Source organism: Phoenix dactylifera, chromosome 3 (assembly GCF_009389715.1).
Source record: "Phoenix dactylifera cultivar Barhee BC4 chromosome 3, palm_55x_up_171113_PBpolish2nd_filt_p, whole genome shotgun sequence".
In the NCBI taxonomy this organism is placed as follows: domain Eukaryota; kingdom Viridiplantae; phylum Streptophyta; class Magnoliopsida; order Arecales; family Arecaceae; genus Phoenix; species Phoenix dactylifera.
In genome coordinates this window covers 11,200,292-11,344,470 of record NC_052394.1, presented here as the reverse complement: position 1 = coordinate 11,344,470, position 144,179 = coordinate 11,200,292, and the positions used below count along the sequence as shown (strand labels likewise).

The 144,179-nt window shown below is 37.9% G+C and overlaps 6 protein-coding genes and 1 long non-coding RNA gene across 17 annotated transcripts; 3 read left to right on the top strand and 4 right to left on the bottom strand.

Moving 5' to 3' along the window:
• Positions 1-24,602: 24,602 nt before the first annotated feature.
• Positions 24,603-26,758, bottom strand: LOC103723228 (probable indole-3-pyruvate monooxygenase YUCCA10). Its single transcript, XM_008814078.4, has 4 exons — positions 26,110-26,758; positions 25,692-25,925; positions 25,084-25,206; positions 24,603-24,988 (listed from the first exon to the last, which is right to left on the bottom strand). The coding sequence occupies exons 1-4, from the start codon at positions 26,716-26,718 to the stop codon at positions 24,800-24,802; spliced, it is 1,155 nt and encodes a 384-aa protein (XP_008812300.2). The 5' UTR covers positions 26,719-26,758; the 3' UTR covers positions 24,603-24,799.
• A 24,753-nt stretch (positions 26,759-51,511) lies between these two features.
• LOC103716733 (protein NETWORKED 3C) lies at positions 51,512-56,886 on the bottom strand. Its single transcript, XM_008804858.4, has 3 exons — positions 56,748-56,886; positions 56,010-56,113; positions 51,512-52,541 (listed from the first exon to the last, which is right to left on the bottom strand). The coding sequence occupies exons 2-3, from the start codon at positions 56,098-56,100 to the stop codon at positions 51,877-51,879; spliced, it is 756 nt and encodes a 251-aa protein (XP_008803080.2). The 5' UTR covers positions 56,101-56,113; positions 56,748-56,886; the 3' UTR covers positions 51,512-51,876.
• Positions 56,887-64,872: 7,986 nt separating this feature from the next.
• On the bottom strand, positions 64,873-68,951 carry LOC103716734 (acyl carrier protein 1, chloroplastic-like). Of its 2 annotated transcripts, none has more exons than XM_008804860.3 (4): positions 68,791-68,951; positions 66,442-66,552; positions 65,620-65,745; positions 64,873-65,279 (listed from the first exon to the last, which is right to left on the bottom strand). In XM_008804860.3, exons 1-4 carry the CDS (start codon positions 68,854-68,856, stop codon positions 65,151-65,153), a joined length of 432 nt encoding a protein of 143 aa, XP_008803082.2. In that variant the 5' UTR covers positions 68,857-68,951; the 3' UTR covers positions 64,873-65,150. The 2 variants fall into 2 exon arrangements, with proteins under 2 accessions (XP_008803082.2, XP_008803083.2); XM_008804861.4 differs by having other exon boundaries at positions 65,620-65,742; positions 68,791-68,950.
• Positions 68,952-80,509: 11,558 nt separating this feature from the next.
• Positions 80,510-92,121, top strand: LOC103716735 (vesicle-associated protein 1-2-like). 2 transcript variants are annotated; one of them, XM_008804863.4, is made up of 9 exons: positions 80,510-80,599; positions 80,825-80,914; positions 82,976-83,046; positions 83,574-83,655; positions 87,351-87,466; positions 87,548-87,760; positions 88,073-88,135; positions 88,675-88,752; positions 91,755-92,121. In XM_008804863.4, the coding sequence occupies exons 2-9, from the start codon at positions 80,866-80,868 to the stop codon at positions 91,863-91,865; spliced, it is 783 nt and encodes a 260-aa protein (XP_008803085.1). In that variant the 5' UTR covers positions 80,510-80,599; positions 80,825-80,865; the 3' UTR covers positions 91,866-92,121. The 2 variants fall into 2 exon arrangements, with proteins under 2 accessions (XP_008803085.1, XP_008803084.1); XM_008804862.4 differs by having other exon boundaries at positions 80,539-80,711.
• Positions 92,122-102,442: 10,321 nt separating this feature from the next.
• LOC103723229 (sodium/hydrogen exchanger 2-like) lies at positions 102,443-113,671 on the top strand. Of its 2 annotated transcripts, none has more exons than XM_026800016.2 (14): positions 102,443-103,084; positions 103,180-103,298; positions 105,845-105,942; positions 107,198-107,257; positions 107,381-107,427; positions 107,507-107,706; positions 107,825-107,871; positions 108,140-108,206; positions 108,321-108,421; positions 108,563-108,664; positions 111,074-111,212; positions 111,290-111,352; positions 112,182-112,265; positions 112,921-113,671. In XM_026800016.2, the coding sequence occupies exons 1-14, from the start codon at positions 103,051-103,053 to the stop codon at positions 113,248-113,250; spliced, it is 1,491 nt and encodes a 496-aa protein (XP_026655817.1). In that variant the 5' UTR covers positions 102,443-103,050; the 3' UTR covers positions 113,251-113,671. The 2 variants fall into 2 exon arrangements, with proteins under 2 accessions (XP_026655817.1, XP_008812301.1); XM_008814079.4 differs by having other exon boundaries at positions 102,444-103,084; positions 107,512-107,706.
• Positions 113,672-120,963: 7,292 nt separating this feature from the next.
• LOC103723230 (tubby-like F-box protein 6) lies at positions 120,964-132,832 on the top strand. 8 transcript variants are annotated; one of them, XR_606588.3, is made up of 8 exons: positions 120,966-121,920; positions 122,706-122,793; positions 125,973-126,102; positions 127,613-127,792; positions 129,062-129,536; positions 130,250-130,339; positions 131,144-131,193; positions 132,561-132,832. XR_606588.3 is itself a non-coding variant. In XM_008814081.3 (6 exons), the coding sequence occupies exons 1-5, from the start codon at positions 121,567-121,569 to the stop codon at positions 129,528-129,530; spliced, it is 1,221 nt and encodes a 406-aa protein (XP_008812303.1). In that variant the 5' UTR covers positions 120,964-121,566; the 3' UTR covers positions 129,531-129,536; positions 130,253-130,652. The 8 variants fall into 8 exon arrangements, 3 of the variants coding, with proteins under 3 accessions (XP_008812303.1, XP_038980555.1, XP_008812302.1); XR_003382869.2 differs by lacking the exon at positions 131,144-131,193 and having other exon boundaries at positions 120,964-121,920; positions 130,253-130,339; XR_003382868.2 differs by lacking the exon at positions 132,561-132,832 and having other exon boundaries at positions 120,964-121,920; positions 130,253-130,339; positions 131,144-131,412.
• Positions 132,833-137,017: 4,185 nt separating this feature from the next.
• LOC103723231 lies at positions 137,018-139,253 on the bottom strand. Its single transcript, XR_606590.4, has 2 exons — positions 138,919-139,253; positions 137,018-137,371 (listed from the first exon to the last, which is right to left on the bottom strand). It is a non-coding gene; the product is annotated as an uncharacterized LOC103723231 (long non-coding RNA).
• Positions 139,254-144,179: the final 4,926 nt, after the last annotated feature.

Below are 144,179 nucleotides of genomic sequence, written 5' to 3'. Positions count from 1 at the left end.
AACAGCCCAGATTAGCGAGATGGAACGCCGCTCCCCGTCCAGATCGTGACGCATGTCGGCCCGAAAGTCAGAGTGCCGCATTAAATTCGGGCTAACGCTTCGAACACAGAAGCACCTCGTCGGATCGTGTGGCCCCATCATGAGCCCACGACGCGAGGACGCTTCGAAAAACGAAAAGGTACCCTAATGATGAAATATTTTGGGAAAGAGGAGACGCCGCCCACTAGAAGCGCCTCGAAGCGCGCGATAATTCAAAATTTTCCTAACCCGTATTAACCTAATTAAAACTACTTTCCGCGCTCGAGCTTGTGATCAGCTCGAACTCGGAAGTCGGGAGGTAGTATTGGGGGAAAAATATAAGGCATCCTGGAGCGAAAGGCGCCGACCAGGAAGCGCCGACCAGAAAGCGCAGACCAGGAAGTGCCGACCCGGAGAGCGCCGACCAGAAGCGTCCGACCTGATGACGCTCGGACTATAATGCGCCCAGCTTGGCAACTGGCTCGGCACCCGACCAGGTGCCGAATTTCAAAATGCCTTGTCCAAATATTCGACCCCGGCCTAACTCCTTAAGGAAGTTTGACTCCAAATACGCAACCTCACCGTATCCTGCCACTGTCGTCAAACTATTATTGCGCATGGCCTCTGCAGGCCTCCAGCACACTCAACCATTAAATGGGCATGGTTCATGATGATCTCCGGTTCACTCAACCATCAAAGCGTATGACCTTTCCCGACCTCCGGTTCACTCAACAATTAAAGCGTATGGCTTCTGTCGTCTACGGACATTGAGCCTCTTACGGCAAACCTACTTGACAACTGATGATAGCATGATTCAACGATGACACGAGAGCTTCAACCTAATCTCCTCACACGATCGGGCATTAATTTCCACTCCATACCAGATTGTACGACAGGCCGTTTGCCCCATCACATCACAGGTAACCCAGCTCCCTCTATAAAAAGGGGACTCCTCCATTTTAAGAGGGGGGGCGGGAAGCAAAAAAATCCAGACTCTCTACTGTTGTCTCCATTCTCACACTTGCCCCCTCTGACTTAAGCATCGGAGGGTCGGCGCCGGAAATTCCGGCCATCGGCTTCTTGCAGGTCTTCCGGAGGACGCCACGCGTCGACGGACCGCCGCCGATCACCGCCGATTCTTACCGGAGCTCCCCCTTCCTAGCCCAGTGATGGGGACATCAGAGCCCTTCATCCAGATGATCCTGAGCCCCCGGATTGAGTCAGACCCGTTTATTTGCATATTTATTTTATTATTTTATTTCTGGGCTTGTTTGCATTCTAGGGTTTATTTGTAGTTTATGTTATTTCTGGGCTTATTTGCATTTTAGGGCTTATTTGTGTTATTTGTGGGTTTATTAGGATTTATATCTGTGTAAGGGGGGTTTATGCAAGTTGTATATTTGGGCCCTATATATAGGGAACTATTTTCATGATTAGGGTTTAATGAAGGTTTAAGAAATTTTCTCCCCCGTCTTCTCCTCCTCTCTTCTTCTCTTCTCTTTCTTCTCCTCCTCTTCCTCCTTCTCTTCTCCCTCTTCTTCTGTTTCTGTTCTCAAATTCCACTGAAGTCTTCCTTCCAGAATTGGTTCGGCATCAACTTGGTATCAGAGCAAGGCTGGTTTTGCCCCTATTGCTAAAGCCACAATCCAGCCTCTTCTTCCCTCGTTCACACCACAAACCCGCTTCCCCTTCTCAACCCTGTTCGCACCAGCCCGCACGCCTCCCTTCCCCATCACACCCGGGGCAGCCTTCACCCCACTCACCGCCAACAGCGCCCAAAGAGCAGCCGCCTGCGACGCGGCGCTGGAAGCCACAGACTGTCGGAGTTGTGACCAGCCGCCGCCCACCACCGCCCTGTGACAGCCTCGGACGCCCTCCACCCGATCCGGGAAGAGGCTGCCCGCCGCCGTGATCGGCCGCCGCCTGTCGCTGCCGACCACAGAGCCGCGGCTTCGAGCTCCGTCGCCGTCCCCTACGGCCGATCCGCAGCCGCCGCCCGTCCCTCCTTCCGCGGCCGCCGCAGCGAGAGTCGGGAAACCCTCCCGAAACGGTCGGAAGGTTGGGAACAGATTAACGGGTAAGTATCAGACCCGTTAGCCCGCCCCACTAGGCGGACCCGTTCCGGAGAAAAAAAAAATTATAGGTTCACGTGACCCGCACGTGTTCCAAAAAAAAAGCTCCGCACGTGAGCGCACGTGCGTGCCAAAAAAAAAAGGTACCTGTTCATCTTCCTCGCCGTGAGCACCCTCGCCACCGCCGTCGTCCGCCGTCGCCGCCCGCCTCACCGCCTTGCCACCGCCTTCGTCCGCCTTCGTCACCGCAGCCGTCCGCAGCGCCGCCCGTCCTTGCCGCGACCGCCGTCGCCGTTCCACCGCAACGCCGCCTTCGTCTTGCCGCCCTCACAACCGCCGGTCCGAGTTTTTTTTTTTCACCACGCCGCTCCGCCTGGCCGCCTTCGCCACCCCCACCGCTTCTTCTCCGATCACACGCCGCCTACTGCTGCCTCCACTTCGCCGCCACCTTCCGAACTCCCATCGCCGTCCCCTCCACTAAAGCCCCTCGCCGCCTCCGGCTTCCCCTCCGTTTGCCGCTGCACCAGACCGCCGCCACCCGCCCTGCCGCTTCCTCTGCTCCGCCGCCGGCCGACCCCATCCTGAACCCCTGTCGCCTTCCGCTGCCCCTCTTCCCCTCAAACCCCTTCCTATCTGGCCGAACCCACGCGCCTCCCACCCACCTTCTAAAGTCAACACGGACCGACCCCAGGCCCACGCAGCAGGAGCCTGCCCCAACTCTCTCTCACGAGCCCAAGTCAGCAGGACGAGCCACTGCAGAGCCCCTTTCAACGGGCCTTTTCTTCTCCAGGGGCCACATCACCCCTCCCTCCTCCCTTTTCAAGCCCATCAGCTGCACTTCGCTCCTGATCGTCGCCCCAGACCTCGAGCGCACCATTCTGGTTGACTGCATCCACCACAGGTGATAGGTGTCTACTTTTTCTGGCTTGTTCATTTAATTATGTTCTAGTTCTCTTGCATGATAGCCACATTTTGAAAACTTACTTTTGCTGTCCAAATTCAGAACATAGAACCCCTACTTTCAAACCCATCCTATTTGCCCTTTTAAAATCTAAATATTAAATTAGCACACCCTAACAACTGGATGCTTCTCAACATTCTTCGATCAGATTGATTTAGAATCAGAACAACTGTACTACTTGATTGCAATCTAATTTCTTAAATTGAATAATCTTAATCCTTAATTCTGAATAACCGAAGTAAAAATCAGCAACATTTAAATTTTAAGTTATTTTTGTGAAGGCTTGCTGATTTCTGAAATCATAATAGATTGCATTAGTAGGTTGTCCTGCATCAAATTTGGTCCTACATCATAGTTATTAGGGTTTCATTAGTGACACTGCATTTTACATCATCACCCAGTTGCATCATTGCATGCCAACCTGTAGTGATATGGAGTACTATCTCAGTCAACCTAAAACTCCTGTAGCTACCATGAATTCCGACATTTTGAGGTCTATTAAGGAACAGATCGTTGCCATGCGGGCTGGATACAAGGAATTCACACAAGAGATCCGTGAGCTCATGCAAAATTCTAGGACCCCTACACCGCCAACCCCTGTTGCAGCCCAACCTAAAATCGGTTTGGTTGCACCACCTGTAATCCTTCCCCATGTTCTTGGGCACCAAATCCAATGCTCAAGATGTCAACAATTCGACCACATAGCATCCCAATGTTCCATTAGGACCTACCTGAGTACTGAACCAGAAGCTAGGAGCCAAGAGGTTGAATATGTCGAAGAAGTCTATGAACCAAATATAGAAGACTATGAAGAAGACTCTGAAGACGAACCTATAGAATTAGATTTTGTCCAAAATGATTTCCAAAGGAAGACTATTGATCTAAGTACAACCAAGTCATTTCACATCACTACTGTGGAAGAGATAGTGACAGATATTGAGAGCCAGTCACCTGAATTGGCACTTGTAGCTAAAGATACCCATATGGAGTCCAATCTTGAACATTCTCCTATAGTAGTTTCCCTTCTAGAGGAGTTTAATGATGTAGTCCCTGATGATCTTCCGGATGCACTTTCTCCGATGCGTGATATCCAATACGTAATTGATCTAGTTCCCGAGATATTTCTGCCCAACCTTCCACATCATAGGCTCAACCCAAATGCATATGCTAGGACCTGGGATTTAATATTATCGACAGTTGAGTTTACATATCATAGTTCGGTTAACAAGTCCATAGGTATGAGTCCATTCGAAGTGGTGCATGATTACAAACCTAGGCAACCCATAGACTTATTTTTCATGTCTCATCAGTATAGAGTCGTTGAGTCTGCACAATCAATTGCATCACATCCATATTCATTGCATCAAGAAATCAGCAATTGTAGTCACTTAAATAACTTAAAATATAAATTTCTTGCTGATTTACACAGACGTTATAAAGAGTTAAGTGAAAAAGATTACTTCATGATAAGAATTAGGCTTGAACGATTTTCTTCAAATACGTTTAAGAAATTGCAAACTTGTAGTGCAGAACCGTTCAAAATCTTAAAGAAAATCAGTTCGAATGCATATGTTGTGGATCTTTCTGATGACTATGGGATTAGTGCGACATTTAATATTGAAGATTTAGTCCCATACAAAAAGACAATATTCATGTCTTTTGACCCCTTTATTGATATACCTGCCCATGTTGGACACCCTGACCTATTACCTGCTGTTGAGCCACCACCTTCCAAATTTCATGCACGCAGAGAACAAATAGAACATATATTGGATGAGCAGGTTATTTCAACCAGGAACGGTGGTTACCAACGTTACCTTATTTGGTGGAAAGGTCGACCAAAGTCTGATGTGACGTGGATTTTCAGAGCACAGTTGCAGCGCCTTGACCCCGATCTTCTGGAGCAGTACGACGGCCAGCCAGAGCTGTACTCGACGGGGTCGAGTTTTTCTCACCTGAGAGGAGTTGATGGGGACATCAGAGCCCTTCATCCAGATGATCCTGAGCCCCCGGATTGAGTCAGACCCGTTTATTTGCATATTTATTTTATTATTTTATTTCTGGGCTTGTTTGCATTCTAGGGTTTATTTGTAGTTTATGTTATTTCTGGGCTTATTTGCATTTTAGGGCTTATTTGTGTTATTTGTGGGTTTATTAGGATTTATTTCTGTGTAAGGGGGGTTTATGCAAGTTGTGTATTTGGGCCCTATATATAGGAAACTATTTTCATGATTAGGGTTTAATGACGGTTTAAGAAATTTTCTCCCCCGTCTTCTCCTCCTCTCTTCTTCTCTTCTCTTTCTTCTCCTCCTCTTCCTCCTTCTCTTCTCCCTCTTCTTCTGTTTCTGTTCTCAAATTCCACTGAAGTCTTCCTTCCAGAATTGGTTCGGCATCACCCAGCGGTCGCCCTCGGGTTCAATTTCCAGCAACAAGTACCACCACCCACACACAAAAAAAGGAAGAGACTCTCTTGCTTGTTATCACAAAGCAAACTCATTTCTCTGAGCTTTTGCTGGATTTTAGGTGGCTTTGTGCAGCTTTTATCCTGATTTTGTTTCTCTTTTTCTGTTTCCATTACCACCAACTCAATACTATTAAAGCCACCTACTTAGCATCATTTCTGGTCCTTGGACAAGCCACCTTCTTTCCAACTCAAACCAGCAGTCCTCTCTCTCTCTCTCTCTCTTCGCGGCCCAAGAGATTCTGAAGCAGAGCACAGCTGTTTGGAGCTCCTGTCGTCGTCGTCGTCTTCTTCTTCTTCTTCTGGCACAAGAACAGCTGTGTGGAACGCCTGCGATCGGAATCCCGATACGCCAGGGGGTGGGGGGTGGGTGGGAAGAGTAAGGGACCGTTGGTGGGGTGGGGAGGAAACAATAAGAGTAATAACGTCATTTCAAATTTTTATTTTTTTAATTAATATAAATATGATTTTTTTTAACACCGTTAAACAACTGTTATAATTTGTACAATAACAGAATTTTACGAGGATATACATGCAAATATCAATTTTGAAAGGGTATTCACACAAAATTCGATATTTAGAAGGGTATCCATGCAAAAAATCCTAAAATAAAATGATAGAAGGTCGAAGATCTCACATATTACCAGAAAGAAACCGCCAGAAAGTCTACAGATGCTTCTAAAGTCTTATTTGGAGGAGCTTTTAAATGGTCAAAAACTACTTTCTAACCCTCCAAAAGTACTTTTGGATAAAAAAAGGATGTTTGGTAAAAATTTCGGAAAACTGTTTTAGCTTTTCCAAAAAGCAAAAAGCAGCTTTTTGGGAGAAGCTTTATTTTGGAGCTTTCCAAAAAAGCTATTTTTTGACCAAAATACCCATAATAAAATATAACAATTGCATACTTTATCCATTTATAAACCTAAAAATCTGCTGGAGCCCAAACAAAGAACCCTAACCGTGGATCAGACTCCCTTCTGTGCAAGAAGAGGTATTCTTGTTTCCTATTATTGTATTATACTATAAATATAATATTATATTAAAATATTATAATGTAATATAATGTTATGTTAAATAATTTAGTATTATGTTATATTGTGAAAAATTAATGTATGCTAATAATTATAACATTTGTACCTTTATTTTTGTATTATACTATAAATATAATATTATATTGCATTATATTATAGTACATTGATATGTTAAGTTAAATAATTTAATATTATATTAAATTATTATGGTATACATATTATACTACTATATTATGATAATATTATATTATATTACAATTAATATTATACTATATCATATATTTATGTATTAATATATGTTATATTTTATTATGCTCTGTTGTATAATACTATGCAATGACCTTTATAGTAATTTTGTCATATAAAAGTACTGTCTCAGTTTGTTTATCAAACACATGTTAAAGTGCCACAGCACTTTACAAATGTAGTTACCAAACAACAAACAATTTTTTATAAAAGCTCTGTTGCCCAGTAGATACAACCCAAGAGGGGGGGTGAATTGGGTCTTTTAAATCTTTTAACCTACTTCTTAAAGTTTTTGATTAATTATGCTAAGTTGTATAGATGCACAGTGAAAGTTAAACTTAGCAGCAGTTTGATGTATAGAATGTGACTTGATTGAATATGCTTGCAACTAAAGGATGTGCGGATAAGAGTTAAGCAAGCAATTTATCTAAGTAAGTAAGTGTGTTAGTTAGACAATGACAAGAGGCATTACAAACACAAGAAACATATAGTGGTTCGGTGCACCCCAGCACCTACATCCACTCCCCAAGACCTCTTGGGAATTTCACTATAATCCTACAGATTACAGCCGGTTGTTTTACAAGCTCACAACCCAACTTGTTGTTTTACGAGGTCACAACGAACTCGGTCGGTTTTTCCAGGCTCACCGACTAGAACCACTCCGATTATTTTCCCGGGATCACAATCGAACCCTTACACCGTTGGTTTCAACCTAGGCTCACCAACAAACCTATTACCGTTGGTTTTTCCTTTGGCTCCACCAACAAACCTTAACCCCTTGATTCAATCCCTTGATTGAATGCAAGTTACAAGATATTAAAAACAAAGTTTAAAACAAATCAAAGCTTCTTACACAAGCAAATATAACAATATAAACAAAATAGTGTAAAGAGAAGCCCTCAACCGAGTTTTGAAGATGAAGGAGCTCGGCTTCTTCTTTACTTGACCCTCTTCTGATTTGGCACGAAGTAGAGGATTTCCGAGGCAGCACACGGATGAAGAGGAAGCTTTGGGATTCACTTGGATGCTCTTCTTCTCTCTATTTCACTTTGAATGGCCCTTTTTGTGCTTATGGGAGATTTCCCTTGTAATCTCTTTCCTAAATGTTTTCTCCCACTTCCATACCTTCTCCCTAGCTCTCCTCTTGTTTTTATAGCTTTTGATGGCGTGGAAACAAGAATCTAGCCGTTAGAGACAAAAATAGAGCCGTTGGACACAGTCTGCACTTTCTGACAATATGACCGTTGGTGGGTTGGAGTCGACTCGCGCGATCAGGAGTCGACTCGGCTGTAGCGGGAGTCGACTCAAGCTTTTTCGGAGTCGACTCGGCAACTGTTCCAAATTTGAATTAAAGTTGCCTTCACGACTGGGAGTCGACTCGTCTTGACCTGGAGTCGACTCGCCAACTTCTGGAGCTGACTTGGCAATTTTGGAGTCGGCTCATCCACTGAAGTCCGTGGATCCAATTTTGAATTTTGTCCACTTGAGTCCACTCGACTGTCCTGGGAGTCGACTCGAATCTCAGAGCCCGAACTCCCGATCCTCTGTCTTTTGGCTCGTCCAGTCTTGGAGTCGACTCGAATTTCCTCGGAGTCGACTCGGCTCTCAGTTTCCGAAACTTGGTCTTCTGCCTTTTGATGTGAAGCTGTCTTGGAGTCGACTCGAGATGTCTGGGAGTCGACTCGAATCTCAGAGGCAGTAACTTGATCTTCTGTCTGTTGATGATCGCGGAGTCTCGGAGTCGACTCGCGTACTGCGGGAGTCGACTCGAATCTCCAGAGTCCCAAAAATGCTCTCTGACTTTTTCTTTGTGTTCCCGCTGAGAGTCGACTCATGCTTTCTTTGGAGTCGACTTGCCACCTATCGGAGTCGACTCGCGTTCCAACTGGAGTCGACTCGAATCTCAGACCCGAAAACTGTTCTCTGACTTTTCTGCCTGTGACTGCTTGGAGTCGACTCTTACTTCCTTGGAGTCGACTCGGTGAACATCGGAGTCGACTCGCGCACTTCGGGAGTCGACTCGCTGATAGGTTCTGAGTTGAAGCTTTCTGTCCTTCTGTCTGTTGCTCCTTGGAGTCGACTCGGAACTGTAGGAGTCGACTCGAGTGCCTTTCCTTTGAATTTTTCTTAAAACTTGCTCTTCTAAATTGAATCTTTGAACTTGAGACTTGGGCCAATAAATTGTAGCTTTCTTCCAACTTTTCTTGAGAGCTTTGGAGGCCTTTCTTGTGTTCTTCCAACTTGCTATGTTCCTTGCAAAATAAATATCTTTCTCCTTGCAACACAAACATTAGTATTTATACTTTAAGGTTTTGTGATCATCAAAATCCAATCTATAAAATCAATCTTTGGGTCATCAGTCTCCCCCTTTTTGATGATGACAAAACTTGGAGTATATGCAATATAAATATATTGTGTTCTAGAAGTAATACATAGCTAAGTTGCATGAAGTAGAAAACATATATATTTAAAAACATACTTCATGATAATGCTTTAGATTTAATCAGCTTAACACAATCAACATATTTTAATTTAAGCTGAGTTGGTGTTCAATGCAAAACACAAAGCATTATGAGCATTATACTTAGATATTTCTCTCCCTTTTTGACAACATCAAAAAGAGAGTGAAACATTAAGCACAAAGATAAGAATAACTCAAATATTTCTTTTCCTTATTGTAACTCTGATTTGCATGTCAAATTATTGCAAGGATATGAATCATAAAACTCAAGGCAATAATATTAGAATCAGATTAATGAGCATAGATCAGAGCCAATTAAGATAATTTCAGAGCAGAACACATCGAATGTGATTTCAAGAAGTTTTCTAATTTGATACCACAGATAGTTTTCTAATCAAGTATAGGTGGAATCTTCCTTAGGTTAATACAGAAGTACCACAAATGATATTCAAGGAAACACATGAGTGGAAATCTAACCTCTCTTTAATAAGTATGAAAGCTTGTTCATTTAAGACCTTTTGCCCCAATCTATTAAGTATTTTATCAACATGAGAGCAATTTAATTGATTTTCAGAGTAAAAGATCAAAACTTATTAAGTATGATTGCAAAGTTCTTTTATGATGTAAAATAATATGGCATAAATACCAAAACATGAATTCATGAAATTTATGATATATCTTAGAGCATACATAAAATGCAAAGCTTTGAAAAATCATTTAGAGTTCTTTTAAAGATTTTCTTTTATTCCCAAAAAAATAAGCACAATTTGATACATAAAAATATGAATTGGCACAAAAATTGAAGTTCTAAAGAGCAAGCCAATTAGATCTCATTAGTGAATTCCAAAATAGATTTTCTGAGAGATACTCAAAAAAATTCAACACGTTATTCTCCCCCTTTTTCATTAAATTAGAGGCTCTTAAGATCAACTATTTGAATTGCAATTTGGTTTCATGATTGATGCATAAGATATACTAACCAAATAACAATCCTCAAGGTATAATCATAAAGATTTTTGCGAATTAAGTTCCATAATACCTCTCCCTTCTGAAAATTTTCTTTCTCCCCCTCAATTAATTATTCCATTTAACAGTTTTAGAGTTTGAAGATAATGTTCAATAAAATTGTCAATCTCAAAAATATGTTTTCCATAAGTTTCAGCTTATTTTCATAAGACTCAAGGTATGAGATAAGACAACCTTTATAGAACTCTTCTCAAGGCATAAACTTCATAATTAAAGCAAGTATTGCATTATAGGAGGTTCATCAAAATCAATCCATCAAGGTATGCTTCAAATTGAAGTAACTTTAGGATAAGATATCTAAAGCTCCCCCTCAAAAGATGCATACTTCTTTAATCATTCTTTTCTTTTGTTGAATTTCAGATTTTAAATGTTAAACGTGAATAACCTGAAACTTTATGATATCAAGAATGTAGAGTGATCTAGAATTATTCAAAATTTTTAGTAATCACTCTTTCTAAACCTTTAAGAACAAGTTATGCTTTCTCCTAATCTTAGAGAAAATGTATAGAAATTATAATCAGAAATGATTCATTTGAAGCTCAGTTTCTTTCAAAGGCATTTACATTTTCTTTCTTTTAGAATCATTCGAGTGAGCTGAAATATTTCTTGCTTTAAGATCATTCACCTCTATTCTGTCTTTAATAATGTAGTAGAGAAAAAACATATAGATGATCATTGAAATATATATATATTAAAACTCATTTCTTAATCATAAGTTTTTCAGCAATGTATACATGAAGCACAATAAATATTTTTAATATCAAAATAAAATCATATATTTAAAAATATTTGCTTGCAATCAAGATCATTGATCATTTAGACCAATATTAGTAGATTTTAATGATAAGAAAGGATATGTTTCGGATGCATATCGGAGCAATCAGCCAAGACATCAAAATTAATTCTGTTTTTCTTAAATTAAAGATTTTATTTAGAAATCATATTGAGTTTAAGCTTTTATACAAAATCAGATTCTGAATTTTCATAAGAATTTCCAAGAAGGCTCTCAAAATTTGAGATATGTATCTTCTACTTTGTAGCTCATCTTAAATTACTAAGATTGAAAAACACATATTTCAATAACATTAGAGCACTTTCAGAATTTTTGTATTTAGTATTGAGTTTCGATACAAAATGGAGGATATTTAACAAGTATTAGGATATTATGTATCAAAGTTAGGCAAGTAGAAAGATAGATCAAGATCAATTCATTTTGCCTAAATAGAGATATCTTTCTCTTCTCATTTCAACTTTCACATTTTAACGATGATTGTGAATGACAAATCTGAATTTTCTTACCAAACAAAAATTTTATGTTAGTATTTCAAACAATCAGTCAAATTGTCCAAGCATGAAGCATTACAAAATATTGAGAATCCATAATTTAAAGCATCATGCCATATGCAAAATATATTATGTGTTAAGTCATGCATTAGAATATTAAGAGTAAGAATGTTAAGGATCAAAATCAATTCTTTTCAAATAAACTCCCCCTATTTAAGTATTATCTTGCAATGATTTCATCCTTAAAGTGTGTTTTCAAGTGATTAATAAATTTGACTAGATTCTTCTTATATAATTTCATTAACTTTGTCTTTCATTTTTACTTTCTTATGCTCTATACTCTATTTGCTCCCTATCCGGTGGAGTTGGGAAGGGGCACGAGGTACTACCACTAGCCTCCCTCTTGTGCCGTCCCTAATATGTCCTACACCGAATAGTTGGGTCAAATAGTGCCGGGTACTACCACTAGCCTCCCCATTGGCACCATCCCTATGATGAGCAATATAGAAAGGTTAAAATGTTTACTTTCAAACTCTCCCTGTTTAAGTGTAATTAATTATGAATTTTATCCCTTCCAAATGTGCCGAATATATTATGCTTGTTTTGCTTTTTCCTTAAGATTGAAGTATTTGCCTTTACTTAGATTTTACTTCTCTTGAATAATTTCCATTTTCTTTTCTTTATCTCTCTCTCTTTTTGTTATTCTCAAGTAATTTACATGAAAGAGCATAATAAAGAATTAATCTTATGTATCATATAGATGTATATCATGCAAACAATATTTTCATTATGCTCAAGGATTCATCATTCCTCACAAGTTATTTTAAATCAAAAGTTCAAGCCATAAACTTGTGTATTTCATGGTTATGACATAGGCAAAGATATATTTTAGTTTGGGCATACCATGAAACAATTTTAAGAGTATAAGTCAATCAATATATATAGAGACATGATATCAAAAATTAATAATTAAAGACCTTAATCATGCCATAATAAGATTTAAGTTATTGACTTTGCTCAATTAATTTATGAGAGAAGTATCTAGAATTACCAATTCATTCTGTATTCTTCAGCAAATATCTACTAGATTTCTTACGTGTGAACTTTTGGCTGAAGAAGATCCTCTCTCTTGTTTGCATGTGAATGTTTGTTATATCTTATGTGGAGGTGTCCTTCAAGTTGAATTCACTCATTTTCTTGTTCAAGGATTCTGCATTATTAACAAACTCCTTTTCTTTCTTGAAGGAAAGTCTTTAGTTTCTTTAAGATACAAACCATTCATCTAACATATTTCTAACTAGATGACTCAATATAAGATAAGACAATAGTTGAATATTGAGTCACTTTACTCAAGAGATTGCCTAAATATAAGTAAGTACATATCACTTGAACTAAAGAGATAGTTTCATTAACCAAGATAGTTCAAGGATAAGCATGTGAGTCAATAGAAAGATTTATCAAGGTCAAATTAATTTCTTATTTCCAAAATCAATTTAGTTTAGATTCTATTTGCTTAAGATAATTATTAATAAGACATGTTAGCTAAGTCCTAATCAACTTATCTTAAACGGTTGTTTCTTTCAAAATATGATTCATTAAAGTTGAATTGAAGTCTTGCATAAGGTCACATAATAGCATACATTCAGGTCTACTAGCTGTATGATAAAATAATTATTCTATCATGCTTCAATACAGCTTTAAACAATAGATCTACTTTGCTCATCCTTTTCAAATTCTACAAGATGGGGTCATAGATATACCTTCTTCATGCCAATCTTCTATAGGAGTTTTTTTTGTGGACTAACTTTGGTCAATGAAGATCCCCTTTTCTTGTTTGTCTTAATTTGGAGTTTGAGAGAAGATGTTAATTCATTCATCATATATATTTCAAACTCACTTTACATGAGCTAAGTAAAATCTTCATATAACTCTTCATTAGTAGAACCAAAAATGATGTCATCAATGCATACTTTGAGCAAATTAGATGCCACAAGCCCTTCTTTTTGATGTATAGATTTATCACTAATACTTTCTATCAAAAAGGTTACTTAAGCTTTTATATATCATGCTTTTGATGCTTGTTCCAAATCACAATATTGCTTTATCATATATGTAATGTGTAATTTTTAAATATGGTGGTTATTTTACATAGATCCCCTTTTTTTTAATGAAATAACCACATAGGAGTGAATTCTACACATTCATTTGACAGATTATAAAGCTCATGAGGCAAACAAATGATAATGGTGATCTTTACTTTAATCATGCAAAAGTCTATCAAGATCTATTTCATCTTTTCTTGATTTAGTCTTTTAGTAGTTATCAATTTTCTTCATTAAGTGCATATCTGAAAATCCAATTTTGGTTCTAATTATTAACAAGTTTTTCAGATTGTTATATGTAAAAGATTAACCATATACATATATAATCTAATTTTAGTATCTTGATAATAAATCATTAGTCTCATAGAGAATAAAATGACTTGATATTTTTGCAACTAAAACTTTTCATTGAATATTCTATATGCATTGCTTGATGAATGATATCCAAGGATAGACATATCTCTATCAGATTTGGCATTATTTTCATAAGAGCATATCAAGCATAACATGTACGACTGAAAAATATGAAAGATATGCAATGGTTCATTTTTCATTTTTCAGAAGATCAAAATTTTCATCAAAAATAGATCTAATAGAAATCATATGTATGACAAGCAGTGATGATAGTCTTTTAAAAAAAATAGATGACTATCATACATAATTGTCTTTTTCATTTCTTCAAGAATTCTATTAACCCTATTTTACTTATGATGTCCTTGGAGCTGAAATAATTGAATTTAATATTATTTTCTGTATAACCTTAATCAGGATTTTGGTTTTCAACACTGTGCCATGATCTTCACAGTTTGGAAACCTTTTTCATTTGAAACGCTTTTACAAGATTTAGTAAATACAGAAAAAATACTTCAGTTTTATTTTCCAAGAACAAATCCAATGTAAGCTTTTGAAAACTTAGAGGTGGAAACAACATCTTTAGATTTAGAAATGATTTTTGTTTGTTTCCTTAGTTAGCATGCATAGCAAAACTTTGACCTTTAAGTAGATAATCTAAGTAAGCCTATGGCAAGGTCTTTTGAGATTAAGTACATACTAGCATGAGTTGATTCTATGTGCCAAGGATGGTTTCTTTAATCTTGGTTTTCATAGTGCATATATTCAAAAGCATATCAAGTACACATTATCATATCTATGATCAATAAACAATAATGCCATGGATAAAAACTCTCAATCAAGCATATAGAGAATTCATAGAATTAATCTTAATAATGATTAATCATTTAGCAACTTTATCCAATGGTGAGTAAAGTATCCTATAAATGAAGTGATTTGATTATATTTCCAAAAGTATATCACAAAATTGATCAATGCATGCAATTCATATTTTAATCAAATACTAAAACAAAAATAATGATGAGATGCAAGGATTACTGATTTCATTATTATTATTATTTAAAATTACTTTTCATAAGTATATTTTAAGTTTCAATGTGTCTAGAACACCCATTTGTATGAATCTATTTGTTTCATGGGTATCTTGGCACATCTATGTCTACATCCTCATATTTTCATTTTGGGTACCCAAGCTTGCTTGGGTCCTTGAGAGTTAGGACATATGGTTCCTTTGGAATCCAAATCTGTTTGATAGTAATAACTTTACCATTTGATTTAATTGTGTTAGAACGATAGGTAAAGTTGTTATGCCCATTCTTTTCATTTTTGAAATAAGTTATCTTATTTAATGGTTTGCTTGGTGAATTGATAACCTTTTTCTCTAGAGATTTATGGCTAAGTGAAGGAGTCAAGCTAAATTTTGATTTATCAAAATCAGCATGTTGGCTTTCAAACATCATTTTTAATCTTTCTGAACTTACAGTGAATTTGTTAATAACAGATCTTAATTGGTTAATTTCTTCGCTTAAGTTTTGATTTTCGTTAATTAAGCTATGATTTTTCTGAATCAATTCTTCTGAAAATGACCTTAAGCTTTTATTTTCAGAATTTAGTTTGTCGTGTATTTCAGCAATAGAATTTCTTTCTTTTGAAATTTCCAAATTTAACTTTTTAAGATTTTTATTTTTCATAGCTAATTTTCTACATTCACCATACAACTCATGAAAAGCATTTAACAGTTCATCATACGAAAATTCTTCATGAAATTCATTTGGTGTAAAATTAGATTCAGATTTTACCTTATCTTCTTGTGCCATAAAGCAAACGTTAGTTACCTCTTGTAGTTCCTTGGAGCTAATATCATTATTGTTGCTCCTAGCTTTTATTTCCTTGCTTGACTCTTCCTTGGTCAAGACTTTCTTCCTTTTTATCTCTTTCTTTCTTTCTTGCTTCCTCTTCTTCTTTGTCTTTAGGAAGCTGATTTGCCTCGGAGTCGACTCGGTCCTTATTGGAGTCGACTCGGTTAACTTGAGGGTCGACTCTGGAATACTTGGAGTCGACTCGACAGAGGTGGGAGATTCAACACCTTTTTCTGCAATCTCATTGTTAGTAGGCAATTGAAGCACATGTGAGCTAATCTGAGATTTATCATAAATATTTTCTAAAGTATCCCAGATCTCCTTAGCAGATAAGCATGCAGAAATTTCATTAAACTTCGTTTCTTGAATAGCACAATATAATATGTTCATAGCATTAGCATTCAATTGTGCTAAGTCCTTTTCATTAATAGTTTGAGAGAGTGTGTGAAGGTCATTTATTATGATTTTTCATAAATAATAGTTTTGTGATTGAATAAAAATGCGCATGCGTATTTTCCAATGTGTATAGTTTATGCCATTAAATAGTGGAGGTGTATCAATTGATTGTCCTTCTCCTAGAAAACTATCTATTTGAGTTGTCATGATCTTTGGCTCTTGATCGTGAGATCAATAATTAAACTTAGAGCACCTGCTCTGATACCACTTGTTGCCCAGTAGATACAACCCAAGAGGGGGGGTGAATTGGGTCTTTTAAATCTTTTAACCTACTTCTTAAAGTTTTTGATTAATTATGCTAAGTTGTATAGATGCACAGTGAAAGTTAAACTTAGCAGCAGTTTGATGTATAGAATGTGACTTGATTGAATATGCTTGCAACTAAAGGATGTGCGGATAAGAGTTAAGCAAGCAATTTATCTAAGTAAGTAAGTGTGTTAGTTAGACAATGACAAGAGGCATTACAAACACAAGAAACATATAGTGGTTCGGTGCACCCCAGCACCTACATCCACTCCCCAAGACCTCTTGGGAATTTCACTATAATCCTACAGATTACAGCCGGTTGTTTTACAAGCTCACAACCCAACTTGTTGTTTTACGAGGTCACAACGAACTCGGTCGGTTTTTCCAGGCTCACCGACTAGAACCACTCCGATTATTTTCTCGGGATCACAATCGAACCCTTACACCGTTGGTTTCAACCTAGGCTCACCAACAAACCTATTACCGTTGGTTTTCCCTTTGGCTCACCAACAAACCTTAACCCCTTGATTCAATCCCTTGATTGAATCAAGTTACAAGATATTAAAAACAAAGTTTAAAACAAATCAAAGCTTCTTACACAAGCAAATATAACAATATAAACAAAATAGTGTAAAGAGAAGCCCTCAACCGAGTTTTGAAGATGAAGGAGCTCGGCTTCTTCTTTACTTGACCCTCTTCTGATTTGGCACGAAGTAGAGGATTTCCGAGGCAGCACACGGATGAAGAGGAAGCTTTGGGATTCACTTGGATGCTCTTCTTCTCTCTATTTCACTTTGAATGGCCCTTTTTGTGCTTATGGGAGATTTTCCTTGTAATCTCTTTCCTAAATGTTTTCTCCCACTTCCATACCTTCTCCCCTAGCTCTCCTCTTGTTTTTATAGCTTTTGATGGCGCGGAAACAAGAATCTAGCCGTTAGAGACAAAAATAGAGCCGTTGGACACAGTCTGCACTTCCTGACAATATGACCGTTGGTGGGTTGGAGTCGACTCGCGCGATCAGGAGTCGACTCGGCTGTAGCGGGAGTCGACTCAAGCTTTTCCGGAGTCAACTCGGCAACTGTTCCAAATTTGAATTAAAGTTGCCTTCACGACTGGGAGTCGACTCGTCTTGACCTGGAGTCGACTCGCCAACTTCTGGAGCTGACTTGGCAATTTTGGAGTCGGCTCATCCACTGAAGTCCGTGGATCCAATTTTGAATTTTGTCCACTCGAGTCGACTCGACTGTCCTGGGAGTCGACTCGAATCTCAGAGCCCGAACTCCCGATCCTCTGTCTTTTGGCTCGTCCAGTCTTGGAGTCGACTCGAATTTCCTCGGAGTCGACTCGGCTCTCAGTTTCCGAAACTTGGTCTTCTGCCTTTTGATGTGAAGCTGTCTTGGAGTCGACTCGAGATGTCTGGGAGTCGACTCGAATCTCAGAGGCAGTAACTTGATCTTCTGTCTGTTGATGATCGCGGAGTCTCGGAGTCGACTCGCGTACTGCGGGAGTCGACTCGAATCTCAGAGTCCCAAAAATGCTCTCTGACTTTTTCTTTGTGTTCCGCTGAGAGCCGACTCATGCTTTCTTTGGAGTCGACTTGCCACCTATCGGAGTCGACTCGCGTTCCACTGGAGTCGACTCGAATCTCAGACCCGAAAACTGTTCTCTGACTTTTCTGCCTGTGACTGCTTGGAGTCGACTCTTACTTCCTTGGAGTCGACTCGGTGAACATCGGAGTCGACTCGCGCACTTCGGGAGTCGACTCGCTGATAGGTTCTGAATTGAAGCTTTCTGTCCTTCTGTCTGTTGCTCCTTGGAGTCGACTCGGAACTGTAGGAGTCGACTCGAGTGCCTTTCCTTTGAATTTTTCTTAAAACTTGCTCTTCTAAATTGAATCCTTTGAACTTGAGACTTGGGCCAATAAATTGTAGCTTTCTTCCAACTTTTCTTGAGAGCTTTGGAGGCCTTCTTGTGTTCTTCCAACTTGCTATGTTCCTTGCAAAATAAATATCTTTCTCCTTGCAACACAAACATTAGTATTTATACTTCAAGGTTTTGTGATCATCAAAATCAATCTTTAAATCAATCTTTGGGTCATCAAGCTCTACTTCCAACAGCTCTACTCCCAAAAGCTCTATTGCCAACAATTCTCCCAAATAGGGCCTAAATCCCATAGTCCCAATTGGAATGATAGCCTAAGCCCAAAAGCTTCCAAACAAAACAAAACATGGCGGATATTCAAGTATCTTTTCTTACAAAAATAAAAATTATGTTATAGTGAAAAAAAAGCTGCCCCACAATCCGTGTTTCCCTTCCTCAATGAGTGTTTGTCATCTGAGTAGCCCTAAGTATTTTGTTCTAATAAATACATTTTTGGTACAATATTTTGATAGTTCTAATGCACAACATCATTATTTTAAAAAATAAAATAATATAATCTAATATGAAAATTTGTATATTTATTCACATAATGTGAATTATGCAATATGAACTATGAATGGGAACTTCTAAATTGATACCACATGAGATCCTTTTAATTATCTTAGTTCAACTATACTATCTAGACTTTGATATCTCATGATGTGTTTTGGTTGAGGAAATTGGAAACTTTGATTGGTTATTATCAACAAAAAATGCATCATTTTTCATCATGCTAGAGAAAAGTTCTTGTATGCGTCGGTATCTATTTTCAGTATATAAGATAGCCAGGTTTGTTGGCATTGAAAATAATACAAGGTTATGGTAATTCTATGTGAGGATCCGTATAGGCGTGTGTTTAGTCCCACATTGGTTATTCTTTGGGTAGATCTTGAGTACTTATACAGGATCAAGGAACCCAAATAATAACTTGCGACTAGCCATTTTGAGTGAGGTACTACGTTGTTACAAATGGTATCAGAACGGACCTAGCCCATAACTTATATGGACTAGGGGATATAGCAGCACGGATCCATTGGGGCTGACCACGAGCCAATCGTGGTGCTTTTGATTATTTTGAATGGATTTGAGCCCTTAGCTTGATGAGGACACCAAGGCTTAAATGGGGGAGTATGTGACGTATGTTTTGTCCCACATCGGTTATTCGCTGGGTAGATCTTGGGTACTTATATAGGATCAAGAAATCTAAATAATAACTTCCAGCTAGCCATTTTGGGTGAGGTCCTGGGTTACTATATTCTATCTATAAATTTGCTAGGATATGTGGTACTATATTTGATAATACACATTCAATTATATGTTGTAATGTTGAGAAAATGTATACATTCAGTTATGTGTGTGAGGAATCGTAGAGAAAATGTCCCTTTTTTAGGTGGATTGTTGACAGGGCTACCATGATTGGATATTTGGTTGCTTGGTCTGGGCTGTATAATAGCTACAGGCCGGTGGGTTAAAACAACTTATATTTTATAAGACGTGAGGAAGGTTTCTGTTTATATATATCTATTTTCACCATTGTAGTATTAATATCACTTCAAATTCTGGGGGGTTCAATCCTAGGTAACTTTGACTCTCCTTGTTGTGTTGCAACCCACAACCTCATTCAAAAAAACTAGCCGAAAGTTATTATTTAGGTTTCTTATATAAGTATTCAACATCTTCCTAACAAATAACTTAGAATCCTCATATGTCGGCCCTTCATAAATTATTTTTTTTCGAGTTCCACGAGCGGTGGCTTAGCTTGTATGAGGTTCTAGGCTCTAGTCTAGGTGGGATGGAGTGGATATAAGGTTGCAAATAGGGATGAGATCCTCTTGGTCTGTTAGTATGCATGCATGTGGGTATGTATGTATATATATAGTGCAAGCCCTGTTCGCAAAATCATAACTTTTTATTCCCCTAAAAATATCATAATGTTTTCAAACAAAATAGGAATGCAAGCATGCCAGGTCGAAGCCACTGCATGCAAAATTTCCAAATCCAAGATTTAACTTCTAGCATTTTGTGTAAGACGAGCTCTAGGAAAACCACAGAAGGCTTTGAAAATTAGACAACCAAATTTTGACTTCAATCATTTTAAACTTACACAAGAGAAAGTATAAATCAGGTCAACAAAAATACTCTTTATGAAAAATGCTATGAGATGGCATGGGAAAGGTTTCTTTGGTCTTTACATTGCTAGCTTTATGACTCAACATTCAGTTGCATCAATTGTTGTAAGTTATGCTAATCCTTTTATGCTACATCACACGTAGATTTTTTCTGAGTCCGGCAAACAGACAAGCGATAGCAGCAGTCTGCTTTATATTAAGAAATTGAACTACTCTAAATATATGCACAAAATCACCTTATTTTTTTTATTAGAGAAATGCTATGTTATTACCTTTGACTTTGGTACGGAGATTAGGCAGTTGGTGATGGAAGGAGTTCAAATATGGATCCCTTTCAATCTGAACTGTCTCAAGACCAATTTGTTTAAGTCTGTTGCATGTGTGCACACAAAATGAGCAAAGTGTTGCTTCTCGGCGGCATTCTATTCTCGGTCGTCCATGGCAGTCAAGGATTGGTGCAGCACAAGAGGTCACAGAGACCGGCTGGCCTCGTGTGCTAACCCACCAATCACCACATAGAAGGGCCTCGGGTGGGGCATCTTGATGCACAAATAATGTTGAAGAAAATGACGATGACACAAACTTTCTACCATTGACAGATACCTGAAGATTTGTTTCGAGCTGTACCTTATGTATGATCAGACATACCTACTGAGAGTGCAATAGTGCAACTGATTGGATGGCATTCTTTATAGCCGATCATAGCTGGTCGGTGCTGTGAGAGGCATCAACATCGTTACCCTAGAGATTACAAGTGATTCTGTTGATGGATGCCAGAGGATGTGTATGTTCAAGGGCTGTATAGGCAGCCACTCTAAGGAAAAAGTGAAAAAAAAAAAGAAAAAAAGAAAATGACAATCACCTTACCAACATTTCTGACAAGGCCTGATTGTCCCAACCTGAATGAAAGCTCAAGGCCAAAAGCTTCCAAACATAACTAGGGCTAGTTAAAAAGACTTCGAATCCACAACCTTTATTTTTTAAAACACCAAAACTCTATTACCCCAGGACCCATGTTTCCTCTTCCTCAATGAAGAGTTGTCATCTAAATTGCCCTTGGAGTGTTGTCATGATCAATATATATTTAATTGACAACATCATCACTTTAAGATACAATAATATAATGTGTATTAAGCAATATGAACTATGAAAGGGAATTTCTAAATGGATACCATAGAAGATCCTTTTAGGTATCTCATTTCAGCTATATCAGCTAGGCTTCGAAATCTCATGATATCTTTGATTGAGAATGTCGAAAACTTTGATAACTATTAAAAATATTTTATTTGTTTTTATCTTGCTGGAAAAGTTATTTGTATACACTCAGTGACAATTGTCAGTATTGAAAATAAGACAAAGTTATGCTAGTTCTATCTATAAATTTGCCGGGATATCTGGTCATATATGCGATAAACATTTTTAGTTATGTGATGTATTGTTAATAAGTAGGATATTAAGCTGTGATGCAATTATAGATGATTTTATTTAATTACTGCTAATTCTAAATAGCGAATTATTTGCTATTTTTATATATTAGTCATAATATGATGTGGCCAAAATCAAATTTGCTGTCATAAGTTGATATGTGGCATAGTAGGGAATCGGTTTTAGTGGATTTTATATTTCCAAATAAGCAATTTTTTGCTTGAGTCAGAATTACGAAAAGTCCTACCCTATTCTTAAGGTGGATTGCTAATGGAACGACCATGGTAACATTATATTCTATAAAATATATTTTTTTTTATCAAACTATGTTTTTGCATCAAGGTCTCATTTGGTTTTCTAAAAGAGAAGGCAAAAAAAAGGTATAATCAACAAGAAAACAAAAAAAAAGAACTTCATATTTGGTTAAAGTTTCTAAAGAATAAAAATTAAAAAGTAGCATTTTTATAGAGCTAAAATTTCTGCATTTCTTAAAAAAGAAAAATCTATATGAGATATAGAAAGATCTATTTTTATTGGCTGAAAATTGAAATATTTTTTTTAAAATATGCTTTTAAGTTAGAATAGAATAAAATATTTTTTATTAAAAATATAATAAATATTTTATATAATTTTTATAAAAATAAATACTTAAAATAAATATAAACTATTTTAAAGTAATTTTTTAATGATCAACTAAATATATATTATTTTGTGGGCATCCATGTCTCAGAAAAGACAAAAATCAGCAGAGATGGAACCAAACGAGCCCCAAAAGTTTCGAGATAGCCCTAGGAAGGCGACAGAACATTAAGTCCGTATGTAATAATTTGTATACTTAAAGTATTAATCAAATGAGCTGGAGTTGGTAGCAAAACTCGGCGTCTACTTGAAGGCACAGTACAGGATTTGGTTGTTCAAAGTTTTCACTTATTTTTCTGCCCCACTAAAATAAACAAATAAATAATGTCTCATTATTGAAGCCTGGCACCCCTTGCCGACAAGCGAATCTTAATTCCTACACTACCATCCCAGAGTCAGGGTCGGGGCTCTCAAAAAACTTGACCATCTTTTTTGACCCTCCATTATTTAATTTTTTTCAGATCTTGGCTTGTCCGGAGGCACGAAAATAGACAATAAATATTATTAACGACATATCTCACATGGCCTATGGTGCCATCTTATTTGATAGTCATCCATCTCTTAATTTTAACTATCAAATATTATATAAAATTTTGTAGTGCAAATCAGAGCATATGCTCATCTAGTCATCTAGATAGAGTGGGATGGTAAAGAGTGGCAAATAGGGATTAGCTCCTTTGCGTCTTAATATATGTTTATAAGCTTTCGCTAACAATTCCTATCTTCCCAAGTTATACTATTTTTTTTTAAAGAAAAAAAAAGATAGAGTGGGAAATCTATCTGTATTATAATTACCCAAGACTAAAGACTCATTTGTTTTGCAAGAAGAAAAGGAGGAAGTATGGTTAACAAAGAATTGGAGAAATGTCGCATGTTTAGTTAGAATTTTTTTAAAAAAAGAGATAGAAAAGTAGCATTCTTATTGGAATAATATTTCTATATTTCGTAAGAAAGAAAAATCTATATAGGATATGAAAAAGTCCAATTCTCACCAGTTAGGAATAAATTTGTTTTTCCAGAAAGTATCCTTAAACTTTTAGGTAAAATGAGATAAGTTCTTTTTCTTTATTAAAAACATAAAATAGATGCTCAACCAAATATAAAACGTTTTGGAATGTGCCATTTTTTTATGATCAACCAATATGCGAACGCCATTTTTCTAAGCATTATATACCTACACATCAGCTTTCTAGAAAAAAAAAATATGCTACTGAAGAAAAATTCTTCCAACAAACCAAACAAGTCATATATCTTAAGAGATGCAACGCCCAATTATCAAATCCAATACCCTGGTTGCTACGCAAGGAAGTGCGACAACTAGTGTAAGCTCTATTTCACAAAATCATTACTTTCAATTTCACTAAAAATCATAATTATCAAATAAACTTATAGCTTACTAGATTCTTATAATATAGTAGTTCATTTGGTAAATTAAACCCCTTTGTTTAAAAACTAAAGATTTTGGATTTAATTCTTTGGTGGTGCATGTCCAAAATTCTGGACCTTCATAATTAAAGCATGTTAAGGCCTACATCCTTTTCTCTCTCAAAAGAAAAATAAAGAAAAAAAAAAACCTGGTTAAGCCTCTATAAATAAATATAGCCACTATTTTCTCTATTTTTGGAAAGGTTCGAGTTGTAGCAACCATACTAGTACTCCTCTAAACAAATCAAAGCTAAAATCAATAGCTGCAAGTTCCTCCTTACATTAGAGCCTATTTCAAAGTATGCTTATGTATGCGTCAAGGTGAGCCTCCATAAACCTCTCAATATAGCACGGTTTCTAATGGTTTCATGAGTGCAAATAAAGGAGGACAGATACATTGAGGCCATGGAAAGCAAAAAAATAAACCATGCATGGAGCATTAGAAAAAATCTAACACTCTTAGCCATATGGATGGGAATCACAAAGAAGTTAATTAAGAGCCATCAAAGAACACCAAAATGCTCTGCCAATAAGATATAAATTTCCAATAGCCTAAATGGAACATTAGAAAATAAATATCTTATTGTTCACACAACATCCGGGTCAATACTTATTCAAGATAAAAGATGTACTACTGCAAGCAGCCAACTTGATTAATCCTTATTACACTTTTGCAGGCTTTGGCACCTTCTACAATGTTTTGCCTAGGTCAATTTGATAGCTATTACTAATGTCATTAGCTATACTTAATGCATCCTCCGCAGACCCATAAATTCCTCTTCTTACAAGCCCTGAACAGTAGAGCCCATTTCTCCCTTTCCAGTGTTCTGGAAATTTTTGCTTAGCCATTCCATCATCACCAATTAGGTAATCATCACTCTACAAAAGTATTTAGATCAAAAATAATCGCAATTCATCTTGCTTATCACCAATGGAAAAACATGCAAGGAAAAAAGAAAAAAAAAACTCCTTACCTTGAGCCAATTTTTTATTGCACTTCTATAGCCCGTAGCTAGAATGATGGCATCAAAGTGATGTAGCTTTCCATTGGAAAATGTCACATCATTGCCTTTTATGCTTGCTATAGAAGGCAGAACCTGTCCACCATGCAGGTCACAATGTTCAATAATAAATTCATATGTTTACTCATCAAAAAAGTAAGAGTACATTCAATTATATTATATTCAGAGTATGGACATATGCTTGTCCACTATTACATAATACATTATACTTTGTCCTGTTCCATTAATTTAAGAACCAAATATGACAAAACATTCAATTCCTTTCATACTTATTTTTTTTTACATAACTTTGAAGTAAAAAATATATTATCCAGATATAGTTCAAAAAATCGAACAAACTAAGAATAGACCTAACCTTTGACATATAATAATTGAAAAAGCAATACACTCAAAATCAGTCAATAGCATGATGTATAATCTCATAATTAGATGTTGATCGCTCATCCATACCAATTAAGGAACATTACAAGCAGTCATATTGATTTATGACACAATATGCTTCTTTATCGTTCTAAGGTATAAAATGAAGATTCGAAAATAGTAATAGCAATTGCATTTACCTGAATTTCTCCGCACTGTATTTTCTTGAACGTGCCAACATCGACAACAGGATACACCGGGCTGTTTACCTTCAAATACATGGGCCCCTTGGCTGGTCTACGTATGCCATACTTGGATGTATTTCCAAACTTGATAAAACAAAGAAAAAGAATAATCCTGTCCACCAAATGCAATGGCAAAAGTTTCATGATAAACATAGCAAACAACCATATATCCTTCGTTACTAGATGAACCTGCAAGAACAATCATGTAAGAACCAGCAATTAATTCTATCTCCATCAAGTAGACTTCATTGGAGACACTCAATGTCTACAAACTTCCATGCTAATCAAGCAAGTTATGGACTTTTTGTTTAAACCATAAAAATGAAAATAATAATTTTTAAAAAATAAAGTTTCTAGTGTTGGGCTGTGTTACCTGATTTCTGACTACAATAGAGGTGTGGGCCCCGGAGTCAGCCAGATCGAAAGCAATCTCCATGCCGGAATTCCCACAGCCAACAACCAAGACATCCTTGGCCTTAAAGACCGAACCGGACCGGTACTGACTCGAGTGCAAAACCGGGCCATCGAACCCATCCAGACCGGGAATCTCCGGCACAACGATGCCATCATTCTCCCCAGTCGCCACCACGAGGTACCTCGCCAGGTACTCCTCTGCAGCGTCCGAGTCCAGATTCCTCGCGGCGACGCGCCACCTCCCGGCGCCGGCGTCGAACTCCGCCGACTCCACGTTGCGGCGAAGCAGGACGCGGAGCTGGAACCGCGACGCGTAGTCGTCGAGGTAGCGGATGAATCCGTCCTTGGGGATGAACGTTGGGGTGGTGGGCAGGTGCTTCGCGTGGGGGAGCTCGCAGTACTGCTTCCCGAGGTGGAGGGACATCCGGTCGTAGCAGCGCTTGCGCCAGAGCGACGCGATGCAGTCGTCGCGCTCCAGAACTATATTTGGGATGGAGTGTTTATTCAGACATGCCGCCACGGCGAGCCCCGACGGCCCAGCTCCGACTATCACCACCACCTCCTCCATTCTCTCTCTCTCTCTCTCTCTCTCTCTCGCTGTGTGTGCGTGTGTGAGAGGCTTGTGGAATTTGGGAGGTTGGTGAGGCCTCATATAGATGCGAGACGGGGGCCAGGATGAACGGTCATGCGCCATGGATGTGGGACATGGGGCTGGGGTACGTGTCATTAGACCAAAGCTATGGTGAGGAAAATGTTGTTTTTTTTTTTAACCTTGCGTCACCTTCATAATTTTAGGGCTGGCACTGCACGTAATGCCCGGAAAAATTAAGGGGAGTGAGAGGACGTTACCTCCTTTTCTTTTCCACCCTTGGCCTCCCGCCGAGGAGGCTCGGGGCCACCTTCCAATTTCTGCAGGGGTTTCTTTTTGCCCCGCCATGGTAGAGAATGTGAGGAAAGAATTTAAGCTGATACTATATTAGTTATTAGAGAATACCATAAAAGATTTTCAACCCCAAAGCCTAATAATAGAGCCTGCGGTAATGATATCATTTTAAATTGCATGAGTCCAACGATTGTGGCGATCTTGAATCTTAGTTGATGACTTTGCGCTCTCTCTCTCTCTCTCTCTCTCTCTCTCTCTCTCTCCCCCTCTCCCTCTCCCTCTCCCTCTCCCTCTCCCTCCTCCTCCTCCTCCGAGGTAATGGAGACTAGGGCTTCACATGAATAGAAGGGAAAAGGAAGAAGATAGGTTGGAAAATTGGTTTAAGTTGAAATTCAAAGGGATTTGGCTAGGTGGCAGTGGATAAGTGGGATAACTATGGAATATTGAAGAGGAGTCACACCACTTCAACGTTCCAAACCTAGGCTGATTAGGAGGAGTCTCACCCACCTAATATCATCCTATTTGGCGTCTCACCAAGGTAAAGAGTCTCTTCATGCCATGAATAATCACTCAATAATTTCTGAAAATTTTTCAAAACAATTCTGAGATGTTTTCATTTATCAAAGCCTCTCTTAATTATAAGAAGAGATGTCGGCATACATGGGTGGTTACAACCAAATCGTTGGACTCAAAAGAATCAGATAATGACAATCTAAAAATTTAAATCTGAAGATATTTATCCTAAACCAATTGCCAACTAAGGGTTGGACAAGTGTCACCTCTAGATTGTGTGCGGGTTAGAGTTTAAAAAGATAACCCCAACCACACACGTTTTCTAGTCCAACTAGGATTATTCCCCCTTGCTGCATGGTTCTTCTCCTAATACCACTAGGATTTCTTCCGTAAGACACTTGGAGCAATCCCAATCTAAAACCCTTTCAACGCTTGGAAATCATCCTAATGAGGCGTTGAAGATCCTAGCCAAATGTGAATTAATTTCACTTATTACAAAAACTCAATCTCATTACACTTGGACTCAATTTCACTCTCTCACAAGGACTCAATCTTCTCATATATGGACTCAATCATAAAACTCCTAAATTAAATCAAGACCCTTCAACGTCTTAGACTCAATTAAATTAGGCGTTGGGACGACTAAACGCAATGTGACTTGATGCTGAAAATCTTGGACCCATTGTAATTTGTTGCTGGAACTTTATAGACCTACTGTAATTTGGTGCTCATCCAAAGAAGGGACTCAATCACCACACACGCCTTCGGCTTGGGCTCATGCTCTTGCATCAGATTGCTCCTTACATGGTTTAACATCCAACTATAATCAGTCCGCCATGACTGCCATCAATTAATTCATCTTCTGCCAAGTGGTCAAATCAACAAAAACGCCCTTGGGGTAGCGAGCTTTTTTTTACCATTGTGATTACTACGGTCTGGATGACCATCCGAGTCAAGAATGGCAGCCAAAATCGCACCCAATAATTCTCATCCTTGGGCCAACCTTGCAGATATTGCTTCTTGTTTTCTTCTTTGGATAGTTCATGGGTTATAGACTCAAGATACAGTGATCATATGACTTATAATCTTCATCTTTTGAATACGTCTCATGTTCATTCTGGTTCTCCTGTCAACTTCCTAATGGCAACAAAGTTCAGGTCACGCACAGGTGGTTTTATTGAACTTACCCCACAATTGTCACTAAAAGATGTTTTGTATGTTCCTTGCTTTGAATTCAAGTTGTTACCTGTCAGTAAAATCACCAAACCACTCAATTATTCTATCATGCTTTTTCTTGGGTATCGTATTTTTCTTTGGTATCGTGCGGAACAAGAAGGAGATTGGAATGGGTAAGGGAGCATGATGGCCTTTGCTTTTGGAACTCAAGTCAAGCCATTTTGCTTCCACGCTTGTTCATCAAAATGAAGTCGACCTATGGCATTGCCATTTAGGACATCCAACTTCTAGTTTATTTCAAAAATTTTCTACTTTAGATTCTAGTATTTTCTTTTCAAATAAATGCATTTGCACTGTGTGCCCATTAGCTAAACAATGTCGATTACCAATTTCTTCAAGTTCATTGCATCAACTTTTTGTTTTGAATTAGTTCATATGGATGTTTGGGGACCTTATAATACTCCTTCAATTAGTGGAGCACACTATTTCTTAACTGTTGCTGATGATTTTTTACGCAGCACTCAGGTTTATCTCATGCAACAAAAAATTGAGACTTTTATCCATTTTTTTTTTTTTTGGAACGGCCAAAACACAATCCGACACTACCATTCATAAAATTCATAGTGATAATGACATTGAATTCTTTAATCATGATATCATTAATTTTTTAAACTCGCTCGGCGTGATTCATCAATGTATATAGTTCGGTTTGAACTCCTCAACAAAATCGAGTAGTAGAATAAAACACCAACTTCTCTTAAATATTGCTCGCACACGTCGTTTCTATGCAAATTTACCATTAATATTTTGGGGTGATTGCATTCTCCTACTGCATGCCTATCTTATTAATCAAACATGCACTAAAGTGCTTCAAGGAAAAACTCCCCATGAATTATTATTTAAAAGTTTCCTTTATATATATCACCACTTAAAGGTTTTTGGTTGTTTATGCTACGGGCACAATCCAAATATCCAACATAAATTTGATGCTCCACACCCGGTATTTTTGTTGGATATCCTTTCGGTCAAAATTAGGGTTATAAAATTGTTCACCTTCGTTCCAGTAAAAATTATGCTAGTAGAGATGTCACATTCTTTGAATCTATCTTACCCTTTAAAACAGTGTGTAATAGATCCTACATGGTACTTCCTTTGCCTGTTTCTGATCAGGCTCCTGCTCATCCACCTGACACATCTCAAGCACCATGTTCCGTTGCCGACACACCAAGCACATCTCTATCGTAAAATCCAGCTATGCCACCTTTGCGTCATTCACAAGGAGTTACACCGATCTCCTGCTTATTTACAAGACTATCATTGTTCTCATGCTCAGGTTTAATCTGCGCTTCATTTCGGCTTTCAGCTTTTACTGTTGAACCTAAAAACTTTTTCCAAGCTGCGGAGACCGGCGATCGATATTGCGTTGGGGGGGGGGCGCCGAAGTTAGTCCCACATCTATTAGTAGCGGAAAGGTTCTGCGCCTTAAATGGGGGGCTCAATAACCCTTTCCTCGTGAGGATCCTTTTGTGGGACAAAACCGTGAGGAGGGCTCTGGGTACGCTCGACCCTCAAAGCGGACAATACCTCCTGGGGGACGCAGTCTCTTTCTTTGCTCCGTCGGTGTGGGCTATGCTATTGCGCGAGGATCCGACCAAAGCGCCGTCCCCGCAACAGATATAGAGATCAAGGCTCAAGCATAATTTTGACCTTGAATGATTCAAACATACCACATATTTTTACTCAACTCCAATAAGCCAACCAAGAGGTCGTTGCCTTATTATTCCTGTTCGAGCCGACCAGCTCGTAGAGGCTGGCTTTCTTTCTTCTTTACCTCTACTAGAAAGGTGGAAACTCACCTGCCGCTCCTTCTTTTTCTTCCCCATCATCCTTTTTCTCTCCATATTTTCTCTCTTGATTGCCCTCACCACCACCATCATTCATCGGTCCACCCACCTCCCCTGCTCTCTCTTGGAGCTCTTGCGTGAGTACGAAGATGACGTAGAGGTGAAGGGACAGCTACATAACACATTCAAAAGATCTTTTTCAAATGCTTAGTAACAAAAAAAGTGATCCAGTCCGCAGTTTAGTTCGGCTTCTGCTATATATGAATAATCTAAAAGAATCCACAGTCTCTTACTAATCTGCAGATGTCATTGAGCAGTGAATATCCATCTCCACTCTAGTTCTCGTTCTATATCCACTGGATTATTGTACTAAATTTTTTTTAAAGGTAAATGCTATCAGCCTCGAAAATATGATTCCTTGGGCCCTACAGCTATCATATAGAAAGTGCCTCGCCCCCAGCTGGTCGGATGGGTGGCCCAAGCTACTTATCTGATTTATTAAAGATCTTTTCATGTTGCTGCGTGCGGGGGACAAATCTTTCAGCGAACATGGAGCCGAGTACTCTGCCAATGAGAAATTGACACAACAGCAAAAGGACGATTGTTGTTACGTCGACGTGGGGACCTATTGGTGCTTCTGGTTTGGACGTGATCTAAAATCTAAATATTGGCGGCACGTAAGTGATGGGTGCAGTAATTGTACCGGCATAGGCAATTTCAGGATGGTAAATCTTGTTAGGTGCGAATCTGTGTCAGATTTTCATTTCTCATGCCAGGTAAAGTTCCTGGTGACTTTAATCCACGTCAACGTCCAGTTGCCAATTAAAATTCCGCCATGCGCATATGTTTTATTTATGATTTTTTTTTTGGTAAATATGTTTGGAAATGGATTCTTTCCTGATATTGATGCTATTAATGGCATTCACGAACCCGGTATGAATGAATTGCCAATTTTACTTGCTGATAACTAAGAATATAATGTTCTTGATGCTAAATCATGCATGGAGACTCTGGAGCACTAACAAGATAATTTCGTCAATTATGGGATTAAAATCAATTGCTAGTAAAAAATGATCACTAATTAAGGTTCCTTAATTCAAAACCTTTCAATGATAGTTTTGATTGAAAAGTTGGTGAGGTTTCAAATGTGTCTTCATGCGTGTAACCATCAATGGAAGAAATATCAAGGAAAAATAGGTGCATAGTCTTTGTCAAGGACGTACTGATAGTGCTGAAGTCTCACTATTCTACTTTTCTTCCATCGTATTATTGATAAGGCTTATTGATTCCTGATGTTACGCTTGCATTCTTCATAGCCCCCTCCTTCATCTAATGTACATGAAGCTAATACACTTTCGCACAAAGAGGCTTGGTCATATCAGTTAAAAAGTCTCAAGAACCTTTTCTATGCTTGCTTTTAGTAAAATCAGAAGTTCTCCTCCTCTTCACGTTGTGCCTCTTCATCATTTTGCACCTTTTCTCCACCTCCCGTGCTTATTGATGCTTATCATCTTATTTAACTTGGCTTGCACTTCTGCATACACACACCAATGTTGTTAATGTTGATCATTTCTAAAGGAATCATGCAAAGAATTAAAACACCATTAATTCAAGCTCACCTTGTTCCAATATTTTCTTTTGTTCTCTAAAATCATTTCTCACCTTGTTAGCTTATGCACCTGCCTGGCTTTCCTCTCAAGGGGATATGTTATTCCTATAGACGGATAACGTTCTCGGCCCAATAAATATATTAAAGTGAAAATTACATAAAACTGACAAAAGAGATCGTTATTATTTTTTCCACAGTGCCATTTGCTTGCATTGTTTTTTGAATGTTGCTTATGTAACATTTTGATAGGTTGATAGAGATCCCTAACTTTATGTGGTCAATTTTAACCCAACCTAAGGCTTTTAAAACCACATGACATGTCGCTCATGAGTGGATAATAATATTAGTAAAAGTGAATATTTTACTAAATAAATCTGATATACACAACAAGATCCAATTCATGGAATGATGGAGCGACTCCTATTTCACTTCTAAGCAACGGGGTCCATGTCTTTGTTTCATTTCCAATCTAAGAATGATCGAGGTGGAAAATTTTTCCATCTCTTAAGCCAAGAGTGTAGCTTGATTGATTAGCTAATGGCTTGATTGAGTTTGACGAAAACCCATATGGTTACATCTCCCGTTTCATGAACCTGTGAATATGTATGTCAGATACTTATTTTTTCCAATAAAGAACATTAAAGGTCTAAAATCACACAGGCCAATCTTAAAGTATAAGATCCCCCCCACCCAAGAAAAAAAAAGAATCTTAACGTAAAAGTGAAATGCGTGCATGAACTGCACCAGCTTTTATTACCGAGCACTCGAGCTGCTCTAGACATGATCCAAATTGTGAAGTAGTCTCGAGGAGTGGAGTTGAATCTTAAAACGGAGTCTCGCGTAAGCTGCAAGAAGAGAAAAGTCTGAGTCAAGTCAAGTTTAATGCTATGATTTCTGCAGTGCATCACGGGAAAGTATGGTCGATCAAAAGTTTCTTGAAACTTACGTTAAGAAGGAATCAGTTGTACGCTGTCATGAGCTTCATGGACTTCCCTCGAGACTCAGCAGCTGGCCTTGCCCTGAACCCCACGAAATCTCATGCTTCCAGGAGCTAACGAAACGACCGAGCTTGCTCCTTAAAAGATATCTATTACCTGCTATTGGATTTCCTAGAAGTCAACGATGTTATTATATTTTGGTTAGCTGAATCAGCTAGTAAAGAACTTCTTGTTTGCAGTTTTAGATCTAAGAAAAATGTAATAATTTGATAACATCAAGCACTGGATTTGATGAATATTATTCCAAGATATATCAACTTGTGATATGTGCAGAAATATATTTATCTTTTATTTTTCTATTTCAATATTCATAATTAAGCACATTCTTTGAGTGTACATTTATTCTAACTAGGTTACTTTTTTGATAAAAATAAAATAATAATTTGACATCGGTCCCTATGCGGATCACGTGTAAGGAAAAGAATTGATTGAACGGTCCTTTAATTCCGGTCCCTCTCCCATCCATTATGACTCACATGCTCAAGAGAGACCAGATACTAGAAAAACTTCGCCGGGTAGATCGGGTGTAAAAAGAATGGTCAACAAAGATTTTTTCTTAGAATCTAGTCCATGGAAGGATCAGTCACTGGCTCCCTCACCTCCACAAAAAAAAGGCTATATTTTCCGATTTCATCAGCAAAGAATAACCCTAGACTATTTTTTTTTAAGAAAATATAAAATATATAAACAAATTTATCTCATCCTACCGGCTTAAATTTTTAGAACAATTGATGATTTTAACATTTTTAAAAGATACAGGCCTGATCTATTCCGCCACAAGATGGTTGCAAGTCTAAGGGGATTACAAGTAGTCCAAGCCACTTCATTTTCTCTAACTTGAGCCACTGAAAATTTGCAACTTGATTGACTGCCTATTTTGTCTCGAACAGACATGCATAATTTCCAAATTATAGCCCCACCCTTCATACATCATCTTTGACAAAGCCAATAAGCATGGATGATAAAGCATTAGGGACCACGAATCACTCTAAAGCAAGATAATGACCATTAGTCATGCTAAATCCGAGGTATATTGTCAGCATATTTATCCATGCACTTGCTGCTACTCGTATAACTTTATCTTATATCAGGGTTCTGGCTTCAGCTTCCGCCCCTTTCTCTTTTGCTGACCAACCAAAATGAAATTTTGTATTACTGAGAGAAGAACTCTCATGAGAACTAACTAGTAGAAGTATGTAAGTCTTGACGGACTAGAGATCCACATTGCCCATCCTTCATAGAATTTCACTCCTCAAAGGTTCATAAGTAGGTCAGGTTGAATGCATGTACTAGATAATCCAAGCCTAGACCTATTCAGGGATTTGGGTCTGCATTTTAACTCAAACCCTCCTGTCGAAGAATTAGGTCAGGGTAGGATCGGATTTAGGTTTAGATCTGGATTGGATTGGGATTGGATCCAAATCTTGTGCAAGTACTACACTAGGGAAAGTGTATTCCCCTCATTCCTTAAAAGTTGTACTCTAATATGTTAGTCTTGGGTAATAATTAATGAGTTTTATAAAAAATGTAGAAGAGTATTCGAATGAGTATGTTACATACCAGATAAAATATTGAGTCCATACTGGGTAAATTTTTGGTAGATCCATACCCAACCGGAAAATTTCAAGATGCTTTTGGGCCGGTATCTGACCCATAGGCCTTTGAGTCCAAATTGGCTCCGGTTCTAGTTCTAGCTGAACCCCTTTCATCAATCTAAAACTTTGTTCAAATAGTGGTTTCATATATCCTATCTTCCATTGTTAATTAGATTTTCAATCATTAATTATTTTTCTGGTTTGGACTATCCATAGTTATGCTTTGACTCACGGTAGCAAATCAAGATATCCGCACTTTGGCCCATGGTGGCAAATCAAAATATGGGTACTTCGGCTCGCGGCAGCAAACTATAACATTTGCACTTCCATTATAGTGGCAAATCCAAATATCCGTGCTTCGGTTTGTAGTGACCAACCAATATATCATGGTTCGGCTCGTGACTAGCAATCCGTAATATGTCTAATCCAAATTCTTTCATTCTGCAATTAATTTATTCAATTTCATCGATGCAAGAGAACATATAATTTCATATTATATTTTTTTACCAAATTTCAAAATGACTAGCATCATATTTCAAATAACCAAAAGTATATTCCAAGCAACCATAATCACCGATATTTGATACGTCTATACAATAAAAAAAATATATTTATATATTTATGTCAAAAATTAATTGCTGCAAATGTTGCAAAACTCAAAATCATGTATGCATGTTACAAAATATTTATGTCTATATAAATTCTTACCTCTGTCGAACTCACACTCAAGTACAACTTCTTTCTTGATCTACAAATTTGAGGCAAAATGTTATGCTCAACATCTTCTTGCCTAGACAATTGCTCTCCTAACGAACCAATACCAAGCATCATAAAAATCTTAAAGTGACCATGATCGGTGGTGGAAAATATGGAGGAGATATAAAAGAACATCGGTCATCAGTTAATGATGTCCGGTAGCCTAGATAGATCAGATAAGGGTAACTAAACCAATGGATCATGAATAACGGATTTGACCAACTCAAAGATGGTACAATGGAGACCGTCAATGATAAGGTCCAGGGGTGCTCTATAGAAGTCTGAAGTGGGGATCAACACAGTAGATTGTCGCAGCATCGCCGATCTATGACCCCAACTAAAATCAACTTGGGGTCCACAGAGAAGGAATGTAGAAGCTACTAAAGCATGTCAAGAGAGAAAAATGGAATTAAGGGAAAGATATTTTTATTTTAATTCAAGAGAGGGAGAGAAAAGAGAGAGAGAGAGATAACAAGAATAGATGAGAAAGAAAAGAAAGAAGAGAGCCACGGAAGCTCTCTCTTAGGCAAGAAGGCCTATCATAGGCATGTGAAAATACTAGGAATGGATTTCATTCCCTAATGCAAGGTTCATGGCAAGATCATCCCTAAGATATGATGAACCCATCTCGGCCCGAGACCTTCTATCACGAGCTTGATTGCATGGAGGTTTATCCCAATGGACTCTTTCAATTGCCCATGAAGGAGAGTAAGGAAGGCTTATGATAATTGAAAAAGAAAAAGAAAATAGAGTGATGGAACAAAATTGAAGGAGAAAAGAAGGCAAGTGGGGATTATCTAGCTATCTCTCATAGTAGCAATGCGAAGTCTAATTAGTTCGGGTCTTTTTTTGTTCGAGACCTAAGATCTTGAGCTTTTTTATGAACTCGATCTAGATAACTACCAGAGAGGCCCATAAAGGTCTTAATGGCTCTTTGGCCTCAATAGCTTGCTAATATAGGTGCCTTATAGTGGTCCAATGGTGCATGCGCATTAAGACCTATAATATATAGGTTATGGTGTGTGAGTAAGCTAAGAGTAGCCCTTTTAAATTTCAATTTAAGTTCAAATTAAATCAATTTAACATTAGCAGTTGAGAAATTTGTAGCGCTTACGTTACGATTATAAAGTCAAATATCAATTTAAATTTTTGCACAGCATGATCAACTTTAATTTGGTTTTCATCGAGAAGTCAATAGTTTCTTGTCAGATTTTTGATTTGTAGTGGCGTATTGTTCTTTGAAATCTAGCTTGTCCTTCAGTTAAGTATTCGATTATTTTCATCTCCATTCGTGTATACTTTATCAGTTTCCAATGAGTGAATTTGGATAAACATTTTTTTCCTGCTTTTTAATAGTTATGGATAGTTTCTTGGATCGGTCTTGGTGATTAAGACTGTTGGAGTTTCTGGGCTTATTTAGGTATTGGTACCAATGTAACTTGCTTTGAGCAATGATCTTTGGTGATTAAGTGCTCCTAAATCCTTGTTTCACCCTTCATTGCTTGTTGTCTAGTGTCCTGAATTTTGACCACTGCTTGACGTTTCTTTTTGGTCTTATAGTGCTTTGGGTTCTCTTCTAGTTCTCCATGTGCTTCTCAGACTCGTCAGTTGGACCCATATTTGCTCTATCTTTCCTTGTGCTGCTTCAGTGTTGCATTTTGAATGTTCTTTGTACTTTGTGGAGCATTAAGGGACCTTCTTTGCCCTCCATTGCTTCTGCTATGAGACTTTCTGGTCTTCATATGTCATTTTTCACCTTTCTAGAATACTATGTTTAGTTACTTTAGGACTTTCCTTCCCTCTCTCTCTCTCTCTCTCTCTCTCTCTCTCTCTCTCTCTCTCTCTCTCTGCGCGCGCGCATGTGTGTGTGCATACAAGGAAAGGTTTCTAGATTTTGCTAGCTGCTCTTCTCTTTTGAAAACTATTGGGGACCTGGGGTTACAGTACTCTCCGTATATGGGCTTTAGTTTAATCTGTTAGTCATAAATAATAACATGCTAAGATTCAGAATCACAATAATACAGTATTCAAGTTTGAGAGATATACCTGCGGAAGACATATTGAATACGTTCTTCAATCACCTGGAATAATAGCGGCTGGATCTTCCCTTCCTTGCTCCTCACAAAAGATAGCCGTCAATGGGGCAAGCTATCAACCATATGGAGAGGAGAGGGGGACCTAGCCTTTATATAGGAAATATAAGGGAGCCTTCCTATTAAAGGCTCCAAAATCCTAATTGGGTTTCCTGGCCTACATACCAAAATTACCACAATTAATAGGACTCAATCCTATACATCAAAGGTGCACCAAAACCCATAAAACAAAATGATCACACATCATATTGAATTTAACCATAGTACTATTCTGAGCCATACGTCTAACCCGTTTTATAAAATAAAAATACACAATCAGTGTAAGCCCATATTTTGAAATTATTCTAACATTCTCCTACTTGGGCGAACACGGATTGTCATATTAATTTAAAAACTTTGTTTTGAAAACGACTCTCGAGTTATACTACAAAAGTGGCCACACATATAGCTCAAATGATAATCACCTTGGATACATAATCCGGTCCAACAAGAACATCAACATTGAGCATTAAAGTCGTTACACCATTTAATCGATGTAAGACCACTCCACAGCTACAAATGTTAACATCCTTATCGACATGGATCCCCATCCTCCAACCAATATGGTAGTATGTAGTATGAACTTAGCACCAAAATGTGATCAAAGGTGTGCTAATTCATATCGGTCCTCATAAATGCTTCAAAAGAAGCTACATGTCTCAAAAGAGACTCACATCATGTCTTTATGCATTATATCTCGAGATCAAAATGATATCATAATAAAAGACATATGTGAAATGCATGCTCAAACATAATTATAATTTCTGTGTACAAAATACAGAATTATAAATAGAGAGATAAATATTTATTATTATTATTATTGGAAGAGGCTGTACCCGAAGCATATGGGTTGCCTACATACCCCGTAAAGACGATCAAGCCAAAACATAATTCTTTTACATAAATAACTCCCACTAACTAAAAACATCAAAGATTTCCACAATGCCCATATTAGCAATATGTGTCTTAAAGACTTTCGTTGCGAGTCTCTTAGTCAATGGGTCTGCAATCATTGCTTCTGCATTTATATGCTCTATTTTGTCTGCCCTTCTTTAACTTTATCTCTGACCACCAAGTACTTGATGTCTATACACAATACACCAGAACTCTTGTTATTCTTTGAAAAGAACATCGCTACACTATTATCACAATAGATGGTAATGGATATCGAGATCGAATCAACAACTTTCAGTTCCAAAATAAAATTTCTCAACCAAATGGCTTGGACCGTAGCTCCATAACATGCCACAAATTCAGCCTGCATAGTAGAAGAAGCCACTAGAATTTGCTTAATACTTTTCCAAAAAATAGCACCACCAACCATCATAAAAACATAACCTAAAGTTGACTTCAGATCATTTTGACATCCTGCAAAATCCGAATCTGAATAGCCTACCACCTCAAGATGATATGTACGCTGAAAGGTAAGCATATAACCTTCAATCTTTTTCAATAATCTCAAAACTTTCTTAGCTGCTTTCCAATGCTTTTGTCTTGTATTCGATTAAAATCTACTAAGGACACTCACTGCATAGGCTATGTCAGGTCTAGTGCAAACTTGAGCATACATCAGGCTCCCTACAACACTTGCATAGGGTATGTTCTTCAAAGATTCTTTTTTAAGTTCATTTCTTGGACACTGGGCTTTGCTAAACTTATCCCCTTTTACTATAGGTACATCACTGGGTGCATAGTTTTACATATTGAACCTCTCTAAGATGCGTCGTATGTATGTCTTCTGTGAAAGTCCCAACAAGCCATGATCTCTATCACGCTGTATCTCAATTTTCAGTACAAAAGAAGCTTCCCCAAGATCTTTCATTTCAAAATTAGCAATGATATTTTCCTTGTCTCATGAAGTAACCCTAAATCATTACTAACAAGTAAAATATCATCCACATACAAAACAAGAAAAATGAATTTTCTCCCACTGATCTTGAGATAAATGCATTGGTCCACTATATTTTTAACAAAACCAAGAGAAGCACAACTTCATCAAATTTCAAATACCATTATCGGGATGCTTGCTTGAGCCCGTGTATGGATTTGTTCAACTTACACACCAAATTTTTCTTTCCCTATATGACAAAACCTTTAGGTTGCCTCATGTAAACTTCTTCACAGAGATATCCATTTAAAAACGCTGTCTTAACATCCATTTGATGAAGCTCCAAATTATAGTGTGCTACAAGTGCCATAATAATTCTAAAGGAATCCTTGGATGAAACCGGCGAAAAAGTCTCATTATAGTCGATGCCCTCTCGACGAGTGAACCCTGGAACCAATCTAGCTTTTTGTGGTTCAATATTCCCTTTTGAGTCTTACTTGAATTTGTAAACCTATTTGCAACCTATGGTGTTAACATGTGGTGGAAATTCAACAAGTTCCCAAACTCCATTTCTTTTTATAGAAAGTATTTCATCTTCTATGGCGTTCAGCTATTTATCTGAGTCAGGTCTTGTTAATGCTTCTTTAAAAGAGACAGGATCAATATTATGCCCAATATTAAAATCACTCTCCAATAAGTAGCCAATATAGTTATTATTCTTTTTCTTTGTGATCTCCTAACCTATAGTTCAGAAAATGACTCTACTGTAGTTGGAGGAGGAATGTGAGGCTCTTCTTGATGCCCAAGTTCTTCATTAATTGTTGCAATCAACTGAGAAATAACTCTTTCTTATACAACAAGAATTGGAACCACAACTTGATCCGGTTCAGCAAAAGTTTTCTTTAATACAGAACTCTCACTATCACCAACATCATTTTCCAAAAATTTCACCGTAATAGACTCAACAATTCTGGTGCCACGATTAGGATAATAGAACTTATAGCCCTTTGATCTATAAATTCTGGTGTAGATTTGGGGTCTAATTTCTTTTCAGTAGGATTGTAAATCCTAACCTCAACTGAGCAGCCCCAAATTCTAAAATGGGCTAAACTAGGTTTATGACATATCCACAATTCAAAAGAAATTTTCTCAACAGCTTTACTAGAAATCTTTTTCAGAATGTACATGACAGATTTCAATGCTTCATGCCATAAGAATTCTGGAAAATTTTGTTCTACTCATCATACTCCTGACCATATCCTACAGAGTCTGATTACGCCTTTTAGAAAAACCATTTTGCTTAGGTATTCCAGGCATTGTGTATTGAGGAACTATCCCATATTCTTATAAAAATCTCGCAAAATCACCCATGTTCTGATCGGACTCGTCATACTTACCATAGTATTCACCACAACGGTCAGATTTCACAATTTTAATACTCTTCCCACATTGCCTTTCTATTTTTATTTTAAATATATCTTGAATTTCTCAAGAGCGAGAGATTTATCATTAATCAAGTAAACATAACCATAACACGAGAAATCATTAATGAAGGTTATGAAGTATTTATTCCCACATATAGTAGAAGGTAACGGTCTACTAATATCGGAGTGAATAAGATCTAAAAGACAATCGCTCCTAGTGGATCCCTTTCTTATAGTTTTTGGTCAACTTTTTTCCTTATACAATCTATTCAAGTGTCAAAATCCAAAAAAAAAAAAAAAATCAGAGAGGGCATAATCTCAGCTTTCATCAATCTCTCCATTCGCTCCCTTGAAATATGCCCTAAATGCTTATGCCACAATATAGAGGAACTTCTTACCAGCCAATATGGGAAGCCAGCAGAATGGCATTGTATAATATAAGCAATTAAGTTTTTTGTTTGTTTGTTTCTAATGATTAGATGCTAGGGTTGTTACCACTATTAGTTCTTATAATTATTAGGGTTGGGCGGTCTCCCTTTGATTACCAAGACTAATCAAATACCCTCTAGAAGTTGGTGATTGCAGAGGTTTCATTGCAACAACCGCACCCTTCTAAGCTAAAATCCCAAAACAAAAGGGTATCCAAAAGATTACAAAAAAAGGCCCTTTTACCATGCAGTAGTGGTAATCATATCAGTCTTAATTCTCTCCTTATGATGTACATATCACTAGCTGAAGGGTCTTGTTCATCCATTCATTTTCATTTATGTATCGGTAATAATAAGATGACATAGATATAGAAGAGGTATAGGTTATAGGACTCATATAGTACATCCACGCCATTCTTACTCACAGCAGATGGTGGGTCATTGAGCTGCACCCTTCAGTTCATGTCATGAACTGGAGAGACTCCGGACTGATGAAGGTTGTTTTGGTAATCTAACGTTGGGCACGTTAAAAAAAAAAAACATTCTTTCTTTGTGAGCACTCTAAAGTTCTACTTGACCCAACACTAGGGACAACCGAGTAAGGCCCATGCTTGAGGAAATAGGACACCAGTGTGCGGTATCCAGTATTCAATATTCAACGTATGTCACCTACTCAATCTGTCCACTAGCAAGCCTTAACGAGTAGCAAAGGGATGGGTGCCGTTCTTCCTCATCCAGCATTCTGCATGTGAACTTTTCTTCTTGCCTTCAGCATTTTCTTAATGTTGCCAGACCTTTCAGCAGGCACTACAAGGCATTTTAAGTTTGATGCATGTGATGTAACTAGTTTCAATTGGAGATCGGTGAGCTATAGTTAGGATGGTGCTATCTCGTTTCCATCTCACATAATTATTTTCAGTTAAAGTTTCAATAGCAGACAATTGGCTTGAAAGGGAAGAGGCATTCAAAACTGCGGAAACAACATATTTTATTTAATATCATCCAAATATGATGCATGCAATCAATGGATGATAACATATCTATCTAATCAACTTGGGCTATTAATTAGATAGCCCGTAATCAACTTAAAAAACATATAAGTCTAATTATGGTAAGAGCCTTGGTACATCATTGTAAAGTCACCTTTGGGCTAACAATACAACATGCTATAAGGTACTCTTAAGACATATCATGAAGCTAATTAACAAAATCACATCAGTTTTCGAAACACCATCGTCTTTGGGCAGAAGAATGATTCTAGGCTAATGCAATCCCATTAATCACTTCATATTATTTTTTCTAAATCATCATACACAATAACACCTTCGGGCAAGATATTGCATGCAATAATCTAGAAAAATGCAATGCTACCTTTTTTTTTTGAGAAAATCAGATAAATATTAGTGAGTGTGCCACTTTGGTGGCTACCACCCACTTCAATTTCAAAATACTCTCTTAATGGGACAATAAGGATAGTCTTTATGCCCAAACAAATTTTAATCACAAAATGATAGTTATGTGACAAAATCATAACCATTAAACATGCTATAATCATAATCAAAATCACATGTGATTTAAACAAAAAATATTAATCACAAAATTCAAGGCATATATCGCAGCAAGATATGTCCAAAATTTAACACTTCAATAATTAATATGCATGAGGGCCTAATTCAAATTATTCAGTATTTAAATAATAATTAAATGGATTGCTAACTCTTAGCCCCATGCGCAAAACCCATTATGGTCCATTAATTAAAATTGGGCTGGTCCATTATTTAGATTTAGCTTAGTAGGCCCAAGCCCGATCAAAAGGAAAAACTCTAAACCTAATTTTTTTTTTCCTTTTCTCTATCTTCTTCCTCTAACCGCCGCCTCCCCTGTTTTTTTTTTTTTTTTTTTTTTTTTGGGAAGTAGCCCGTGGCTGCTACCCATCGCTGCCCCATGGTGGCAGCCCGCGGCTGCCACCCATGGCCGCCACCCACGCCGGCCACTGCGAGTGGCCGGCGACGCTCCCCGGGCCGCCGCGACGCCCCACGGCCGGCCGTGGGGTGGCTCGGGACACGCCCCGGCCCGCAACGGCGGCGGCGTCCGCCTGCTGTGGCGCCGTGGGGCGACCGTCCGCCCGCGGTGGTGGCGGGCAAGCCGCCTCGGCCTCCTTCCGCCGGCCGTCGCACGGCACAGAGGTGTCAGCCAGCAGAGAGGAAGGCCCTCCTTTTTTTTTTTTGAAGCAACATGTGGCTGCCTTCCATGGCAGCCACCATGCCGGCCACCACCCGTGGCCGGCGACCCCCATCTCCAAGTCGCCGCGACACCACAAGGCGCGTGGCCGGCCCGTGGAGTCGCCGAGCTCGACCGTGGGGTGGCCGGGCTCGTGGGGTCGGGCGTTCTCCCGCGGCGGAAAACCGGGAGCCACCTCGGCTTCCTTCCGCCGCCTCGCACGGCACAGAGGCGCCGACCAGCGGCGAGGAAAGCCCCTTGCCATCCTTCATCTTCTTCTTCCTTCCCATGAACAGAGGATTTGTAAAACAGGCAAAGGATTTGCAAAACGGAAAGAAGGTAGAGGATGTCGCGGGAGAAGGAAAAACACAGAGTTTTTTTTTTTTTATAATCCGAAAATCATATACAATCATATTTTATGCAAATAAAATCAAATCAAAAATTTGATCATCAATGGAAGATCCCTGTACGAAGATTTATGCAGAAGATCCATTCACCATATATCACCAATGCATAAAATCAATCTGTAAATTCAGATAAAATAATAACTGTGTACGAAGGATTCTAATCCTAGCATGGAGGCTCTGATACCAATTGTTAGTCATAAATAATAACATGCTAAGATTCAGACTCACAATAATACAGTATTCAAGTTTGAAAGATATACCTGCGGAAGACATATTGAATACGTTCTTCAATCACCTAGAATAATAGCGGCTGGATCTTTCCTTCCTTGCTCCTCACAAAAGATAGCCGTCAATGGGGCAAGCTATCAACCATATGGAGAGGAGAGGGGGACCTAGCCTTTATATATAGGAAATATAAGGGAGCCTTCCCAAGGCTCCAAAATCCTAATTAGATTTCCTGGCCTACATACCAAAATTACCACAATTAATAGGACTCAATCCTATACATCCAAGGTGCACCAAAGCCCATAAAACAAAATGATCACACATCATATTGGGCTTAACCATAGTACCATTCTGAGCCATACGTCTAACCCGTTTTATAAAACAAAAATACGCAATCAATGTAAGCCCATATTTTGAAATTATTCTAACATAATCCAGCAGTAGAATCTGATTACTTTCTTGATGGATAAACTTTTCATGCTCAATCAGACCTTTTTTGCATTGCCTTTCTAGCCTTAGCTATAGATATTATTGAATCACATTATTTTGATTATGGTTCATTCTAAAGTACGCCGTATCATATCACTCTGTTACTATATCGGTACGTCCGGTATAAAGGCTGGTTCGACATAATAAATATCGGTATGCCTTCTGTATCCATATCAATACCGAACTGGTACGGTACGGTATGAAATATTTTGATTCGTTTCTTTGCTGCTGACAAAAGGTCAACTATTATGGTCTCCTATTTTGTTGTCCATTTTTCGTCCTTGTCTTTGTCTAGCCTTGGTATATCGGTGCTTCTTTAGGAATTAATATACATAGTGATAATTGCATCAATCTTTTTACCAGTTAATGGTTGTAATTCCTCCATTCTCTTTGGTTGCCTTTGGCTTTCTTTACCACCATTGCCTTCCTTATTTTGTTTCCTTAACAGTTATTGTCTTGTAAACCATCTTCATCACTTCTTTTTCTACCTGATTTAAAACGATAGTGATAACTTGGAGTATCGGATTTCGGGTTTGTCTGCTAACCCACGAATAAGAAAGGACACCTCCTGACTTGAGCAATCTACTTATTTATCAAAGAACTTAGAGCTTGACTTCCCTTTCTCTAAAAGTAGCCCTATCTCCCTTTTATTTTCTCATGTGCTTATACTGTATATCTATTCTTTTGTCCATTTTCTCATGGGTATTTTTGCTCCATTATCTTTATAAAGTTGCACTCAGAAACTTCTATGTTTTGATTTCACAATGAAACCCATGATTCACTGGCTACGCATTTTGCACAAGTTTTTTGAGGTTAGGGATCATTATTGACATAGCTTCCCAAAATGGACTGAGAGGCCTTGTTTGGTTCATACTTAAGGAAAATATTAATGAGTTCTTTTCTTTCTCATGTTCTTTCATATTCAACTTTATCCTTTTTTTTTTAAGGAGCAGTTCTGATTATTTTTTTGGGTAAAAAATCTGGAATAAACTAGAGTAGTTGCAAATATTGTTTTGTATTAGTTAAATAGGTAGGAGTTGTTGGGTTTTGGGTCTGGTTGGGTCGCCCATGACGGGCTAGCCCAACCCAGATCACCTCAGCTTCAAACATGAGAGCGAGTGATTATAAGAAGCTAAAAAACTATCTGGTAGTTTCTCCTTCTCTCTCCCTCTTATGTCTAAGTTATTCTAACTCTATTCTAGTCTGAAATCTTCTGCCAACACTTTTAGGTGTTTCAAAGTAGAAAAACACCAAAAAAAATTCTCCTTTACCTTGTTCTTGCATATAGAGCATTTGTACTGTGGATTCTATGTGTTTTCCATTTGTGACTGCACACTTGGCCTAGAATGAGTTCTAGGACCAAAAGAGCACAAGATTCAACTCCTTGAGATCCTAAGAGTTCCATACTTTTCATACTTTTGAGGTACTAATAAAAGTCTATATTTTTTTATTTTGTATTCTTTCATCATGGGTATCAAAGCTATGTTGGTTGAATTCGTGGTCTCTTTTTGATTCCCAATATGCTAAAGAAGTCTCATTGTGACTGATATATTTGTCACTCTCTTATTTTTCGCAAACCTAAGCTCTTTGAAACATTATTAATGGCAACTTTTACTATACTTAGAGTTAGGTCGAGATATTATTGAGGTATAGACTCCTATATGATTTATTTAAATCTGAAATATCTCATGGCCTCACACTCAATGTAGTGAAAAATATTACAATCCCTAAATTAAAAAGGCGAAATTTTAATTTAATATATCTTTCTATATGACTTTTATGATCAAATCTTGGTATCATTTAAAAGCTCTAAGAATAAGCTTCCCAACAATATATAATATGTTTCAAGTTATAACCTCTGAAAATTTGAATTAAAATACGTACTTAAGATAGGGCATGACCTCCACCTTCTACGTGCGCTCCGCATGATCATGCATCAGTGAGCAATCAGGGCCCACTTGTCCATGTGTTAGCATCCACACGATTTGTTGACCATGCACAACAATGCCCATCTGGTAGTTTCTTACCTTCTCAAATGTTGAATTTGGATTTCGATGAAAGTTGAGGGCTATTTTTATACAAACATTTTTGGATTTTATCAAGTCCATCATATGCGAGTAGGGGGTGTGAGGTTTTGGATCCGGTTGGGTCACCCATGATTAAGGCTGCAAATAGGTTGGGTCGACCCGAGATCCGACCCAGTCCGACCAGCGTAGACTCGATCCGACCCGAATTTTAGGACCCATGGGTCCGGGTCGGATTCTAAAATTGGACCCGAATTATTTTCTGGATCGGGTCTGGGTTTACCGAACGGACCCGATCCGATCCAAATAGACCTGAAGAGAGAAAGAGAGAGGTTGAAAAAGCAAAAGAGAGTTTTTTTTTCTTTTTTTCATATGGGTCGTGGTACTACTGATCCGTCAGGATCCTCTCTCGATCTATTACAATGTTGATACCTCTGGTGCCTCGGTAGCTGGTTTTTTTTTCCCTTTCTGATTTTTAGTTTCTGTTTTTTTTAACTTTTGCAAGGAGGAAGTGAGGGAACACTGAACTGAGTATGGGTCATGTGCCAGTTTTCTGCAATGGAATTGGAATTTGGAAGGTCCGGGATTTTTTTTGCCCTCGTGAGAGGGGAGCTGGGGAGACACCAAGTTCCGTCCAATCAGTCATATGGATAAAAAATAGTGTGATATGAAATTTGGCTTGTAGACCGGCTTAGTTAGTAAATCACGGGTCATCCGTTCTGACTGGAGGTCAATTGCAAGTCTTTCGAGTCATGGGTCACCCAGCACCTCATAATTATGATATGACCAAATTAGATTTGCCCAAATTCTTTCCCAAAAGCCCAAAAAATAGATCCAACTCAGATGCAAGCCCAACCCGACTCGGACCCGGATCCGATCCGAATCCGACTCAGACCTAACCCGACCTGATCTTCAACCAGATCGGATTTGGGTCCAAAATTAGGACCCGAACAAAAAATCGGATTGGTTTATCAGGATCCGATCTATTTGCATCTTTATACAGAACTAAGGAACCCAAGAAATATCCTCCGGCTAGTTTTTTTGGGTGAGGTCTTGGGTTCTGACACAAACAATTTTAATTCTATCCCAACCCTAGATGAAAAAGTTATATGCTTCACATTAAGGATGAGTTGGTTGCGGGGAAAAATGTTTATCATTGATTTAATGTTAATAGAAATTATAAGCATCTTAGTTCGAAAAGTGATAGAGAAATAATTACATTAGGTTATCCTTTCTCAATTCGGTTGCATGTTGGGATCATATGCTCCTCTTTTTCCGCATAAGACGATGAAGCAAAGGAAATGAACAAAAAAAAATTAAAGGAAATGAACAAAAAAAAATTATCATGTTCCTATAGGATTCATGACATGCACACAGTCATGGTGCATGATATGAATCCTCTCAAGCCTACTAAACCTAATGCTAAGAAAAGAAATTTGCTGTTCCCCATATTATTTCTTTGTCCTATCAATTCATGCATGTGCCTACTGACTTTTCCAATAGCCTACTTTGGTTTCTTCTACTTTGGTTTCTTCTTGTGGACTTTGTCCTCTGTCTTTTTCCGCCATGTTACTGAGGCTTCATGTAATGAAAAAACAAAGGAGAGAATCTTCTCTAATGTGCAGCTGTTCTTGAGGAGGCTGGCATCTTTTTCCAGAGTGGGTGAAGTGTTAGATGTGAAGCAAACAAGGTAGCCATGATCCCCATCACTATCTTTTCTCATCATTTCAACTCTGGCCACCCTCTGTCTCCCTATCACTATTCCTTGTCTCTTGTTATTGACTGTAACAATGAAATAATGTTCATTCTTTGTCCAGTACAAGCTGTGACTGGTTTCTTCTTTTCTTACTTTCTTTTTGGCTAAATTTTCTTGGAAATAATGGATAGCAGCAGAAAAGATGATGGCATCATTTACCGTTCGAAAACTAATGTTCTTTCCTATAACTGATTCTGTATGCATTCATATAATATTTTGCTGCAATGGTAGCAATGTTTGTATGGTGTGCCATGTTATTTTGGCAGTCATTTATTATAATGTCATTGAGATGCCCTGAAACCATTATTTAAAATGATCGATGCAGCTCATCGTGTCAGAGTTTGCTTGCTCTAATTTTCTTGGCTGTGATCTAACAGTCTAGGACTTCGCATGCTTAATAGATAAATAGTGCATAGTTGCTAGTAGGACAATGTGAACTTTCAAGCAAAAGTTCTGTAATATTTGCTTGTTGATTGAGCTGTCTAGAATAATGGTACCTTTCCATGTGTCTAAGTTTGAGGATTTTTAGTTTCAAATTAAGCTGGCCTACAAGGAGCTTAAGATGATGCATTATAGTATACTTAATCAGGAGATGTTGAAAGATGATGGAATCAATTAGTCCTGTTTCTGAGCTTAATGCAGCACTATCATATTTGGGATGTTACAATCATTGATCTTTTCTCCTTTTTAGTTCAGAGGATTCTGTTTTCACTATCATTGATCTTTTTTTTTCAGATTCCTGTTTTCCTTTTTTTAATCCTTCTTTTACACTGATGTACATACTTTTCTGTTAATAAATTGGGTGTCTCATGGAGCTCATAGCTCCTTGGACTACTTTCCATCAAAAATAAAAAAAAAATGAAAGGAAAGCCAACAATCTGTATGAAATTAGGCCCCCAAGGAATCACCCTTTACTAGAATCCATTTATGTTACAGAATATAAGATAGCAAGAAATTATTGATGATTGTAAGTACTAAATTGGTCATACAACCTCATTTAGATTTGACTTCCTGATTTCACAACTTCCAAAACTTAAGCTGGGATCCATGCAGCACTCTCTTTTTGCTTGACACACCATTTGTGCTCATTGCTTTCTATGTAACTGAAGGTTATCAATCAAAAAGAGGGTGACAGTGTTCATGGATCTTCCTGAAGAGATTTCCAGCTTCTATCAGGTTAGAGAGCAACTAAAACCTACTTAAAGAAGGAGAATGCGTGGAGGCCTTGCAATAATTGAACTAATAATAAAAGCTGCTTTTGAGAAAAGGAGAAAAATATCATAATGGCATGATGACACCTAACTCCACAACCTTTATTCCCATTAACTATATAACCTATGAGGTAAAATACAACTCCCTCTAAGATATTTAGACATCCAGCCCACAAACAAATAAAAAATAATGACAAACATACCAACCAAGCCCACTTGCACTGCATCACTAGTCCACAAGCTCTAACCACCACATGAGCACCAATCCACAGACCAAAGCCATGCTCACCCCACCCAGATTCCCCAGAGAAGTAGAGCTCGCCGCCGACGCTGCAGCCGCCGGTCCAGACGGAGCGATCGCTGAATTGGGCTGCAATTCATCGGGGTTCGGCGGGCTCGGGGTCGATGGAATGGTCGGCAGTGTGCCAGCCGGTGCCGCCCCGGCTTTGCCTCCTGGTGAGGGGAAGAAAGGCATCATGTCAGGGGCCAAAGTGGGTGGAATGGAGGAAATTCTAGGCTCAGTTGGAAGGACAGCCGGCGCTGCCGAGATGCCGGAGACCTTTAATTCAAGTGTGAAGGAGCAGGAAGGGGTGGCGCTGGTGAGGAGGAGGAGGAGGAGAAGTGCAGCCAAGGAGGAGAAGGAAGGGGTGAAGGTGGCCATTGTGAGATGTTTTAGTGGAGGGGTGAGTGTGCTTGGGAGTTTTAAAAAAAAGGGGAGGCAAGTGATGGCAGGTTTGGTGAGTGGAGTGTGTACTGGTTGACATGTGGAATGTGGTGATTGGGGGATGGTTGGCATGGCACAGGTTGGCTTCGGTGCTAGGTGACAAAGATAAGGCATCCCATAACATGGTGTGTGGATCCTTTGTGGGCTCTTTCTTACTCTTATGGAGGGACTTTGGATGGTCTAAATTGAGATATAACTAAGAAGTAATGGCAGCTACTCACCTCAATTGCACCAAAAAAACGGCGCTTCATTAGTTTGCTCTATCATGACAATGCTTCTTCCATGAAGAGGAGGGTATTTTATGATGTTTGTTATCATGGCATTGCTTCCTGACTCATGCCAAATTAATGACAATTATTTTCTTGGTGGGGATTCAATGTCTATATTATTGAGCAATTATTCAACACCTTTGTGCCACTGTTTTGCTTAAAAGTTTCTAGTTATATTACTTGCAAGTGGAATACTTAGTTGCAAGTGAGCTTATCGAGTTGGTTTCTGAAGGTATGATGGAGAACCTTCTTTTCTGTACAAGGCTAACAGTCTTGAGTTGGACATTTCTACCATCATTTGTCACACTGTTTCTCAAATTGGTTCCTTGTTCTTGTTTTGGCAGAAAGAGCCCAAGGTGGTAAGTGTTAAGTGCCGGCTAATAGCTTTTGGATGGTTGTGATGGTGGTATCAAGTCATTGTCTCATTGAGTGGGAGACCGACAGTGTTGCTTCATTTCATAAGCCATCTAGATTGGTGTCAATTCTCGTTTCTGAACAAAACATAGATTTGGATAATTGCTGATGAACTTTTACTGTGGAGAAATGTACTGCTAAACTTGCTTTCCCGAGTGGTTTTGGATGCAGCTTCTTTCCCTCTGCCTCAGCATAATAACCGTAACCGAAGTCTGTAAGAACAAGAGAATGATGCCCGCATATTAAGGTCGATGACTTCAAAAGCTTTGAACATCATATAACAGAACAAATTAAGGTGGGGTTATATAGCTGGCTAACATGGCAGTTCTGCTAATAGACAACAAAGCATTCAATTCAAAGGAGATAGATAAACAGTGAATACACATGGTGGTTCTGCTAACAGACAAGGAAGTGTTCGATTCAAAGGAGATAGATAAACAGTGAATACGCACGCGCACGCTGACACTCCATCTTTATAGAGAATTTTCAGTACATCGAACAACCAGAATGTTAAAGCCAAACCGGAAAGAAGCTACCGATATCATTTCTACACAGAGACATCCTGGGTTTACAGTAATTCTACTTAAGAGAGAATGTCACAAGGAAAGATTACATATATGGGCAGGTCTAACGCTCCAAAAGTATGCTATCTTCTCAGATATACATAGAAAATTTGGCCAAAATATTGAATTTCCATCAAAGCACATTGCCAAGCCAAGCTCACACACTCTTAACCCTATAAATTAGTTATAAAGATACAATGTCAATTCTACAAGATGTTATACCACACTGCAGATATCATTAGAGGGCCACGATTGAAGTCTGAGGCTTTGAGAGACCAGCAAATAATCTCCCTGAAAATATTTCTTTTGTCAGTTTCTTGAATTCAAAATGGCTGCCTGATTTCTTTGGATCCTTGATGCACTTCCTCAACATGGCGTTTTCGTCCTTTAGGATGTCCAAGGGCAAAGCAAGCTGTCTGATTACCTCCCTCTTCTCTTCATCTTTCTCTGCTAGCTCAGCCTTCAGAGTTGCATTCTCCTGTTTAAGTCTTTCCAGTTCTTCGCTCATCTGCTTCACCACATCATAGTCGCTCTTCTTATCTGGTACTTCCCTCAGCTTGCTCTCTGCTTCAGCTTCTTCTTGTTCAGGATCATCGACTTCAGAATCCTCAGAATCAAACATGTCCGAGGAAAGCACTGATGACTCCTCCATTGTGCTGTTCATTACCTTCTGTGACCAACTTTTGTCCAAGAAAGAGGGACCAGATGGTGTGGTGCGACGTATTCCACCTCCTGACTTGAACAGGTCATATTGCTCAGCCAACGAACGGTGAGCTCGATAGAAATCTTCAATCATGTTCACCAGTTGGGGTCTCTTCTTGTAGTACATCTCTGCACGCTGAGCAAATGAGTCAGCATCTTCCTCTATCAGTTTCAGCATTCGCTTGGTCTTCTCTTCTAGTTCTGCACATGAAAGAAAAGGTATGAGTCCCAAATTGTGACATGATCAAACAAGACTAGAGATATAACAAAATTTAACTATGACCTAATTGTTGCAGATCCAATGGTTCGCGCTAGTGGACACACATCTTTACAAAAAATAAATATGGTGGTATCAGGTAGTCCATATAGAAAAATAATAATTACTCTGATTATTCAAGTATAGATGTGGACCATTTTATGAATGAGTTCTCATGTCTGACTACTAAGATGAAAAGGGTTGACATCTGGTGGGCAGGCATGTGATGTTTCACTTCCATAATGATGCAAAGTACTTGAACCACCTTGTCAATTGTTCTCTTGCTTGTTGTACATAAACAAGAATGCAAGTTGAATCTATAAGATAAAGGGATTTACGGTCAACTCGAATTCCACACATCTTTCAATTTATAAGAAAGAATAAGAATAAGAGGCTAGCATTCTCAGCTATAAAAAATTAAAAAACAATAAACAATGCTTATTTTATGATTAGGGAGATAACTCTTCCCCAAAACAACAATATGAGTCACCAATCTTTCTATGGAACTTAAGTAGCAAATGTCGAAGTTACTCATTATGTCAATTAGTTCATTAGTCCAAACATATAATCATTACATAGACTCGCATTAAAATTAGTATATCAAATAAATTGCGATGCATATGTACAGATACATAAGCCCCATAAGTGTTCCCAAATGGAATGAACTGATAAATATAATACTTGATGCTAGTATGCTATGCCATAATGTATGTGCATAACTTTGATTTGACATATATTGTAACCAATCATTTATGTGGATCACCAAAAGATTGTCAAGAAAATGATGGAATGATCAAAAACAGACAATACATTCACCATTAAAAAGGAATAGTAGGATTCTTTGAAGGTAGTATAATACATTCAGCGATTTTCTATTGCATTTAGTACATCTGAACAATCAAATGGATATAGAATGAAACTTGGCTCTTTGCTACTCCCTTATATGCTTATTAGCACTCTTATCAATCACCATCTTCATCCAATACATCCTGAGTAACAAGATAAATTATTTTGTGTTGTTTTTTATTATGAAAGGACCAACAACAATATTAATACAAAATTTTATTGCATTGTCATTTATGGATGCTTGTTCATAAACTGTCCTGGATGGAAATGTGGCCAACAATTTTCATTCATATGAAGTTCAAGATATCTTGTCTTTCGTGCAGTATAACTATAATAGGCTCACAAAAGGAGAGAATGATATATTGAACTCTAGTAGACAAGATCTATTGTCTTTATTTTACAGAAATATCAAGAGACAATGTTAAAAATGTCACATCAATAGAGAAGGAACAGAGTGATCTATTGCTTTATCTGTACTACATAAAACCAGGTCTACATAAAGATAATGTTTCCAAATCATATAAACCTTTTCGAGCATTAATGCAATGATTATAAACAATTTTTAAAAAACTGAAGCAAAAAAAAAAATCTCTAGGTATTCATGTCTGATAGAAGCAATAAAAAATCACTAGATCTTTATGGCTGAAAATTTACTTCAAAATGATGTTAAATTTCACAAAAGTTTGTCCCACTATGACTCATGCATTGTTGGTGGCCTTTCAACAACAAATAATGACCAATACTCCTTAGCCTGCAGCACTGTATGAGAAAACCTACAGAGTTTCGTAGTGGCTTCCATATTGTAAATAGAATTTAAGTATACAATTACAGAGGATTTGAGTATTGGTCCATACTGTACCCAGCATAATGCATATAGTGTCTGTGACATGGATATTGACTATTGTTGAGCTGTATCATGATCCACGGTAGTATGTTTTAATTCTACTTCTCTTCTCCTAGTTTTCTCCTAGAATTTTGTGCAAGCTAAGCAGGCTAGATTTAAGATTGATTGTAGAGAGACATTAAACAAAGTCTAAAATGATGGATAAAGTTTTTAGGATAAATCACATTGAACCAGGCTGAGTAGCTTTGGTACACATTTCAAGGGATACCACATCAAGTTGGTCACTTGTGAAGTATGAATCATCAGAGATATAAAATGCAGTTCTGGTATTCATCTTGCTTTGTCACATCTGTTTGTTAATCAAGTGACTTTGGATGAAGAATCTCCTGTTCTTCTCTCAATAACTTAAAGCAATTATAAGATTCCTTGTAACTTTCATATCTCATTTTGCATTGTCTTTCTTGTATCTCTTCATCCAATATAAGCTTCCTTACACAATGTATTACCTCAAACTTAGATCGCTGTGTCAAGAATACATGCATGTAACTAACAGTGCTAGACTTATTTGAAACTTAAGTCAATCTGCTTGTTAGTACGCCTAAAACATGCTTGTTTGGCACTATAAAAGAGGTCAAAAAAAGAAAAAAATACAATTATTATGGTAATGGGTCTTTCTAGCATATCCATGTGTACCGACCATGTGCTTGTATCTGTGTTCTGTATCTATTTGTGTTGATGCAGGGGCAGCATGGAAATAAGATGCAATAATTTGATAATTTGATCCTCATTTCGGATCAAATATTGTGCAACTAATCAAGCAAGTATCAACAGCCCAACCTTGCAAATGCTATGATGGATGTTCCTAGTGTAATTATTTATGTCCATAGGGGATTTAAAATAGAACCTAGTAGATCATATAACTTGGAGGACAAGGCACAGCAAGAGAACCTACAAAAGGTTCACATCTCCAGAATTGTTGATGACCTCCTATATACAATGACTAATGCTCCTTGACGATGTATGAACCCTAAGTACTGCACTGCATACCCTAGCAAAAAAACCGAGGAAGGATATAAAGAATAGGAAAAGAAATATATTCTATCAAACAATTTTCAATTTTTACGGTGTGTGCAGAGACAAGAGAACAATGAAAAAATGGCTCCTTACCCTTAGCTTTAATTACCAGGCAATCAGCTATCAAATAAATCGAGCAAATCCAGAATGAAAAGGTTAGAATTTAATGCCGGGAATATTCTATTTATGAGATGTGCATGCACCTATGCACTATGGCTTATTGCACCCATGGTTGTTCTCATGCCAAAAACAACAAAGGAAAAATATCAAATAAATTGCTTAGATAAATAGCAACCTTATCCCTTGGCAATAAGGGGCTACATTCGCCTGCAAGTGTAAGTTTTCCTTGACCCATAAAACATCAGAGTCGAACTATTGACAACAATAATAAAAGGGCTTCCACCCATCAACTCCCTATAGACATTTAATTTCCTTCAAATTTACAGTTATACATGTACTAAAAAAAAATCAACAATGGTCGATGGCAGAATTGAACCGTGTAGATCATGCAGTTTTACGAGCAGTGGAGTCATAAAGCCATGTTCTAAGCATTGTCAAAAAGATCTTATTAGTCACAAACAATTCTACTGCACCAGCTTCTACAAATCTTCTAACTTCAACTATGTAACAGAGGTCGAGAGAACCAAACCTGAAAGAGTCGATAACAACCACGGGGACTGCCTGAAACTACCGCATCTATCGAACCACCATGACTGAGGGAGCTCCTTCTTCACCGTCATCGTCGTTTCTCACCTACATCCACCACCACCACATCCATCTTCATTACTCAATTCAAATCAAAGTGCAGCACCTACCGGTTGGAAACATGCTGGATAAATTCACGGTACTAAATCCAACTAACAATCGAGATGGCCGAGGGCTTCGATGTTACCAACTCACGATTTTAGAGTCACAAAATAGGGATTTTCTCCCCCATCACCCCTTCCCCCCCACCCCCCACCCCCCGAAATAAATTCTCATTAAGGTAAAAGATGAAAAAATTTAGAAAATAGTGTCCACAGATTGAATGAAACAAATCTTTTATCATGGGAACATAGCTACGGATCATTCCAGAAAGCCTCAAATAGAAAGAAAATCGAAAATCGGCACCCAAAAAATAAAAAAGATTATTTTTTGGGCTCCGCTCTGTTCTTCCTCTACTTCTTTTAGTCGCTAAAAATCAAAATTTTAAATTAGTATCCAGTGAACGGAGTAGACTCCAACTCATATTTTTTCGGAAAACAAGCAAAAAGATCCGATCTTTTACAGAACAAAAAGAACAAAGATGGATTCCAACCCCCCACCCCACCAAAAAAAAAAAACAAAAAACCCTTGAAAATCTCGAAAAACAAAAGAAAAAAGAGAGCGTGAAAGAGATGGAGAGAACCTGGAGAGGATCTTCTCGAGCCTTCTTCTTCGTCCTGGGCACGGCGTTCGTCGTCGTCGTCTTCTTCTTCTTCTCGGGTGAGGAGATAAGGTAGGGTGTTCTTATTTCAAAATACAAAGGAGGCGGTGTTCTCGTTTCCATCCACCTCCCCCAACCCCTTAAAACTTGGACTCTACCGTAATTACTCATTTCAACCTATAGGAACTCGACGCGTGTACCCCGGTGGGAATAATGACGTTTAAGTGCTCCGTGTAAAACGAGGAAACCATTTATTTCCCCTTTTTGTTTAGGTAAGCAAACCATTTATTACCTTCAAGTGCACACGGATGCCCTTTCGCTAGCTTCCTATTTTTATGTCTTTCTACTCTCGCGAACTCTTGTGAACTTCCTATTTTTAGAATGGTGTTTTTTATTTTTTGAGAATTATGATGATAATAACACTTTTTATCTGAACTTAAGAATTTTACCTATAATATGCAATATACTCGGGTCGCCAATTGCTAGACCAAAGTCCTATTATCACGAGACTAAGATATTATATCAAGTTTGGGAACAGATTTATTTAAATTTTAGAATTAACATTATGAATTTTAAACCAATCTGGTCTAAAATCAGTTGCTATTTTCTATTTCAAAGCTCGTTTTGGGATGTTTTCCTGCCTAACCTTACGAATTTATCTCGGTTGAATTGGATCGAGTAAACCCAAGAATTGGTGATATGTGCAGTAGATGCTTTGGATGGTCAAAGTGGGTTCGGACAAATGCAAGGGCTTTTCTGGAGCCTTCAGGCCTTTCAAACTGTAGAATATGGGAACTCCAACGGTCGGGAGAATACAGGTGGGCCTGGTGTGGCCCGGGGATGCTCCTCGTGGAGTCCACTTCCATTGAATCCATGGTTCCAATTGTGAGCTGTGCCACACCCAACGGCTACTTACGGTGTTTATCGCTAAATAAACCAATCAAGTGTACGATTTTAGCTTTTAAGTCTTTTTATCAAATATCAATTTTAATGCATAGCATCTCGACACCAGTGCCACTCTAATAAAGAGCCGGTTCGTGTATATCAGGAGCATCGTATATTTATACTAAACTGATATAGTACGGTATGTTCTATATTATATGATTCGGTACGATATAATATATACGATCAATTTAATAAAAATATTTTGAAGTATTTAAAATATGATATTGCTTTAGAAGTTCTTATTTTGATATTTTAGACAACTGCATATTGTACTGAAAGATTGGATTCTAGCATGGTAGGAAGAGTATTGCTTCCTCAAATAATAATATTAAAAAAAAAGGAAAAAGGAGCATTTCTTCCTCAACAGCTTGTTGGTGCAAGGACTGTGAATGAAGAAAATTGCATAGCATCAAAGCTTAATAATAGAAAATATAATGAATATCATGGGACCAGTATACAATTATGTGCCATTTGCCTTATCTGGTAGTGTTACTTGTTAACATCAGCTCTCTAGGTTTAAATCAATTCCTCATCCTATTTGAACTAGATTCCTTTTCGTCTTATTTTAGGAATTAAGAAAAAAAATATCTTAATGAAATAACTCATGTAGTTGAAGATAGCAGGTAGCAAATCTTAAAATAATAATATTGTCACTCAAAATGACTCTTAACTACCTTTTATCTTTTCAAAGTCCTTGTAGAGTTTGATTTTGTTTTTTCAAATTTGACATCTAAATATTTAAAATAGATGACAAACAAATAATCTATATTACAAGATATATGTAACAAACACGAGAAGAGGTATAGATGGCTATTTCGCATGCATTAAAGATGGTTCGGCTAAGTATTATAATAGTGAAGATATGGTGTTAGTATCATGAATAGATTGTAAAGTTTCGTTTAATTAGAGTTGGGGATAATCTGGCATGAGAAAATCAATTTTATATCAGATTATTATATTTGGTAAAAAAAGGATAAAAAAATTAGTAAAATAAATAGTGGATCCTATACATAATTTATCAAGAGAGAAAGTAAAACAAATACTACCATAAAGATAGTTTTTGTTTTCATATTAAATTACGGAGCGAAGGTAATTTAGATTTGTCATTGTTTGACAAAAATATTCCTACCTTTTTAGTTGAAACCCATAAATGCTCTTTTTTAATTTTTAATCCCACAATAGTCCTTACTCAAAACGATTGTGCTAAATCCAAATTTCTAACTATTTATGTAATGTTTTATTTTTTTCCAAATTAATCAATTAATGGTATGATTGTGTTTAACTATATTTACCTGATAAAAAATTAAAAATACTAAAATTTATTTATAGTATAAATATATTTTTTAATAGATATAATAAATTTTAAAAAATTGTTGAATCGTATAAATATATTTTAATATACAAAATGGACTATATTGCAGGCCTTCATTAAGTGGGCCATAAATGGCCAAATGGTCTGAACAGGAAAAACATCATTTGAAGTATTTATTCAAGGGCTTTTGTTAAAAATTTGGTAATATTTTCCCATAAAATTACCTCCAATCAAACATAGTAATCTATATCTGATGTCATTTTATGGAGTAATTTTTTTACCAACCAAATATGGTGAAATTTATTTTCCCCCGCAATCATTTTTTCAGATAGATAATTTCCAAAAATCATCACATTACTTCTTAATTTAATATACCCCAATCAAACAAATCCTAAAGGCAACATTGTTATGCTTGCCTTGAGCTGATTCATTTAGGCCATATTCCAAAAATGTTACATACATTTATGTTCATCTAAAATAAAAAGGAAAACATTTTTGTGGAATTATCCAAGTACAAATACCAAGAGAAACACCTCCCAAAAGTGTGAACTGTAGGATATCATCCATTTCATGAAGGGTTCAATTGCTAGGCTATTAAAGAACATAAGGGGAGTTTGTTAGTATTTGTTTCAGCTCTTAACGCTGTCTCTATATACAATCGATGTGCTACTTTAGAGGCCTTCTATCATACAATACTTGAAAAGACCATAAGGTTGATTTATATCAAGAGGGGAATGATCTTGATATAAATCAACCTTATGGTCTTTTCAACCCTCTTAGTCACATTTTTCTTTTCCTATAATTCATCAAATAATAACAAACAGTCCCTTTGCTTTGAGGATAAAATGAACGTTTAAAAATATGTAAAATGTTTTTTCATAATAAAAAGAAAAGTAAGTAGAGTGATTTTTTCAAATAAACTACTCAATCCTATATGATAAAGTAATTTATTTCAAACTAAAAGAAGTAAATAGTAAGTAAATCTATTTATCTGGGTTAGCTTATTCTGTGATCCTCCTCACAAAATAACTTATTCTACAATCAAACCGAACGCTGTTTTATTATTTGATTGGAATTTGTGGAGTTACATTTGGCTGAACATGTTTCGATCTAGAATAAAATTAAGATGGCCAAACTATCTAATTACAGATATTTCTTGGAATAAATATGGCTGACAAAGATTTGATCAATTTAACTATTTCTTAGCATAGTTATAGTTGACATTGATTTCATTAGGGTTACGATTTCTGGAAACACAATAAAAAGGTGGGAACAATACCTTATTACAGCTTTTTTTTGGAATAGATATAGTTGACATAGATTTGATCAATGTAACTATTTCTTAAAATAGTTATAGCTGACATGGATTTTATCAATATTAATACTACTTAGGACTATTTCTGAAAACTATTTGGTGAGCATAAGACTATTTGAAGATTTATTGTCTACAATTGCAGGCAACTTTTCATATGGCAGAGATGGCTTCTAGTTGATTTATGCTTGGCTTTGTACTCCAAAACCTTAGGTTCAGAGACTCAGAACAGTTCACCCACCTGAAATCTTAGGTTCAAGTTAGTTCAGCCATAAAGATACATCTTGGATGATTTCCACAAATTACCTGTGATCTACCAAGAAAATATCAAGAAGATATATTATGCAACCTGCCCCCTAAACACACCAAATAGATAGCCATATTTCATTCTAGATTTTAAACTTATTTTACCCACTGATGCTGGCTGGGTTAGATATTAGATAAAAATAAGACAATGTACCAATATAACAGAGCATAACCCAATTTCAATTAAAATTTAAATTTGAAGCAATGGACATTGGGATTGCCCTTGCGTTTCTAAAATTCGCACATGGATGTCTTCTTAATCCTAGAGCATTCGCACAAAAGTCCTTAGAACATGATAGATCAATTCAAAAATCAATCCACTAAATAACATCAAATTATAAATATTTCCACATTATTTGTCATTCTTGGAGTTCATAATTAATAAAATGGACAAAAAAATACAATAACACCCTTCAAGTTTTGACGAAAATATTTTCACCTCAAAATTTTTAATTTTTCCAATTAGATCCTAAAACTTAATTTTTGACTATACTGCAGCCTGGCCATCTCTCTTTGTTGAAACCATGAGCACGTGATTGTCATGTGATAATATATCTCCTATTTTTGAAATGCCCTTCCTACTAATTTAGGACCAAGCTCCTATATGCTAACTGAACTCATAGGGAAGCTTTCCTTCTTCCTTGCCTGCTCTTCCACCGCCGCCACCGCCCACCCAACTTTGTGACCTCGATCACGGCCGAGATCTCAACGTCGACCGCCGACTCTTATTGGGCTTTCGAGTTCCAGATGATGAAGTATGGGAGGAGTGGAGAGTCATGGATTGAGCAAGGAATTGGAGCAGGTGCTCGATGAGATGCTAAAGAAGATATGGCCTCATGGAATTCTGTGATACAAGGCGTTGGGCAAAATGGACATGGTAAAAAAGCTTCAAAGATAGCAGAGTAAGCATTAGATTCGAAGAATTTTCAATCACCATACGTTTATTTCCTATTGACCAGTTGCAGCCATGGTGGTCTAGCTGATGAAGGCATGGATAATTTCCACTCCATGAGGAAGAAATATGGCATTGTTGACCCCAGCTCAGAACATTACATTTGTGTTGTTGATATGCTTGGTAGAGATGGTAGGCAAAGAGGAAGCTCATAAACTTCGTAGCATGCCTTTTGGTGCTAACTCAATTGCATGGAAGCTATATGGCATTATTCACCCCAGCTTATAATGCCAAGGACTGGCAAATATTTATGCTAGAACGGATAACATGGTGGAATCAGGAAGGCATTGATTTGATAAGGAAGAAGGAATAGAGGAAGGAACCTGCGTGCAGCAGGGTTGTAAAGACTTAGAATCTCATTTATATTTGGTTTTACTTCACCTTGAAGGAAGTCTTGATTTTGCAAGGAACCATAGCATTCCTTCAGATGTCCATCATCTGCTCAATAATCTATAATTCTCTGGGTAGTAAATACATAAAATGTATCTTTTGGTTGAAGGGGGAAAAGAATAGAACAATGGAAGTTGAAGGACTTGAACAATTCAGAGGGTAGCGTGAGAATCTTTTGTATATACTTTCCTATACTTACAATTTTTATGTATATCTACGTAAATTATATTTTTCTACAGCCATGCCCTTTTTGGTTGATCTCATGTCTATAAACATTAGAAAGTGACATTTCATGTGACAAAGCATACAAAAACTCTTCGAAATCGCATAGCCTCCCTTTCAATCAAAAAAAGAAGGTAAATCAAAATATGGGCTCTAAAAGATCGAGTTTTGGGTGGACGAATTCTATCTTTGATTGGTTGTTTCCCTACAACAATAGTATTTTTGCATGAATTAAAGGACTATAAACACTATTGCGTGGCATCCGGTCAAAGAGTGAACTTCCTCAAGTCTGCCATTTTCTTCAGCCCCAGCACAGAGAGCGGAGTCAGACAGGGGATCAGAGGGATACTGCAGGTACCGGAGCAGGAGGGGACGCTGACCTACCTTGGCGTCCTTATCACGGGTCGGAGGCTACGGGTGGCCGAGTGCTTGGGCTTGGTGCAGCGGGTCCAGAGCAGGCTGGAGGGATGGAGGGCATCCTCCCTATCCATGATGGGGAGAGTGACATTGGTCAGATCAGTGCTGGGATCTATTCCGGTGTACCTTATGGCCAACACAGTGGTACCGAAGACGATTCTGCTGAGGATCGAGCGCCTTCTTCGGAGCTTTCTGTGGGGGTCATATAGTGGAGGCCATGGAGTGCATCTGGTAGCTTGGGAGCAGGTTTGCCTTCCTACTAGCGAGGGTGGTCTAGGGGTGCAATCCCTCATTGAGAGGCGTGAGGCACTCATTGCCCGGCACGCGGCCCAGTTTATGTTAGTGCCACACAGCATCTGGAGTCAGGTGATGACAGCTAGATATGGTCGGGGGGCTTCAGCAGCAGCACGGACCGGTCGTCGAGTCTCCTTCATGTGGCGCGAGATCGGGAGGTACCTGCCATCAGTTGCAGCACATACCAGGTGGTTGATCGACGATGGCCGGAGTATTGATGTGACCAGTGATGCGTGGGTGGACACCCTTCCCCTGAGTCGCTGGCCGACCATGGTTGATACAGAGGCAATGGAGGGGCTACGGGTGTGCGATCTCCTAGTACCAGGAGGGGCAGAGTGGGATGAGGCCAGGTTACGGCTGTTCTTCGGGGTACACCTAGCTGTGAGGATTCGGTCCCTCCCGCTACCAGGATGTGGGGGGCCGGATGTCAGAGTTTGGGGCACTTCGAGCCGGGCCGGTGTTAGACTGGGAGACCTCTCCCGCGCCATTCAGCCAGAGCACGAGCCGGGGTCAGATTGCGCTTGGATCTGGAGGTCCGGCCTCCACTCGAGGGCAGCTCTCTTTTTGTGGAAGGTGTTCTGGGACCGCCTTCCGACGAGAGCAGTGCTGAGCAGGCGTGGCTGGGGGATCCCTGCGGAGTGCGGGACGTGTGGAGCTGAGGAGACAGTGGACCATGTGCTCTTTCAGTGTACTTGGGCGATGTCAACATGGCAGTGGACAGGGATCCCGCAGGGGACCCGATGTGCGCGAATACAGTTTCTTAGTGTGACGCGGCAGTGGCTAGCTAGTCCGCAGACTCATGAGGAGGGCATCAGAGCGACTTGCACAGCCCTTCATATCTGGCTGGCAAGGAATGCTCGTACTCTCGGCCAGCGCAGGGTGTCACCGAGGTTTGCAACAGAGTTTGCTCGAGCACAGGCCACGGAGATCAGCCATATCCCTTCCTTAGTTAGACATTTGACAGCTCGGGACACTTGGGGTTCCCCCCTTGCTCCGGCAGCTCCTCAGATGGTGTTTTTCACCTGGAAGCCCCCACCCCCGAGCTTCCTCAAGGTCAACTTTGATGGGTCTGTGTTGGATGGCGGCTCGCGAGGTGGTGCAGGTTTTGTCATACGGGACCTGCATTCCAGGGTTGTGGCCGCAGGTGGCTACCAGTTGTTCGCTACATCAGTCCCGGGAGCAGAGCTGCGCGCTGCCTGGGCGGGGCTTCGACATGCACGGGCGATGACGCGGACCAGCTCGATTATTTTGAAGGGCGACTCAGCTACTGTTATTGGATGGATTCAGAAGGGATTGAGGGGTGAGAGCTTAGACCACCCCTTGATCCGCGATATAGTCAGGATGATGAGAGATGGGGGGGCCATCCAGGCCAAGCATATATTTCGGAAGGCCAATAGGGCGGCTGATTGGGTGGCCACCTATGCGGCCCACCATTCGGGTTACGCCCTTTGGTCAGGGAAGGGGGAGCTGCCACTGGCACTCCGCGAGATATTGTATTTTGACCTTATTGGGTGTATTCATACACGTTCTGTATGAAGCACCCGCTTCAGCAAAAAAAAAAAAAAAAAAAAAAAAAAAAAAAAAAGAAAAGAAAAGAAGGACTATAAACATAAATTTAGCACTGATAAATGAATCCCAAAGATAGCCAGAAAATGGTTCAGTACTCATCCTCCGAGAAGACTTAACAGATCCTTACCCATGCGGCCATGCTCTGAAATCTCAGCTTCAATATCACCGTTTGAAATGCATGCGCGTGAAATGTTTGGTAAAATTCTCCAAAAAAGTTGCAATAACTTTGGACACAAAAATCTGAAGAACAAATTCACCCTCTAGAAGATAGAAGATATTGTGGTCTATTGCTCACTCCGTTAGCGGCATAAAATTAAGTAATAAGATCTAAGTGAAAAAAATAAAAATTTTGATGTGAACATATTTCTCACAAAAAGTTGGAGGGGTGTCACTATATTTTTTCCTAAAATGTAATTGGTACGTGCATGTCATGGAAACAGAAAATATTAACTTAAAAACACAACCGAATATCTGACCGATATGGCCTCCTAGCAGTTTGAAACAACAAAGTAAAATTTGATAACAACCCCAAGTATTAATCCATCTAATGGACAGATAGCCAGCAAAGTGCAAAACCTGGACACTTGGAATTTGCTAGATGAAAAACACATCCATTCTTCAACATTCTTTTTATTTTTCTGATGAAAATTGAGCATTCTTATTCATCTAACTAGATTTTGCCTCCACAAGCTTCTCAATCAGATCAGCAGCATCCTGCACTGTTGTGATGCTCTGTGCACTTTCTTCTTCAACACTGATCTCAAATGCCTCCTCAAGGCCCATGACAATCTCAACCTACAGAAGAAATATAGACTTTCACAATGGAATATGTGAAAAAGCATGCTCAACAGTCCAAAAATGTGCAAGAAAAATGGTTACTCAAGTCTAGTTTCAGAGATGTGGACATTCAATCCTTCTATAAGACTCCATTGCAGGGATTATGCTTTCTGGTGTCAACTGCTAGAGTACTTTTTTCGAAAATAAAAAGATCAAAGAAGTGAATTAAGCACCACAAATTTTGGCAAGAAAATAGTATTGATGTACGCAAGATTTCAAGTATGGATGACTTTACAATATAACAAAATAAATTCTGCAAAATGATTAAATAAAGTGAATACAATGAACAGTACAGTACCGTGTCAAGTGAATCAGCTCCAAGTGCTGAAAACTTTGATTCACCAGTCACAGGAGTATCATCAGACAGCGCCAGCTGCTTCTTCACTATTTCACACACCTTTTGCACAGTCTCTGGTTTTGCCTGCTTAAAAGATCAAGGTCAACATTACTGTCAAAATCATCACAGCAATACTACTATGACCTGACATCATCATACGCACAGTGGCCTACACTAATGAGTTCATGCACAAATTTTATCAAGGCACTTGTTTGCGTGCAGGATAAAATGACACGCACTATCCAGGAGACTGCTACTTCATATGCCCTCAGCATGAAAGCAAAAATATAAAGCAGAAGAAGATATCAAGCCCTAGTTTCTGATAGTGATGGGAAAAATTGAACACTTTGACAGTACGAAACTTGGCAGAAACTATGGGCAATGGTTTCATCTACAAAAAGCAATACATATCATAGAAGGCCCTTCTAACAAAAAAATAATGGATGATAGGAATGAATGTCTCCATTGCACATGTGAAAGGGTAACAAAAGGCATCAGTCCACTTACATAAGTTGGCTACACATGGGTAAAGGGTTAGAAAATGCACGTATTAACAATGTCGTAAAGTATGTCTCATACAGGTATGTTTTTCCTAATATTTGATAGAAATATAAAATGATGGTGCCCTAATGCAAAAACAAAATCCAACAATTTATCGAACAAGATATTATCCATAGATTTAGTTTGATGAATGGAATTCTCTCTAAAAATTAAACACCTAATAATGTTCAGTACTGTATGAAGGAAAAAAAAATGAAAAGCTGCTGGTTATGAGATACATACAGCACAAGATACTTGAAAGCGTCGTGGGGCTGGTTGCAACCGAACCGATGGAAAGCCATTCCTTTGAATGGAAAAGGAAACAGATTTCAGTCCAGAAAAACCTTTCACAACCTGCACAGCACAACAACTATCCACACTCAGTTTATACCATCAAATCATTAAAACATCAAATTTTTGCTGGAAAAGGAACAAAACATGTTCAGCCATGACTCTTCTACAAGGAATCTTTCAATTATAGGAAACATTCAGTACAAATGCAACAACAGTTGCTACTGAATAATGGTTTATGGCCATCACATCAAGTAGGTCATGCCACCTGGCCTATATTTAACTGTGTAGCACTATCAAGCTTACAAATGATTTTGCATAAATTTTGAAAAAAGATTTTAACTTTACATTCATCTGGGACTGGGCCTGCTTTGAAGAATGGTGAAATCCCAAGAACAATTGACGCTCTTAACTATCCCTTTCTGATTAGAAAACTTTTGCAAATGACGACTTTCTTTCCCTCAACTTCTAATCACTCTTTAAACTGCTATCCTTCTTAATAAACACTTTATTTAGAAACTAAACATTTTGAAGAAATTACAAAATTTATGATTAGAGCAAACCACTTTAGGAAATAACATCCATCTAAAAACAAAATAAACATACACTCAAGGTAATAGGCAATGTGGTAGCCTTCAAGAGAAATGAACAATATTCTTCAGTTTGCAATTGTGCAAGCTAAAAGCAACTTTAGAAAGGCCACAAGAGTCTGATCAAATCTAAAGCAGCTAATCCAGAGAACCTAAAATTGAAATCTGCATTCGCTAATTAATCATACACTATCATCCTTAGTTCCTTATAGGCTCTGTTAGACTCTGGTTAAAAACATATTCAGCATCTAATGTTCCAAAGATGCAAGAAGCATGCATGAAGTAGACGAGTCCACCAAGTTATGCATCAGGAAGTCTCATGAAAGATAAATTTTGTTCTCTTGCAATTCAACCTGTGGGCCTCAGATATAGTGAACACACAAAGAAGATGAAGAAGAAGATTGCTATTCATGCAAGAGATCTCACGCATGGAAGGAAATTTTTAAAAACAAAAAATAATGAAACAATATAATGTCTCTCTGGAAAACAAATTTACCATTCAGCAAGTAACAGTTGAAACTCTGAGGCTCCTAAATCCAGATTTTACCAACAAAATCTTCGCAAACTGATTTTATAAACAAACAAAAAGAAATCGGTGATAATCAACTCATCCCCTCAAAACTCATGGTGAGGCATGGCCTCCAAACTGGATATCAGGCATCTTTTTGCATGCTTAAAAAACGTCATCTTTAAGTAAACATGACTTTTTTTTGGTTTTTTTGCATGAATACCCTTCTAAAAATTCAAATTTGCATGAGTACCCTTTTAAAATTCATATTTATTTCTGTACCCTCATAAAACACTATTTTTACATAAATCCCCCTAATATAATGGTTCTTCTAATACTGTTAATAAAAATTATATTTATTTTAATTAAAAATAAAATAAATTTTTGAAATTACTTTTTTGTCCTTCATGATCGCCTTATAATTATTTATTTTTGGACATCTACCCATTAAGGGTATTCTGGTCATATTAACTTGAAACCGTTAATTTTTTAACGTAGTTAAATGGCATGGGTATATATGCAAAAATAAGGATAAAAAAAAAAGAGTAGAATAGTAAAACAAATATTTTATGAGGGTATACATGCAAATATCAATTTTGGGAGAGTATTTATGCAAAATTCGATATTTAGGAGGGTATTCATACAAAAAAAAATCCTTTTTTTCATCTGATTCTGAAACTGCTCGCACCACTATGAAAAGAAAACCATTTTTTCCTTTCAAATCAAGGCAAAAAAACACACACACACACACACACACACATTCCATGCCTCCGGATCTTAAAAAAAGGAATGATTCAATGAGAAAAAACTCACGTCCATCAGTATCCATCATAGATCTGCTATCTAACTGACCGTCAAAAAGAACCAAAAAAAAAGTTAAATGGTAGAACGAACGACGCCATTAAGTTCTAAAACCTCAAGATAATGAAATCCATTTAATCAAACTAAAAAGCGGCTTCCTGAAACAGAATCAAGGGAAGAAACCCAAAAATCCACAGTATCCAGAAAGAAGAGCCTATCAAATCGTCAAATAGCGAAATTAACCAATAAAAACCCCAAACCATCAACAGATCAGCGCTATACCAACCCAAATCATACAAATCAGCCATCGATAACCTAAATCTCATCCACAAAACCAGATCCTAGCACGGGAAAGAAACGAAGAACAGATCGAACGAGAAGGGAGCTCAGAGAGATCGATACCTGAGCCCGCGCGGCAAATTGAGGCCGAGCAAAGGTGGCGATCGCCGTCCCCGAGATCGAAGCCATGAATCGATCCGAAGAAAAAAAGAAGGCGAGAGGGAGAAATCCGAAGGAGGGGATTTATCACCGGGGGCGACGAGCACGAAGAGCGCGATTTGGAGGCGGTCCCCGTTCTTGCATATAGGGAGGGCGGGCTAGGGTGTCGCTATGGGGCCCACAGGACTTCAATTACGCGATGCACGTGAGGATGGAAATTGACTATAACGCCATCGGAACTTCTATGGACTAACGATTAAATTAGGCTGGGTTAGTGGTAAAAATAGGAAGATATGAGTGCGATTTCGGAAGGATCGGTGGGTTTAGGAGCTACGGAGGGCTATGGAGGTATCAAGCCAGTAGGTTTGGGTAGGGCGGAAGCCCGATCAATGGGTCCAAACTGAGTCCACTTTTTGTAGAAGTTTTACTAGTTATCTAGTAGTAAATCCTTCCTGATCCTTTTTTTCAATCGTTGACCACATCAACTCAATTTGTCTAAGCTTCAATCTCAAACTAGCTTTTTTCTATTCCACTCGGTTAAAGGTCATACTTTTTGAAAGATACTAAAATACTTTTGGGCTAGAAAAGAAGATCCCCTAGCTGGGATTTTGAGCCTTTCGCGCTCGTGTGCCGCCCCGCGGCGGGGGGGGGGGGGGGGCTAGCAGTCGATTAGTTAGTCGGCCACGATTTAGGGCATTCTTGATGTGGTTAGTCCACCCATTTCTTCTTGGTATTTCTCTTTTTCCTCTCGTCCGATCGACCACAATTGCCATTGGATGTTGCTGAGCCAGCTGCTGTCATAAGGACTGAGCCGTCTTGGCCGCCGCCACCTCTAGTCCAAAGAAGAAAGGAGATATGAGCACTCCCTTATTTTGAAAAAGAAGAAAAGAGTCTTCTCTCTCTTCTTTCTCTCTTCTCTCTTCTCTCTTCTCTCTCTTTCTCTTTCCTCTCTCCTTATTTCTCTTCTCTTCCTCTCTTTCTTGCTCTTTACATGGATCTATCAACCCTAGAGGAGTGTCCTGGCCTATTTAATGGATCTCTAGTCAACCCTCCAAAAAGAAAGTCTTAAACCCTATTTGTGGTCATGCAGTTCATCAACCTTACCCCAATCATTATTGGGTACCTCTAGACTCTATCATCATTAATCCCTATTGTGTTACCTATGTCATAGTCTAAATCTTATTTCATGAGTTGACTGGTTGGACTAACCAGAGCAAACTGATTCGAGTCGTCGGACCTGTCCTTCCTTCACCCCCAACCTTTATCGGCTACCATTGAACCTATAATTGGTATCCTTTGATCTATTATCCTTTTCTTAATTTGATACATATTTTCTGATCAGATGAATTAGGTTATGTTGGGCATTGTCATCTAGCCGGTCTCATACTTCTTCCTATACGAATCTCTTTTCATAATTAGCCTTAATTTTCTGTGGAGGTATAGTCATCCATACAAGAAGAATCCAATAAGTGATTTTATGCACTAATATCTAAATCGAGGTAAGATCCTGGCCTTTTATTTATTTTAATTTTGAGTTAAAGAAAAATAGAGAAATTATGAATGATTTGAATAGTAGAACACTAAAATCAGAAAATTAGTGAATAATTGATTTATTAATATTATGGGTGATTGGTAAAGGATAAGTTGGTTTTAAGATATTCGACTCCAGCATTTTTTTTTTTACATTTCTCAAAATCTTCTATTTTTATCCTTCTTGAATGCTACCTAATCTTGGATTGCATCAACATCTTCTCTAGAACCAGAAATTTAATGTAGCTACTTATCCGACTTGAGATCCAACCTAACATAAAAATTTGGCTGTGGTATCTCAACTGACAATCTAATGCCAGTCACCACTAGCACATGCAAGTAAGCATGGAGAACTTAAAGAACTTTAGGGAGATTGAATACGTCAACTCTCTGATATATGGAGAGATGGACTAGTACTTACATGTTGAAGGACAATATTTTTTATGAATGCCCGAGGAGCATTCCTCTTAAATTTGACAATCTTAATAATAATATGTTGTAGATGTAAAATCAATAAACGCGATGTTTAAGTTGGTTTGATGATAGAGGTAAGAATTCTTGTACTTGATCACCAATATATATACATATTTATTGATTTGTACTGCTGGCTTTGTATCGTGAGATTTGTATCAATGAATTTGGTTTTGTATGAGATGATATATTTTATATGATCTCCAGTATGAACATATTTATGTGTTTATTATATGTAGATATCAACTATTAAAAATATGACTATATGAACTATGATTCCAAATATCTTAAAATTATGAGGACTATATTATTTAATTGTAATTGATTTGACAAGAATGGTATGTAATAATTAGATGGATAAGAATTGGGTTAGACTAACGTTGTCATGTGGATAGCCTCTATGAGCTTATGTGTAAAATAGCCTTTACAGGCTTACGCGTGGAGCAACCTTCATGGGCTTATACGTGGGATAGCTTTTATGGGCTTACGCATGAAAACTTTATTTACCAGTCATGGATTGGGACATAATCTTGGTTAGCTCAAAGCTAGAAATAAATTGCTATGGAACTTGAAATTGAGATAATGAGAAATATATGACATGGCATATAAAACTATTGCTAAGTAAATGCTTAAATTTATTGGTATTTGAGATATTTTTTTTTTTCATAAGATGGATATTGGTGACATATGTGTATGTCATTTTGAAAAAGATTTCCAAATATATCTGTAGTATTTATTTCATCCGATATTATTATCTAGTTATTTTTATTATTAATTTATTAATGGTATGGCGATTGGAGATTCTTACTGGGCTGGAAGGCTCACATCCAACTATTGTATTTTTTTTTCTTAGAGTCACAAGATGTGAAGTTTTGGATGGGTCGAGCGTAGAGTTCAAGCATCAGAGTTATTAATTAGTTAATTTATTTTCAGATACCTATGAACATTTAAAAATTTTGTAATTGAATAATTTGGTTATTTTATCAGATTTAATTTAATTGGATTAATTAGCTATTAACTATTGATTTAAATTTCTGAAATTATTTGAAAATTGTTCATCTCGAGTCTCGTATGATTTCTAGGCATCGTTCTAGAGTTTATGTGGCCATATGACATTGTCACCCGATGATGAGTTTGGGGTGTAATTGGATTTCTTAGATTCTTTGAGACACCCATTACTTTATTATACGTGGGCAATTGCATACGTGTAGTAGCTACCCACAAACCCTTAATAATCTGCATTGGCATCATCTTGAGGACTTAGTCTATATTGGCTACCTTTCTTGTGAGTAGACCATGTAGAAATCTTAAATGCCCCCCAATAAAAAATGTGCCATGGAAAATTTTGGTAACGTAGGAGGACCGGCAAACTTTCCCATTGAGTCTCAACAAAGTTGTCTATAAAGATTTAAAATATTTGGCTCCAATATTTTTTTTTGGTACTTTTCTCAAAATCTTCTATTTTTATCCTTTTTGAATGCTACCTGATCTTGGATTGCATCAATGTTTTCTCTAGAACCAGAAATTTAATGTAGAAAGTTATCTGACTTGAGATCTGTTGGTGGAAAAATGGACCACCCCACAAATGCAATTATAGCACCCAAATCCGTCAGCAAGCTCGAGCTCATCCTAAGTGATCGGGCTCTTCCGCTCTCGAGCTCATCCAAGTGATCGGGCTCTTCCGCTCTCGAGCTCATCCAAGTGATCGGGCTCTTCCATCAGCACCCAGAAGGCCGAGACCAGAGAGCCGAGACCAGAGAGCCGAGACCAGAAGGCCGAGACCAGAAGGCCGAGCCCATGCCTTAGCCAAATATCCAATTTCCACCTAACCCTCTAAGGGACCTGACAACTCCACTATAACCTGCCACTATCTCCAAGCCATCAAGGCATAAGATCTTCGCAGGTATTCGGCACGACCTGCCATTAATGCACGAGACTCTCTCAAGTCTCCGATGTACTCAGTCATTTAATGAACACGGCTTAAGACGATCTCCGGATCACTGAACCATCAGAACGTATGGCTCTCCCTGACCGCCGGTTCATTCGGTAATAAATGCACTTACCATCCACGGACCCCAGGCCCACCACAGCCGGCGGTTCAACCACTCCAACAGGTCCGATCGACCGTGACAACTCCCTGATTCCGGTCTGATCCGGTCCCGTTCTCCATTACGCCATTAATGGGCCAAATCGTGCCCAATTATTACAAAACAGGACAAACCTCCTGTCACCTCCCAGATAACAAAAATCCTCCTATAAAAGAAAACCTGGGGGGAAAAGGGATGGGGGACCGGGGGGAAAAGGAAGAAAACAGCACAGACACAATTGAACACAATATTCTCTTTATTTTCTCCGCATATCTCTTCCTTGCTCTCTCCACATATCTGCCCCCTCTAACTTAAGCATCGGAGGGCCGGCGCCGGAGAGCCTGGCCACCGGCTTTTTTGCAGGACAGGCCAGGACGCACTCTTCTCCGCTCTCTCATCCCCACGGAGGACGCAGTCGGCCGTCGCACCGCCGTCCGCCCTCCCGGCAGCGGAGCTCCTCCTCCCCTGGTTTCGCGGCGGCCCCCGGGTCCAATTTCCAGCAACAGTTGGCGCTAGAGGAAGGGCCCGGGTTCGCTGCCATGAAGCTAAGAAGCAAAGGAGCTTCCAACGCTTCTCGACGTCCTCCACTTAGTCCTGGACACTCTGTCCAGAACTCGCCACCTCCGGCCGAGTCAACCCCTCAAGTTCGACCGGAGCAGTTTCATGCCCTGGTGCAACAGGTGCAGGCCTTGGCTACCGCTGTCCAAGGCTTGCAACCTAAGGGCGCCCCGACGGTACCGCCCCCTCCGGCCCCAGTTCAACCGGAGCCTCCTACAAGCGGACTTCCCTTTCGAGGTCAGGACTCTCAAGTCCAGGCCTCCCTCTGGAGAGAACACCCAGCTAGAGGCCCTGGTGGCTGGCCCCAACCCTCAGAGGTCGAGTCAGTTCCAAGGCAACTTGCACCAGAACGGACCGCTGCAGCGATCCCCCAGAATGATGAACTCGACAAGAAGGTCGAGGAGCTGGAGCGCCAGATCCAGGCACTCCATGGAAGGAAACCGGGACGTGACGGTGACTTTGAGTTCACCACAAAGTCCCCCTTCTCCCAGCAAATTGATGACGAACCAGTCCCGCCGCGGTTCAAGATGCCCCAGGTGGAGCCTTACAACGGCAGGGCCGACCCCCTCGACCACCTGGAGAGTTATCGGGCCTTAATGGCCCTACAAGGAGCCTCGGAGGCCATGATGTGCAAAGCCTTTCCAGCAACGCTCCGAGGACCGGCCCGGCTTTGGTTCACCGGGCTGAAGCCGAGTACTGTCTCCTCCTTTGAGCAGCTCGGCAGGCAGTTTGCCAGTAATTTTGCCGCTAGCCAGCCCCAGCGGCGGACGTCGGACTCCCTCCTTGACATCAAACAAAAGGAGGGAGAGTCCTTCAAGGAGTACTTGGATCGGTTTACTGCCGCAACATGGGAAGTCCGGGAGCTGGACCAGTCAATCGCCATGTCGGCACTAAAGACTGGAGCCCGGTCTTACAGGTTCCTCTTCTCTATCGAGAAGAACTTCCCTGCGGACCTCACCGAAATGTTGGCCCGAGCTCGCAAGTACGCCAAGGCTGAGGAAGCCATGGCCTCTCGGCGGGAGGAAGCCGAACAACCTGCCAAGATGCAGAAGAAGCACCAGGAGCACTCCCAACCAAGTAGCAGATTCCCCTGGCATGAGAAAGAGCCTCCTTGGCCCAAGAGCCTAGCTCGCCCAGGGTCTCCCCTCCAAAAATTTCAGACGTACACTCCTCTCACATCCACCCGAGCAGAAATCCTCATGGAGATTGAGGGTCGGGGCTACCTCCGACCTCCATTGAGAATGCGTCCGACAGAGTCGCGGAAGCACTCGAAAAAGTACTGCCGCTTCCACCGAGATCGCGGGCATGATACGGAGGATTGCTACGAGCTTCGTGATGAGATCGAGGCACTTGTCCGCCGAGGTCGGTTGAGTTATTTTGTCCGTGATCATGCCTACAGGAGAGAGCCCGAGGAACAAAATCCAGTGCCGCATAAGGAGCAGAATGACAACTGACCTCTCACGGGCATCATCAATACCATCAGAGGGCGGGCAACTAGAGGCACCAGAAGCTCCGAGCTCGGAAAAGAGCTTCCTCAAAGCATCTGTGCACTGTGAAAGTCACATCTCCTTTTCTGATGAAGACTAAAAGGGTGTTGAGCCCTCTTTATGACGACGCTGTAGCTATTTCCCTCATCATTGCAAGGCTTTAAAAAAAAGGGATTTTAGTACATAATGAAAGCTCGGCTGATGCCTTATTTTGTATGCCTTCCAAAGGATGAGCGCTCCTCTGGCTAGATTCATAGGAGATTCTACCCCAAGAAAGTACTATGAAGCTAAATCCTTTCATGGTCCAGAAGGCTGCCGAGCTCAGAAGAATGCCGAGCTCAGAAGGCCGAGCTCCGAAGGCCGCCGAGCTCAGAAGGCCGAGCACCAAAGGCCGCCGAGCTCAGAAGGCTGCCAAGCTCCGAAGCCCGAGCTCAGAAGCCCGAATGCAGAACACCTCCCCCAGAAAATCGAGCCAAAGAAAGCTAGTGCCAAGCTAAGTCCTAAGGGACTTCGAAGCTCGGAAGCCATCAAAATATCTCCAAAAGGTATAGGACGCCACTTTGGCTTCAAATAATTTCAATATTTTATCTATTTCCAGGTCGGAGAATCCAAAAAACGACCAAACGTCGCCCCGAATAGGGCACGTGATCGCTAACGGACGAAGTCCGTCTCCTGTATGCGTCTCCAATGATGCTCTGGCTAAGCTCGGGACGCCGATTCGACGACACTTCGACGCCATTCGACGACACTTCGACGCCATTCGACGACATCCAACGCCATTCGACGACATCCAACGCCATTCGACGACATCCAACGCCATTCGACGCCACTCGACGCCATTTGACGACACTTCGACGCCACTTCGACGACATCCAACGCCATTCGACGCCACTCGACGCCATTTGACGACACTTCGACGCCACTTCGACGCCATTCGACGCCATTCGACGACATTCGACGCCATTCGACGACACTTCGACGCCATTCGACGCCATTCGACGACATTCGACGCCATTCGACGCCATTCGACGACATTCGACGCCATTCGACGACACTTCGACGCCATTCGACGCCTTTCAACGCCATTCGACGCCTCCTACGACAACACGCCCCGATCTGAGTAGGGGCACCCTGCTGAGTTGACCACAAGCCAAAGAAGGCCGCTGAGTCGACCTGAAGCACTTTAACTCTAACTGCATGAAAGGTACATCCTGCTTGGCACGCACATCTCCATATATATTTGGCTATATTACAGGATGATCGACGACTGGACTACTTCCTTCGTCCGAGCCAAAAGGCAGCTCGAACTCGGAAGTCGGGGGGTAGTGTTGGTGGAAAAATGGACCACCCCACAAATGCAATTATAGCACCCAAATCCGTCAGCAAGCTCGAGCTCATCCTAAGTGATCGGGCTCTTCCGCTCTCGAGCTCATCCAAGTGATCGGGCTCTTCCGCTCTCGAGCTCATCCAAGTGATCGGGCTCTTCCGTCAGCACCCAGAAGGCCGAGACCAGAGAGCCGAGACCAGAAGGCCGAGACCAGAAGGCCGAGACCAGAAGGCCGAGCACAGCAGGCCGAGCCCATGCCTTAGCCAAATATCCAATTTCCACCTAACCCTCTAAGGGACCTGACAACTCCACTATAACCTGCCACTATCTCCAAGCCATCAAGGCATAAGATCTTCGCAGGTATTCGGCACGACCTGCCATTAATGCACGAGACTCTCTCAAGTCTCCGATGCACTCAGTCATTTAATGAACACGGCCCAAGACGATCTCCGGATCACTGAACCATCAGAACGTATGGCTCTCCCTGACCGCCGGTTCATTCGGTAATAAATGCACTTACCATCCACGGACCCCAGGCCCACCACAGCCGGCGGTTCAAACACTCCAACAGGTCCGATCGACCGTGACAACTCCCTGATTCCGGTCTGATCCGGTCCCGTTCTCCATTACGCCATTAATGGGCCAAATCGTGCCCAATTATTACAAAACAGGACAAACCTCCTGTCACCTCCCAGGTAACAAAAATCCTCCTATAAAAGGAAACCTGGGGGGAAAAGGGATGGGGGACCGGGGGAAAAAGGAAGAAAACAGCACAGACACAATTGAACACAATATTCTCTTTATTTTCTCCGCATATCTCTTCCTTGCTCTCTCCACATATCTGCCCCCTCTAACTTAAGCATCGGAGGGCCGGCGCCGGAGAGCCCGGCCACCGGCTTTTTTGCAGGACAGGCCAGGACGCACTCTTCTCCGCTCTCTCATCCCCGCGGAGGACGCAGTCGGCCGGCGCACCGCCGTCCGCCCTCCCGGCAGCGGAGCTCCTCCTCCCCTGGTTTCGCGGCGGCCCCCGGGTCCAATTTCCAGCAACAAGATCATACCTAACATAAAAATTTCGCTATGGTATCTCAACCAATAATCCAATGCCAATCACCACTAGCGCATGCAAGTAAGCATGGAGAACATATGAACTTTAGGGAGATTGGATACGTCAACTCTCTTATATATGGAGAGATGGACTAGTACTTACATGTTGAAGGACAATGTTTTTTATGAATGCCCGAGGAGCATTCCTCTTAAATTTGACAATCTTAATAATAAATGTAAAATGGACTGAGATAGTGAAACATCTATAAAATATTTATTGATTAAAAGTGTATTAAGAGTGAACATCTCAGCCACCAAATTAATGTCATACCTACGTGCATCAAATATCTCAATTTATATTAGACGGTATTATTGAATTGAGGGTTTTATTTTATTTTTGATTGTAACAACTGCTTTAGAAAGCACTTGAGTAAATATGTCTATTTTCATCAAACAACAAAATATCCTGAAAAGTTTTCAGTAGAGCAAAGGTAGTCTCCGACAATACCGAACCTCTATAGGCAGTCCTATTTACCTCTCTAAAACTATAACAGATAGATAAAGAAGCAATGCTTAATTTGAGTCTCAAAATATTCAGCATTAACGGATGAGCCACCCTCTGATCCTGTACTTCTGCAATGATCTAAGAGTTAATTGTTTTAAAATCTCCTTACAATTAACATAATATACTCCGTTTGTGAAATGGGGACAGTAAATACCAATTCCTCTCGAGCAGTCCTCATTTCAGCCAATGGAAGCATCTATGGTTTTTGCAAAACAACCATTAGATGAACTGTTGGATTGCTTTTACTATCGTTCTCAGGAACGGCCAGATGATGGTGAAGTTCGAAGCAGCCAAAGCGAGAAAAAGATAGGGATAAAAGGATTTTGGAATGGTTCAAAACTTTTTTTTTTTTTTTTTTTTGGATGTTTTAGACGCATGAGATGCCTCCTTGCCGGTGCTTAACTTGTCCCCACAAATCCAATCCAGCTTGTGGAGTATCCAAAAAGTTTTGGCCTGTACATCCGCTCCGGTCCAGTTTCAACGTCATTGAGCTGACAGCCTGAATCACTTTCGTCAGTACGACAGTCCAACGTCTCCTGCCCCACTCGGAAATATATCCACAGTATTTTATATCGTCGCATTCTAATCTTTCTCACCCCCCAAGAAGATGAAAAATAAAAATACATTCCAATGGAGTTGTCCAACCTCACCAACCACTTCCAACGGGGGCAACAAACGCACTGACGAAGTGCCGTCTTCTTCATTTTACCATTTTGCACTTCGCCGACTTTGATTCATTTCCTTTGTGCTCTTTTTGACAGTGTTATTTATTTCAACTTTGTGCCCTGAGGCTTGGAGTTCAAATTAATGTTGTTTCTTCCCCAAATGTAGGTAAGCAATTTTCCTGTGTTAAAAAGTTGTATACAGATGGGACATCTTCTTAGCCTTAAAAAAAAAAATCATCTCTATCAAAATGATTATTTACCACTATAGTAGTTGCAATGGCTATTATATACCCTACAGTATATAATCTCAAAAGAATTTAATATTAGACTAATAATTGCTATATCAGCATTATAATGAATAAAAAAATCATTTCTTAATGATGCTTGTACATCATTTTTACTTAAAGAGTTTTATTTTTTCAGATGGAACAAAACTCTTTTAGCAAAAAATTTAAACCAAAACTTTGACATTTGAAGTTAAAAATATGATTTTTTTTATTTTATTTTGAGTGTAAAAAATACCATTTTACAAAGAGAAGGAGAGTAAATATAGATTACAAGCATTTTTTTTACTATAACGCTAAATATAACATATTGCAGCATAAAACTACAAGAGCACTGCAACGCTATAATAGAAATTTTTTTTGAAAAAAATAATTATACTTTGCTTTCTCGACTTTGCTCGAGCTGCACTTTGACCACTCAGGTTTAAAATTTTTAGTTATATTTTGTAAATTAGTCAATTGGCTTAGTGTAATCCTATCATTCATTTCCATTAATATCATTATAAGGAGTAGATAACTTAAGCACATTTTAGGATTAAAATACCCTTTTTGTAACAGAGAGAGAACCCATAAAGGACATAGAAGAAGCTATAGAAAGCTAAATGCAATCATTGGTAGGGATAGAAGATCAAAATAGAATGATTTGTTTTAGGAAAGCTAAATGGCTTTATAAAACGGTTAAGAGGCTAAGGAAATTTTCATTATTTGGAGCAATCCAATCATGATGTTGGGCGGCACTTAGGATGCAGGATCTTAACTGAATTTTTTTTTAAATTTAAGGAGAGTAGAGTGCAACTTAGGCAAGATAAAATTATCCCAAAATAACATTATAACAGAAGTTACCATCCCATACCCTTTAAAGAAAATTACAACCCTTGGAGAGAGGGTGTAATTGGGAATGGTAACGTCCAGCGTTGCCGGTTGCTTCGCTTCGGCAGGTCGCGAGCCACGCAACGCGGCCGGTGCAACCGCCTCACCGGTCCCCATAACCAACTCCACCGCCGCCACCTCGCCCACCACTTCCCAAACGTCGAAATCCCTCCCTGCAGGCTATCTTTTCTTAACCTGCCCCCACGCTAAAGGACAAAATGGAACAGCAATCAACACGTGACGTAGCTTGCTTTGCTGGCGAGGCACTGTTGATATACGGTGTTATCAGGAACAGCAAACATCAAGTTTCACGTCCTCTCTGGCACTGACTTCGCAGCCACAAAAAGAAAAACTGATGCTTTCACCCTACTATTTTCACTTTTAAGAGTCTCACAACTCACTTAGTAATGCCTTCTGAGTGGAAGCTTCACACTGGCCTGAACTATTTCTCATTAACATGGGGTAAGGATATCAGCATTGGAAATGCTTGTGACACCTTTTCAACCCTTCTAATCTTTTGCCGACCCAAGAAAAACAAGGCAACTTTTTAGCCATTTTAAGAAACACTTTCTCGGCGTAAAAATAAAGGAACAAATCACGTATTCATTCTCCATGACCAAATATGTATTCGACGAACCATTGATTGCCACGTATGCTGTCAATGTGGGCTCCACTTTACTCGTCACAATTATACTCCTTGTACAGTGTTCGCCTAGTCAGCGGATCCATTTATTTACTTTTTTATTAGCAGCAACCGCGGATTCGAGTAAATTTTTACTTCCCCGCTCCTTTCCCCCCCATATCCCCCTCTCTATATTTCTTTCTCTGTCTTCATAAATTCTGTCGGAAACCGTTCGTCGGCATTCCAGGTGCAGTTGTGTCCAGGTCTTGTGTTCCACGCCTTGTCCCATTTGTTTTATTGAAGGCGAATTTGGATTCTTTTTTTCTCCTCTGTTCCGTGCTGCGATCTGGCGGTGTAGTCGCGATTCGGGAATAAGTAGTTCTCAATCTTTTTTCTTTTTTTTTTTAACTCGATTTGTTTAGTTTACGGTGAAAGTTCGGCGTTCGATTTGGCTCATTTTTTGGGGTATTATTTTTTCGGATTTATAGATCGAAGGAGTTCGGAGATCAAAGAGAGCGTGGAAGAAGGGATGGGCCAAGTGCTTCTGGAAATCGAACCTCGGGAGCTCAAGTTCACCTGTAAGTTGTTAGAAGAAATTACAGCAGTCTCTAGAAAGTTTTGATTAATTCTTGTTTTTTTTTCAATTACACAAGGTCTTTAGAATTGTAGATGCTTCAAATGGATTCAGGTTGCTTCTTTTTGTTGTTATTATTGCTGTTGTTTGTAGGTAGCGTAGGGGAAAACGTACTCTTTGATCCTACGATTTTAGGAATATATGCTGATCTGATGACAGTGAAATATATTCCATCACCCACCATCTGATGGGATCCGCCTGAACGGATGGTGGGCGATGGTGTCAAAAATTTTTCTTGAGAAGAGGAAATGGGTAAAAATTGGATCATTGTCTAAGATTATTCCAATGCTTAAGAATCAACAAGGTAGCAGGTCTTTTTGGCTTTTATGGGATTTATATATGCTTAATCCTAGAAACTGAGAATTGTCTATTCATTTGTACTTCGCAACAGAGCATACTAAACAAAGCTTGGTTAGGGATGCAATAGCATGGAAGGATATGCAATTCCCTCAGTAGTTTCACATTTGGCACAAGAGAAATGCAACTTGATTCGTGCACTCTCGACTTAAGCCGATATTAGCTTGAAATTTATCTCAAAAACTTTAGGCTAAAGTAACTAATTTTGTACTATAATGACACTTTCATAGATACCATCTATGTATTATAGACATTGTGGAAGCTGGGAGGCTTAAATATTGGCGTGACCTCTCTTAATACATGTACTGCATGTGCGCGGAGTATCCTGATGAAAGTTTTTTCTTTTAAACCATCCCAAGCGCAAAAGTTGCAACACCTTCTAAAAAGTCTATTATGAAATGAGATAATTGGAAAGACCTCTCCTAATACATGTACTGCATGTACTCGGGAGTACCCTGATTAAGTTTTTTTTTTTTAAACATCCCTAGCGCAAAACTTGCAACACCTTCTAAAAGGTCTAGTATGAAATTTGATAATCATAGTGGAGGCAGGATTATGTATATCATCTGTAGAGTAAGGGGTTTGAAGCTGTTTGTGCAATGTCATATATGCATGTTGAATGTTGGATTTTGCTCTAACTGTCATGTACATATAACAAATCAATGAACAACAATCCTGACGTTATGACGAGAGTTCTGGAGTTCTTGCTAACCTACCTCTGATAATATTTCACAGATCTAACCTCACGTAAAGACTCTTTTGCTGATAATCTCATGCTCTTTGAACATCTACTGGAGGATCAAACATGTTATTCCTTTTATGTTAGAGTTATCCGATTTTAACATTTTATTTTTAATTTCAAAGCAAAAGGTCTTAGAAGAAAAGTAACCTTAACTTTTAGCCCTTCATGAGCTAGCATATTATCAAAATTAACAGTATAGAAATTGGCAGGAGAACTCTAAATTTTCAGTGAGAGAAGCACGGTTTTTCGGATGGTTTGAATTTAAATAAAGGAACCAAGTTTGGACTTGTAGCCATTGGCTTGTACAAGCTAAATTGACATGAAAAGCACCAGTATAGACTGATAGTGATACAAGCTGATATGAATGTGGTAAAGCTGTCATATCCGTATATTGTGTACATGACTTGCTGATGTTGCATGTCTCTTAGAATATGGTATGGTATGAACTGGCATTCTGATCCTTTGATATATGGTATTGTGTACATAACTTGGAGAATACACCACCATTCTTGTTTTATATCAGAACTAACTAATTGTTCTAATGCATGTGATTTTGATAATAAGTGCTAAATGAACATTTTCTGATATCTAATTGCCTTAATTAATTGGTTGTCTGGTATGATTTTCGAGCTAACAATTTGTTGTGTTATTGAGGATAAATTTCTCTAATAATTTTTTTCTTAATTTGATCTGCGTTCTCCATTGTATGTATTAAATTAAGTAGTTTATATGTATTTTCATTTTTTTTCGTTTTATTGTTATTGTTCTAGAATATTATAGGTTTTTAACTGTCGATGACCTGTCCAGAACTCTCTATATTTTTTTTTCAAAGGTGTATATGTGGCTCTTTTCTGATTTGGATATTGGTAGAAGCCTTACAGATTGTAATGTCTTTTTTCTTTTCAGTTGAGTTGAAGAAGCAGAGTTCATGCTCCGTTCATCTTGTCAATAAATCCAGTGATTATGTTGCCTTCAAGGTTAGTGCTTCTCGCTTTTTCATTGCATGTGTTTTATTTATAATGCAATTACTTATACAGAGAGGTGGCCCAGGAGTTTTAACTTCTGCTTTGTTATTCAAATTGCTTCTGAAAATTTGTTGGCATACAAGAGCTTTGTGATTATATATAGCTTGTGAACTTTAAGATCATTCATTAGGGCAGCGCCCTGGTATTAGATATAATTTTCTGGCTTTGTCCTTCTGTTGCATGCATAACTATTTCCTAAATTGCTTATGCTACTTGATCTTGGTCTCCAGTGCCTTACTAAATTTTTGTTCTCAAGTGTGTTCATTTTTTTCACTGCTATCATTAATCACAAAAGTGCCTTTTGTTCTCAATTTTTTCCCTTCACTGCCAACTTATGTACATGAAAGAAAATTTAGTCTCATGATTTTCATTTAGAATCACTTATTATCAAGGAATGTTGATCCTCCATTCTAGCTCTGCCATTATATAATAGACTGAATCATAATAGTGACTGATTGGACTAATATTGCATTTACTAGGTTAAAACTACATCACCCAAGAGGTATTGTGTGCGACCAAACACAGGTGTCATTCTACCAAGATCATCATGTGATTTTACAGGTAGCGCTCTCTCTCTCTCTCTCTATGTGTGTGTGTGTCTGTGCACATTTTGCTATCAGCACCATGTACTTGCTTTTTGTTTGATAAATTTGATGTGGGATCAAGTTGTATGCTTGTATGCCGCAAATTATATGATGTCATTCCGCTTCTTATGTTTGTTGATCATTAAAATCTTACATCCTCAAATCTCTAAGCACTTGTCTTATATTTTTATCATTTTGCAATCCGGTATAAAAGGTTCCCTCAATGATTTTGTACGACTATTTCTTCATTTCAGTTTAACACAATGTCTGCAAGCAATATTACTTCTAGTGACTCGAATGAGAACCCTGAATGCTAGCTAATCTCATGTAAACCCTGCAGAAATCACATTCGACACAAACCTATGTAGAGGAGAAAATGTGATTGAACTAATCAACAATTTTTACGATGGTACTTAGAAGTTTAAAATATTGAAGTAGAAATTATAGATGACATTATCTTAAAATGGAAATCAGATCATCTAATCTTTAGGTGAAATCAGTTCGCTCACTAGTCGGCTGCATGGTCTATGATTTGCCAACAGTTCAAACTGCTTATCACTGAGTTTGAATTGGTGCCTTTAGCAGGTTCAATTCCACGTAGAGCTGCCTGTGGAACTTGATCAAAAAACACTTTTGTTGCGACAAGTTTATTCCATAATGACATTATTCTTCTACTTGAAGGAAACATGCAGAGTTGCAGACAAATAAAGGTCTTTCCATGAAAATGATGTCTTAAGAATTTCAATTCTGCACCTACAGGGTATTGCTTCAATCATTATAATGTGGTTAACAAGAATAACTCTTTCTAACAATGTTAACAGAATTTATTCTAAGTTCATATTCTACAAAACTCTAATGGATTTGCAAGACCAGGCTTTGGCTGTCTGCTTAAGGTCATGGTTGCACCCTTCTTAATTTGGATTTCCTTCTTCTCTCTTGAGCAAAATCCCATGTTGATGCATGTACAAGGTTGAAGGAACCGGACTGGGCACCGCACCGGTTTTCTGGCGGAACGACTTGGTACGAGCCGTGTCGGGCCCGCACCGAGAGAGGGACTGTGGGAGAGAGGAAAAGAGAGAGAGCGAGCAGGTGAGGGAGGGCTGGAGAAGGGTGGCGGATGCCGGCGGAGGTCGGAGGAGGCCATTGGAGGCCAGTCTCGGTCGTAGGAAGCGAGGCCGCGGCCGAACCTTGTTTCACTCGAAGCAGGGTCAGCGGTCGCGACCTCACTTCCCGCGGCTGAGGCCGGCACTCCGCCAGCATCCCGTCTTCTCTCTCTCTCCCTTCCTCCCCCCTAGCTCTCTCTTTCCTTCTCCTTCTCTAGCTTCGGCAACGAGGTCCGTTTCCGTTGCCGGAATCGTACCGGTGAGCCACCGATACGATTCAGGGTGGCCGAAACTGCCCGGTTCAAGACGGTTCCGCTGACCCTATGCATGTACATCTTGTATATCTTTAGAAAGAAGTCATTTTTCGCATCTTGGTAGATCTGTTACTTCAGATTGTCTGCAAGATGTATGGTAATTAAATGGGAGTTAAGCTCAGGTAATATTGAGTATATGAAGTTAGTTAGGTCCATGAATATTCCATGATGCCTAGTTTGTGTTTTATTAGAATTATGATTCATAGACCTACCTACATCCATAGTAATTTTCCTTTAGGAAGAGTCACAACTTGGTATTTGTTATTTTTAATGGAAAGCAATTTATTGTGTACTTGCATTATGATGCTTCTAGCCATGTGAGAAAAAGCTTCAACCATTTATTTAAGGATGAAATTAGGGATAAGGAACAAGCAAACTGATGATAACCCAAATTAAAGATACTACAAGAAGTAAATCAGAGACTGGATGAGTAGTACACACATGTTTACATCTCCATCAAGTAACAGGAACTACTAGTCCTTCTGGATCCTTATTCTTGCTATGGCAAGAGGGATACTAAGATGTAAGTAGTGAACATGGTGCTGAATTACCTTCCGCTCTCTTGTAGGATGAAAAAGATTCTCGTGGATATTTTAGTATCGACTGCTGGAGAAGGGAAGTTGGAGGCTGTTGCATATATGACCCCTTTTGTATGTCTGAGGAAAAGTGGTGCACTTAGAGTGAGCATTTAACCAGAAAAGATATAAAAAAAAAAGTTCTTGCCACAGAGGAAATAAGCAACAATATCATGAGTGGCCCATGTTGGCTTTTGAAGATTGTCCTGAAAATATGGCTACTGTGTTAGAAAATATCTAGAACAATGCAGTTATTGCTTGAGTCTTTTCCATGAGCTAAATTGGAATCACAATCACTATGAGAATTCCGAATTGCACATTTACTATATGACTTGCCATGATCAACATAAGAGATACATGGACTTATCACCAGGTATTCAAAAGGCAAGGGAAAACAGGTGATGTGACATACATGAGCATAAAATTGTGCTTCCGAGGTATATCGCTCATAAGAATAGTTGGTTGCATTTTTTTTGTAAATTGCCCTCAAGCAAGCAATGATTTTGGCCTGTCTAAATCTTTTCATATACTCTCTCTGATTCTGTATCACTTGTAAATGATGGTAGAGATTCTGTCTATCAAGTACTTCATCAGGTCAACATAAGTTTCTGTCAGACTCCTTGTTGAACATTCAATGCTAAGAAAAAAGATTCGAGCCAGATTTTTGTTTGTTAGATAGATCATTTCTATCGTGTCCTACTTCTGTGGTTTCTTAAGAAAAATTATATTGGATCTATTCCATCTCTTCATTAAATCATAAAACCATGTTGGGCTTCTTGATTAACCTTACGATGATGTTCATGTGGACTCCTGGGACAGCTTAGATGCTTCTATGTCCCTTACTATCTCGAAAGTAGTCTTGTTAGTAAACTACTGTGAGCCGTTTCTTTTGTGTAGGTTAATTAATTTGATAGATATTTCTCCCCTAGAAATCTCTCTATGGAATTTAAATCAGCGAAAAGCACACCTACTAGCCGGTTTTAATATTAAATGATATGCAAGCCAAAAAGTCAAAATTATGGTAGAACAAGGAAGATAGAATGGTGATATACATTAGTGGGGAAAAGGAAAGGTAATGTGAAGAGTTGTCGCAAAAAATCTTCCATTTGAGCTGGTGAACCTGCTCCGTGAACACCTAAAACCTTGTCCGCACTTGCTTCCTAAGTGTTTTCTTACTAAATTTTTTTAAGAGACCTTCTTCCCTGTACCCACACTTGACTCTCTTCCGTTAGCTAACTGAAGACTAAGAGATAGGGGAGAGAAGAGGGAACACTGTGTGAATGGGCTCCTTTTGTTCCAAGGAACCATGTTATCTCATGGGCCGAGTTACTTCAGAATAAATCTGATGCCAGAGATAAGTAAAGAAATGTGCCATTTGATTCTTATTCTTCACCATCCCAAATAAAATAGTCATAGAAGTTAATGTCACTATATGAACAGAATCATGGTTATCGTGCATCATGATTTGCTTTTGTCACTTAGGTTCTGTATTGAGCAGTACTTTATTTCTTTCTGTTGGCCTTCAGTGTTTCAAACTGAAACAAATCTAGCAGCTCCTGTCACTGTAGGATCAAATCATGGTGATTGTGCTTTAGTTTTATCTCCTACATTTCATATTTACATTAATTTATTTTCTTTCTTTTAGCTGATCCCTGTGTTTCTGATTCAATCTCAATCTAGTGACCATGCAAGCTCAAAAGGTAGCTCCACCTGATATGCAGTTAAGAGATAAGTTCCTAATTCAGGGTACAGTTGTTCCATATGGTACTACAGATGAGGACGTTGTGCCTAGCTTTGTGAGTATATATTGTTTGCTTGAAAATTGAATTTTTGTTTTCCTCTTTCCTTCTATAATCCTCTTGGTTTTCCTGTCTCAGTTTTCTAAAGAAAATGGAAGATATATTGAAGAGAACAAATTGAGAGTTGTACTTGTTAGCCCACCTCATTCTCCAGTACTGCAACCAATTAATGGAGCTTTAAAGCAGGAGTCAGTTTACGAAGCACCTAATTTGAAAGAAACTACTTTGAAAGAAACCCCTGTTTCAAATGATCAAGAAGTGGATGATGTCAAGAATCTTCCTCTATTTCATGTAAGGGATTTCAGTCCAGCTGCACATCAGTGTTTTTATGTTTTTCTGCCACCCCAAGGCACCATGCCTCATATTTTGCTGCATTTTATCATTATTTATATTAAATTAGTAGATACATTGGAGCCTATTGCATAACAAAATGTATTCTGTCGAGAAGACATAGTCATTTGGTTTTCCATTTTAGATTTTTGAATCATCAGTCTTAGAAAGCTTTTACTCTTTTTTCAACATGGATAATATTGACACCACAGTCCTCTATCTTGGTTTTTGTGAAACATGTCTTTTCAGCTGTTCCATTCATATTATTTTCAGGTCTCCAAGGAAGCTGAGGATCTAAAGTTAAAGCTGAATGATCTTGAAGTGAAACTAAATGAGGTCAGTTTTATACTTGATTCAAGGCCTAGATTCTAGACTTTGCTACTTGTTCTTAATGCCACTTTCTTGGTCCTTTTCTGCCTCATGTTCACCTTTATCATTGGAACATCAAATGTTATAATCAGGCTTCTTGTTCATTGGGGGAATCTCTGGTTCCTGGTGTATGCTTTCCAGCTTTAGGTATAGGTACATATTGTAGCAAATACCATAATAATAAGCAACCATAGTTGCTGTCTAGTAATGCTGAGAAATGGAAATGATATAATGTCTGCTTTCCATTTGAGCTGACAAACTTCTCCTCCCATTTTTAAGGTTTTGTTTGGAGGTAATCTGCTTTGCAGTCCATATAATTCTGCTTGATGATCTAGCATAGCATTAATAAAACTGCTGTATTGCACATGAAGTAGGGGAGCACGTCACACTAGGTGCCAGTGGTTCATCATTTTTTTGGTCAAATTCTGTTGTACTTCACATTGATATATGCATTATCATTTTGCAACACAATCATTATAGTCTAAAAGAAATTGATATTTTTGCAGGCTGAAAATACAGTCACAAGGCTGAAAGAAGAGAATGGTGTAGCAATTCAAGAGAGGGATAAGCTGCAACAAGAAATAGTAAGTCTTGTTTTCTTCAGAATCAAGGTTCCCCCCCCCCTCCACCCCCCCCCCCCCCCCAAAAAAAAACCCACAATGGTAGGTCATTACTTGTCCTAGTTTAATTAGTATCTTTGTATAAAAGTTGAATTTATTTATTTGATTAAGCTTATCAGGTTTGGGATTATCTTAGTTTTAGTTTTGGATAGTATAATGGCATACAGGTATAGGATAGTTAAAGGGGGCCTGGGGTTTGATGAACCTAAGTTTTGTCCTATTTGGAAAAAGGAGCACTAGTTCTTAGAGTAGGTTGCAGGATTTTCAACCCAATCTTGTAGCAATATCCAAGTAGTACCTAGTGCATCTTTCTATATTGACATCTAGTGCAAAGAGAACTGGTATACACCTTCCTCTTGGGAAGCCCATCAACTAGTCCCTTAGTCAGGTTATCTTGAAGCCTATCATAATTCACATGAGTCAATCTAGCATGTCACAAATCAGCTTGTCATGCTTAAAAGTCCGATTTGTCTAAGAATTTTCAGCAGACATATCATAAATCTTGTTCACTTTCTTGTCTTTTGTAATCAGTTTTCTAGAAGCTTTTACATCATCATAAATCTCCACAGTATTAGGCCCAAATAGAATAACATATCCTCTAGTCGTGATTCGTAACATAGTAATGAAATTTTTTCTTTACACTGGTATATAATGAACATTATTCATAGACAATGAAGAACCAGAGGATGATGTGATTGATAGATCACCAAGACTTGACAGGATCATGTGAATCATCGCAGTAGCAATAGCATCAGAATCCGTATAATCACGTAGAAAATCAAATACCTCTCTATGGCCGATAAGATGATTAGAACATCTAAAATCTCCATCCATCATATTAGAAGAGGCAGAAATACCTACATGCTGACTATCAAGACAAATGGTATCCGTTACTGCACTTCTCGCCTTTCATTAGCACCTTGATGTCACATGGGACCTTCAAAATACCACCTGGTGCTGAATATCCATAACCTTCGAAGTCCAGTGCATCCAAGAAAGTCAGATTCCTGTGCATTTTAGGGGCATGCCATACCCCACTTGTAAAATGCACTACTCCACCAAACATTTGGATTTTCAATATTTCTACACTATTGATCTCCTATGGTACACCATCGGGCAATTGACTAGTATTTTCCTCTGCCTCGATGGAATAGAGCCAATCCCTCTTAGGGCAAACATGATCAGAATTACAGGAATCCAAATCCAAGTACTATTAGAAGCAAGGTTTACTGTCTCGATACCGGACCTCGTACTGGTGCCACACTAGTACAGTGTCAGTACAGAATTTTTTTGGCGTACCGAGTATGGGTACGCCACCTGTACTGGTTCCGAATCGGTATGGTACGGTACGCCCTGTACCGTCCGGCTCGGGCCGGTACAGCATACCATGATTAGAAGTGTCAATTCCTTAGGAGACTGTAAGAACCTCTCTAACATCATGGTCATCAGTATAATCTGATGCTACCAGTGCTTCTGAAGAACCACCACCATTTTTTTTTTTGCTTCCGTGCATGCTACGGACATAATTGCTACTATGACGATACTTCTTGCAGTGATAATATTGCACTTTGCTTTTATCTCTAGACTTGGATCTTGATCATGCACCGCCAAATCTTCTCTAGTGATTTTCCTCTTTCTATCAACATGCTACTTGAACCCACCTGACTACTCTTCTATCGAGCCTTCTCAGTAAGCAATATTGATGCCACCGAGTCTTTGTTGAAAGTTGTTGCACCATAAAATTTCATGACCAAATCATCTCATAAATTGGGCATCAAACTAGGCAACATAGCTACTTTCTCTTCATCATTGATCGCAACCTCAACCGCTGCTAACTGGCTAATCAGTGTGTTTAACCAATTCGGGTGCTCTTGCAATGGAGCTCCCCCTACATCTTCAAGGTGTACAAATTTCCTTCGAGGAAAAAGCTTATTTGGCATAGATCTTCCCTTATGCATGCTCCTCAACTTGCCCTATCGCCATATTGTCTTGCTTTGCGAGCTCTTCATCTTTCAAGTTTCTTCCCTTTGCGTTCAAACACCATGTCACACTCATCTTTCACTCACATGGCCTGCATCTTTAACTTCCAGTGTTCAAGATTGGTGGCTTGGTGCCATTAAATCTTAGAATTTCAAATTTGGTCAAACTGCCTGCCATCACAAACAAACTTGTATTTTTATCTGCCTTAGCTCCAACCTCTGATACCAAGACAATGAGGACAAAAAGTCTTTCTACACCTTGGATGATCACAGCACCACTTGATGCTGTCACCCAACTAGTCCTGGAATCTTGGTGTTGGGCATCTTGTGGGATCAATGTAGCAATATGGTTTAGTCACTTTGTCTTCCTGTGGATAATTGCTAAGTTGGCTATAGAATGTCGAGTGGCATGAGAACCGGAGAGAGTTTTTACAGTGCTCAGTATTGTGTGAGAGAGAACAGGAGCATGAGGTGTCTTTAGTGAGCGGTTTTGTGTGCCGTCCGAGAGGAGCGTGAGACAAGTGGCTTTTATATGTGTTAAATAAGTTTCTTTAATAAAACTTGTCTCTCTCTCCAATTTTCCTCCCTTCCTTGGTATTCTTGTGTTTCTTTTGGTGCTTTTGTTTATGAGTCATACAGAGATTCATGCCGACCATTTTGTATGCTTGAATTGCTTCTTTTGGTTCTAATTTATTTAGACTTTTCAATTGGATGAGCAGCAAATTCCATTATAGCAAGTTCACGGAGCCCATAGACAAATGAGTGCGCACAATGCTGTGTGGTTGCTTGATGATTTCCTGTCTTATATAGTTTATCCATGCATATTTGATATCTTAAAGCACCCTCAATAATCATACATTTATTCAGTGGCCGGTCATTCTCACAGATGAGATTCATCTTCTTAATTCAATTCGGTTGCATCTTCTCGTGGAAACCATTCTTTCATGAAATGTAATTGGTGTCTAAAATCTTGGTGTCTCATTTCAGGTATTGCTGAGAAGGAAGTGCAAGGCACGGATTCAGGTTGGTTTTCCCTTTTTGTTTGTGGTTTTCATGACAATAGTTGGTGTGGCACTTGGATACCTGTTGCACCCATGAGAGACAGAATGGAAGGCAAAGCCCAGAACAGCTGCTTTGGAGCTGGATGCTGGGGTCTGTGACATAAACTGCAATACAAAACAACCATTTCCCAATTACAAAGACAGAATGCATGTAAAAAAGATCATTTTTACTTTATTTGAGATGCTCTCACCTTGCAGACTAACTTGGTCTTTTTCTTTCATAATAATAAAACATATTGGTGATTTTGTATATTTTCATCCTCACTTTATTGGCCATGCTGGACATTTAGACACATTTTGGACCACTGGAACTTGGCTTTGTGATTTTGATTGGACCCGTAAAACTGACAGTCTTGGTGGCATTTCATGAACCTTTCTACCCAAGAATGGTTCTATTTCATTATGTTGGAATTTTGTCTAGAATTCTGATTACTTCAAAGGCAGGAGAAATGAAGTATAATCTGATGAAGTGGCAGAAGATCTTGGCTCGGATGCTCTCATTGCATGATGCAGGAGATAATATAACAGCACATTATGTTCGACTAATCTATGTGAGTAGAATAGATGGTATAGAGCCTGGTCTACAAGAACCGATGGCCTGGTGTGGTCTGCCTTGATAGACTGACTACAATTTTGAAGTCCAATTTCTCTATCTAAATTCTAATCTCTCCATCTTTGTATGCATGTTCCTCGCCATTGGCAACATAAAAGGTCCATGCAATTTGAAGGGAAACAGATGATGAATAGTGTGGTGAACTATGGAGGATTGGAGATAGGGTACTTTGGACAAACATTATAAATTATTCAGGTTACATACAACTCGTATCTTGTAAGTGACTAATGGAAGAGAATGGACGTATAAGAGAATTATTCGCTTATTCCCATTTTATGAGGATTTTAGAGAAACATTTTAATTAATCTTAGTAATTAGTTGTAATTTTCTTCTCTCGTTTTTCTAAAGGGTAAGGAAAAAATTGTACCAATTATTTTTAGATTAAAAAATAAAAAGATTATCTATATTAAATGCTAGTGCATGGTTAAAAGCATACTAGTTACCTCCTCTTCTCCGTTTCGGATTTGGGTGGTTGTGTTTATACCAAAGCTTGTTAATTGTAGCCATCTTAACAAAAATAAAAAACAAACATACTAGTTATCAAGATGGCTTGTCTTAAATTGGGTGAACCTTTTATAGTATTACTATTGACTTAAAAGCATGATCCATATCAAGATTTGTCATTACAGTAAGATATTTCAGAAATAGGCTAATCCAGCAACTTCAAGAAAGCTATTCCTATCGATCTCATCCATCTAAGGGGCGACTAGGCTATTATAATTGGATAATCCGGAGGCAGACCACGGCTGTGAATGGACACCCTCTGCATGTGCAAAAGATTGTACTATCTTTCAGACAAGTCATATCTACCGTGAAGCCAATAGAACCGTGGATTGAATTGCATCTTTTGTCATCGAGAACTCTGACAAAGTGTTGTAGGCTAGTGGTGCAATCTTGCCACCTTCTTTCACAGATATTTTGTTTTTCGACTTCTTAGGATGTATTCATACTAGATTTCTATAATTCGTCTAATCAAAAAGAAAAAAAAGAAAGAAAAAAAGAAAGAAAGAAAACTACTGCTACCTACTTATTAAGCTTTCTCATGGGGGATAGCTCTTTAGATATCAATTAGCTGCCCCATCCCATGACCTCACATGCTCACAGTGACTTGCCTCCAAACCCCAAAGTTGGCTTCTTACAATGTGATGAGCTTTTACAAAGTTTAATGCAGTGAAAAAAACTGGAAAAGAATGAGAGAGAGAGAGAGATTCCCATGAGTATTGGACTTTGCCGTGCACATCCTTTTCCTCTCTTCCCGGTCTCCCATTTTCGCGTTCACGCGGACGACAACTACGACTACAAAGCGGTGCTCTTTAGGTGCGTGGTATCCGCCTTTCCTTTTCCAATCTAAAGGGTCCGATAGTTTTGTTCCGCGGCCAAGAAATGTACAAGTTTCTCAGAAGCCGCCACATGGCATCTACGCAGAACTCCAAGCTATAGTTTGTATACGTGGAAGCAAAACAAGTGCCTTATTATTTCATGTGGTAGAGGGAGTCCGGTAGCTGATCTATTGATAGGTCAAAAGGCAGTGGAAACCGGAAACTTGGAAGGCGAGGAGGGGCAGGTACGCACCCGTGAGGGCGAGAGATAGAGCTCGATCCTTTTCTTTTTCTTTTCCCCCTCCGTTTCTTATTAATTTGTTAAAAGGATTCAGATATTTTTTGGGTGGTTTAGCCATCCATATCATTTCGCCGACTAATCATTAAAACTATTAAGGTAGTATTGAGTGGCCCAAATAAAATCACTGAGATAATCTTAGATTACCCGTGATCTTTATCATGAGGTAATTTAATCTCTGATGGTTTAAAATCGCTGCATTTGATATGCACGAATAACTTGTTTAATTCTTCTCGAGAATCCAAATTACTTATCATATAATACCAAAATTTTTTCTGATATATTCCATAAAAATATATATTTATTAATCATATAAAATATGTTATAACAAAATATCAATATATTTATTTATATATTAATTATTAATATATTCTATAACAATATATATTTATTAGTACTATAAATTATTAATCCTATAAGATATATTAATTAGCATTATAAAATTCATATTTTTATTTATACTTATAATATATTGTAATACTAATAATTATTTTGATTAGAAAAATAAGGCAATTAGAAGTAAGATTTTAAATACTTTCATTATATAAATATAAATTATAATAATATATTTCTACTATAATTTAAAATTATCATTGAATAATAATATGATAATAATATGATAATAATATATCATAAATATAATATATATGAAATTAATATAATATAATATCATATATATAATATCGATATAACATATTAATGGTAGATTGATATACTAATTTTTTTGTTAAACTGAGGGGCACTTTTGTCCTGAACTTTTTGCCCAGATCACTGTCCTAGGGTGATCTTGGATTTTTGATCTCAAGGATAGACATCTCATCCCTAGGTTGGGCGGTGATTTGAAGGATAGAGGTGATTTGAGATCACTTCCACATAGAATCTCCATGGTGTAACCAAGTGCGGTGATCTCATCACCTCCACCCACATTATGATCACCCCATACCAAACGCCTCTTAGGGCACGGACTTCTTCCTTTTTGTTTAATTTTTTAAGATTTTTCTTGTAATACTTAAAAAAAAGATTCGTAGACAAGAGCTACATAACTTGGATTGCTTCAAGAAATGAAATTGGAACTCAAAACTTTATCACTGCACATTTCACCAATCCATGACTACCACATACAATAAAAAATTTGGGCAAGCAATGGATTAATGATTAATGCAGGCAGTTTGCTTCACTTGATACCATAATTTCTCCATAAAAGCATAGAAAATATCTACATCGACATAGTATGCACAAATATGGATAAGCATATCAATTAGTTACTAAAGTATATATCAACCTGTGCTCCAAATGAATAAAAAAAAACATAGTATGAAGTGGTAAAACTTTACATTTGTTTATGTTGTATATGAATACAAATAGGTAGAAATCATACAACAAAAACAAGGAACTTGGTGCTTTAAATAAGGTGTCAACTAATCAAAAAAGGTTTTGGTGATTGTGCCAATTAGGAACTTGGATTTAAATTTACCTTCACATATACATAAAAGACTAATTGCTAATTTTGTCATATTATATACACAAATTTCTGTATCTATATTGAGTTATCCAAATACTTAAAATTTATATTTTTCCAGTGGTTACAGACACACATGCCTTTCATAATTTAGATACATAATGGATATAGTCATGACCATGTCTTAGTCAGTCCAACTCAATGGTTGTTGGTATTGGAGGGCTTTATTTTCTCTATTTAAAATACAAATTTGTAAAATATTAAAAAGATGTCTCTTGGCCATGCATGTGCTCTTTTGCTTGTATAGAGTAGGGGTGCCCATGCATGTGTATGTGGGTGTGAGAGAGAAATAGTATTTTCCTAAGACCATATTTCGAACGATTTAAAATAAGAAGTTCTCTTGACATGAATCCATGTTTTGCATCATTATCTGAAAATAATAATAACTAATATCACCTATCCATGTTTTAAAATCAAAATTATTTTAATATGAAGACAATTGTTATAAAGGTTATGGGATACCTCTATTATACATTGTAAACTTATATGATGACCTATAAGTGATGACCATTATCTATATGTTATTATTATTAACTATAATGGCAATATATGTCATCATGATGGCAATTACGCAGCACTATCATTGTTAGCATAAATTTACATTTACTATTTAAGTATGCTAAAATCATTATACTGAATGAAGATTGCTGTTATTGAAATATATAAATGTCTATGAAGTAGTTTTTATATTCTTAGAAAGGGTTACAATTCATGAGTGCTAATAATGGCCTTCAAATAAAACCATGTTATAACAACAATTTTTTTTCTTCTAAACCTATGTAATGGTCCACTATAATTTTACCATAACTTGTGATTTTTTTTTTTCCAAAACCGCATCATAGAAACCATGTGCATATTGTTTGAAGATTTTATATTCCAATAACAAATCATAGAGAAGATAACAAAAATTTGATTACGTACCTTAAGACTTTATAGCCTTTGAAAGCAACATAAGGGAGAACAAGACACATCAGTGATACGGAAGCTACAATTTTTCTTTAGTATTAGAAAGGATAGATTGGCAGCATTGGTTTGTCAAGACTCCAAAGATGTTGCTTAACTGGGATTTATAACATATGATCAGGAAATATCTTTTATCAAACAAACAAACGAAAAAAACGATCATACGATCGAGAAATATGTATGTTCATAGATAGTGATCAATTTCAGAATCATGACTCGGCTGTCATGGAAGTAATTTGATGCCATTTGAGATTAAGAGTAATTGGATGGTGATGGCCATTCACGGGAGCTGTCACATGCTTATTCTCCAAGCAAAATTTTGAAATGAATTGGCTTCTTCCGAATAGCCATCAGATGAGAAGTGGACACTTGTGACCTAGCCAGAGTCAACTAGATTAGGCGCCTGAATTTGGACCAAATGAATAAGGTTGGATTTGGACCGAGAGCTTAATTTAAAGAGTCGGCCTCAAAAAATTATAATTTTGATGAATTGATTCAGGTTTAGGACATCAATGTATTTGGTGTTGCTACCCAAGGATCGGGACTGTATAGTTTGCGCTAAAGAAGGATCAATCTTCCTTCGCACCAATCTACTATTGAATTATCTTTGCACGGATCTCAAGATGATATGAACTCATTATTCATCTTTCTGCATAGATCTAAAAGCAACCGATGATCCAATGGAAAATTCATGCGAAGAAATATGAGAAAAATCTGCCCTTAATACTGAACCAAGTTAATTATAATCCGACAAATGGCACCACATTTCTGCCTTCAACCTTAGTCACAAGATTGGCAGCCTAAGAATTACCGAGGTAGCAAACTTCGGGCATTCCAAACGAACCAGAAGAATCCAGTTAGCTTAAAAAAAGAAGAAAAAAAAAGCTTGGATAACTAAAAGAAATAATAAAATATAATAATTGTAGAAACTCCAGCTCACTCATAACATGGAGCACACAAGTCTTCTATTATTCAATTAATCACAGGTAATTCATGATTAAATTATAAGACTAGCAATGAATTAGATAATTTTCAACACTAAATTAGCTTTCCCAGTAATTTGATCATTTGACCATTTACATAACTACTATTTTTAATAACTCGGAGAATATTATCACTCTTTCCTCAAACAAAAAAATTATTGCTCTTGTCGACTACACACATCAGAACCACATGCATGGTAGCAAATATATATATATATATCTTTGGTAAATCACACCAAAGTTTAGTGAGAGAAGCATGAGGTAGGATGTTGTAACACCATCATCACTGCTTGGATTCAGATCACGACAGAGAGATTCATAGTGCCACAAAGAGGGCATCTTGTCGGGTTCTTCCTCTTTGTATTCGAGTTCATGGAAGTCCTCTTTCCACACGGGCAGCCAAAACTATGCCAAAATATGACAGCCCGCCTGGTACTCCATTGTGTTCCACCTCCTTGGCCTTTGTTCTTGTACTCTTGTCTCCTGGACAATTAAGAAAGCCAAGCACAGGTGTCATGCACTGTCTGTGTCCCCTCGAGGGTAAAACTCTGCAGATTCTGACATGCTTCCTGGCTTTTTGACTTCACGACTGTTAAATCATGACATCGGTCCTGAATTTTCTCCATGAATGGATTCGTCCGTTGGGGTTGGCGGAGTCCGGATCATCCAAATATACATGGTTTAGCTGGACGCATGCTTGTTTAGTGAATGGACTGCTGAGAGCACGTAGGACTGAGTTTGGTCTTGCATGGTTTTTACCTTGGCTTAGTTTTTATTTTGCATAGGTGTCGGCCCAGCCATTGCTGGCTTAGCTGGCTTAGCTGGCTGGCACCTCTTCTCCAAGGGAAGCTGCATGCATGCATACATACATTTAAGTAAATCTCCACCCAAACATGATCGGATCTATTTTGCACAATGAAATTTCATATCGATTATCCGAGCCGTTAGATGTAATCTGCTATCTGTAAACTACTTACGCACAAAAAATCATATAATTTAGAGCTATGCATCGAGTGGTCAAAAAATTGGTTAGTCTAAATAACGTGAAACTATATATACATATATATTATCATTTGATGCATTGGTTAGTGGGTCTCCAAATTATATGATTTTTTGTACGTATATAAATAGTTTAAAAGTAGATCACATTCTACGGCTTGAATCATTGATATGGAACCCCCTATCATCTAATATATATCTGACTAGATCTAAGTAGAAATCCATCCGAGTATAACCAAGTTCAATTCCTTCTTTTTATATATATAATATATAATATAGAGAGAGATAGACTGGGCTACACTTGAGTGGACCTTCAATCATATCCGATTATATCTACATCAGAAGATAGGAGTCTTATATCACTGATCCGAGCTATTGGATATGACTACTACTTTTAAGCTATTTACATGCCAAAAATCATATGATCTAAAAATTCGCAGCCTATATATTAAGCGGTAAAAAAGGGGACAATTTAAACAATATAAAATAATATATTTTTCTGACCATTTGATGCATATATTAGAAGTCTCTAAATCATATAATTTTTAATATACAAGTAGTATAGAGGTAGTAGGTTCTTACATATACATACATAGGGGCGTCCCACAGCCTTGTTCTATTTTTGTGAGGAAATGAGACTAGGATAAGGTTGGGACTAGAACCTATCTATGTATGTAGAGGAAAAAAAGAAAAAAAAAGGAAAGAAAGAAGAAAAATGAAGGAATGAAGGAAGAAGAAAAAGAAAAGAAATTAAGAAAGGAAGAGAGAAGAAAAAGAAAGAAGGGAAGGCAGTAAGGAAGAAAGGGAAAAAAGAAGAAGAAAAAAGAAAGAAAAAAAACAATGAAGGGAGAAGAAAAGGGAAGCAAAAAAGAAAGAAGAAGAAAAATGAAAAAAAAATGAAGGAAGAAGAAAAGGAATGAAAGAAAGGAAAAAAAAAGAAGGAAATAAAAAATAAAAAAGAAATAAATAAGTAAAGAAATAAAGGAAAAAAGATAGGGTGAGAGAGTGTATCTATTGGGATGTTTTACCAGGATGATCCATCAGAATAGGGCGGGACAGTAGGGCACCGCATTCTATCGGAGAAACCAAAACACTACATTTTACGAGATTTAAAATCTTGCTATAGAATATATGCATAACATTTCATTTTTTATTTTCTGGTCTAATATATAGGTTTAGATATATTTTGATATTAATACATATATGTAAAAGACCGTAATACTACCTCAAAAAAAAATCAGCAACCCCTCCAAACAAAAGTATGCACACACACCATGATTGAGCAAGTAAAATAGCGAAGCTGCAAGAACTCTTTACTTAATTAATTTCGCATTTTAGACATCTATGTCAACTAACATTTTTTTTAAAATTAGAATTCTAAGTTGGGGCTTATTTTAATGGCCACAATTCTTAATTTGCTTAATAACTACATATTTTAGATTCGAGTTTAAAATGATGCATTCCCAAGTGTGTGCACCTAAATAATTATAATATGGGTGGATCACCATCCCCTTCTCTCAAAAATACATTTTTCAGAATCAAGATAATAGTCACTTAGGTTTGAGTCTTAAATGGTGCATTTACAAGTATCTATACTTAGACAATTATAACTAAGATTTTTTGTACCCAATTCTTTTATCTTATTACAACTTTGTAGGCATTTTACATTTTAATATCAATACATAAAAAATCGTTAATGTAGTATAAATTAATGAGAAATGTTATACAGAAGGTAACAACATTACCCCAGATCCACCCTACTCTCCCCCTCCCCCCAATTCCTGCCCCAACCAAAATTTTACCATCTAATGTGGTACCACTTATGCTGTACTCTTCTATTATATATGCGGAATAGTATAATTGAGCAAGTAAAATAGTGGAGGTGCATGGATTTTTTATTTAATTTATCCGACATTTTGGTTAGTTATATCAACTAATATTTTTTGAGAGTTGTGAATTGAGGTCATCCTAATGGTCACACCTTTTTTTCTTTTTAACAACAAGAAGATCTAGGTTGCAAGACTTGAATGGTGCATGTATAAAAATTTGCATCCGATTAATTACAATGAGGGTGAACCTCTCTCCACTTCTCTCGAAAAGATATTTTCGAGAATTAGGATGGGCGACAATCGACTGAATAGAAGATCGAGGGTGAGATGAACCTAAGTCTACTGTATCAATACAAAATGACTTCATCAACTTATTGGCTCTCCCTATATTGCATGATATTTGAATATTAGTGTTTGTAAAATTCTAATCGTTTTATCGAGATATATGAGAAAATTATGTTGATAAATTGATACCTTGAGACATCTTATTACCAAATCGCCGAGAAAGAGAGAGAGAGAGAGAACGAAGTTGCTGGATATTAAGAACCAAGGTTTTTGGGACTTCCCAGGGTGGCTCCGGAGGGTTCTAAACGAAGTTGCCCACGAATTCTTGGGATGGTGACGGGGCTGACTGAGAGACGGCTGGTGCAAGCCAGGACCGTTCAATCTTTTCTGAGAGACCGCCTAATGTTTTGGAAAACGTATCTATGGACTACTTTTCCAGGATCTTTGCCATCTTTATGTTTGCATTCCATGGTGTTTAAATATGTTGGCGGGTCCCTTTGGGAGTCACTGGTCCCTCCCTGCTTCCAAAAGGCCTCTCTCTCCCTCACTCGGGGTTTGCTTGGCGTCCAACAAAGAAAGGTCCACCAAAGAATATATATGCAGTCAGAGTAGAAGAAACGTAGCTAGACTTCTAAAAGGTTGATAAATTTAGTTCCACTTGCTGTTTGCTGTTTGCTGTCTGAGCGTCATGGCTGAGTTACGTAGACTCTACTTTGGCCCACGAAGCATCATATCAGGTTCAAGCAAGACCCGGGTTCTTCTCGAATCCAATGCTGATGGTGGCTATGTTGCTCAACTTTGGATTCCTGACCCGTCAACTTTGGATTGGATAAAGAATTTAATGTTTATACGTTGCTCATTTTAACCGATAAGGCGAGGTTTGCGATCTCTCATCTACATGAAGAAATCTACGATACAAACTTTTCTAGAATTTCTCTTATGTGAGATCTCTTTATCCGTAAATTTATCTGGCTAATTCTATTTTTCAAGTAAAATATGATATTGAATATTATAATCGATGTATCCATGATTGTTAACTTAGCTGGTCACCACCCATCTTTCAAAAGACTTGCTTGATTTATATGATTTTTAAGTTTGATGGTTGCACGGTATTGCTTACAAACAAAGTGACAATTGATTTAAGTAATTTATATATCTGAATAATTATTTTACTCATCATATTTTTTTATACTTGTAAAAAATTATATTTTATTACGTAAATAGTGAAAAGATCAATATTAACATCAATTATGAGTAACAACCACTGATTAAAAAAACAACTATTAAGAACGAATTAGTTTTTTATTTTTTTCTTCTAAATATCTTCTTCTGAGATGAAAGAATTAGAATTATCCAAAAATTTATTCGGAAATTTTGTAACGAAAGAAACATAGAAGTTTTTCAGCATGCACCATACATAACAAGTGAACCATAACATAATTTCACCATATAATAAAGATAATCATATAACAAAGTTTTTCAACATGTTAAAACATGTTTTATAATTAAAACATTTCTAGCTCTCAGTGCTCGCCACCTTTAGACGGCCGAGGGGGACCCCAGCCGCCTATCCACATGCATTTCTATGCGGACGTGGGCACCTTAGATTTCTTTACTCAGACAGCGCACTTGCACGCGCTGCCTGGTTGGAGGACAGTTGGATACATGTGCCAGGTTTCTGCTCCATCTTCCAAAACACCCAACACCCTATCCCACCAGTAAAAGCATGCCACGTGCCCCTGCTTCCCAAGTCCCATCGTATATACCGCTCACCCTGATATATACCCGCCAGCCTCCCTCTCATTCGAACAAAATATTTACGGAGAGAGAGGTCAGAGCGAAACGAAATCTATCTATTTCTCACTCTCTCTCTCTCTCTCAAAATCCCCCAAACTTCGGGTTGTTTGGTGTTTCTCGCGAAGTCTGCGCTAACAAAAAGCGGCCTTTTTTTGGCTCCAAATTTGAGCAAAAAAGCCATTTTTTTTCTGATTCTTTCCCGATTTAGAGACCGAATTCGGAGGATTGGGAGCCAAGGTCTCTGGCATGGACTCCCCGGAGACGTAGAACATCCGGCTCCCTTCAATTCTGCTATTGTTTCTCCCATTTTTTGATCTTCTTCGCGGAGAAAGAGGTGGGGTGTAGGTGAGAGGAAGAGAGAGAGAGAGAGAGAGAGAGAGAGAGAGAGAGAGAGAGAGAGAGAGGTGGGCGAAGCCGTGTGGGGTGGAGGGGGCGAGGAGAGAGGGAGAGAGAGAGAGATAGAGAGAACCAGCCATGGCGTTCGATCTCGGGGCTCATCTGGTGCGGCTGGGGATCTTGTCGTCGACGTCCGACCACACCTCCGTGGTGTCCATCAACCTCTTCGTGGCGCTGCTCTGCACCTGCATCGTCATCGGCCACCTTCTCGAGGAGAACCGATGGATGAACGAGTCCATCACCGCCCTCGGTATCGTGAGTTCTTCGCCGCCGCTCCCCTGCGATAAAGTTTCGATCTTTGGTCACATTTCCGGCAACGGGTTCCAATTTGACCGTTTCTTGTGTTGCAGGGGCTGTGCACAGGGGTGGTCATCCTGCTGACGACCAAGGGGAAGAGCTCTCACATCCTCGTCTTCAGCGAGGACCTCTTCTTCATCTACCTTCTCCCGCCGATTATATTCAATGCTGGGTAATTTTTCTTGAAATTTTTCGCTTTTCTTAATATATATTGGTTTTATCAAGTGTTCTTTTAGATCTTTTTCATCTTTAGGTTATGTGTGTCTTTCTTTTTTTCACTCTATATGGTTTTTGTCCTTTTGTTTGCTTTAACTTTTCTTTTCCCTGAAAATTGGGGCACCGCATGCGGTCTATCAATTTATGAATTTGTGCTTTGATTCCCAAATCATAATGAATGGACAAGGTAAAATGTATCTATTTTTTCCCCTTCTCCTCATTTTTTGTTTTACTGTGAGCATCAATTTTTGTGTGTGACAGATGGGATTGGATTAATACAGTTAATTTCCTTGGTAGTTATTCATCAGCAGATGATCGCATTCATATGCCTGAGGACCTGATCATCATGGATTTTCATAAATGAAGGAGCCATATGGCAGGAGAGGGCATTGCTATCTAGTAGATCGATATTGTTGTTGTGATAACTCTGGAACAGAGTTATAGAAAAGAACAGGAACTAAAGGATTATATCTGAAATGAGTTTACTTTGTCAGGGCGAGTTTCATGTGCTGCGAATTCAGTTGTTCATACACCTGAACAGAAATAGTTATGGTAATGGTTGTGGTCGAAATTGCTGCAGAGAGAAACTTGGCAGTTAGTGTGAACAGTCGTTCCGATACTGTTAAGTGTGAGGTTAGGTTTTTGTGATTACTTTTTGAAGTTTATTGCCCCCAGAAGGAGATGTCAGAGGTATGAAGTCTTTTGACAGCATGAAATGGTGTAACTTAATTAAGAAGATGCAGTCAAGCAATTATTAGAGACTGGGCCTTGAGGATCAGAGATGGCCACTTTGTGTTCTTTAGTGTTTCTATTAGAGGAACAGTTCTTGCCGGTGATAATAAGATGATGGAGATGCTGTAGGCATCCTAACAAGCTGAGTCTCAAGAGCATGACACTAATATACAGATGTATAAAAAATCTGGGTGGAGCCTACTAATGGTAAAAAGATGATAGAGATGCTTTAGACATTTTAAGGAATTAAACAATAGGCCATGGCACTTACCATATGGGGAGAGATGAAAATTTTGAGCTAATATTTATGTCTTAATATGTGGAAATGACTGCAGCTGGGTGCACAGCATGTAAGCTAGTTTCTTGCTCTTGGAGCTTAGTGAAGGATGGCTGTGAATCTAGTTTACTTGGTGCCTGCAAGTCTGCTAGTCTCCTATGTTAACAGAGTTATTGAGTGGCTTATAGTTTCCTTTTAGACAGCATTCTGTATTGGTCCTGATCTAGGTTCTGCAGCATATTATTAGTTATTAATAATGGCTAGTTAAAAAAACAATTCTAGTATTGTACTATTGACCATCAGTTCTTTGTAAAATGATAACATATTCTATATGTGAAGATGAAGTAAACACTTGCTGGCATTTGTGGCCTTTTGAAGTTACTTCAACAGAATTAGCATATTGCACAGTTATATCTTTTCTCATGTAATGATTCCACATACCTATTGAAGGACTTATGCATAAATAGGATAACAAAATAATTTAATTTGGAGCAATTTACAAAGTTTCAAACAACTAAAGCTCTAAAAAAGTTAACCTACAATCCCACTAAGTCCTAAACAACTAAGTTCATATCAAGGTCCACAATCTCGGTACGGGGTCGGCACATTATTAGTTTGGTATGGTACGGTACGGTATATCTCTGTGCCGAAATAGTTTGCTTATTTATTTTCTCAATTTTCATTACGGTATGCCTCAGTATGGACTGGTACGCATCTCGGTATGCCTTGGTACAGGTCGGTATGCCTCAGTAGGGCTTGTACGGACTTGAATATGTATTTTGTGCCGGTTTTCTCCTGGTATGGTATGGTATGGTACACCCCATATTGGGTGGTATGGAGCGGTACGACAGACCTTGTTCCGGATTCTAAATAATTATCAAGATAAAAATAATTTTTTCAAAAATAAAAAGGATAAAGGTATAATACAAAATGTGAGCTTGCCAGCAACAAAGGTTACTTCATGAAAAAATTATAAAGCAGAAACATTGGAACAAACAGTCCACCCACAATCCCACATCAAGATGAGCTCCATTCTTGGACAAATGGTTATATCTAAAAATTCCATGTTGTTCTAGTACATCAGCAATAAGTCAGGCCACCTCTAAACATATTTACAGTTTTGGAAAAGGAGTAGCATTTCGTCCTCATAATTGCTAATAACCAACAAAATAACAGTAATTGTATTCTTTCTGTTTCAGTTAGTGCATATGAAACTTCAGTTTTCTATAGCATGAAAGAGAGGAAAATTGAATCTTGTTCATATCAATATCACACAGACAGCCTTGCTCAGTTTGAGAGCATTTGCTTATGCATTAAGTTTTTGGATTTTTCCACAAAACTAACCCTAATTCATTCTTTCATCTTGAAAAATTCTTTTGCCTTGCATGCTGAGCCCAAGTTCTTCAAAATCTAGGAATAACTAACTTTTTAATTGAACAATGATTGATGGTTTCATGCTAGACCTTGATTGTTTGCTTATTCTTTTGTTCCAGGTTCCAAGTAAAAAAGAAACAATTTTTCCGCAACTTCATGACTATCATACTGTTTGGTGCGGTTGGGACATTAATATCCTTCTCCATTATTTCTCTTGGTAAGCAATTCTTTTTGGTATTTATAAGCAATACCTTTTACAGACTCCTGAGTCCAAGTTATCAGAATGAATTCTAGGTGCAGAATTGTTTATCTCATGATAACCAAAAATCTGCAGATATCATTTGGTCAAGCAATTGGTTTTTAGATTCAAACTGCTAAACAAATATGCTGAAACTAAACTTTTCGAGTTTCAGATCCAATTTTATAGCACTTGTTGAAGATATATTTCATACCTGCATCATATTCTGTGGCTATATCTCATAGGCAGGTGTATTTGGTCCTTTAATATAAGAATCTGCAGTTTGGAGTACATAGTGTTGGTTATTGCATATCTGGATATTGCTGTTGACTTTGTGATAGGCCAAGCAAATTGAGTACTGCAATGCTTGTCAAAACCCTTTGGCTCTGTTGAAGGAGCACATAGGATTGACATACAAATTTCATAAAACACATGACACACTGAGGCAAGTTTTGTTAAGAATAGTTTCAGGATAATTCTGAGAGTTCATAACAAAATGCTGCATGCCTGCGATTAGATTTACAGAAAGGCTTCCAACCTAGGTTCAATGCCAGTTGTTGTAGTATCCAGGCCAAGTATGCCAGGACCTGATATGAGGTTGTTTACTGTCTCTTATGCCATGAACTGCCCCCGAGTGGATGCAAACATTCAACTATATGTAAACTAACATAAATATAACATATCCGAGAAAAGTTAAAAGTTTACAGAAAAAATTAAACTTTTTTAGATGAATTTTGGATGTTAAAGATTGGTTACTTGCAACTTTGTCCTAAAATTAGATGTTGGTTGTAGTATATTATATATCAATAACATCCATTGTCGATGTCACCCTTTACAATATGGTTTACAAGAAACATAGAAATGCTAGCAGCCATACAAAGTAATATGATTGGCGCAGATATCTCTTTTGTTAAGTAAGGAAATGACTGACGTCGTAATCCTGTTATTTAGTCATTCATAAATGAAAAATTTATAGACCATTTCAACTACTTAGATTATCAGCATGATTGCCAATCAGTTGTATATGATGTGTGATTTCAATGTGACTTGCAGATTAATTAGAATAAAGGATAAGAAAAATGCATAACTCTTTTAGCACCTGTCTCCATGATGAATAGTCCTCTCTTCATAGGAGTTGTTTGACCTAATAATTTTCCTTTTCTTTGTTTTTCTCTCTTTTCTAGATTTACATGTTTTCTGTTTACCATTTGGTTGACTCTGATGCTCAACACAGGAGCTGTTGGATTTTTCAGAAGAATGGATATTGGTTCACTAGACATTGGAGATTTTCTGGGTAAACTTTTTCATGACCATATTTTCTCTTTCTTCATTTCTTAGTTTCCCATACAGTAAGCTCTCATCTTGCTACTCTGTTATCTTTGGGTCCTCATTGCTATTCATATTTCTGTAATTTCAGCAATTGGGGCAATCTTTTCTGCAACAGATTCTGTCTGTACCTTGCAGGTATAAACAAACTTCCTGCTTTATGCTTTTGCTTGAGCATATAAGAATTTAGTACACTAAAACTGTTTTTTGCTCCTAGAACAGGTTCTTAACCAGGATGAGACGCCTTTACTATATAGCTTGGTCTTTGGTGAAGGTGTGGTGAATGATGCCACATCAGTTGTACTTTTCAATGCAATCCAGAATTTTGATCTCGTCCACATTGACGCCATTATTGTATTGAAGTTTGTGGGAAACTTCTTTTACTTATTTTTGTTCAGCACCTTCCTCGGAGCATTTGTAAGTACATTCTATTTATATTACCTAGAGAGTTTACAGAGAATATACTCTTTCCTTCCTCTTCTTACATAAAAGATTGGGGTATATTATATGGTATCACTTTGTTTTTTGTTTTCAGACTGGATTGCTTAGTGCATACATCATCAAAAAATTGTACATGGGAAGGTTCGTCTATGGACTTAATGTTTCTTAACTGTCTTCTGCTGCATAGTTTTATGTATAAAAAAATGTTCTTTTCTTTTTGTGACCAAATTGGAGAGGTAAAATGATGTTTTCTTTATTATCATTTTAGTCTTGGTAATTCTTAATTGAGTTGATTTTAGCAGTTCTTCACTAATTACTGCTGTTGCAGTGTGATGTGAATGATCAAAATCAACATCTTTTGAAGTTTTGTTGTATAAGATACCACTGCTGATATAATTTTAAATTCCAGGCATTCTACCGATCGTGAAGTTTCTCTTATGATGCTGATGGCTTACCTTTCATATATGCTGGCTGAGGTGAGATTCTTCTTGACTGTTTAGATCCTACTTTTTACTTCCATAAACTCTAATGCTTAATGCTGTTGTTATCTTAAGCTGAATATATTCTGAAGGTTTTGATTCGTGTTGCAGTTGTTAGATTTGAGTGGCATTCTGACAGTATTCTTCTGTGGGATAGTAATGTCACACTATACCTGGCATAATGTGACAGAGAGCTCGAGAGTTACCACAAAGTATGTTGGTTTTTAAAATGCCCCTAAATGATGGAGTAGCTGCTTTTCATGTTAATCTTCAATTTCCATGTTTAGTCAATACAACTTATTATACTAATCTTCTTTTTAACCTCTCCCTCTCCAACTTGCTGACTTTTGCAGGCATGCTTTTGCAACCTTGTCATTTATCTCCGAGATTTTTCTCTTCCTTTATGTTGGAATGGATGCATTGGACATTGAAAAGTGGAAATGTGTCAGTGACAGGTACAAGATATATAACATTCTGGATATTTTTTTGAACATCCATCATTCCGAGAACAGAATAGAGTGTGTGCCTGAAAATATTTCTGAGAATTTGCAAATGTTGGCCACATTAACTTCTTTCTCTTTTTTTTTGTTTTTAAAAAAATATTCTGTTGTATCATGGTAAATATCGCTTTAAATGAGAGAGGTCTGCATGTTATGTGTTGTAGCTTAGTACTGCTGCTGAAGATGTCCTGTTATATGCATTTAAAAACTCCAACTTTATCACCCTATGATATAGTTTGTAGGTTTGGATGCATAGATACTTGTACCTGTAACGTTAAATACATATTGGTTACAAGAAGGTTCTCATGCTGTATATTATATTTATTGTATGAGAGAGTTTTCTTTAGATTCTATTCTATTAGAGCTTAGTAATATAATATTGTGAGGGATGTGGATGAGACTAATCTTACCTTTCGAAGTAGGAGTTGCAGAGCAATGATATAGGACCTGTCAGTTCATACACCGCTTGTCTGCTGTGAAGTAGGGATCTTGTTTTTATTCCTACTTTACATTATCACTATTTTCACATATTTTTGAAATTGTAAATCGGACTTACATATGCACAATATAAAGCCAATTATGAGGGCTGCCATGAGTCAAGGAGGGTTAGGCTGCAAATGAACCAAATTGAAAAATGAACAGCTCAATTTTGGGCTGGTACATGCTTATTTGAGCTTAATATAGTTCAAATTGCCGATCTTTCTCTTGACACATCCTGTGCAATTTCTCTTCACATAACTTGGGAAACATTAGTGATTTATATTCATCCCCCATCTAGTTTAGTTCAAGGAAAAACCTCTGCCTTAAGAAATTTCTAAACATGTGACAAAAAATGATCATTTGGAGAACTAGAAAGCATGAATACTGTTGCATGTACTATCATGTTGAACACTACTACTTGTTGGATACTTCTAGGATATATATTGGAATGAATACTTATTTTGAGTATGGTATTTTTCAAAATTCCAAAATTTAGATATATACCTGATTTGCTTATTATATTCATACATTTGTGTGTATATGAATATATTTGAATGTTGGCCTTTTAATGATAAATGATTAATTTTGAAGTTTGCAATGTTGATATTATTGTATAGGGTAAGGATGTTGCCCAATTATTTTGAATGATAACTAAATGATGGAGTTTGTGAATGTTAATGCTAGTGTATAAGTATGGACCATGTTATTTTGATAACCCAGAATGCTTTACGAATACCTTCTCACATATATTTAACAATATACATATTTTGTATGCTCGTCATGTCATATCCTACTTGTTCAATATTAATATCACCATATTCACCATATGTTGTATTTGTATCTATATTTTATAGCTGGAGAGTCTAAAAGATTTCATTTATTGACAAAAAAAGGTTTAGAACACCCATTGATTTCATGCAATCTATCTTAGCCTTTCACTTGTCCATGCTTTATCTATGTAAACCATCATCATCATGAAGAGACTTCCACAGCCCTCTAAATCCTGACCCTAGCCTAGAAGGCTATTATTGAGTCAATGACCCTTAGGATTCATATGCATCACGACTCTCTCTCTCTCTCTCTCTCTGATTCTAACAAGTCCTATCTGGTCCATATAGCTTGATGCTTATTCAACCTTTGGTCTCATAAGTCTGGCACTCTTGTGCACTCTTCTTTAGCATTTTTAGCCCTTTGGGGTTACAATTATATCTTCCGGCTTTCCATTCTTACCTCATGCTGGTTGGGACTACCTTTGACCATAAAGAAGCCCCTGTAATAGGCTGGATCTAGTCACCATCTGCCCTCATTGTTGCATCAGATGCAATTTTCAATATCTTCCATTTCCTCATAAGTTTATTCAGTGGCATCATATCAATTAAAACTACTTTGCAACCTTATGAAATTCCTTGGTTCATTTTCAAATATCTTGCTTTTGATGTTGTTTTTAAGTTTTGGCTCTCACTTAGCAATTATCTAGTCGAGCAGATCATATTACTCTCAGTTATTATATGACTGCCCATCAACACTGTAGTATAAAATGGCAGGAGCAGATCCATGAAATTATTTGAATAGCATGTGCAGTCAATTTATCTTACTTTGATCCTGTTCAGAAAATTCTGAAGGGTCATCCAACTTTTACATCAAAAGGAAACAATAATCTCACTATAAAATGGATTCATTTAATAATATTAAGTAGGCTAAAACAACAAGGTCATTGGAGATAACCTCATGTTATTGTTGAATTTATGGATGTTAATACATGAGTTATATATAACTTTTTGGCATTTTTATATGTGAGGTCATGTGATTTGTCATAGCATGCCTTCTCTCTCATGCAACAGGATCAAATTATTTTGGTAACTAACATGTTGTTCTCCTTTGCAGCCCTGGAAAATCAATTGGTGTTAGTTCAATTCTACTAGGCTTGGTTTTGGTTGGAAGGGCTGCTTTTGTTTTCCCACTCTCTTTTCTGTCCAACTTGACAAAGAAGTCTCCAATTGAAAAAATATCCTTTAAGCAGCAAGTGGGTGTTCAATATTTATGGTTGCCACATTTGTTTTAAACCAGTATTAACATATATTCATGCATTTTCTTTGACAGATTACAATATGGTGGGCAGGTCTTATGAGAGGTGCAGTGTCAATTGCACTAGCTTACAATCAGGTTATATTTAAAGTTCATTAAGATTTGAATCTTTATTTTTAGTTAAATTTGAAATTTTTAATTAATATTATTGTCACCCACATATCCCATTACTTTTTCATATGGTCAATTATGCATTCTGAGACATGATTATTTATTTAGCAAGTGTTTGTCATTTTGTTTCCAAAAGATCAAACAGTAAGAGTTGATCATTTGTTTGATAGGTGGGTTGTCACTTGAGGAATTATCACCTTCTTTTTATTTTTCCAATATCAGCAGCAAAGCATGTACTTTCAACGTTGTAACAACAAAATAGTCTATTATTTATTTTTGAAAACAAACCTGAGTTAAATTGGAAGGCAAAGTTCTTTGACATAACGTCAATCTTCATCGTTAGTTATTTTTTCCCAAAATGGATTAAACTTGCGAGCCAAGTCCATATGAAAACATATTGATTTATATATCCTTGAAATTATCCGAGTCCATAACCAGATGAACAACCTAACTACTCTAAGGGAAGTAGCCCAAAAATTGTTTTCCTCAAAATATTTTGTCTTTTTTTTTTGAGTTAGACGGAGGAAGAGGGAAGGCCCACCCAAGGTAAATTACCCGCACCAAGATGCTTGTGAATTTGGGATCCAAGACTTGAGCCCAAAGCCTCCTCCCTCCAAGGAGTGAATAGATACGACAACTGGGGCACTACCCAGTTCTTTTTATGTTTCTGTTGTTATTCGTTGGGAGGTGCATTTTCTAAAATATATGATCATTATCCTTTGCCACTTTTGTAATGCTCTAGCTTGATAAGTTTTCTCCTTCTTAATAAATGACACAGTTTAATGAACATTTGCAGTTTACAAGATCTGGCCATACACAACTGCGAGGTAATGCGATGATGATCACCAGCACTATATCGGTTGTCCTCTTTAGCACTGTGGTAAGATATCTAATTGCCTCCACAGATGCATACCATTGGTTCTGTACTCAACGATGTATATCACCAAATAAAATTGGAGTGGCGAAGTGTCAAAAAATTTGTATGAATTTTACCAAAAAGAAAACAAGTATTTATGACCTTTCGGATGTTGAACAGTATCATTATAGCAAGTTAGAGAACTGTGCTCAAGTCTCCCTGCTGGCATGACACATAAGTTTCTGCTCAGTTGTAGCTCTTTTTTTAAAAGATAGAGATATATCAATTTGATAAATTCCTCTCTCATCATGAAGCAGCTGCATAAATTAAGAGTAGAATAGTCTGAATTTTTTTGACAGCTGGAAGGATATGTTATGCCAGCAGGGAGACTTGAGCACTTACTGTTTGGCACCAATATGGAATTCATCAGTTCTGTTGTATTTAAACATGTTCTTTCTTGCTTGTTTATGTTTCACATGGTCCCAATGTCTCTATTCAGAACTTACTAGGCTGTGACAATTATAAGTTATCACTTTAGAGAAAAATTAATCAGACGTGTCCTTTATTGAATTTCATCACCGTAGGAAACTGCATACATTGTATTCGTAATTCGCTCACTTTTTTCTTAAAAAGTTTTGGTGATATCCTGATTGTTTTGATCATTTTGGTGCTGCCTCAGGTGTTCGGGTTGATGACAAAGCCTCTGATAAGGCTCTTGCTGCCTTCTGGTGGAAAGCATTCCGGCAGCATGTCCTCGGAGCCCTCAACTCCAAAATCTCTCCTCTCCGCACTCCTTCCAAATGGACAGGAATCACAACTTGAAGCTGGAGGACTAATTGTTGAACGGCCAAGTAGCCTCCGAATGCTCCTTAGCAAGCCAAGTCACACAGTTCACTACTATTGGCGCAAGTTTGATGATGCGTTCATGCGCCCGGTGTTTGGTGGGCGAGGTTTTGTTCCTTTTGTGCCTGGTTCGCCCACAGAACAAAGCCTCCATGGATCGGAATGAGGCAAAAAAGAAAGGGAAGATAGAAAAGAGAGAACTAAAGAAAACCATCTTATTCTTTGGTTTGATTGCTTTTGGTTATATGCCTATCAAGGTAGCGCCCGGTCATGGTATTCATTGGGCTTTGAAAGGATTTTGCGTAGAAAGGTCGAGTGCTGTATTCTATCTTGGTCTGTAATTTATCTCCTTGCCTGTGTATTTGTAGCACCATTTGACGCAGTTCTGAGAGAGGACTAACATGCTTGTTTTCAAATTTTTTGTAACATGGGGCGGCTTTGTGCCTTAATCTATAGTGATCTATGAATAGGGGTTTTCCTGTTGTATCAGTATTTCTTTGGAGGGAGCAAAAAAGAAAACACATTCAGAGGCATAGTGATTATACAAAAACATTGCAGGCTTTCTTTCTTCAGTTTTACATGCTAAATATTCTGTATCAGTTCAGAAAATTGGAATGCTTCTTGTGCTATAAAGCAGATCACTCTGGCCAGCTTCTGAATTGCCAGTGTCCCTTCTCGTTGATTACCGCTGATATTCTCAAATTTATAGTATCGTAATTGATATATTAGGAATCCCCTAGTATGAAAGTCTGATTTTATGGAGATTCTTTTTAATATGTTTAACCCTCTCTTTTATTTTTCTTTCCTATTTTTTAACAGAAAGCTAGAGAAATGATGCTATTTCATTTTTTGAGTAAAAGAAACAACAAAAACAGGGAGGCTCATCCAATCTATGAGAAGAGTTTAATGGTTTTTCAAAATGAGTACTCTTGAATACGATATATGAAAAATACTATGAAATGATTTCCTTCTAATGGTATACTCTGCAGTGGGCAGAGAATATTATAGTTCTGTTTTGGGCTTAGCTATCTTTTATGTAATGTTTTTTTTTCCCCTTAACTTATGTTTAAAACTATGATATTTTGGTTATACAATATATTTCTATACATGTATAAATAATGTTGTGTCGAGAAAGTTTTAGAATGAATTGGTCTAGTTTTTTGATGGTAAGAAATAAACCTTCTTGTATGTGACGGTTCGGTATACTAGATTGTCTTTGGAAAATTTTAAGATTGCATCACCATGTATGTTGAGCAAGAAAAGTTTGAAGGGGTTAGGAAAGGTTGGAAGGAGACTATGAACTCATTATGCCTGTTCAAGTTGGCAGAATCATCTTTTTGTTTTAATTCATATTTCTAATTTTCTAGAGTTGGTTGTATTTACATCCTTTCCTGATCCTTTCAAAAATCCCTTCCAGGTGGTATTGTATTCTTCTCATGTGGGAAATAAGTAATTTGTGGACTATATGGATCCATAATAAAATAATAAGTAATTCGTGGGATAAAAGTGAAATATAAATTGTAAGTAAAATATTTTCAATAATCAATTGATCTCACTTAGAAAAAGACAAACATCCATAGAATATATTTCGAGCAGTCTTGGCTCTGATATCTCAATTTAAGAGTCACAATTGCGCCTGATTAAGAGTACCTAGCTCGAAGTACTTCCAGCAAGAAATCCCATCTAATATTGTCAAAAGCTTTCTCAAAGTTGAATTTAAAGAAGGCACCATTGAAACCTGATCTTTTTAAATGAGAGACGATCGAATGAGTTGATCTGGAGTTTTCCTAGTATATGGAGCTTCATAATTGGCCTCAAGAAACTTAATAGTCAACAAATTTAATAGCTAATCTTTTTCAAGAGTACAAATCAGAATTGATTTAAACAAAATCAAGAAAACCTATTAAGAAATTTAATAAGCACTTTTAGATTTTATTTTCCAATGAAAGCTGGGATGCCCGTCACACCATTTTTCCTCTTTTTTTCTGGTTTTTTGGTTCTTTTCAAATGGCTTAATCAAGGAATTTAATAGTTAACAAATTTAATAGCTCATCTTTTTCAGGAGCCCAAGGTAGAATTAATTTAAATAAAATGAAGGAAGTTAATAGGTAACAAATTTAATAGCTAATCTTTTTCAAGAGTCCAAATCAAACTACTTATCTACTTTTGAATTGCTCTTTGTTTAGATTTAGTTGAGCATAAATTATAAACAATCTAAAAGAACTTTGTGTTGTGCATTATGAATATTGTCTCATGAATAGAGCCATAACATGTAGGAATTGGGTCAGGATGAGAGCCATCTTTGACTCAACCATAACTCCATATTTCCTGGTCTTAACCCTATCGAACCCAACTGCATTTTGAGATAAATCTAGGTTAAGTCAAACTGGATCAAGTAGGGTCGTGTTAATCGAGTTATATTGGATTAAATATAAACTTTAAGATAGAAAAGGTTTGCATTCTTTTGTTGATATCTCAACAATGCATCAATTTTGATGAGATACTTGCATAAATTTATGATCTAACAGAACTGAAAATATATTTATATGAAACATGTGTAAATTTGATTTATATAAAATTAAATGTCATTTATTTATTTTTATTATTGGATTGGATTAGGTTTGTGTTTGATTTATGTGCAATCGAGTTGGGATTTTTGAACCCAAAATTCAACCGAAAAATGGTTTACATGGATTACATGGTTCCTACAAATAGAACCCAACTAGACTCTCAAGAATGCCAATTAGAGTTTAAAATTTGACGCATATTTTCTATCCTTTTTTTTTTGCTATAACAACCAAACTCTTCAAATTCAAAAGTATGTTGCAAACCAACTATAAGGAGATCCTAAATTGACTCTTCACATTCAAAAAAAGATTTTAAACTATAAGAACCACCTAATCCAAAATAGTTAATAGCTAATTGGAAGTTTAAAAAAAATCGGTATAAGGGCATTTACCTAATACCAGAGTGAAAAATGGGAGCAAAATAGAGATCCGTAAGTGCCTTAGAGATGGAGAAAGAGATCTGGGATGGATAGGGACATCTGTGACTCTCTCTTTGCTATTATAGCGCCCATGCATATTCTTGTTTCTTGGGAGCCCCTACCTCGGCCATCTCAAGGTAAATTTCGACGGTGGTCTGTCTGCTGATGGAAATTGTGCTGGTGTGGCATTTGTGATCAAGGACCATGACTCCAGATTGACTGCTGCCAGAGGGGTCACACCTTCGAGGATTCAACTTTTGGGGCGGAGCTCAGGGTAGGACTCTCCTATGTGACATGTGTGTTGGAGGCTGAGTGTATCATTCTCAAAGGAGATTCAGCCGAGGTAATTGAGCGCATACTGGAGATGGGGTGGGGAGAGGTAGAGTTGTTGCTTCTAGGTAACATTCAGCAGATGATGAAGGAGTGTTGCGCTTTCCAAGTTGTGCACGTGCTACGTGAGGTGAACAAAGCTGCAGATTGGGTCGCATTGTTTGCTGCTTAACACTCCGGTGTGAGCTTCTAAACTCGGCATACTTCGATTCTATCCCCACCGTGTAGTCTTATTGCCATAGATTTAGATGGTTGTGTTTGCACGAGATTATTGTGAACAGCCGGTGTACCAAAAAAAAAAGAATAATGTAAGCTTACATGAGAAATATACCAAAGGTGCAGCCTTTTTCTTTTCAGAAAAGAAAAAAGGTTCAAGAAATGAGGACCTCAAACCATAAAATCATTGCTTCACGAAATATTTGTCATATAAAAGAAAAGTCATCCAACTACGAATAATAAAAGATACACAAACACACATACTTATAAAAAAAATATATGTTAACAAAATGCAGCTATATAGGAAGACATTCAATTTTAAATAATCATAAATGTTAATCACGCTTCAATCAGCTGAAATCCAATTCATATGACCTACCTTTTAACTCTTGAAATAACTAATTTTTATCGTGTGTGGTCCCAACTAATATAAAATTAAAACAAATAATTACAAATATATTGAGAAATTGTAGCCACATTAAAAGCCATTCGATTTTAAATATTTTAAAAATTAGTCGGGCTTGTAGAATACCTTTCTTAAGTTCTGTTTAAGATAAAACGAATCAAGATTTGATAGAGCAAAATCCTAATCCAAACTGATCCGCTCGTGGCTCTCTAAATATTGGTGCCTTTGGTTCTACCTATTGGAGAAACAAAAGTTATGACCGAAGGTGTAACGACAAATGGTAGAATGTATTAAACCTACAACATAAATATACCACAAGTTGGATTTTATCTTAGTATTATAAACTTGATCAAAATATGAGATTATGTATTCATAACCAAGAGAAAATAAGTATAAAAGAACAAAATGAGGTAAAGTTTTTTTTTTTCTTTTTGTTTGGGAAGGGGGGTTACATAAAAAAAAAAAAAATCAGATATTGCCGATGCTTTTTATTGCCTATATCAACGTTTATAAGTGTCGTTAGTTTTATTACCGACAGCAAAAGAAAAAATAGGACGGGTGACAAGAAGGGGGAGAGAGAGAGAGGATATGGGAGGGTCGTGGAAGGCTGACGAGATAAGGGCGTTGATGGCGGTTAGAGAGAGAGCATGCCAAGATTATTGACCCAAAAAAAATATTTGGATGCAGATACGACTCATGTTATTATTCTTATATTATAAAAATATGTTTCTATTTTTATTATCTCTTCGTGCATGCATGTGGGTACGTGACAAACTTAGTGCAGTTTGTAAAATTTGGGGACATGAAATCGACTCCAGGCCACAGTACTCAAGTTTTTGGCATAAAGAAAATTTTTAGAAATGCTTAAGTTAAGTAATTTAGAAAAGAAGTCACATGGCGTGGTGTACAATTTTTTGCGCGTGCAAGTTTTCTTAGGTGTGTAGACATAATTTTTTTTTAATGATTTAGATTTCTCTGCGAGCTATTTTTTTTATGGCACTATAAATCTAATTTTAGTATGATTGAATTTTGTTACAAGCAAGTTTTTTTGGGCGCACAAGTGACTAAAACCTAGTTTTCTTTTTGTCCAGAGAAATTTTTGTGCACGCAATTTTTTTGAGCAATTTTTTTTTTAATGTCCAAATCATTAAAAACTAATCTTCTTTTTATGCATGCAAATTTATTTTTTTAGCATCACTTCTAAAAATATCTCAACTTTTTTATGAATTTATTTCTACCTACTCCAGCATATCAAGATTAGTGATTAGAAAGATTTTTAGACTATATTTGTATACAGATATTGCCCATGTTATTATTTTTGATATGGGACGTCTGGTGTTTATGAGGCCGGGAGAATTTTGCGGAATAACAGATATTTAGATGGACTTCAATATCAGAACTTGTAGATAAATATTTAAGACTACTTTGGTTTCAGATATATTGGCTTTGAAGTGTGCAATTATTTTTTAGTGTGTAAACGTGTGTATATAAAGAATTTTCTTGCATACTAAAATTCTATTTTTACTACGATTGGATTTTCTTGTAAGGTAATTTTCTTTTCCATGGAACTAAAACTTTAATTTTAGTATGAAATTTTCTTGCATGCTTTTTTTTTTTTGAGCATGCAATGCCTAATAAACTAATTTTCTTTTGTACACTCAAATTACGTGCGCGTAATATTTTTTATAGCTTTTGAGTGTATGAATCAAAAAAAAATTAATTTCTTTTTTATGCATATAAATTTAAGAATTTTTTTTTAACATGATTGTCCCGATTTTTTTTATAGATTTTGTGCTGCTACAATGCAGGTTAAGGTCAGTTTTTACTCAAAGTGTGTTGAGGACGGTTGGAACCAACATACACCGAGATCAGCTCGAACTGAGGTGAAAGGCGGGATTGACTAGAGCAATGGTGGTAAGAGAGAGAATGAGTGGAGAGGAGTATTAGATTTTTCACTTCAGGGTCCTCAAGTCATCCCTGTATATAGGATGCATGTGGGATCTGTTACCTGATTTGTTGAGCACACCATGCCATAACTGCATGATAACGGCTAATCGTACATTAACCGCATAATAACAACACCCACGATTAGTACCCACAATAACCATACAATCATATATTAACTGCTATACTGGTGCAATTGTTGCTAATGCCATTATTGCCATTCATGCAATGATCTTTGGTGTTATTCTTGTATTGGACCGACTAGAATGGCATGTTGGTCCATACGGAAGTCATTTACCTCGGCAAAGACTGAGGTTAAAAAAACCAAATCACTCCGAAGCTAGGATACCCGGTATTCTCTAGATCAAATTTCTTTCTAATTTTTATTTTTTCTGAGTTTTGGTGAGGCACTGACTTTTCTTTCCTATCCATTTAATAAGCATAGAGATATTATTAATCATTATCTTTCTATGCATGTACATTAGCATTTAGTATATACCATGCACAAGCATCCTGAGAGGAAGGAAAGTGGAGTTAAAAGAAGTTGAACATGCTCGTTCCTCCCTTAGGGAGCGCTGAAAATTATATTTACAAAAAATAAATAACTATTTATTAGAAAAATGAAGAAACTCAGTAAACTATGGCATGCATGAGTTGCCATTCTTGAGGAAACTATTCAAAGTTTCCTCATACTACAATATCTTTTTTTTCTTCTTTTATTTCCTTAAAATCTCCTTTTTCATTTCTATTTCTTAGCCAACCTCCCTCTATTTTTATATTTTTCTCTTAATGTTTGTAGTTCATATTCATCTTAAATTGTTGACATCTGATTCATATTCTATTGTTTATGTGAACACACATTGGATTAATTACATGCAGTTTGAATGTAATATTTCATTACAAACATGAAAAGTAGCAAGGATGTTTGTTATCAAAAATTTTTTTTTACATAAACTAATTTTTACCATATGCCATGTACATGCCTCTGTGGGGAAAGAAAAAGGCGAATAGCCTCCTAAAAAATGCAACCGGCTGCCACAAGAGAAAATCAAAACCAAAAGTATTTTATTTGACCCTTTACTCTATAAAATTAATTAACACAAAGTATTCTTCTTATTTTTAGAAAATTAATTTTTTTCCACCTTTTTTTCTCCTCATCCATATATTTTTAAACTCTCCATTGATACCAGGATTTTTGTTGAGTTATGTATAAGAAAATTAATTATTTCAAATATATCTTTTACCTTCTGTGGAACGTTTTTATAATTCATTTTGTTAATATATCTTTTAGTTGGACCTAATTTGTGCTCTTGTTTTTTATACATTTGTTTAGATCTTTTTTAGATATGGAAAAATTATAACTGAAAACTTTAGAAAGAAATTTGGTTACTTTCGTTCCTACTCTCATGTCTTAGCTAGATAGTTGCCTATCTTCTTTCTTTTTCCTAACTTCTAACATTTATTTTATCTTTATTCATTCAATTACAAATATTTAATCAAATTTACTTACATATTTAAGTATAATCTAACAACAACATATTAATATTCAATTAACTTACATGCCATGCACGTAACGTTAATTTGAAAGGCAAAAGCAATAAGCACGAAGATGCAGGTTATTTTGTTGATAAAATCATGTACCGAGTTATCTTCAAATCTTACATCTATCAAGATTTAGCGAGTTAGAAATATTTACAAGGTTTATCCTTCATTTCATCAACTCATCTACTATAAATTAAAAAAAATAATTAAGCTAAGTTATAATATAATGCTGTCAATCAGCTTTATCTTTCGCTTACTTTAAAACTACTTATTAAATCTTTAATTTATTTAAAGTTTTAGTTATTAAATCAGCTTTAATTTAATTTACTTTAATGCTGTCAATCACTTACTTTCTTTGGCTAGCGTGAACAAAACTCTACTTAAAACAAATTATTAAATTATTTATTTATTTATTTTTTATATGTTACCCCCCACGCTGAGAGAGAGAGAGGAATTTAATAACGATAGATAAGATGGGGCTGGAGGAGGACATGGATGCCTTTTGCTTTCCCATCCTTGTCTGCCACCGGAACGAGGAAACCCTAATTTCTCGAACTCTCCTGTAGAGGTCTTCCTCCTTTCTCTATCCGCTACCTTCCCGGAAATTTCTCAGCTACTCCACCAATTTATGCAGTCCTACGCCCTTTTGTATCTTTCCCTTGCTCACTGTCCCCATCTCTTTCCTCTCGTCTTTCCTCGATTTCATCCAATTATTCCTCAGTTTTCTTCAAAGGTTGGTGCTTTGAAGGAATGAATCCAAGGAATTGGCTTTGATTATTCCTTTTCTTGTGTTTCTTCGGGGAAAATCGAAGCTTGGAAGCGATGATGAAAGCGACGCTGGTGATTTTCGCCCCCAAATTTTGGTAAAGTTTGGATCTTTTTCAAGGTTTTAGATCCGTGGTAGTCTTCTCAAAGTTTCTTTGCGTCCGTCTGAGGCGATAGCAATGGATTCCTCGCTGGGTTTGGAGAGCCGACGCCCAATTTGTAGATACTGAGGTTCGGTAGGATTTGGATTGGATTCTTTTGCTGTTTTTCTTGGGGGTTTGGGAGAGGAATCGATGTCGTTCAAGAGCATCATCCAGGACATGAGGGACGAGATAGGCAGCATCTCGAGGAAGGGATTTGAGGTGAGGCTTGGGTATGGCCTGAGATCGAGGTCGCATCGGGTGGTCCATGATGCACTGGGGCGGCCGCTGGTGGATGCCTTGAAGCAGAGCTGCTGGGCTAATATGCCGCCAGAGCTCCTGCGGGATGTTCTGATGAGGATAGAGGAGGCCGAGAGCTCGTGGCCCCCGAGGAAGGATGTTGTGGCCTGTGCCGGAGTGTGCCGGAGCTGGAGGGATATCATGAAGGAAATTGTGAAGACTCCTGAGCTGTCTGGCAAGCTGACCTTCCCAATCTCATTGAAGCAGGTTTGGCTTTCAGAAGTTTTGCATATGGATTTTTTGCAATTCCATTTGCTTATGGATTTTTTGCAATTCTATTTGCTATCCAGTTCTTTGGTGATTTTTTGACTGGGGTGATTGGGATCAAAATCTCATTTTTCTCTGGAGGACTGATCTGATATTATGTTGACACGAGTATTTCTGTTATTCATAACTAGGTTGTTGCTTTTGTTAGTTAGATGATGGTGAAAACTTAATTACCTGTATAAGAAACATGCATTGTTATGAAATCTTATTTTAGGATTAAGCATTGTTATGAAATCTTATTTTAGGATTAAGATTGCATGATGCAACCTTAAAAAATGGATACCATTAGACTAAAGTTTAGGTTAAGTGAGCTGAATGTATGTAGACATCTTTCTGATTCAATTTTCTTCGGTTTTCCATGAAAAAGACCGTATTTTTTGTTTATGTATCAGAAGAATGGTGAAAAGTCCACGATTGCGATGTTGTTGAATACAAACAGTTGACTTTATGTGTTTGTGCGCTTTCTTAGTCTTTGCTGATATGACGCATAACTGTATCAACTGTAATGTTAATTCTTGGTTGTTTTGGGAAACTTGGATTAGTTTTTGGCATATTCTCCATCAACTTGAGTATTAATAACAAGTTGACTTGCAAATCATTATGCATCCAACAAATATGGATCCAGATATATCCATTAATTTTTGTATTATATTACTTCTTATTAACGCCATTGTCTTTTTTTTTGCAATCCTTGTTTTTGTGAGGCATAATTACCTTTTCTGCAGCCTGGCCCAAGGGACTTTTCTCTCCAGTGTTTCATAAAGCGGAATCGAGCCACACAAACGTATCATCTTTACCTTGGTCTAAGCCAAGGTAACCCTTTTGTCATTCCTGCTATAATAAATGCTTCTCTACTTACATTTTTGTCTGTGGTATGTTAAACTTCATCAAAAACTTGATGTACACTGCTACATAATGTAATATTTGCAACCTGAAGATATCTGTATTGTCACATTTGCAGGATGTAAGTTAATGGAAATATATGCTTATCTATTTCTTATAATTTGAGCTCATGACTTTGATATTGTTGGATTTCAAATATTAGTTGCCTTATATTGGATGATCATTGATTACACCTGTTAAATTAATATTGTAATCGAAACGAAATTGATACTGTCAGCAAAACTTTTCCATGGGCCAGTTTCAGAACAGTGATGCTTCTGTAAAAAAAAAATCTTCCACATGCTGGCCCCTATATAGTTTTTATCTATGAGTTTTATCTTCACAGTTAACTTTTGATCATATTAACAAAAAATCATGACATTAATGTTGCCATAATGCAAAATCAATAAAGGCTTCATGTATATAACTTTTTCCATCCCCCAACTATTTATGATCCATTCTAGAGCATAAGACATGGCTTTGTATCCAAGACTTAAAGTGATCAGGTGGATTGGTTGATAGAAGTGGGTATGGATCATTGCATTCCTCTCTTGTCCGATATTTTTTATTGTATCTTTCTCAGCTTTAAGGTAGTCTTTACAGTGACTATGTACTTGCTCATGTACTGAGCTATAGAGCCTAGGACAAATGAATGGTATCTCCAAAAGGATGGCTATAATGTAATGGGGCCTAAGGGCATAAAGAACAATGCTTGATGCCAACCAGGTGGGGAAGCTGCTTACTAGAAGCCACAGAGGATGCCGAAGTGCGTACAAAAGATGGTAAAAGACAGCTTATTGGAGTAATCTAACAATATCAGGTTGACCTGGCCTTTCTTTTTTTGTTTGGGGGGGGGGGGGAGAGGATGGTGGATTTAGGGCTGAAAATGAATGCCATCAGCTAATGGTAGCATTTTAGGATCATGCTTTTTTTAAAATGCTATGAAAAAACTGAGAATTTAGATGAATGAAGACTTACAGAAACCAATCTGATTCAGCCTTCGATATGATATTAATCCTTAGGTGATTGATGGAAAATGAACAAGGAAAGAACCTTCATGTGGTTATCATTTGTTATTAGGTTGTACATTAGATGACTACTTTGTTGGTTTTATGCTATAGTGGGCTCAGTTAGGGTTTCTGTTTTAGCAATTCATTTGGATTTCCAGACGGAGGAAAGCCCAATGAATTGTTTGATTTGTAGGATTTTTGGTCTAAATTCACAAGGTTGGAATGAGATTAGTATTCAAGTTGATTTATATGTTAAATTTAAGAAAATTCTTCAACAGAACTGTCTGACAGGATAAACTTAGAATAAAGTTGAAGGTGAGATACTTGGGAAGAAAAAGAAAATATGGGATAGGGATGTGTTGTTAGTCCATCAAATTTTGACATTTTCTTGCTTAGTTATTTCTTTATTCTGCATTGTCTTAACTTGTATTATACTCCAAAAATCAATGACAGAGCAACTCTTTGGGATAGTTTTTAATCTGGAGGTTCTTGGTGCCTTTGCAGTATGGAGAAGAAGAGCTCTAATCTGATGTGTGTAATGGGTGAGCCATGCAGAACTATATAGACGTGAAAGTTTAGACAAAGGATTGAAGGTTTTAATTGTAAGTTGCATAAGTAGCATCATGATAAGTGAGCATAAGCTGGTTAGGAAAGATCAGAAGGCAACCTGATGTAGTGTAGGATTAGTTATGGGTCTATTCTATGCAATAAGAGATTTTATCAGCAAGATGTTACAAGTGAAAACATATTTATAATGTTGTCTCTGCTCATCTATTGCTTCATCCATGTATAGTTATTTGCTGGATTCAACTATACAAGTCCTTGGTTTGAATCTTGATCATTACAGAAAAGGGCTAAAGTTAGCCAATAACTATTTAAAATGGCATCACGACTACCCTTTGCTATTGATATCTTACACACATCTCTAGAGTAGTCCAGCTCCAAGTTTTGCTTTAAAGACCACTTTGTGCCTTTGGAAGGATAGAGGAGTATGCATGTAGTGCAAGGAGTGCTTATCCTGGGTTCCAACCAGAGAGGTGGCCCTTGGATGGGGTTTTCGTGTGGCCAGCAGGGAGGTACACAATGGTTGAAATAAAGTGCATCTAGAGAGAGAGAGAGAGAGGGGTTGGGTGAGGAGGAGGCATGCTGAAGGGCCTGTCAATGAAGCAATAAGCATGTGGCATGGACAAAGAGATTTGTGTAATGGGATCGTTTGCGAGAAGTATGGTGAGAGAGGAACATGATTCAAAGGTAGGAAGAAATGTTAAGGTCCTCGCCCAAGTACTGAATGGAAAGTCAATTCATGAGAAAAGATGAGAGCTACAGGGTCTTCAAGGTGGAGGTCACGTTTGGCATTGGGATGGCTGTGTGGGGAGAGAGACAGAGAGGGGTTTGGTGTGTGGTATTGGAGCATGCTTCTTGCAGTGAACTGACCTTCTGTTTGACTTCTCTGATTGGACATTAGTTTAATGTCAAACAAGGCTTTCAAATGTACTGCCAATGGTTTTTCCCTGCAATTGTGATCCCCTATGATCAGTAAAATATATGGTCTAGTATACAAATTTTATCTTTCTAGTCATTTTCCTATCCTTTTTTAAAGCATCATACTTCTTTTGTTATGTTTTGTCAATTTTGCAGTGCAGTCCATAAATTGTAAAATTGAACATGAGCAACAAAATTTTTCCATTGATTTGCCTTTTCATGTAAGTGATGATCAATATGCCAAGCTTTCACAAGTTCATTGAATGAGGAAATTCTGAATAACTTCACAGTTCTTTTTAAGCATGACCTATGCAAAGTGTTGGTTTTATGGTTTAATTTAATAAAATCTGAAGGAAACAGTTGGTCCTTGTGGTTACTTTGTTCCTTTTCCATCTTGTTATTTTAGATAGTCTTTTCTATGTTTTCATATCCATACTTATAACTGTCTAACCTTTTTGTTATTATGCTGCCGCCTGTATTGCAATAAAAGGAAAATAAAGTTAACGTCATTTTTTCTTCTTTAATTGCAAAGTTGCAATTAACTTAATTCTTCATGCAAGTTAAATCACCATGGTTATTTGTTTTTATCTGCATTGTTGTCTAATGTTCAATTGGCAGCATTAACGGATAATGGCAAATTCCTTCTTGCTGCACGCAAATGCCGACGTCCTACATGCACTGACTACCTCATCTCGCTGGATGCGGATGACATGTCAAAGGGAAGTGGAACCTATATTGGGAAGTTAAGGTGAGGTTTGCTAGAATATTTGTCACTGATTCTTATGGTATGCTACTTTTGTTATTGACATGTGCATATGAAGGTTGATACGTATCTCCTAGAGAGGAAAATTAACCTAGAATCTGTTAAAAAAAAGTGAAACACTATTGAGTTCCAAATGTGAGATATGAACATCCAGTCAGGCCCTCTATGACCTTAGAAAGCCAAGTTTTTGTATATTTCCAATGAGTTGGTAGGATCTTTGTTAAATCTGTAGGACTACTAATATACATGATTGGCAAGAATCATGTTGTTGCAGGATTTATTTAACAGTTTAGACATGGATAAGTGCCAGTTGTCATGACACATGACATGATAAGTGCTGTGCTGTGTCCTACTGACATGTTGCCAGCTGTATGCCAATTCTTGGCATGCTGCTTTGCCAATGCATGCTAATCATTGGCAAGGCTTGGCTTGGCATGGCATGGTATGTACCTTGCCAATGCTAGATCGGCATGTCATCTGCATGCGATACTTAAATTCTTGCCATAAATGATGAACTTATTAATCAAAAAATGGAAGAAATAATAATCATGCTTGCAAATATATTAAATACTAAAATAAACATAATTATCATAGCTTGAAGCAAGCACTGGAAAATTGAATTTATGTAACTACATGCCAGTAGTCAAGGAATGTTCTTTCCCTGCTTCATCACAATGGAGAGATGGGAATGGCCTGTGGAAACTGAAAGATGAACTGGTAAATTCAACATTAATTCTTTGATCGATAGGCTATCGTTTTCACAGCTTTTTAGGAGAGTATAATAGCTCCGTTCCCAACCTTGGTTGGTCACCTACTGTAGATGTTGTAATCCATCCCATATAAAGTTATTCACTCTTTGATGCAAACAAACAAGGGCAACAAGATCTTGCTCAATTTGTTTAAATTTAAGGCATTAACATAACATTCTACTTTAGAAAATTTATGTCAGTGGATTTTTTTTCGGAATCCTCCATCTAGTTTCTTTCCAATCTAATTAAATATTGCAAAATCTGAGTGTGATCTTGCAAAAGTGCTCCGTAGAGGCTTGATATTTATCCATAAAAAAATCAAGGAAAAGAAAACCCCAAAAGATAAGGCTTTTAGCCTTTAATTTATTGCTTTTGACTGAAATAACTAGCTTAGTCTGAGTTCATTGGAAGTGGCTGAAACTGGATCAAAACCTGCTAGTTTCAACCAAATCTGTAGAAACTGCTTTAAACTCGGGCTATATCTGATCGAATTTGCCTGCTAAAGTCAGCCAAAATGTTTGGTTCCTAGCCAAAACTTTTAAAAACTTAATCAAGAATGAAGAAAACTAATTTTTTTCTCATCTTCATATAATCCTTGTAACTAATACATGCAAATATGCATAAAAACATGGTCACAAGCTGAAGATTGAGATATTCACTTGAACTTAAAAAGAATACCAGAAAAGAAGTAAATTTAATCTTATTTTCTTGTTAGGTTGCCTTATTATTTCTTTTCCCCTGGACAGATCAAACTTTTTGGGTACCAAGTTTACAGTTTATGATGCTCAGCCTCCTCATGCCGGAGCCATTGTCTCAAAAGGTCGCTCCACTCGTATTGTGGGTTCTAAACAAGTCTCTCCTAGAGTTCCTGCTGGAAATTACCCAGTTGCCCACATTGCTTATGAGTTGAATGTGCTAGGTTCCAGGTAAGAAATATGTCAGTTTTTATACATTAGTATTTTGGACTAAATAACTTTTCACCAGAGGGTTGTGCATACAATATGCATAGATAAAATATTCATTTGTTTGCTTGCTTGTGTGTGTGCATGCAAAATCAAATGTATTTGAACCTTTGGGATCAGCTACCCAGGTAAGACCTTTTGTTTCTTATAAATGGAGGAAGGGATTTTACTCAGTGATTTTTACTTTGGGATGAGTCTTATGTGTGACAATAGTTCTCTTTGCATTTGAGATCTGCCTATCTTGATTATGCTCATGGTCTCTCCCTTGCTCATTTTCTGTCACATTGAATGATGAGCAACATAAAACTTGCCTCCCTCTATCGATTCTGTTACTTGGCTAATTTGTGCTCCTAGCTACTAGTGGTAGACCTTTGAGAGTGATGACATCTAAGAAATAGGCATGCACTAAGGACGACATGTGGAGGGTGAACAGAGAGGATGGTGAGAGGAAGATATGTAAAACTTGGTTGTTATGTGATATTAATGAGATGCATTGCAGTGTATTAGAGGGAAAAGGATAGGATAGGAGGGAGACAGTCAGTTTGTCAAAGCATATCATATTTGCCATCTGGTTTTCCTTAGAAAATTTAGTTAAGGGTCTGCTTGGATGCATGGCTCCCTATCTCTGTGATATCTTCCACACAATTGAGAGTTTGAGGAGAAGAGGAAGGGAAAAGTGGGAATATGAGGAGGGAGAGGTGATTTCAATTATATTGGAAATCTTGGATGTGCATGATCAACAGCCTCCCCCAATCTGTCCCACTTCGTTCCCAAGCCGCTCCCACCTATGTCGAAGATATACCACTGACAATGGTGAGACATCAGAACAAGGCATTAAAAGAGGTTTATACACTTTTTTCCCTTTTGGCAGCTGGAAAACCTATTCCTACTTTGTATCTTCTTTATCAATGAAATTTCTGATTAAGGATTTCATTGCACTTTATATGGTATTCACTGGATTGCAATGGCGTTCCATGGTTTAGGAGCTTGACGTGTTGAATTCCAGTTTCAACATCTACACCAAATCATATGCATTGATATATCCTGCATATGTACTCTTTGTAGTCAACGGTTCTATATTATGTCCAATAAGATTTTACGGTATTGGGGTTATGGGGATGTCTGTCAACCATGAACATCAACCATGTGCGTTCTTATTTCATAATATATGCACTTTAGTATATTGAAATGGTGCATTGTTGCTCTTTGCTTACACATTCTATTAAATACCAGAGGTCCTAGAAGAATGCAGTGTGTCATGGACTCCATCCCTGCTTCTGCAATAGAACCAGGAGGGGTGGCTCCCACACCAACGGAGTTCCTTCTTAGCAGCCTTGATTCATTCCCATCAATTCCATTCTTCAAATCCAAGTCATTTCGCTCAGAAAACTTGTCAGGGCCTTTATCCGGCCAGAAGGAGGGAAAGTTGGTGTTAAAGAACAAAGCTCCAAGGTGGCATGAGCAGCTCCAGTGCTGGTGCCTAAATTTTAGGGGACGGGTGACTGTTGCATCAGTGAAGAACTTCCAGCTGGTGGCTTCAGAAGAGAATGGACCAGCTGGCCAGGAGCACGATAAGGTAATTCTTCAATTTGGCAAGGTGGGAAAGGACTTGTTTACCATGGATTACCGCTATCCAATATCAGCATTTCAGGCATTTGCTATCTGCCTCAGTAGTTTCGACACCAAAATAGCTTGTGAGTAAGACAAGGTGCGACCTTATCTCCTTAAAAATCATTATTGCCATGTTATTACTCTTCTAAAGCTGACAGCTATTTTTTTCTAGTATCGTCCATTGTAAAATTGGTGAGCCTGAAAAGTGGAGTGTTAAGATTGCATTTTAATTAGTTTGCTGTTGCTTTTCTACATACGAATGTAGATAGTTTGTAATGTAATAAAGGAAACTTTTAAGGAATTAAAAATTTATTTAGGGAGATGGGATACTGTGAAAATAGAAGCTAGCAACTAAATGTAATTTGAAGATAGCTCCACTTTTTGCCTTGTTTATTAGTAAACACGTATATTAACGGGCATAAACTACGGACGAGTGGTGGTGAAAATAAGCTATCCTTTGTTCCACCTTTCAATTTCGACCCCCCTCATTAAAAGACATGTGACATCCTTGACCTATCTATCTGTTAATATTCAACAATCAAATACATGAGTAAAGCTTCAATTAGTATAGAATTGACAACTGAATCAGGGGACAAGATTTAATCTTGTGTTACTTAGTTTAGATGCTGAACTTCAAAGCATTCTTCAGGTCTGAGAGTCTGGTGCGTGAGTTAGTATGCCCATAATATTACTTAGTTGATTAAAGTGATGCAGCAAATCTTCTCAAAAGAAGTGATGCAGCAATAACTTATGCACACTCTTATGATAATCAATTTAGATCCATTCAAACTATTTGTATTTCCTTTGCAGCAGCTTACATCCTCAGGTGCTTCTAGATGCTGAGCCATCTGAATAAATTTGGGAAGAAGCAAGGGACGGCACAGATTTAGGAGCATGTAGGTAAAAGCAGCAGCTTAGCCATTCATCTCTTCCTATGTAGAATTTGATGCATGATGTACATACCTTTTCTGAGAGTTTCCTCAATATCTTTTAATGCTCCTTGTCAATTTGCGACCTTGTGCTTGCCTATGAGGATAACTGGAAGACTGCATATTATAGCATTGTGGTTTTGTTTACTGGGGTGTGTATAATGCCAGCATGTAATGCCACAGAATCAGTGATATGCTTTGCCTCGTAGGAACATTGGTGTAGCTACTCTATTATTTCAACTTATTGGTGCGGAAAAAAAAAATAATTAAGATGAATTCTGTAATTCGTTTGCCTTATGGTTTGGGTTCATTGAGTGCATTGTAATTAGATGCTCCGTATTCATGTTAGGCTCATGTTTGATTTCAAATACTGCTAAGATCAGTTTGTTGGATAGTTGCATCTGTACAAAGATATTACTAGATCTTTTAATCAGTACAAGAAGACTCATGTTAAATGATGTTCTAAATGTTCTAAATGTTAGTGTTGGTGTCTCATTCCTCATCTTGACATAGAAAGTGTTGATGGGTGAAAATGATTAGCTTTTGATTTGCTTGCTTCTTAAATTTACTTGTCTTGAAGATGGATACAAACTTTTATATAAAAAAACCAGCATCTTATTTTTCATTTAAATCTTTCCAAGTTTAGAAAAATTTTGGATGCTTGCTCTATGATTGCATATTTTTTCCTGGCTAAGCTTTATGATTGCACTAGCTAAAATTCCAATTAATAAGATAGCTCTTCCAGTCCCTAATTGAGTGGGTACGCTTGTTGTAGGTCCCTTGGTGGTCCAATGAATGCTTAGAACGTAACATCAATTTTAAGAGGTTCTGTCCAACTGCTATAGTATCTGCTCAATTCTTTCTCGTTGCAGCATTGAGTTTTTTTTTGTGTAAACTAGCAATGTACCCGTGCTATGCTGCGGTTTTTAATACATTTTAAGAAAAATATAGAGACACTTAGCTCCTAGGTAGTGTAAAGAATACGTACATATGTGTAAAACCGGCAGGAGATAGGACTAAATACGGTGATGTGCGGGACTTCTTCATGATTCTAATTCGATAATCTAAAAGGATATATAAGCATCATAGAGTTTGCGAGGTCATTTATCACTTCTTTCTGTTTTGTAGGATGGTCAGAAAAAGAAAATAAATGTTTAGAAATCGGGGAAAAGGCATGCTAATGATATAGGTCTATGTATGGTAGGTTACGTCATACGCATTTTTTTTTTCGGGATGGGAGGTCAAGTATGTTCATGCATTTTATTCAAAATAAAGAGGAAAATAAAAGCTCAGAAAGTTAAAAGTGATAAAAAAAATGATTAGTATTAAAGATACAATACTTGAGCAATGGATTTTTCTTGAAAGTTTCATCTTCAAAGAGTTCAGTATGAATACGTTATTCTAGAGTTGAAACAATAGCTTCCTCTACAAGCTGAGAGCAACAAGGTCCAGCACTGGAAGCTACGTGTGGATCGTGTACTTGCAGTTCCTTTTCTTGAAAAATTTACCACTTTAAAATTAACCATATTGATATCAAAATTCTGCGTACCAAATGTAATCTGGAATATATAATTGAGGTTGAGTTTCTTTTCCATAACGGGAGGAAGAATAAATTTGTCAGATATTTTCTCGGTGGCAAGGTTTACTGTTGGTACACCAATTCATTGTTGAGCCAATTTGCCGAATGTTACAAAATTTGCAACACCAGTTTTATCTTCGACAATTACGTTCAACTTGAACCTATATGTAGGTTAGCATGAAAGAATTATTTTAATGTTGGATTATAAATATATTTTCTAAAAGAGAAAGGAAAGAAAAGCCAGGACATATTTGTTTTGACCAGGGTACGGGAGGTTGATCATTTTTGTCGCATTGATAAATCAAAAGCTATTTCCATAAACTTTTATAGTAGCTCTACAGTCGTAATACGCTTTATACCACCAACCGTAGTTATTGTCGATTGTTTTTAAAATAGCTTTACATGTAAATTTGATCCCCTAAAGGAAAAAAAATAAATTTTCTTTGAAAAATATAATACTCGAATCATATTCTAAGAAAATGTCAGATTAACCCATAGTAAATATTTTACGAACTAAATATCGAAGTATTTGTTGTATTTTTTGTGGTTCCTTACTGTACCTAAAATTTGTTCCAATCCAATTCTAATAAATCTTCTATTTCTTTTCTATTAGCTGTTGCTTGCTCACGAGGATCGGGAGCAACTTGTCCCTCTCGTTCCATGAACATAATTGGAGCAATCTTTATTTCTAATCTGCGCATTAGCAGCCGCCATACATATTCGGAGAAAAGAATGGATAATTTCAATATAATTCAAATAGTGGACAAAAGTATTTTGCTGTAACTTGTTTTCTGAATTTATGTAATATTTGGATGCAGATATGATGGATAAACATTCCTTTTCTGAATACAAAGGAAATGGCAGGAAAATTTTACTGCCAAGAAATGTAATGGTATCTTGTTTCCGCAAAAGAAGTAGAAAGAAACTTACCTTTATATGTTCTTACAAACATGCCAACGAAGATAACTATTGTAGGTCCTTTTCTTTCATTTTCATGAACAATAGCTTCATCGAATTCTTGAGCTAATTTACCCTAGAAAGTGATAGCCAACAGAATTTGACATTGCAATATAAGAAAAAGGGAAAGCGTTAAAAAAGAGTATACTATCAATGAAAACGAAAAGCAAATTAACTTCCTTTAAGTTTTTCAATTTCAAGATTACTTTTATAAACCAAACGAAAAGCAAATTAGCTTACTTTAAGTTTTTCAATTTCAAGATTCCTTTTATAAACCAATTTTTCTCGGATGTATAACTGGTCAAGAGGGCCAATTATTACAAAATGACCAATAACATCTGCACAAGAGAGAGAAATGTTATATAACTGTATTTTTATCTATATTTGCTAAGAATAAGATGGTTATTTTGCAGGCATAGCTATCAGATAAATATCATTATGCTTTCTTGCTAGGATTTTGCTAAAATCAATAATATTGAACTTGTGTAGAGGTATGATGTCGGTGTCGCTGTCTACACATTGTATAGTTGTCCATTTATTTATATAAACCATATATTCATAGATGGTTGTCTTAAAATTTTTTCTGTCTTGTCCTATATTAAATTTTTTCAAATAATATACATTTCCTTCGATAAGAAGGCTTCTGAATTGACCAGCATCTTGTTTTCATATGGATGCTTGAATGGAAGTTTCCTATATATAGAAGAAATATATCATTGATATATGCATAACAATTTGGCATGCAAAATATGATAGAAGAAATAGGTAGATGCCCGGCATCCGGACAGAGAATAAACTTTACGAAGTCAGCCATCCAGTTCAGCCCTAGCACAGAGAGCAGAGTCAGACAGGAGATCAGGAGTATTTTGCAGATGCCCGAGCAGGAGGGGACTCTGGTTTACCTGGGAGTTTCCATCACAGGCCGGAGGCTACGAGTGGCGGAGTGCTCGGGGTTGGTGCAGCGGGTCGAGAGCAGGCTGGAGTGATGGAGGGCATCATCTCTATCCATGATGGGGAGGCTGACACTTGTCAGATCGGTGCTTGGGTCCATGCCGGTATATCTCATGGCCAACACTGTGGTCCCTAAGACGACTCTGTTGAAGATTGAACGTCTTCTCCGGAGCTTCCTTTGGGGGTCCCATCGTGGGGGCCGTGGGGTACATTTGGTGGCCTGGGAGCGGGTATGCCGGCCCACCAGTGAGGGTGGTCTGGGAGTTCAGTCCCTTCTGGAGCGGCGTGAGACTCTCATTGCACGGCATGCAGCTCGCTTTTTGTTGGAGCCACATGGGCTTTGGAGTCGGGTGATGGCAGCTAGATATGGCCGAGGGAGCCCTGAGGTGGCACGGCGTGGTCGCCGTATCTCTTTCATGTGGCGCGAGATTGGGAGGTACCTGCCGACCGTGTTAGCTCATACCAGGTGGCTGATGGGCGATGGCCGGACCATTGTTGTGACTGATGATCCGTGGGTAGATACCATTCCCTTGAGATATTGGCCGACGACGGTGGATTTCGAGGCAGCAGTGGGGCTCCGGGTGTGCGACCTCTTAGCACCAGGGAGGGCAGAGTGGGACGTGGACAGACTCCATCAGTTGTTCGGGGCACTTCATGCAGGGCCAGTGTTAGGCTGGGTGATCTGGCCCGGGTGATTCAACGTGAGCATGAGAGTGGATGGGACGGTGCCTGGATTTGGAGGTCTAGGCTTCATCCGAGAGCAGCACTTTTTCTATGGAAGGTGATGTGGGACCGCCTTCCGACGAGAGCAGTGCTGAGCCGACGTGGTTTGGGGATCCCTGCGGAGTGTGGGGCCTGCGGTGCAGATGAGTCAGTTGACCATGTACTATTTGGATGCTTTTGGGCGAGGTTGACATGGCAGTGGACGGGTATCCCAGAGGAGGTGTGGCGGGAGAGGAGACTGTTCCTACAGATGATACGTCAGTGGCTGGCTAGTCCCCGGACATGTCAGGAGGCTATCCGAGCGACTTGCACCGCCCACCAGATCTGGTTGGCAAGGAACGCTTGTACCTTTGGTGAGCGTAGGATGTCGCCGAGGTTTGTTGCGGAGTCTGCTCGAGTACTGGCGATGGAGTCCAGACCTATCAGCCCTTCAGATACGACCTTGATAGCTCGGGACACCTGGGGTTCCTTCTCTGCTCAGGCAGTTCTTCGGATGGTGTTCTTCACCTGGGAGCCCCCACCCCCGAGTTTCCTCAAAGTCAATTTTGATGGTTCAGTACTAGACAGTGGTACACGAGGCGGTGCAGGCTTCGTCATACGAGACCCTCACTCTAGGGTTGTGGCAGCGGGCGGTTGCCGGCTCTTCGACATATCAGTGCCAGAGGCGGAGTTGCGAGCTGCCTGGGCCGGCCTTTGCCATGCGCGGCGGGTACTGCGGGCTAGCTCGATCATCTTGGAGGGCGACTCATCCACTGTCATTGGGTGGATTCGGCGGGGGAGCACTGGCCATCCTTTGATTCGGGATATTAGGATGATGGTGAGGGATGGTGTGGCCTTTGAGGCTAAGCATGTATTCAGGGAGGCCAACGGGGCGGCTGACTGGGTAGCTGCATATGCAGCACACTATTCGGGATACGCCCTGTGGGCAGGAGAGCGGGAGCTGCCATCGGCACTACGCGAGATTTTGTATTTTGATGTTCTTGGGTGTATTCGGACACGCGTTGTCTGAAGAACCCGTTTTAAGCAAAAAAAAAAAAGAAAAAAAAAAGAAATAGGTAGAAATTTGAACAACCTCTTCGTCAAGAAATATGCAGTCAAAGGCTCATCAACTGATTTTCCACATTTGGATTTATGGAATCCCATATTCTTGAAAGCCTTACTTTTATTTTTCTAATTACGTTTTTCCAGAGTCAATGTAGATAATAAACTGTACTCCATTTCTTTTATTAACCTATTTTTATAGAAGATGGTATTTAATTAAACAACAGTAATAAATAGTTAGCAAAATTCCAGAGTCCCTGTTTTTTTTTCTCTTCTAAATAATAATAACTATGCTCTATAATAAACTTTGATCCTTGAAATTTATGATGGATGAAAAATATTTGAAAATGTTAACCATCTCAGCTGGTTACGTTTTCTTTTTTTCAAAGTTAAAGGTACATCTTCGACCTTGTTTGACTTCTGTTTCCCATGCCAAGAGAGATAAGAATGCAAGCAAACATAGCTCCTTCCTTATCAAAGATTCGGTTGGCTAAAAAATATTTGTAAGCAGTCTTTTTAGAATTTATATGATATTGCCCTAATCTTGAGGCGAGCCTCTTGACATTAGGGTTACACATGAGGTGGCCCAGTTTGCTAAAAGATGTAAGTCAGCAATTTCGCCCCAAGACATTTCTAATACTTAATTGGTTTATTTTGGCTTTCCAGCCTAAATCAGCAATCTTGCTGCAAGACTTTTCTAATACCTTGTAGAATCAGAAATAAAAAGATTTGAATTGGTCCTTCAGCTGTTGAATATTATTTGGTCTATATGTTGTATCCCAACAGTTCGTCACTGCCATCAAGAGTATTTAGCATATTACTTCATTCCTAAAAGAAAAGTACTATAAAGGAGAGGTTGCAAGAGATCAGTTTGGATTGAGTTTGACTAAAATTAGATTAAGATAACAATGTAGAAATCTTCGACTCGTACCTGATCTAGCCGAACATTGAGTCAAGACCGGCAAACCCAAAACAATCCATGGTTTGACCCCTCAGACCTAATTCGATTCTTTTGAATGCTAACATAGTCCAATTTGCAGGGCTCAATTCTTGACCAATCCCACAGGTAGCAGCTGGTTGGGAATCACTAACTCCACCAACGTAGACCATTATGGTGAGGGGTGGCCAAATTGATTGATAAGACATTATACAAGTTGCTTAACAACTAGAGGTCACAATACTTAACCATTTAACTCGTTTAGGTTGTTTCAATTCGTGGCACAAGCTAGATTATCTATTTAATAAAATAGTTAGGTTCAAATATGTATTTTTGACCTATTTATTAAACAAAATGGATTTAGGTCGACAAAGTTTTTATCTATCATGTACCTAATCTAATCTATATCTTGTTCGACCTGATCCGATTTCCACCCATATTAAGAACTAACAATACAAAGATGTCGCAGCCTGGTTGATTCCATGCCATAGCTGATCATAGGTCGGACTTGGGCACAGAAAATATCAAATTTTACATAGCCTCGGACCGAAGCCCGATTAAAAATAAATAGAATTTAGGCCTGAGGGCCGGCTCATAATCCATGCTAAATCCAAAGCTTCTATATTAAGAGCACAAGAAATAAAAGAAGTCTATGCAAGACATATGGAAGATATGAAGCATAAGCACATGCATCCATGTCCTATATTTATTGCACGCCCGATCTCATCAAACGGTTCAGCAGGCACGATCAACGTGGAGGCCCAAACGGGCCACAACATTCCCGTAGCAAGCCGCAGCAACACAAGAAGTTCAAGCTACAATCACAATAAGTTCAAGAAGGTCATGTTAGATTTGCCATGAGTTATATAGCTACCTGGCAAACAAGTAAATTAACCTTTCTGATAAAATAACACAAGACATTTACCTTGAGGGTAAAAAAGAAAAAACCCAGTTTTCCAAAGATATATATAATAAATAATTACAAATGAGTATAATCTTTGCTAAGAACAGATTTTTACTAATAAAAAAATTAAATTAACAAATTTTTACTTTCTTTTTTTTGCTAAGAGCATACGGTTTAGTTCTATTTAGTTTGAGTACAGCTAATCATATTAAAAAATAAATAATACTAAAAAGGAGAAGGTGTCGTAGCATAGTCTGTCCATAATGTTCTACCAGAATGATCTGCAACATAAGACACCATTCTGTCCATTGCTTTGTTCGCCTTCTAGTAAATATATGAAGTTATTTTACTATTTTTAAAAACAAAAAACTTATATCTTGTATCACCATCACCACTAATACAACCTCCACAATCTTCACCAATGCTACCACCGTCCATTGTCTCCATCACTACCATCATTGCCATCATTACTACCACTATCACTTTCATCACCATGATTGTCGTAGTTGCCGTTATTTCTACCATCATCATTATTGCCACTACCAGCACTATCGCTAGAAATACTGCTGCTGCTACTCCCACCATCTCCACCATGGCACTACTGCTATCATATTCTCTACCACACCACCATGATCATAATCATAATGAACACCAAATTGTCAGTACCTCCACCACTATCGCTGCCGCCATATTACTAGCATCCTCATCACTATGGTCTCAACTATCTTTGCCACTGCTATTACGAACTTGGTCACTATGTTTATGTTTCTAAAAATAATTAACTATACTAAACATATATTTTTCTAAATTTAGAAATGAAATAGAAATATAATTTTTATTCTTTTATTTTAAAAATAAGACAAATGGAAGTGATACCAAATGGACCTTAATATACCGAACATCATAAAATAAATGCTGCTTTGAACAAAAATTCAAAATATGTTTAGTTATGTTGAATAATTTACTTTTTGATTGCTATTGGCTCCTGCAATAACTGACTAGTTTTCCCAATCACTCAAATATCGATTTTTTTACTTTTTTTTTCAACCAGATGGTAGGATAAATGTTTATCAAAACAGTCCAACGAATAATATAAAGTTCGTGAACATTTGCGCTAGATATATGCAAAGAATATTTTCCATATGTCTTCGAAGAGGCAATACGAAGAATATAGGAAGAATTATAGAGCTCCACAGGGGAAGAATTAATGCTACTGGAGGTGGTTCTCCGTGGATGTGTTGAATAGATCAATTGATCAAATCTATCTGACCATCCAATTAATGGGCCCTAACTCATGATTAGAGTCTTAAAGGTTGCAAGATGATCCTTAAGATAAACTCTTAACTATGTACGGAAAATACTCCGAAATTATATGGACAAAAACCAAATTCTCTGTTTTTGGTGGGAGAAAAAAAAAGAGTTAAAACCGAAAAAGAAAGGGAAGAAGGTTAAGCTCACCAAGAAGATAAGCAGCCGCATGGTCCACCAAGCCCTAATCCGAAACCGCCACCCGGTCCTGCCCCCCAACCCGGTCCACCTGGTCCGAAGCCGCCACCCGGTCCACCTGGTCCGAAGCCGCCACCCGGTCCTCCTGGCCCGAAGCCGCCACTCGGTCCACCTGGTCCGAAGCCGCCACCCGGTCCTCCTGGCCCGAAGCCGCCACCCGGTCCACCTGGTCCAGGTCCAGGCCCTCCTGGTCCCATTCTCTCTTTCTCCCTAGCTCCCTGCCTCCCTCTCTCAAATCCAAGAGCCTATGAGCCAGGACTCTCTAAACCCAAGAAAGAATGGTTTTGATATATATATATATAGTAGATAGAGAGAGCTCTTTTTGGTTAACAAAAACTAAAAGGCGAATTGTCAGCCTACCATTCCAAAACTTTCCGTAGCCGCCCTTCTAACAACCACCACTCTAACTCGCGTGCACGTCTGTGTTAGCCACGGTCACATGTGGACAAAGTCCAAGACTTACGTGGGCCTCCCAAGACTTATGTGGGCCTCCTCATGTTGGGGTAAACTCGTAGAAACACTGATGGGTCCACTGCGCCTCTACCATGGGGAGGAGGGAGGATCCGATGGGAGGCAGCGGTGGCCACGGAGGAGCTGCTCCTTGGGGCGATTGAAGGTGAGGCAGCGGCTGGAGATTGTGTCCATATCCACGACGTAAGAAGGTGTTCGTGGGGTGGTGGTGCGGCGTCTCCATGGGCGGTGGTGGCGGAGACGACGGAGTCGGCAGAAGAGAGATGAGCTGTTACGGCATCGCTCGCTACTCGCGAATGACGACGTATCGATTTGAGGTGAGGTTCTCGGTCCGGCCTCTAATATTAAGGGACATGGCTTGACCTGTGACATCTGGAAGAATAGCTTATTGGATTGTATATCATCAAGATTTTGGTACCCACTTGTATTGTTGAGGGTGCCTTAAGACTTAGGAGAGGTCACTTTAGTGAATATACAAATATAACCCCTTTTGGAGTGATGCACCATTCTACTGCAAACCCATTGTAGATTCAAATTATAGATACAAAATTATGATCAGTTATTGTAAGTGAAAAAAAGGGAAGTGGTTCTGTCAAAAGTCACAAAAATTGTAGAAGTTACCTAGAATTGAGTGATTTGAACATGTACAATGAAAATCTGAGACGACTCTAGTAAGTAGAAGTATATTGGTATATGTTGTATGTGATATAAAAAATGACGAAAAGATCAAAGGTGACGTGTATCGAAAATGTGAGGAAAAATATAAAAAAACTTAGAATAATATCAGAGGTGACTCTAAATAAGAATATACGATGACTAAAGATTTAAGATGACCTCAAATAGTTAGAAAAAACATAGATGGTTATAAATATGGTTACTTAGAAATGGAATGATTTGAGAAGACTTATCTGCCAAGACCATGCCTCTAACACGGTTTAAGTTTGAAGGAAGATTACTAGGTCCAACACTACAAGTGGAATAGTAATAGGGGGTTAAAGTTATCTTTTGTGCTTGTATTATCAAGGGGAGTGAATCAAAAGGAAGCTTAGTAAAAAGATATTAAATGCTTTTATTTTTCTTTTTATTCAAATAGTAGATATTATGATATATTGAAAGACAAAAATTCTATTATTATAAATCTACTTATCTGCATGTACAAAAATATGCATGTTGCCAAGCAAAGATTTCAGTCCGCGTCGTGCGTTGAAATTGACTGAAAATACAAAACCAGGCGTACAAGATATAATTATCTATGATGTCTCTCTCTCTCACCTCTTGACTTGACTAAACTTCATATTTGTATAAGCTTCAGAATAAAATTGAATTATATATACTTTATCAAGATAGTAGTTTGAGAGACTCTTAGTCTCTCATCCTTAAGATTTACTCCACAGCTTCAACCAAGATTAACATTTTTCTAAAAAAAAAAACTCTACCATTTCTATATAACAAATATGTGCATTTAGGACAAAATTTATACACGAAATGGAAGCAAAAACCCACCAGAATTTTCTTGACTTCATACACCTATAATTAGTATAAGAATTTCGTAATTCCTTTTTTAAAGTCAAGCTATAATGATAAAAAGTTGTCCAATAATTGCAAATTTGTCTTATCTATGTGTCTTTGTATATCACAATAAAAAGAATTCTGTATAGCTAGAGTTGTATGTAACTTGATTCAAACTCCACTAGTAAAACATAAATAACAAAAGATAACCTCGGATCAAAAGCCATAGAAAATTATTTAAACTTAAATATGTGATATGATCAACATAAGTTGGCCTACAAAATTTGGTTCAGCCCATTTTGTTAGGGAATTTGGTTTGATTGTTAGATCGCATCATATAGATCTCAAAGCATTCTAAACTCTTTCAATTTATCTATCTGCATAAATCTCAAAGCAAAACGAAACCTCAAGGGCCGCTATGGTTGAGAAGAATGTGAGGCCCAGCCTCATTAGGCCGACTTGATGCCAATTGAGGGCCCTAAGGCCTCTTTCCATTCAGAATAGGGCAAAGCCCTAATGAACCATGGTGGAGGAGTGCTCCACCACCAACTCCGTTGGAGGCTAACCTAGCCTTCACTCTTATTTAAGCTGTCGAACCCCTTAGTTCTTCCTCATCGAAAGATCTATGTCGTCGTCTTCGGTGCTCGCCAAAAAACGCAGCCAAGTCTCACCAAAATTAGAGGTATGAGCCTTAATCTCTTTCTCCTTTGTTTTCCCGTTCATTATCCTCATCGTCAGCCGAGTTTTTGCCGAAAAAATCCATGAAAGAAGGGCCTCTATTCATTCCCTATTTTTTGATCTATAAAGCCCCTGTTGTTCTTCTTTTTCTGCCTCCTCGGCTATCAACACTTGTCGCTGGATATGGGGGCTTGTCTCCTTTGATCCCTTAGGCCATCACCGGAGCCCCATCGTCGGAAGAGAAGGGTCGAAACCCTTGTTTTCTAGGAGTTTAAAAAATTTGTACTAGATCTCCAAAATTTTAATAACAATATCGAATCTGTAAAGGAAAATGACTATTTTTCTTGCATAATTTTTTTAATAAAATTAATTAAAAATAAATTCATCTCCATCCTTTTTTAAAAAAAATTTAGTTAAATAGCCTGATAATTGTTCTCTTGTAGCATGGAATCAAATGCCTTCTATCCATTCTAAGACACAAAAAAAGCCCCCTTATGTAAATCTATAGTTTTATGGACTTTGGTAGAAATTCAATTTCTTCTCCTTTTTTATAGACACAAAAGACATTTTTAGAATTTAAATTAAGCAAAACCAACCGTTTTGTTTTCCAACCGTGATCTCTCTTTTCCTCTCACATCTCCATCCCTATGGCTCAGTCGCTTGCCCACCCCGGCCCGGTCTCCTGCCCCATAAATAGCTGCCAGGGGTGAGAGCGGGTGTGGTTCCTAAGTCCTCTCCCTCGTACTAGAAGCTATGGCAAAAGCCAAGAAGAAGAGCAACCCCAACCCCCTCCTCTCCCAAACTCTATCTTTAGAGAAGAAGGCCATGGTCAAGAAGAAGGGTAGAAAAGAGGGAAGGAAGAATTAAAAGATCTCGTTCTCATCTCCGTTCTTTCCTCTGCAAGGAGATCGATCTCCTATAATGCTGTGAAATTGAAATGTAATTTTGTAATCAATTACCTCCATTATCTCAACTATATGATTTTTCAAATATCAATATCATAGATTATTAAGTATCATGTGTTATAGTAAAAAACTTAAGTTTTATAGTGTAAAACAAATTAAAATCACACAAATTTCATTATGTGCTCATAACAAGTTCATGAAAGTGAAGGAAATTCATAGTGTAGTTCTGACCTTGTTATCAAAAATCATGCTTCTATCCCAACTTGATTAGCATCAACTTACATATTTCACATTTCAAAGGTCAACTAACTTAGCTCCTATAAATGTCGTTTCTCGCTATCATTATCTTTTATCTAATTTAAGTATCATTTGACATTATTATCCTAACATTAATACCCCTACATTTAATATTCAAATTGAATTGCAAAGAACAATGTTTCTAATATAAATTTTCAAGAGTACTAATTTAAAAGGGTAATAAAGGTCATTTTTACATTTAAAATGGTTGTTTGAATAACACTAGCCAAAAATCTAATGAGGCAGGTATCTATACAAAAATAGGATGATATAACGGGTATATATGCAAATAATGGCTTTCAAAGAGTAGATATGACAGGGGTGTGTGTATCCATACAAAAAACTCAAAGTTAAAAAAATACTAATCAAACAAGAACAATTATTGGATCTTTTATCCCTAAGGAATCTCGTTTTATGGTGGTTTGTAACTCTAGAACTCATCTAGAAAAATAATTTAGAAATCATTTATGTTTGGTCTAGAATTCACATGTGCACGTGATTCCCATGAAATATCATAAAATATGGATGAATCTAAACAAGCAATAGAGAAAATGAAAGGAAATGAAAGAGGTATTCCAAGTTGCTTCCTTTTTAATGTTTATCCTCCATTTTCTAGAGAAAACATAAAACATCATACTTTATTAATTTTAACTTGTACAACACGACTAGCATAAAAAGGAATTCTGCAAATTTGGATATGAGATCTTTTGTCACATATCAGTGAGATAGTAAGACAACCATATTATTTTTTCGTAACTATATAATTATTAGTAACAATTAACTATTAAGGCTATCAATACTATTTCCAAACTCCACATCCTCTCTCAAAAGTAAATCAAATGTTAGTAGCGTTTAATAGAGTAATTATTTATGAGAAATTGTGCTTTGGAGATATTAGTGTTACCAAATCTTTTGTCACGCTTGAAGAGGTAGTAGTGCATCTATAAGATGTTTTTAATAAAAAAAAAAGAGCATGTATAACTTATTTATCTCGATCTCTTAATGCAATGTGCAAGACCTATATGGCAACCTCAAGGTACACGCACCTAATTATTTGGTGTTTACTAAATGAGTGATATTACTCTATTTTGGACTATACTTTTGATACAAGATAAAAATTTTAATTATTTGTCCATGCAAGTGGTATTGAATTGGCCTAGAGTGATGGAACCCTTGATAATAGTGGCATGCCACTATAACAGATCTCCATCAATTGAAAAAAAATATATTAAATATTATTGCCATAAAACTAATTAAATGCATGCTCATACTTTTGCCAGGTATTAAAGCATTATTATGCTCATAAATTGCCTTGGTATGTGAGTATTTCCATGTTGGATATCCTTTGTTTAA

What these genes read in the sequence shown, in the direction of transcription:
- LOC103723228 (XM_008814078.4), bottom strand. Translation starts at nt 26,718, where the DNA reads ATGGAGGAGGTGGTGGTGATAGTCGGAGCTGGGCCGTCGGGGCTCGCC. An exon ending in CTATTGTAGTCAGAAATCAG is followed by an intron (nt 25,926 to 26,109) that starts GTAACACAGCCC and finishes TTGTTCTTGCAG; the next exon opens with GTTCATCTAGTAACGAAGGA. An exon ending in TACAGTGCGGAGAAATTCAG is followed by an intron (nt 25,207 to 25,691) that starts GTAAATGCAATT and finishes CATGGTGGACAG; the next exon opens with GTTCTGCCTTCTATAGCAAG.
- LOC103716733 (XM_008804858.4), bottom strand. Translation starts at nt 56,100, where the DNA reads ATGACGGTGAAGAAGGAGCTCCCTCAGTCATGGTGGTTCGATAGATGC. An exon ending in GTTGTTATCGACTCTTTCAG is followed by an intron (nt 52,542 to 56,009) that starts GTTTGGTTCTCT and finishes TTTCATGTGCAG; the next exon opens with AACTAGAAGAGAAGACCAAG.
- LOC103716734 (XM_008804860.3), bottom strand. Translation starts at nt 68,856, where the DNA reads ATGGCTTCGATCTCGGGGACGGCGATCGCCACCTTTGCTCGGCCTCAA. An exon ending in GCTTTCAAGTATCTTGTGCT is followed by an intron (nt 65,746 to 66,441) that starts GTATGTATCTCA and finishes TGATCTTTTAAG; the next exon opens with CAGGCAAAACCAGAGACTGT. An exon ending in GAGCTGATTCACTTGACACG is followed by an intron (nt 65,280 to 65,619) that starts GTACTGTACTGT and finishes TTTCTTCTGTAG; the next exon opens with GTTGAGATTGTCATGGGCCT.
- LOC103716735 (XM_008804863.4), top strand. Translation starts at nt 80,866, where the DNA reads ATGGGCCAAGTGCTTCTGGAAATCGAACCTCGGGAGCTCAAGTTCACC. An exon ending in ATCATCATGTGATTTTACAG is followed by an intron (nt 83,656 to 87,350) that starts GTAGCGCTCTCT and finishes ATCTCAATCTAG; the next exon opens with TGACCATGCAAGCTCAAAAG. An exon ending in ATAAGCTGCAACAAGAAATA is followed by an intron (nt 88,753 to 91,754) that starts GTAAGTCTTGTT and finishes GTCTCATTTCAG; the next exon opens with GTATTGCTGAGAAGGAAGTG.
- LOC103723229 (XM_008814079.4), top strand. Translation starts at nt 102,908, where the DNA reads ATGGCGTTCGATCTCGGGGCTCATCTGGTGCGGCTGGGGATCTTGTCG. An exon ending in GCACCTTCCTCGGAGCATTT is followed by an intron (nt 107,707 to 107,824) that starts GTAAGTACATTC and finishes TTTTGTTTTCAG; the next exon opens with ACTGGATTGCTTAGTGCATA. An exon ending in AAAAAATTGTACATGGGAAG is followed by an intron (nt 107,872 to 108,139) that starts GTTCGTCTATGG and finishes TTTAAATTCCAG; the next exon opens with GCATTCTACCGATCGTGAAG.
- LOC103723230 (XM_008814081.3), top strand. Translation starts at nt 121,567, where the DNA reads ATGTCGTTCAAGAGCATCATCCAGGACATGAGGGACGAGATAGGCAGC. An exon ending in TCCCAATCTCATTGAAGCAG is followed by an intron (nt 121,921 to 122,705) that starts GTTTGGCTTTCA and finishes CCTTTTCTGCAG; the next exon opens with CCTGGCCCAAGGGACTTTTC. An exon ending in TTACCTTGGTCTAAGCCAAG is followed by an intron (nt 122,794 to 125,972) that starts GTAACCCTTTTG and finishes TTCAATTGGCAG; the next exon opens with CATTAACGGATAATGGCAAA.